Source organism: Mus musculus, chromosome 5 (genome assembly GCF_000001635.26).
Source record: "Mus musculus strain C57BL/6J chromosome 5, GRCm38.p6 C57BL/6J".
Lineage (NCBI taxonomy): Eukaryota > Metazoa > Chordata > Mammalia > Rodentia > Muridae > Mus > Mus musculus.
The window spans coordinates 149,671,338-149,815,516 of record NC_000071.6 but is presented as its reverse complement, the minus strand read 5'-3'; the positions used below and the strand labels follow the sequence as shown (position 1 = coordinate 149,815,516).

At 45.0% G+C, this 144,179-nt stretch overlaps 1 protein-coding gene and 3 long non-coding RNA genes across 6 annotated transcripts; 2 read left to right on the top strand and 2 right to left on the bottom strand.

Annotated features, from left to right (window-relative positions):
- The first annotated feature begins 3,765 nt into the window (after positions 1-3,765).
- On the top strand, positions 3,766-13,527 carry Gm21221 (predicted gene, 21221). Its single transcript, NR_077242.1, has 5 exons — positions 3,766-3,921; positions 10,521-10,840; positions 11,643-11,724; positions 11,845-12,012; positions 13,181-13,527. It is a non-coding gene; the product is annotated as a predicted gene, 21221 (long non-coding RNA).
- Positions 13,528-46,013: 32,486 nt separating this feature from the next.
- Positions 46,014-73,355, top strand: Gm36141 (predicted gene, 36141). The gene is made up of 3 exons (NR_168889.1): positions 46,014-46,215; positions 67,088-67,243; positions 73,174-73,355. It is a non-coding gene; the product is annotated as a predicted gene, 36141 (long non-coding RNA).
- Gm38587 lies at positions 49,434-52,335 on the bottom strand. The gene is made up of 3 exons (XR_001785033.1): positions 51,897-52,335; positions 51,377-51,503; positions 49,434-49,815 (listed from the first exon to the last, which is right to left on the bottom strand). It is a non-coding gene; the product is annotated as a predicted gene, 38587 (long non-coding RNA).
- Positions 52,918-137,417, bottom strand: B3glct (beta-3-glucosyltransferase). 3 transcript variants are annotated; one of them, XM_030254627.1, is made up of 16 exons: positions 137,138-137,417; positions 119,475-119,536; positions 119,043-119,092; positions 112,199-112,238; positions 106,088-106,197; positions 90,030-90,106; positions 88,652-88,763; positions 85,457-85,593; positions 82,781-82,844; positions 80,028-80,147; positions 75,916-75,985; positions 69,978-70,091; positions 68,913-69,012; positions 64,967-65,086; positions 61,308-61,452; positions 52,918-56,078 (listed from the first exon to the last, which is right to left on the bottom strand). In XM_030254627.1, the coding sequence occupies exons 1-16, from the start codon at positions 137,395-137,397 to the stop codon at positions 55,911-55,913; spliced, it is 1,749 nt and encodes a 582-aa protein (XP_030110487.1). In that variant the 5' UTR covers positions 137,398-137,417; the 3' UTR covers positions 52,918-55,910. The 3 variants fall into 3 exon arrangements, with proteins under 3 accessions (XP_030110487.1, NP_001074673.1, XP_030110488.1); NM_001081204.2 differs by lacking the exon at positions 119,475-119,536 and having other exon boundaries at positions 137,138-137,287; XM_030254628.1 differs by lacking the exons at positions 52,918-56,078; positions 61,308-61,452; positions 64,967-65,086; positions 68,913-69,012; positions 69,978-70,091 and adding an exon at positions 72,369-74,476.
- Between the last annotated feature and the right edge of the window lie 6,762 nt (positions 137,418-144,179).

The window sequence follows — 144,179 nt, the reverse complement described above, 5'->3', positions numbered from 1 at the left end:
GGCCATGGCAACAATGGGCGCCTCAGTGGACACGGTACCGATGGCTGCTGTAGGCAACTAGTGGGTTTCAACGGCTCTTCAGGAGCCCACTGGAGGGGAGCTCCGGAAGAGAGGAGAGAAGAGTTCCTGATTTGGTTAAAGATTTTTCCACTACCCTCTAAAACGGATAGTTCACAAGATAAAGTGAGCTTTATATTTTTGGGATCTGTGAGCCCCGAGACACTCATGTGCCTCACATGCACACCTGACATTGTGCAAACCCTGAACGGCAGGAGGAGAATGCTGTATGGAGATCAATGCTGAAGATAGCTCTTCAATCAGATGCTTAATAGAGACGGTGGAAGGAGTCACAGAATTTGAGAGTTGGCTCTTCTAAGTGCTTTTGCCCTAAAATTGAGTGTGTGGCTGCCCAAGTACGAAGGAGCAGAGGAGGGGAAAGCTGAAGAGGACCCTCATAAATGTGCCTCACCCCCCAAATTCTCGTGGGATCTGGGTAGGGGTTGCAGGAGTAGATCAATGTTCCCAAATCCCCCAAGGAGAGATTGGGAGTTCTGGAAGGAAGGGTGACGTAAGGGGTCTGTTGCTCAGAGGGTTAAGTTGCAGAGGGCAGTGGTACCAAGAGACCCAAATCCTAGTGGGTCACAGCTCTGCATACCTGATGGCCCCTCTACCACGCTGCCTTAACAGCAAGTATTGAAAGGACCAAGTCATACTCATAAGCTTGGACAGAACTGAGCAACTCAAAGTCTCTGGTGAGCAACACGGCTCTCCAGACTCCTTTCTCCTTTTTTCTTTTTCTTCTTTTTCTTTTTTCTTTTTTTTTTCTTTTTTTTTCTTTTTCTTTTCTTTTCTTTTTTTTTTTTTTTTTTTTTTTTTTTTTTGAATGCTGGAAAATAGCTGTTGTCCCCTACTTTCTGGCATTTATATCACCTCTAAAAAGAAAAGCTGGTGAAAGAAGAAAAAGACAAGAGGCAGTGATACATTTTTAAATTTGATTGGGAAATCAGTGTTCAGTATGACTGGAAAAAAGAAGATGAAGAAGAGGAGAAGGAAGAAAAGGAGGAGGAGGTGAAAGAAGAGAAGGGAGAAGAAGAGGAAAGAAAGGAAAGGAAAGGAAAGAAAAGAAAAGAAGGAAACAAAACAAAGACAGACTAGGTTCCAGGTTCCAGTGTGTCCAGAACTGGAAAGCTTGAGCCAGGGTTACTATTTGAAAATAATGCCATTTGTCCTCACTTTGTTCTCACTGAATTCAGTTCACACTGGCTTGGTAGATTTGTAATTGGTGGTGACAGCAACGGAGCAGTATGTAGACTTGGAATCTGCGCCCACGAGGATGGGTCCTGCCAGAGCCTGCTGGGGGAGGGAGAGCCATTACCCTTCGACTCAAAAGCCAGATTTTGTATTTTTTGGCAGATGCACTCTGACCTTTGAAAAGTCCCAAAAGTAGCCATAAAAGTAGGTCATAAGGTGGTGGCTTTTGAGTCATAGGAGCCACAAAGAAAGCTTCCTAACTGTCGATGGCAAAAGAATTCCCAAGGAGGAAGAGGAGACAGGTGTGAGAGAAGTTAGGAAGCCCAAAGCAAGAGCACTTGCCATTCACTGCTTAACTAAAGAGAGCTCCAAGAGTTCAAAGAGCCTCCTGGCAACCCATCTAGACTAGCACACTCGTAGGGTGCCATCCAAGAAAAGCAGGGCTGCAGGTGATAGGAAATCAGGGCTGTGTTCAATATGAGGCCCCTGGGGGGGGGGCACTTGGATAGTTCTGCTAGCTAGGAATCCAGAGTAGAAATCTGTTTTGTTTTTTGTTTTTTAAAAAGTTACATATGTTTGAGAGTCATCAACACACAGATGGTAATGGAAGTCATGCTACCAACAGACAAACCATAAAGTGAAAGACATAAAGGGCTGAGGGGCAAACATATTAGGAAAGGTGGACATTGTGCAGGACACAGAAGAGCTTATGGTTATAAGTGATACCCACCAGGAGATATAAAGGTCTAAGAAAATGGAGGGTCTCAAGAAACTGAAAACTGTGTCTGTTTCCAGAGCAACTCTCCTCCTCACTCCACCCCCCCACTCCCCGGCCCCAGCTGCCAGCCGACGACATCACAAGCCCCGAGTGGTACCACTCTGCACTTCTCTCTTCTGAGTACATGACTCTTAGTAAGAGATCAAGGTAGCTGGAGACCACCTCACTGAACCATGCAGCAAGAGGTCATCTTCTACTCTCCTGAGTAAGCTAGGGATGGGAAGTTCTTCAGAAAGGGACAGAATTGCAAAGGGTATGTGATGGCAACTCCAGGCTCCTGGATGCATCATGCCAAGGGCAAACAAGGATCCTGGAAGACTTCCATTTTTACAGGAATGTCCCTGAGCCACAGATGATGCTAAGATCTCTTATTGGTGTCTCCAAAATGTGCTCCAGAAGCAGGCCATGGAGAGCTGAGAGTTAAGCGGAACCCTCTGCTCTCCCTGGAGCTGTATTAGGGTCCTTTCTTATAGACCCCTCCCGAAGGATAACAAATAGATCTATGCCCTTTGAACTGTTCCATAGCCACTCTTTGCCAGTCTCAGAGAACACATGGCACTAACTTCATTTTGGTTTCTAGACCTGTGTCAATTTCACCCCTGACAGGGACCACCGGAGAATGTTGGAGAGCTGACCTTCAGTTGAAAGTGGGGGGGGGGGGGAGAGACTGCCCACCATGCATAGAGATTGTGTAGTCCTTCTAGTAGTCTCCCAAGACCTCGGTCCTGATATTGTCCTTAGCCCGACACAGAATGCAGACACTGAAGACCTCAAGCCAAAAGCTCAGCTCTCTGCTATTCCTGGCAACTTTATCCTCTCTCTTTGCCCTGTGAGCATGGGATTTGGTATGTCTCTCACCGATTTCTAGAATGCTCACAGATCTACAGGCTGGATCTGACTGTACTCCAGTCTACTTGACGAGAGTGGAAACTCTGTCCAATCAAACTCACAAAAAGTCTCCCTGTCCTACATAACCCAACTTACTCAGAGCCTCTACCTTGTTCCTCTCGAGGTTTCCATGACCCACTGCACCTAGCACGTTCCTCCTGGGTAGCATCTAGCGTTTTATCCATTCAACAAATACTTTTTTTGCCAGGTACTGAGATGCAATGAGTAAAGCATAGTCTTTGGCTTCACAATGTAGGCATGTCTGAGAATAGACATAAGGATAGGTGATACAGTGTTGGAAACACCCCACTCCACCCTCAGTACCTCAGTATCACCTGCCATGTCATCACCAGCTGCCAAATGCTACACATGTCCACTGTAACCACCAATAGAATGGTCTTCCTATGCACATGCGCTATACATACCCTTAAAAAAAAAAAAAAAAACAAAAACCATGCAACGCTCTTCAGCCTGCTCTTTATCTTTTATCCTCGCTCAGAGGCAGCCTTTGTACTAGCCCTCCCACAATCAAGCACTCACAGGATGTCTATGGCTTTCTGGCAGTCCTTGGCCCCAATCTGTCAACTTACCCTTTGACCACGAAACCCTAGCAACAGAGCTAAACCGAGGGGAGAGAGAAATCTTCCACTGGAAGAAAAACAGAACCAGAAAATACTATGTTAAGCAAAAAATAAACCACACACACACAAAAAGACAAGGAGCATGTGTTTCATCTCACACACAGAAATGGACACTAAAGCGATGAAAGTCCAGGATGCTCTTTAGGGACTAGGGGAGGGGGCTGGAAGCACGGTAAAGAGGAGTGGGGGGAGAGGGGGCCGGGAAGAGGGCAGAGAAGTGTGATAGGAAAGATTCAGAACTCCTCGTACTGGGCGAGGGTAGAAGCCAGGCTCACTTCCCTGAAGGCGGTGTGAAAAGCTCCACAAAAAACAAAACACAAAAGACAACCGGCAAGCATTCCATTCACCGACGTTACTTTGTGGGTACGGAAAGTGCCCCTTTCTGAGAGTCTCCTCACCCTAACCTACATGCAATCAAAGATAGCGATCTCTCAAATGTCCAAAATTATTCGGAAAAAACGATCACACACTATGTAAGCCCCAAATAGATAGAACAAGGAGGAGAGAAATGAACAATTCTCTTTTTTAGTCTGACACTGGAAATAAACTGACCAGTGAACCTCAACAGCCAAGACTGCTTGCTGTGCTGCCCACCTCTCTGGCACCACAGTGCTCGGGGATGCGGCCAGGAGCCAATCCCACAACCCTTTTCAAGGAGTGGTGGGGCACGGAGTTGCGTGAATACGATAAGGAAACTCTGTGGAGACCCATATCGGAGAGGATATTTGTTCATTGCTGCGAAGGGAGGGGTGATGAGTGATGAGTGAAAAAGGGGTGACTTAGGAGGCGTGGGGCAGCAAGAGAGGAAAGTGATAGGGAAAGACCGTGCTCATAAAGGATGAGTTTGGATGACCAGATGGAGGAGGAGATGATGGTCACAGTAAATACTGCCACGAAACAGTTTGTAGCTTATGTGGCTGGTCCTGACCGGCATTTCAGGCACACTGCTCTGAAGAGCACACATGAGTATAATCTTCAAAATCGTCGCCGGCTATCTGGACCACAGATAAGAGCATCACTCTGAAGGGATGACTGATTTTGTAGAAGAAATGAAAAAAAATGTTCACACATATCCTAAACGATGCCAAGTCCTTTAAACCAGAAAGCAAATACTTTTAAGTGAAGAATTATCACAAAACATGAAAAGCATGCTTAAGTTTGAAACATAAGTTATTCTACTTCTAAAGCAGGGAAATAAAAAGCTACTTGGCCTCGTTAAAATGCAGGCAGCCTCCTGTCAACACAGTGTCTTTTTAAATGAATGAAAACTCTTCCCCAGCTAGCTCATAGACAGGTTAGCTGTGGCTCCTTGGGCTTCCAGCAGCAGATTGTTCTCCTGCAGCCTTTCTGTGGCCAAAGGAAAAGGAGCTATTTCTTAGGTTCTGCAAGACTTAGCCAGAATCGGCCTCATAAAGTCTCTCCTATCAACCACACGGGGACCCTTCAGCTCCCAGAATACTGTTTTCGATAGAGTCAAACTCAATAAATAGAAATGAATAAGAAATTAAGCATTATGAAACTCTTGGCTTCTGCAGAAGGGTAACGGGGTGAGGCCAGAGGCAATGATACCAAAAAGGATACAATGAGGCCTAGCACTCTGGAGGCCTGTGGGGTAAGACTGTATGGCAGACCCAAAAGCTTGGACACAGTCCTGAGGCAAAAAGTTTCACAGAAGCTTAGTCTTCTGGAGGCGACCCTGGGCTTGGAATTTCATAAGAATGTTACTCATTCAGAGGAAATGCCCCAGTGTTGACAGTAATCAGTCATCTCACAGTTTGCCAGATAGGAGCTAGCAATCTCAGGGCTAGTTCAAAATAGTAAACTTAGAATACTCATTACAGCCAGGTATGGCAGACTACATTACATATTAGAAGAAAGTTGGTGAGTTCTTCTGACAAATGGAGATTCCCTACAGACACTTAAAAGAGCAGCCAAGTTACTCCCATATGCAAGACTTTACAATGGCCTAGGGAGAATGAGGGTTGTGGTTTTAGGAGGAACTACAGTATTACATTATTCATGAAAAGGCCAGCAAGAGCAGAACCCCCTGGTGCAAGCTTCCACAAGGCTCAGAGGAATAGCATAAATTGTGACTAGGGTGTGAAATCCTCACCTGGCTCCTGTCAATAGCTGACTTTAGATAGGGCTGATGTTTTCTCAATTGTAAACATTGCTTGGTTCCTGTTAGTCTTTTTGTATGCATTTTTTGTTTTGTGTCAGATAACTTCAATGTACCTTAGCTGATGTGTCACCTAACTTCTTTGTTTTCTTCTGTAACATATAAGTCTGATGCTCACTTTGAGAATTTACATCCAGATACAGCACACTCTGGTGTGTATTTGTCTGGTGTCCGTTTGTCATCCCGCCGACTCCTTGCTCATCTGATTACCGAAATCCTGGTTCCCCACAGGTTGAAGGACTGACTGAGTCCAGTCTGTGGCAGTCTTCCACATTATAGCTTTCCTCTCTGTCTCTTGCCACCCCCGTTTCATTCATTCAACAAGCACACACTGAGAAACTTTAGGACATGCACCTGTGCGGGACGGGCTGCATCCGGCTCTCCTCTCGTAGAGCTAGCCTTCTGATGGCAATAAAGGGTTGAAAGCACACAGCCATGTTTTGACAGTTTAAAGAGACTTTGTAAAGAAGTGTTCTTGTAGCCATGGAGCAAGCTAATATGACAGCCATGAGCTTGGGGCGGGGGGCGGGGGGTGGGGGGGGATGCCCCCCACTCAGATGCCACAGTGGAACAGGGTTTCTCTAAGGAGGTAGACTCTTACTTCAGCCTACTATCAAAATGGGAACAGGCAGGCTTTTCTTTGGAGAGTAGCATCCAGAAGGATGTGTTTCAAGTTGGGAACTCCCAGCAGAGGTAGCAAAGAAGAAAGTCAGCAGTGGCCCCAATGAGAGGGCCCTCTTGCAGCTGATTGTTTCCAAGGAATGAATCTTGAAACTTTGGAATTGTGGAGGGCAAAATGAGGCCCAAATAAATGCAGGCAATTCCCCCCATGGGAAGAAGAAGAAGAAGAAAGAAAAAAAAAAAACACAAGGATTTGATTGCCAAGGTTAATGTGAATTCTTGGCAAAATACAGGACTGACCTAAAAAGTCTGGTGCACATATGCTCAAGGGATCCCTTTACCCACCTGGTGAATTGGCTGTGGACTCCTTCAACCCAACTACCTCTGCTATGGATGTTCAGAGAAGATGTCTTTATGCCCAAACCTGAGTTCATTAACCCACACTCATTCACCCTACATTTAATGTATTCATGCTCTATCCACTCATTTGTTCAGTTCACAGAAACTTGCTGGGCACAAATAGTGGTCAGGGGAGTGCCTGCACTGGATAATGACAGTGTGGTCACACATGTCCTGACTTGCCCTTAGAAATGTGTTTCAGGGGGCCACAGCTGAACCAGCTAAACGTACGTGAGCATGGTGCTCTGCAACTCAGCTTCACATCTGTAAAATGGAGATGATAGCACACATTTGGCATTAAACTAGATGTGGAAGGAAAGAGAGATGGGGAGGGGGGAGAGGAAGAAGAGAGGGAAAGAAGGAAGAACTGCCATCGATCTCATAGGGGGAGGGGAGGAATGGAATTTAGACACCCTGCCACTTGACACTTCAAGGACCTCATGATGGTATGAGGAAACAGATTCCAGTGAGGAAACAGGAAACAGATTCCAGTGAGGAAACAGGAAACAGATTCCAGTGAGTAGTGAACATTTATTGAGTGCTTATAATGTGCCAGGTACTGTTTTTAATTAAGTGTACACATATATGCTTCCTTCTTGAGTTTAGATATATTTCATATATCTCAATGCCCGAGGAGAAGCACCAGGGGGTGAAATAGGCGAGTAGCAGGAAGAAAAGATGCCCCAAGGTTGGAGACACTCAACCCTGCTGAGGCAGGGCTGGGCAGCATGGCATGGCACACCATTCACAGGGCATCGCACAATGCTTAGGGCTTGGACTTGGTTCTCTAAGCAATGGGGAACCACAGGAAGCAGTGGGTTAAAGCACTTTGGAGTGATGATGGCTGTGAACAGTAAAGGAACATGGAAAGGATGATCAGGCAGGCTTAGGGTGTTCAGCGAGAAGGCCTGCCTCTCACTTCTGAGCCCTGACATGCGCCAAGCAGAGCCCAGCTGATGACTAAGGATATGGATAGGTTTCATGTCTCATTTAGGAGAGCTGGGGAGATGCAGCGGTTGCTGATGTGGAGAGAAGGGGATCAGCTCAGTTCTGGGAAGGCAGGTCCCAGATCTTGGGCAACAAATGGGGAAGAAGAAATACTGACTCCCAGCTCTCAGATACAGAAGGCTGCCTCTGCCTTAAGGTTAGGGGTTCCCCCTAACCCCCCCTTTTCTGTAACTTCCTTTCATAATGAAAATATTAAAGCACCTAGAACATAAAACGTGTATAAAACATGCCTGTCACCTGGGTTAAGTGGCTAAACAGAGTTTGCCATATCTGCTTCATAAATATGTACCGTATATCTATGTAGTTATACAGTCTCTTATTTGGGCTTTTATTGTTGTCAAATAATTACATCATTACCCTGCCCTTGAATTCTTAGCAAGTATTGTGAAAATGCATCCAGGCCGTGACAGTGCTGTTGTTGACCTTGAAAATTAAAGATTGTTTCACATATCTATTAATTCGTCCATGCTACAATTTCCCTAAGAAACCCTAGAATTTTGCTGTTACTTAAACACACACACACACACACACACACACACACACACACACACACACACAAACTGGATTCCAGTAACAACACCATTTTGGTTTTGTTGTATCTTTTATGTCTTTTTAAGATGCATAGCAGTGTTCCCCACATATGAGGTGTGTGTGTGTGTGTGTGTGTGTGGTTTCCAATAAAACAAGCCAGGTAGCTAGTGCAATGTCTGATACTTGCATATTCCAGTCAGCCCTCCCTCCCTGCTTCCCTCTGCATTCCATTAAGATGGAATTTAGTCCTAAAATTTTGGCCAAATTTGAGTCTGAGCTTTGGGGCAGGGTATGCCATTGGTGCTCATGTCCTGTGATGCCCTGCTCATGCTAAGTCTTGGGTTTCAGATCATCCCCTTGTTCTGTCACAAACTGGCACCAGACAGATTCTAAGTCCAGGTCCTGGAATAGAAAGGTCAACTTTGTTCCAGAAAGCACGGAAGTCCCCCAAATGCTAATGGGTCCTGTCAGAAAGACACACTATTGAAAATAAGCCCCCTAACCTGGACTAGTGAGCTAGTCAAATGTGCAGCACTCCAAGCATCCATATGTATGGGTAAAATACACCAAAAACATAAACGTCAACATTTCTGCTCAGGAAAGGCTAACAGAGACAAAGATCTAAAAAAAAAAAAAAAATTTAAAGGAAGACAGTGTACTTTGAAGAAGTGGCTCATGTGACAGCTGAGATTCTGTTAAGAATGCTTGATCTGAGGGTCTTGGTCTGATCCACACCTTGGTCTGAAATCTAGACTATTCTGGTTTTAAACTTGGTCCAAGGGAACAGTTGCTTCCACTGTGTATGAGCGTGTGTGAGGAAAGATGGGATTCAAAGTGGTCTTCCTCTACCGAATCATTTCGGAGTCATAAACATATATTTCCATTTTAACATTAACATTAGACAAATCAAATCTGCCAAATCTTCTCCTAACATTGCACAATTGATTCTTCTCTCTCTCTCTATTAAATAAATAAATAGATAGATAGATAAATCTACAAAAAGGGAAAGAAAAAAAGAATCCCTCAGAGCCCATCTAACAAACAAACTTAGCTGGTAAATATTCTTCTTGTTGGGGCCAAACCCTGGCAGTTTGAGCAAATTACCTTTACCTCCAATCTGAGGTTGAACGGTTAAACTACTTTGTGCCAGTTTTCAACCTTGGTATATAAGCCCACAGAGCATTACTTTATGGACACCAAATGTTGCTTTTAAGTAGCAAGCATTCCATTTCCCCCTGACCGTGCAGACAAACGGCAGGTTGGTGGGGTGAAGAAAACGAACCCACAGACTCAACAGATGTTGGCCTCTTGTCTGCAACAAAGGCTTTCCTGGAAGGACTGGGGACAGCTTTAAGAATTCATATCTACTTAATTAAAAACGGGTGTGGGGTTGTTTGTTCATTTTGTATTTCACATATTTTCCAGTATTGTTGACCGATTGTTTTTCAGAGGAGAGGCTGGAAAAAGGCGGGGCGGTTTTTCTGTCGTACGACCATTTGCAGCGTACACCCCACGGCCATGACGTCATTTGTACCTTTCCGCTCTAAGTTCTCTGCCTTGGGAAGAACTCTTCCTGAGAAATGAAAAACTTCCAGTCTCACGGGCCTCTAAAAGCTGACAGTTGCAAGCACTGTGACGAGCCCTTGCTGCCAGGAGGCAGTACAAAACGCCACCATTTTTACCATTTGTATTCGGATCCTGTTTATCAATTTCTGTGTGTCTTGATGAGTTTTGCTGAAGCATTCTCGGTTAAGAACTTATTCAGCATTTTCCAAATTAACCCTCAGAAAGGAAAAAACAAACAAACAAACAAAAAACCTCGGGGTGTCTGGTATAAATGTAGCTTTTGGTTTTCTACAAGAGTGATTTGTGCTGCCTGCCCAGGTCATCTGAGAGCCTGTCGGCCCTTGAACCACTTTCTCAATCGTAGATCACTGGACATTACGTTGAAAACAGACTAACTAGGTGTGTGTGTATCTGTTACACAAAAGAAGAAAGCAAGGAAGCAATGCAGGCAGGATAAAGCAAACAGCCTTTGTGTGGTGGAGCAGGGCAGGAGAGCTTTTCCTCAAAAAAAAAAATTTTTTTTTTTAATCAAAAGCGATGCCCCGGGATTCTGCTGTATTTACAGTTACTAAACTAAGATGCAAGCACCAGGGTTTAGCTTTGAGTTTCTTAAACAGTAGGCCAAACCTCCTGGTTTCCCCTGTCTTCTTCTCATCAGTTCTGTGAATTGCCAGAGCAGCCAAGGACCTGAGGAGGATCCAGGGTGTGAGCCAGAAGCCAGCACAACCATCTTTCTCAATGGAGGTGCCTTGTATCTTACAAAGCATTCTCTGTGGGTTTTCATGCATTTGAGAGAGGCACGTGCTTGCAACCACTCATTTCTTCAGCTCCTGTTCCTGCCACAGTAGAGGCTGTGATCTATCCAAATCCGTAATTGCCCTCTTAGCAGAGGACTGTTGTGTTGAAACAACCCTCCTTGGCAACAAGTTGCATTCAGTAAATCCACTAGCCACTCGGAGTCCCTTCCCCAAGTCCCAGGTGAGCTGTCATTACACCCATTTCATAAAACTCTCAAGTTCCTACCTAGATCACTGCTGGTGAACGGACTCATGGCCGCAGGAGCAGTCTGAACTCTGCCACTATTACTTTGAAAGCTACTTTCTTGAGTTCCATCTCTTCTGTGCAAGCCTGCGCCTCCTGATCCTCTGAGAGGCATTCTGTTAGTGGGTTCTCCTTTGGATGTTTTAGTTCTAGATGACAGCTTTAGATGGAAGAAAGACTCATGGATTCAACTATTTCCTTTGCAAAGACTTTATCAAATTCCTTCTTTTACAACTTCTTTCCGAGGATAAGAGCAGAGGCGGCCAGACTTTTGTTGAAGTTACCTTCAACTACTTCATCTTCATCAATTTTTCTGTCTTCAACCTCCTGCTACTTCTTAGAAGCTGTATACAGCTCTCGCTCTGACATCCCCCAACTGTGAGCTGCAAAGACAGCCACTACCCAGTCTGGCCCTGACACTCATGTTATTGGATGAATGCCTTCATAGTGTTCTTCTATAGATGAGGTGGCCTCCCCTATTAATTGCAGGAGAATCGTAGATGTGGACATTTCTTGAGCTTCCCAATAGAATGTCAATCCTACCTCTGCTTCCTTTGGCTTCTAGCGCACATAAATGTCTATTTAGCCACATGAAGTGGCCAGCAAGCCACAGCCTTGTAGTGGCTCTGGTCTAGCCACTACCATAAGAAGCCCTACTCACAGTTAGATGCAGTATGGAGACTATGGTGGGAGGCGACCATATGGTTCTCAGTTTAGCTGTGTTTTAATTTACAAACAGATTCCCTGGGCCCTTGGAAGTCGTGAGTTTGGATGTGGGGAGCTGGAGAAGGATGCCTGCGGCCTCTAGCTGAGGCCACTAGGTGAGGAACACCTCACCTCTGTGCCTATCTTCAGTTCTGAGTTCTTATGATGGGATAATAGCGGAGGGGTCTGTGATCACTTACTTTTTTTTTTTTTCTTCTCACACTCCCACCCCTCAGCTGCAAGAAGACACTGTTACACAGTGAGGCTCTTCTGGGGATGTAAGAAAGGCCCTAAAGTCATGCCTTCTTCTGATCGTCTGTGAAGATGCTAGATCTACTGAGAAAAACCTTTTTTATCCAAGAGAGAAGATGACCGGGAAAGCTCACACACAGCATCTCTCTCGAGTGCGTCCGGAGAAGACAAGCAGTCATGGGTCCTACCATAGCAGGGAATTTAACTGAACTGCATGGCACGTGCCTTAGAGGGTGAAGGGTCCTCAGCCAGGAGAGGCTTCTGGTATAAGCTGGATGTGGATTCTGGCCATGGCAAAGGCTCATGGACCCAGAAGGCACTTGTCAGTCAGGATTCAATCATGGAGGCGGAGACAATAGGAGACAGATGTGTGCAGATCTTCAGCACTCATGGTATTTATTGTACCAATGTGCCTCTGCAAAGCCATCTCTGCAGTAATGCTGGAGACCAGAGCTTGCACTTGGGTAGTCGGGAAATAGGGGCATGAGCAGAATGGAACTTCACAAGCAACAGGCAGGCACCACACCCCCACAGCCAGGCTGACCTACTTCGGGTCATTTTCCCTGACTTTGGTAACGGGGATATCCTGTCCAAGCCAGGATTCTTTCCATGTCGGAAACTGAGCACAGATAGACCTAACAGGGACCTCAGAGAAAACAAGGGATGTTTAAGGGGGAAGCGGTGAGCTATCACAGGTCAAGTTGTTGCTTCATACCAAGCCAGTGGATCAATGGATTAGAGACACTGTGTGGGTTGAGTCTATAGTTCAAATACAGAGCACTTGCCAAGAAGCAATGTGTCTATGTTACAAAATTCCACTCTCTCCTCCATCCTCTAACCCTCAAAAAAGAACCTCCCACTATGGTCTGCAACAAACAACAGGAAATACAGGAGAAGAATGTGTACAGCCCTGCTTCATAAGTGGGCACATTGCAAAGCCATTAAAAGAAAAATTGGCTGTCTAGTGTGGGCGGCATAGAGTACCATTATGAACGGCGATGCCTGCCACTAGCTCCCACCACTAAACGTTGAGTCTTGCCAGGGGAAATGGTTACCTATGACTTGACTTTTGGCTACTTGGGGGTTATTCTCTCACCCTTTATCAGCCCCTCCTCTTCCACCCTTTTCACTCACACACACACACACACACACACACCCAACACTAGATAGGAGAGAGAAAAAAAGGTCGGAGGGGAAAGGAGGCACTATCATTAGACTACTTCCTGTTGACTAGGGGTACCGGATTCCTTGGGGGTAAATTTGACCTTCACTGCCATTGGGATATCTAATTTCTTCTTTTAATTTTTTTTTTTGCGCAAGAATACTTGACAGACCGCAGCAAACCGCAACCACCCACTACCCAGCCGCCAGCAGCAGCAGGTCCTTCTATCAGGGCTCTCGAATTTATCCATCCTCTGAGAAGTCCCCAGAATCCTAAATGTAACACATTTGCAGAAACCACGCATCTGCAGCTGGCAAAAGCACACCCCTGCTAGAGTGCAGGGCAAGTGATAGTCAGCTGCTGTGGAGCAGCCCCAGATCCCACACCTGGGACTAAAACAAAAACCTTCTTATATTTCTGTGTTTTAAAAGAAACCAAAATTCTCACTACAGTTAGTCTAGGGAAGTTTGGTGAAAAATGTCAATAAAGATGACCATTAAATGTTTTCCAGTCTGCTCCAAGCTGTCTTTATCAATCCCCACTGAATGCTCTTTTTGTTACTGATCATTAGAAGACTTAATATAGACTTCGCCGCTACACACCTCCTTCACTGCTGTCAAAAACACGAAGTTTTCTGTCCCTTTATAAGGTCTGTGTAAGAGAGCAATGTCAGAATGTCCCAAGGATGACTGACATTCATCCTGCAATCCTGAGGTAGGAAAGGAGAGCTGCCTATTTTGATTTGGAAACTATTTCTGAGAATTTCTAAGAAGTTTCCTGAAGTTTGACTTAGAAGTTCTAACATAAGCCATGATGTGTCCTGTCCTGTAAATTCACAACGATATCCGTGATGGTTTCGGTGCTGCTCAACTTCTTTGTTGACCAAGATCCACATCACTGCAGACATGCAGATTTGCCAGCATCTGGGTCTCCTGGTCTAGTCTGCTCCAGAGAGTCTGTACCCAAGCCATCTTCATCTCACACACACATAGCTTCCAAAACAAAAACAAAAAACAACAAAAACAAAACAAAACAAACAAAAAAAAAGCCAACAAAACCAAAAAAAACTCCCAAACCCTTTTGACAAATGACTGAAACAAAATCCTCTAGAACACTCATGTGAAGTCAGAAGACACGACTAAGGCGAGTTCTATGACCTTTTAGAAAATGGTTTCATCCAACTCTACCACCATCCATTCCTCAGAGCAAGAGTAGCAAGTTCGTGCCCCTTCCTTGGCTGTAGCCCGCCATGCTGCACTGTGCACGGGTGCTTTTCCTATGACCTGACTGAAGTTTACCATAACTGTCTGGGGACAAGACAGAGGCCCATTCTGGCTATGGATTGTACAAAGAGTCAAACCAAATGTGTCATGCCAATACATGCTTGGGTCTTGTATTCTTGTGTCCTTTAAGAGGACAGTTTGGTCAGGCAGAGACACAAAGACCTACCTGAGGCTGGACCTTAACCCTGCTATTGACTAAACCAAACTGTGTGACCTTGCGCAAGTCACTGACTCTGTTAGGCAGAGTCTTCACCTGCATAAGGGATAGATAGCAATCTACCTTTCAGGGTGAGGGTAGATCTCAAAGAAAGTTGGAGTTGGGAGTTTTGGAGAGATGGCTCAGTTGTTAAGAGCACTGACTGCTCTTCCAGAGGACTCAGGTTCAGTTCCCAGTACCCACATTGGGTGGCTCACAACTGCCTGTAACTACAGCTTCAGGAGATCCAACACCCCCTTGTGGCCTCAGATGAGGCACCTGCACTCATGTGCAAATACCCACATACATACACACATACATTGAAAGAGTAATAAAATAAATCAAGAGGAAAAAAAGAAAGTGGATACTTTGTAATTTATTATGAAGGATGTTGTTGCAAGGACATATATCATGTGTTACAAATAGCATCCTTTCTAAAGTGTTCTGGTCAGGTGACATTTTATGTGACACTTTTATACATGTCAATGACACGTCTGTGTTACATAGCATATTCAGTGATAGAGTGATGGCATACTTAAATGGTGTCCAGTCATTAGGACTTTGGAGTCATAAGCCAATGTAGTGCTTCAGGGAAAGTGATCAATAAGCAGTCAAGAGGCTAAAAAGGCAAAGCTACAATGATCATTTCCTTCAGGAAAAAAAAATACATATCCACTGCCCAGAAATTGGGTAGTCCCTTGAGTGGTTATTGTTTTTTGTGAGCCTTTCGATAGCTGCCTTGGAAGGGGTCACTGCCCCTCCTCTGGACTTTGTATAGTTGGTCCATGGAATGACTGAGGCACAGAAGAAGTCACTGGAGGAGGGACTCCGGGTGGAGAAGGAGCCAAGAGAGCTTAGGCTGAGAGCTATCCTGAGACTCCAGCTCTGTTCCCATTGGATCCCGAGGATCTGGGCTTCCTAAAGTGGCCCCAGAGGGTTGCTACAAATTCTTAATGGCATTACCTTAAGCCCTTCCCTAGAGAAAGAGCAAGGTAGAGAATGAGCCCCACCCACTGGGAGGAGAGATGCAAATTTGAAGGTCACCCTACCTCCAGGTTCCACACTCATACATCTGGAGTAGCCAGAGAAAAAGAGAAGGTCCTGAGGAAAGAGAGAGAGAGAGAGAGAGAGAGAGAGAGAGAGGGAGAGAGAGAGAGAGAGAGAGAGAGCCACATCAGGAGTAAAACATACTTTTTTTAAACAACAAAAAAAGTCCCTCTTAAGTATTGAAGACAAGAGTTAGTCTTAGGGTGCTGCTTAGGACTACAGAGATGCACTCCAGTGAGGGTGGCAGACCCCCACCCCCCTGCTTCCTGTTAGGATTAAGAATGGGCACAATGGTCTGATTTCTAAGCCACTTTGTAGCTTAGATCCAGACTAGAGAGAAAAGTGTAGAAAAAAAAAGAATATAGGCCAAATATATCACTAAAGTCTCACCTTTTAAAAATCTATGCACATCTATGGTGATTACTCTGTATGTACCAGTCCTTAAAAAAAAAAAAAAATTCTAGCTAGCTGTGACACGTCATACAGTCCAAAAAGTCCATTTCACATGGAAACGGTTGGTTGCTTTATTAGTTTTTAGAAACCCTTGTAGTTTAGGGGTCCCACAAGTCATGAATAGAAAAGACAGGTGTTGCAGCTGTAAACGCTCTCCTCCCAAAGATGTGTGTTTGAGGAGGGATTCTAAGGGGATGTATTGGCCAGTTTGTGTTTAGTACTGATCCCAGATAGGGAAGACCCTGACATTTCATAACCATGTCTAAAGAGTTGAATTTAATCAGACAGGCAGATAGCACGAACACAAATGGAGGTTATTTGAAGAAAGAGGACGGATTGACTAGAGAGGGGTCAGTAATTATGAGCAAGGTACACTGATATATATGTATGAAAATGTCATAATGGGACCCATTATTTTGTATGCTAACTAAAAATAAATTTAGTTCTAAAAAGACTAGTGCAAAATCTTCACTTAGAACAGATGCCTCAGTATCAACCTTAACGGTACTTCACAGTAAAAATGGCAACCCAATCTTCTGAGAGGCCAGGCATCCCGGGGAACAGCACTACTCCTCCGTAAGGGCAATGAGAGAGGCACCACAGCTGAGTCCCTGAGTCACCCCAGAGCCTGTCATCAAGAGTTAAGCTTATGCTAGGATTTCTCCAGTTCGTCATAGTGTAGCCACCGCCACCACCCCCACGCCACCCCCACCTCCAGGGCCTTGGTCTCCCTTTGTCTTCCTTGACATTCTTTTGTCCTAAGGACTAGTGCCCAACGTCCTACCTGACTTAGCTGGAAGCTCTCTGGCTTCCATCCCTGGAGCTCTCTGTTAAGTCCAGTGGCTCAAATTAGCCTCTAGGAGCCCTAACACTAGTCCTGCCAGCCTCCCTTATCACAAGAGCTAGGAAACTCCCCTTTTGAAAGTATCTCAAAGACTGACTGTCCTGGGGCTGATAACTTCAGAAAATTCTTTTTTTTTTTTTTTTTTCTAGCTCTCGGAGAAAATGTTTCTGTTGGAGCTAGCTTTCCCCCTCCCTCTCTGCCTGCTTGCTCTAGCTTCTCCCTCTGGGGACAGGGGTGGTTCCCCCACCCACTTCTCTCCCCCCTTTCTTCCCTTCCCTTGATACTCGCCGTCTGTTGGTGTTGGGATAGAACACGGCAGGTTTCCAAAACAGTGTGTGAAGAGCCGGGGTACAGCCGGGAAGAGCTTCTGGACAGCATGTATAACAATGAGCAGGGGCGATAACTAAAAGTGGGACTTGGCAGCTGAGACAATGAATAAAACACCTTGACCTGATTTCCCAATGTAGAAATGATACTCACTGGCGAAGAAGCCATGATGGGATAAAAGGGACGTTGACTGTGCTGAGAAATTTGCTGTGCTGAGAAATTTGCCTTGAAACCCCTGGAAGTACCTCAGTGGTTCATAAGCCTGTGCATGAATCAAATCCAGCGATCCAAACAACGGGCATATATATGTAGTAACTTCCTCAGGAACTCTTAAGTCTCAGCAGCTTGAGGCCACACGCATTTCTTTCCATCCTACACTGGTGTGCGAAGAAGCTTGCCAGGCATCCTACCGTATAGTCAGACCACTCGGGCTCCTCGTAGCGGGCATCCCATCCATCTTGGAAGACATCAGAATCTTCTTCTGTTACTTTTTAGACAAGGGAAGAAATGGAGTAGAAGACAGGGATGGACATGGGAGGCGTTAGGTAGGGTGAGGCACACAGTACCTCCACTTGCGTGTGTCTAGTTGTTACTTGGTTCTATTCCAATGAGTGCTCTCATCAAAGAGGATTCTAGGAAACTTGGGCTCCATTCCCTTCTGTGATTTTTCTTTTTTTGTTGTTGGGTTTTGTTGTTTTTTGTTGTTGTTGGTGGTGGTGGTTTGGTTTTGAGACAGGGTCCCATTCTGCACCACAAGCTAGCCTGAAACTCATTATATAGACCAGACTGGCCTCGAACTCTTGACAGGTCCTCAACCTAAGATTCCTAAATGCTGGGATTACAGAAACAGGTGTTTCAAATGTGACCTTGTGAAGTAACACCCTCTTGGTTACCCCTCTCTCTGAGCCCTTCTGTCATATAGCTTTGTCCCTCCTTCATTTATTGGGTTCACAATAGACAAAGAAGGATAGGATGGTAAACTGCCTGTTTTCTTGTTTTGTATTGTTGAGAGCCAGCCTCTATGTAACTCTTCATTTCTTCTTGTTTATCTCCACCACCTCCCTGCCTCCACCCCAATGACCCAGAATTGGGTTTCTGTCTCATTGCTGGAGTTCTGCCTAAAGTAAAAGGATTGATTATGAAATCAAAGGAAATGAAGAAGAAGGGGAGCCCTCCTGATCTCTGAGCCTCACCACCACTCCCCATGGGCATTGTTCCACATGGTGAAGGCTGGGGAACACTTGGTTGCCTTGGGTGTCTGGATATGGGTCCCTCATTTACACATCTTCATAGTTTTCTATAAAAGTCAGGAACTCGGATGTTTATTTGAAAATTGAGAATTTTTGAAAACTTGGCTCAAGCAACATTTCTACCAAGACTCTCTCATCTTACCTCTCTCTAGTTTGTACTGTGGTCTGGAATTGTCACCATCCAGAGTCCCAGTAAAGAAGACGGTAGCAATCAGATATTGCCTGCACAGCTGTTAGGGGAAGCAGGGAGAGGTACAATCCCACAAGGTGACCTTCAGGCAGTGCCAGTAGCCCAGGCGATCCTCAGATATAGGCAACACAGAGGATATAGAGGTTAGACTGGGAATGGGTGCAAAGAATTCTTTGTCAGGATGACTTCCTCCTGTCATTGCTTCCTGCCTCCTGCCATTATGCTGCCAAACTCTGGACCACATTTAGGTTTAGTGCACCCATGTTTATTCTGTGCAACAAAAAAACCCTGTGAGCTGCTTTGGTCTCAGAAAATTGGTCTACACTGCTTCTCTGCCTTTTGGCTAAGATCAAGTGTAGAAAGTCCCATCTACTTAGAGAAGAGACCTGTGCATGAACCTGGTAACAACGTCCTTCTGTAAGAGATATCTCCTGCATGGTGATACATGGGCTTGTAATTTTAATGTCACATGATACCCCTCCTCATATTCTAACCCCCACCAAAGGCCTTCTAGATTTGAAAAATACACTACATATTTTTTAGTTACAGACTTAGACAAGAAAATAATTCATAGATATGATTGCATAAGTCCTGTTTAGTGACACAAATCAAATGTTGGTGACAAAAACAGTCACATATGCTTTAATTACATGCAGCCATCTATTGTAGACATTGGAATCAGCTTTTGGAGTAAGTATTACTTTATATAATGTGACAGAAAACACACAGTGTGATAGTTTTCAAATCTTTTTCTTGTTAACAAAAAAGATACATGGAGGTTTTAGAAGCTGATATTAAATAATGAAGGTTTTTTTCCCCCCCCAGATAATGTTGTTACATGCAGTTACATAACAGTTCAACTAAGAAAGAAATGTAGGGGAAAGAGAGATGTAATGGACGGGTTGAGTTTTTGTCCTGATGTCCTGGGTTCAAAGCTCCTTTTGGATGCAATGTGACACCACCCAGAGTCCTTCACTGTCAGAGGACTTCCTTGGATCCCAGTCTTGAGAATTTCCAAGGATCTTCTTCCTTCACCTTCAATAACTACTTTCCTCTTCCCACATAGGAAAAATGAGACACAGGAAATGGCAGCTTTGATACTGATCTGGGAAGCACCCACTGAGCCTGCCTTACTCTCCAGAGTAGGTTGGACGACATTACTGCCTGCCCCAGGGTGTTATACCTGCATGTTAGCTGAGTGGGCCTTACAGACTTCTTACTCTGCTTGAACATAAGAAGAAAAATTTGAGGTGAAGCGGCTCTGTGTCAAGAGCAGAACAGCTGGACACGTTAGCTAAATGGTGCTTGCTGTAGTAGGAAGTGTACTAGGTTCCAAATGCCCTCGCTTTGAAACCACCCGATGGGAGTTCTTGCACAAGCTCTGTTTCTCAGTCTCCAAGTCACTTTTAAAGGATAAGAAACTTCACTCCATTGGTTTGCCAGGTAGCTGAGAGAATTCTATGAGAGGAGGTGAGACACTGGCAGAAATAAGGGCACAATGGGTTTAGTTGTTCACCAAGCTGTGTTAGCAACCCAAAGTGTGCTAGTTCACATGTGGTTTTCCAAAAACTGGCACCCTAACTTTGCCCCTTCATTTTGCAATTCTGGGCAACCATATATTATTTTGAAATGAAGTGTATTTATATACCGAATCATGAAATGTAATGTTGTAGAAAAGGAAAATTGCCTCCCATCAGGACTGAAAAGGGATTTCTAAGAGAGACAGGGGGAAGCACATGCCACGATATAACTCTTACAACTGATCTAAATTAGATGCACTGCACCATGTATGAAATTCTCAAAATATAGGAAAAAAAGTAAAAGAAATGAGACGCATTGGTACTAGCTCATGGATTTGTAGTATATACGTGGTTAGAAATACCAACAGGCATAGACATTGTATACGTGTGTATGTGTATGTGGGTGCCCAAGCTTATTTACTGGCCAAGGTCACCTGATATGGCCACAGGAAATTAAATCAGGGTGGTTGGAGGGTCCACAGCAAGGCTGAAGCTGTGATAAGAGTTTTATCAAAAGCCAACATTTTATCCCTATATCAGAACCAGAAGATAATGGCAGTGGCCAGGACGGATGCAGCTACAGTTGCCATGACACAGTGACGTTTGCAAGTCATACAGGGTACACAAGATGAACACCTAAGACCAGTTGGCCTGTCGAGCTCCCATGTTGCCTTGACTTCTACAGGAGCACATAAAGAAACTAATGGGCCTGAATGCTTCACTGCCTGGGGCGGTTGCAGAAGTCTCTCAGGACCTGGAAGGCATGTTGTGCCATGGGCTCTAAGCTGTAACACTTAGGGTGCATGCCGCCTGAGAAGGCAGCTAGACCAGGCCAAGGCCAAACTTCCCTGCAAAAATACATAAGCACAGATGGATGAGCACACACATATGCCTCATGGGAAAAAACCGAGAAGCAACAACAGCCTGATAACAATACACACACTGGTACCCAAACCTGGTTTCTAAGCAGCATCCACCACCAGAAAGATTGCACACACACACAGTCCTTTAGAAATAGCTAGGGTTTCATGGCTGAGTTAGGGAAAACACCTCTTTCAGGTGGGTCGGAGGAGCGCGTGTATAGAAGATAAGAAATTGCTTCAAATTTAGAACAACCCTTTAAAATGTGTGAGCATGCAGCTGTGTAATGATCAGACTACCTTAACTGTGACAGGATGCTGCACCCTGTGGCCCGAAAAGCCGGTGTTTGGAGATGCAGTCTGACTTCACCTGTCTATACAGACAAGTATGGGCTCTTCGGATTTATTTCCCTCTGTCCTCAACGCACGCGTGTGAGCAAGTACACACATTATAAATAAAATAACCATTTTAACACTGACATAGGAAACTTTGGTCAAAGACATGAATTCTTAAGAAAGCCCCTCTACTTCACACTGAAACCAACACACCTCAGAGATGTCCTCTTCCCGGTGGGAAACACTTTAGTAAAGACAAAGGAATAGATCACTCTGGAGACTTCTTGAACAGAAGTCTGTCACGTGTGTGAAATCTTTTCACTTGCACAAAAAGACCCGGCGGATGTGTCTGGTAAAACTCTCTTGCTCAGTTGGCCAAGGGGCTTCGGGTCAGAGGCTCATCGGGCATGCTCATCTGCCAACCTCCTTCCAGAGCTCATGGTGCACAAGCCCTGACTGTCACTGATCTCAAAATAATGACAACTACCCTGTACCCACCCCCACATACTCTTGTTAGACAGACACACACGCATGTACGTGCACGCACGCGTGCACACACACATTCCCTCAGTATGGCCCTCTTGCCACTCCCCATAAATCCCAGTGAAGACTTCATGGGTGTGGGCTGGAAGCAAAAGAGCAAAAAACAGCAAAACAGCAAAACAGCAAAACAACAGCAAAACAGCAAAACAGCAAGCCATTTGTTTAGTTCATTTGAAGAAGCTTTCTTTGTTTAGAACCAAAGCAATTCTTACAATGACTTTGGATTGAATTCTTGGCTTGAGCAGTTCGCCTGGCTTTCTGGTTACAATCTGGGCGGGGATCCCTATTCATTCTCACTTTCTTAAGTTATGAAGTGGGTGCCTTTGTGCAGTGGAGGGAGGGTTGGAGCTTTGTTCCCCGTCTTGGTGCTTGTTGGCTCTGCTGGGAATGTGAGGTTGAGAAGCAAGTGGTTCCCAGAGGATTTGTCAGCTGACGTGGGAGGGAGCTGGGGCTGGTAGACACTGACTTACCTGCCTGGCTGACCACAAGACTTTGTCACCACAAGCCCACCCACAAGTTACCAATATCCTTTCCACATTATTTCTACCAAAAACATGTGGTCTGGAGCTGGTTAGGGGAAAAGGTTAGACCAATCAAGAATGGTGGCCTGGCTAAGAGACACTATATTTAAGCTCATCTAAAATATATTCTTTAAGCTCATCTAAGACACGGAGACAGGAACGAGGTGGATGAGGCTGATGAGACAGGACAATGAAATACAATGTATTATATCCTCTTAGGATCTTGGTCCAGAAAAGAAGAATGAGAGCCTAGCTGGTCAGTCAGTCAGTAAAATGTGGTAGGGCTATGGTCTGAAGGAGTGGTGTCGAATCAGTCGTGTTGACCACTGGAGTCTCACAAGTTTACATAATTGTAATATAAGCCAGTCTCTGTGTGGGGAAGAGTTCTCCTGTCTTGGTCTGTTTTGTGTTGTTTTAATGGAATACCACAGACTGGCTGACTTATAAAGATCAGAAATTTATTTCTCAGACGTCTGGAGACTTAAAAGTCCTCAACCAGGGCTCTGGCATCTGGCAATGGCATTTCTTTATGTGACATCCCATAGCTAAAGGCAAGAAGTTGGGGACTGGGTTCAGTTTTTGGAGGGGTAGAAAACTCCAGAATAATTGTCACCTCACCCCTGTGACAGCTGCATTTGTCCATACCAGGGGGCACAGCCATCCCTACTGAACCCCTCCTCATCTCACCTACCAAGACAGCTTTGCTGGGGATTCGGCTACCAACACTTAAAAACTAGGGGAAACATTGAAGACCCAACACTCCCTCTCACGAGGCATCTGAAGGAAACCTCGAGAGTGTCTTTGTTCAATTCTTGAAACCCTCCAGTAGCCCAGAAGCCCAAATCATAAATGAGTCTCATCCCACAGAATGCTCTGAGCAGTTGTCCTCTGAACTGGGGTTACACATGGCCCGTTCAAGTCTTCTTTAATTTGCTAGACATAGAGCAAATATTTTTAAACCACACATTTTCTAAAGGCTTTATGATATTACACGAAAACCAGAATTTCATTTCTTACTTGGAAATGAACATAAATTAAGATGTCAAACAATTCCAGCACCCAGGATTTATCTTTTGGGTGGGTTGCCCTGTGAGCACATTGTTTGTTTTTTGTTTTGTTTTGTTTTTGTGATTGTGGCTTATACAGACCACTTCCACCTATCCTTGAACTTCATGTAAATGGAGGAAAACTGTGATCTCTTCAGGGGTCTTGTCTTCTCTTGCTCAGCTGTGAGAACTATGAACTCCTGCTATCCAGCCACTATTTGTTCTCTTGTAAGAGCTGTAAGGTGTGTTGCCCAACGGCTGTGGCACAAAGCACCCATTCTTTTGGAGTGAACTTGGGGTTATGTCCAGCAGAGGCTGTTTAACAAAGCCTCTTGTAGCCCCGGGGACCCCCAACTTTAAGGCACGAGGCTGAGAAGTCTCAGAGATGTAGTGAAGACTGGGGCTTGGAAAACTTTCTGTAAAGAAACAGATAGCAGTCACTTGAGGCTCTACAAATCGGCGTGTTCTATCTTGACAAGTCACTAGTGATGCCCAGACTAATGAGCATACGGATGTGATAAACCTTTATTTACAAAAGCAATTTTGTCTGCAAAATCCAGATGCTGGTGTGGGTATTTGGTCTGGTTTGCTTTCTCAGAGTGTGTGAAATATTTTTCAAAGAGGTTGTTCCCTTAATATGCTAAGTGATGTACTGCAAAAACCAGGCAGTTGTTCCACGGCTTCCCCAGACTTAGAATGGCCTGCCTGTTTGTTTTAGCCATTTTTCTGGTTGTGGTCTTAATTTGTGGCCCCATGATATTCTATAAGTCAGCCCTTTAAAATACTCTCACTTAAAATATGCTGCTGATGGAAGTCTTCAGGTACACTGAACTCGCCTCCCATTTGCTGGAGACATCCTGGTTATGAATCTGTACTGTGGATTGCCACAGATGAATTATGATCTGACAACTTCTGGGGGTGGGGAATCAAAACAGCAGCTTAGCCAGGAACCTCTGCATCAGGGTGGGTCACAAAGCTGCAGTCAGGCCGGTGACCAAGAGTGAAGTCTCCTATATGTCTCAGAGAGGAAAGAGGGGCCTGCTTGCCTCCACACGTGGCTCATCGCCACAGCCTTCAGTTCCTGGATTCACCTCAATGTCTTGTGGTTCTGAAGTTGATCCTTAATGGCTTACTACATGGGGTTGTAACAGGGCCCAGACCTTGGCACAACTGACTCCATGATGGAAGTGCCATTCAGGCTGTAAAACTCAGCAGGTAGACAGCCCCTCCTGCCAAACTAAAACAAAGGCCTAATCCATCAAAGTCCATGTAGTTCTGAGAAAGTCTCTGTACTAAGCTTGTATTTTGGCTTCTGTAGTTCTGATTCTGGCTAACTGTTCTTGTTAACTGATGTATGTCAGCCCAAGACATGTGTTGTTGTGCTTCAAAGCTCACCCTGTCACAGGTGCTACCCTGGGATCCCAAACACACAGTGCATTCCTCAGCCGGCTAATAAAGACTTTCTATTGGCTTAAACCTATTGTCCTAAACAGTATTCTCTGACTTGTGAATAGCCCACCACAGGCTTTCTCAGTATGACCATTTGTCCAAGTTAGCCAGGGAAAGGCTCTCTTCATTTGAGGGTGTTGTGTAATTGTTTCTTCCAAGATTGGAACATTTCATCCTGCGGGGAAACTCATTAAGTAATTCAAAATAACCTCAGGAAGTCTTTAACACTGGCCACATTCACTATGTCTCCTGCCCCACCCAAGAAAATAGAATCAGTAAAGATTGCTGGAAGTCACTCCCTGACAAGAAACCCAGCTGCCTCGGAGACGCAGAGAGCAGCCAAAGAGGCTCAAACCAACTGATCCACTGCGGGAGGACACTCTCCAAGGTGCTGAGCTGCCTGCAGGCTGTGCCGTGAGCTCGGGTTTTTGTGAGCTGCCACCCACGCTGGGGTGAACTTTGGTGATGCAGCTGTCTTTGAGTCATTTCTTTTCCTGTAAGTGACCGACCCCTCACCCACATTTCTGTAAGTAACCCAATAAAACTCATTGGTTCACCAAATTGGACTCTGGTGGCATCCATACTTTGGTCTGTCATGCTTTCTCTGCTGTTTGGGGTAAGTAGATGTGTGTATGTGTGTGTGTCTCAGAAAAGTCTGCCACACAGCAGGGGATTATTACAATCTCTTGGTAAACACACACACACACACACACACACACACACACACACACACACACACACACTCACACTGATCATCTGGGGTAGTTTGATGTTGCTGGGATCGGATGCCAAGGCCTGTGCATCTTAGGCCAGTGCTGTACTGCTAAGCAGCAGCATTTACCCTCTCCTGGGAGTCTAACTGCAGTCAGATCTGTAGATCAATATGAGATCATTACAGTCCAAACTGCTACTTGTGTACATGAAGTTACAAATCAACGTTTTTATTCTTTTCAGATACTCCTGAACAACATTTTATAAATTTCCAGCACTGGAGCCTTGCAATTATTTTATTAACTTATTTCTAGGTTTTCAGGCTTAATTAAGTCTTACTTAAACATTTCCAGCTTTATTAAGGCTTACTCAACAAAAATTACATAAACTCATGGTGTACATGTTTTTATGTGTATGCATACCCTGAAGTGGCTACAACAATGAAGCCAAATCATATATGCATGCTGTATATAATTAATAATTACAGATTAAATACCTATTCTCTGGGTATTGTGCAGCTTTAATGTATGCAGATGCTCAGAATGGGGCAGCAAAGAGCTGAGCTCATCTTTGCAGGAAAGACCTGCCTCTGAGACCCACGGAGCTGCAAACCCACCACAGTGTTAATCATCTCACCACATTCCAGCAGACCAAGCCAGCTAGCACAGGAGCTCTTAGGAGCCTTCTAGAAGTATCTCCTGAGTTCAGCTCTATAGGATTCTTTTCCTTGTTATCTTACAACTCTAGGCACAGAATTTGAATCTGATGGGCTGTCTCCCTGTGAGTCTGTTAGCACAAGGGGAAACCAAAGAGCCTGTAAAGTTATGTATGCTATGATACATAATACATGGGGATGGTTTTTGTAATCCACTATTTTTATAATTTGCACATTTTATTAATACCATGGAGTGACTCCTTTAAACTAATATCCATATTTTCCATCAATTTAAGCAGAATCTACATTTTTTTAAGATTTATTACATGTATATATATATATATATATATATATATATATATATATATGTATACTAATGCATGCTCAGTGTCCAGGGATGTCAGAGAAGTGTGTCACACCCCTGGAACTGGAGCTTCCAAGTAGGCTCAGGGAATAGACCCTGGGACCTCTGCAAGAACAAGTACTCTTAACCACTGGGACATCTCTACAGGCCTTCAGTTTCCAGCAACCATGTTTTGGCTTGCCAACCATCTGTAATAGGATCTGATGCTCTCTTCTGGTGTGTCTGTAGAGGGCTACAGTGTACTCAAATATTAATAAAAAAAAAGTGAAGAGAAGGCCCTCTGGAAGAGCAGTCAGTGCTCTTAACTGCTGAGCCATCTCTTCAGCCCATACACCTCATTTCTTTGAGGCAGAATCTCTCACTGAACCTAGAGCCTGATACACACAATTGTCTTGAGTGTGCAATGAGAATCAAACGCAGGTCCTCGGGCTTGTGTGGCCAGCATTTTAACACTGGAACCATCTCCCCAACCCCAGTACATGATGTTTTGAAATGTGTACATAGAACGCACTCTTCATAAAAGTCAATGTAAACACACAAATTTCATACATTTCTCTGTGCTTAACAAAGTGGTTCTCAACCCTAGAGTCCCGACCATTGGAAAACACATTCCCGATGCTCTTAGGAACCCCCAACCATAAATGTGTGTGTTCCAACTTCATAACAGTAATTCTGCTTGTGAGAAATGTCTTAGTTCCTAAGACCATCAGAAATATGTGTTTTCCCAACAGTCAAGATCCACAGGTTGAGAAACGTTGCCTTAATATATCCAAAGAAGCTCTAGTTTTCTACACAAATATACCTATCATATCTATAACATAATCATCCCATTTGCAACAAAGCAGCAGTTGATGATTAGTCCTTTGAGAACTTTGCCTCATCCCTCCCTCACCCCACAAAACAGACCCTCAGATAAACATTATTGTGCTCTCAGTTTTTATGGTTTCCACTCTTTTGACTCTACATCCAAGCTCCTGCAGCAGCTTTCTATCCCATGCTTAGCTTGTGTGACAGAATGCTGTGTGCATCAATGTGAGTCAGAATCACATGGCACATGGTTTTATCTTTTTTTTTTTTTTTTTGGTAAGTAAATGGTCTCTTCTGCCTATAGACTGTGTTTCTTTTATCCACCCACCAGCTGACAGACACTTGAGACATTGCCACTTCCTGGTATTGTAAAACATTGCTACAATGAATTTGAGGCTACAGTGAATTTGAGGCTACAGCTGCATCTCCATCAGATTGACTTCATATCCATCATATCAACATATCACATGATCAGTCTTAATTTTCCACAGGCTGTTACAGAAATCTTCATGACAAATATACTATCTCTTGTGCATTCCTCTGGACAGTGTATAAAGCCTACATTTTCACCCTGTCCTCACTGAAACTTGATGTCCTTTGGTGAATGTGTTTTCTACACCCACGTGTGGGTGGGGGTCCTCACACCTATGACTGCGTTTGGAGGCCAGACATTGACAGCAGGTGATTTTCTCTGTCTCATTCATCTTTTAAAAAAAAGAAAAAATGATTTGACTCAGCTAGCCAACAAGACCCCTGGGATATATCTTGTCTGTGCCCCTCCAAAGGCATTTGGGTTACAAGCATGAGCCATCTGGTTTTCCCATAGGGCCTGGAGATTGAACTCGGGCCTTCATGTTTACAAAACAAGCCCTTTATCCCTGTGCCACACCCCCTCCACCACAGTCACATATGAACTGCTGTGTCAGTGGTTGCCAAATATAAATACAATATTGAGACCAGACCAGGTCTTACAACACTGCCCAAACTAGCCAGACAACTATGCAATCCAGGATGGCCTGGAACTCATTGTTCTTTGTCTCCAGTGACATTTTAAAACCAACTATAATAACAGGGCAGATAAAATAGACATAAAATATGTGGCAGCTAAAGCTCAAAGGTTGGTAGGTAGTAAATGGAGTGATTGTTATGAGATTGTCACATTGGTCATGAAGAGGTGAAGCATCAATTTGTTTTATGGCAACAGATGAATAATGCATACAACTGCTAGAATAACCATGGAAATGAAATAAAGACAGAAAGTCAGAGAAGCTAAGGTAGAATATTAAAACACTTCACTAGCTCAAGAGAAATAACCAAGACCAGAAGCAACAAAGAGAAGCCAGACCCAAACTGAATGATATCGGGAGTTAACCTTAAAAGCAACTCGACTAGAACAAAAACTGGGCCAGCAAGATGGCTCAGCAGGTAAAGGTGCTTGTGAGGCAAGACTGGTGACCTGGATTTGATACTCATAGCCTGTGTAATAAAGGAACCAGAGAACCCCACTCAACAAAGTTGTCCTCTGACTTCCCTATGTTCTCTGTGGCATGCTCTCTCTCTCCCCAGTGTACAACACATACACATCATCATCATTACCATCATCACCATCACCATCATCACCACCACTACCACCACCACCACCACCACCACCACCACCACCACCACCATCATCAAAAAGACAAGCAAAATATAGATTACAATTAAGTAATACTGTTACACAGGATTAAACCTAAACTAACTTGATGCTGCTTAAGTGAAGGATAGCTGAAGGTAGGGGCCCCTTGTAAGGAATGAGACAACACATTCTGAGCACATAGAACCAAGAAACCAAAAATCTCCTTTGCTGTGTTAACATCAACAAATTCTGGGGGGAAAAAAAACATTTTTATAGAGGAATGCTTTGTATACATAAAAGGGATGATTCAGTTGGAAGACATGCCTGCCCTAATTTTCAATGTAACCTACCATGGATTCAAAATCAATAAAGGTTTATGGCATTGAAAGAATGGGCACATTTCAATGAGTTGAGTTCTAGCAGTTAAATCAAAAAGGTTAATGAAACTTTAATACCTATGTTAGTCTTCTTAATACTTACAAAACATGCCACTCAACCACAGCACAATAAAAGCTCTCTTCAGAAGAAGGAGGAAAAAAATTAAAAAACCAAGTACAACAGGCCATACCTTAAGGAAAAGAAATGTGTGACTTAAATTTTTCTTAGAAAACCCTAAGCAGAGGTCACCTCAACAGTGATTTCTACCCAGCATTTGAGAACAAAATATATGTCTATGTTGCAGACACATTACCAGAGCACAATAAAGGGAAAATATTTTCCAAATTCATTTATGCAGTCAGAATTTCTCTGATATCAAACTCAGAAAAAATAATTAAACACAAACACATTAGAGATAAAAATGTTCCATGGATGTAAATGAAAGAAACCCTATTTAAATGAAATCCAGCAAGACTGTAAAACAGACAACGGGAGAATAAAGGATAATAAATCATAGCCACAGGGTTATCCTAGAAGCATAGGCCAGTGGCATATTAGACACTCAATTCATTACCACAGTCAAGGAATAAAGACACAAGTTTACATGACAATGTCAGCAACTTCAAAGAGAAGTGGGGAGCATTTAATAGACTAAACACAGCTATGGTGGTTTGAATAAGAATGCCCCCATAAACTGATAACCTGAATTCATAGTCACCAGGAAGTGGAACTATTTGAAGAGGATTAGGAGGTGTGGCCTTGTTGGAGGAAGTGTGTCACTGGGGTGGGCTTTAAAGGGTTCAAAAGAGAGAGGTCTGGTCTGCCTCTGTCTCTGTCTCTCTGTGTCTGTCTGTCTGTCTGTCTGTCTCTTTCTCTCTCTGCCAATCAGGAGGTAGTATTCTCAGCTACTGCTCCAGCACCTGCCGGCATGGCTCCACAGCCTCCACCGTGAAGAGACTGAACTAAAACCACTGAAACCATAAACCAACGTTTTTTCTTATAAAAGTTGTTGTGGTTGTGGTGTGTCTTCAGAGCCATGGAACAGTGTTTCAGACCATAGCTAACCATGTTTTTAAAACACCTGCTCATAAAACAGACAGCGTATTAAACCAACTCCTTATAGCTTATGGCTACATCCATCAGTCAATGCAGCTCTCACCTGTCATCCGGGAAGCTTTTATTTGCAGTAGATTGTGTTTAAGGTCAAGATATAGAGGATAAGAGAGCAAAGAATGCTCAGCCCTGAAGGCTACATTTTGTAGCCCCATCCTCCCAAGACTCGGGATCTTATAGGAGAGAGAGCAGAAAGAGTGTAGAAGCCAGAGGCAGTGGATGACTACAGGAAACAGTGTCCGCTGGACACAGCAGATCTGCTGCACACATAAACTCACAGGGCTGCAATAATAGCATTCACAAGACCAGAGCAGATCAAAGCTCAGCACGGAGAGCTAGCCACGGAGCTATTGGCTGTTATTAGCTGGGAGAAAGAGAGACAGTAAGTATTCTCTTAGAGTGTAGCCTCTAGTAAGTCAACCAACACCCTAATATTTGGGCAGCACAAACTGATCTTGGTGACTTGGGGGCATATTTTTAAAGAAAGGGACATTAAATTGGTAAATGGGGGAGGATGCTGTGGATCTGGGAAAAGCCCCAGAATGAATATGATCAAAGCGTACTACATGAAACTCTCAAAGAAATAATAAAAAGTAATTTAAAAGAAAGTAATCTTCCCAGAAAAGTAAAAACAGAAGTTACATTCTTTGATACAGTTGCGTTGCTGGAACAGCATAACCCAGTGAGGTCCTTATTTCCCATGCTGCAGTTCCGAGACTCCACCTCCCCCACTTGCTTTAGACATAGCATGATCAAGCAGATTCCAGTCAGGGCAAAAAGGCAAAAATATAAGATGATATTAAAAGTTAAAACAAACAAACAAATAAACCTCCGACTACAGGTAGGTGACTGTACTGACTCTACACAGAGAGAATCGGAAGAGCTATTTATGAACTTCCTAAGAATGATAAAGGTGATATAAACCGTGTCTCCGCCCATCAGCAGTAAACAACTAGAAATAATGGGATTCTACCATGGCCTCAAAACCAGGAAAGATGCACAGTGGGGAGATAGCTTCTCCAGAAAAGTGCTGGGCTTGAAATCATGAGGCCCTGGGTCTGGACCCCAGAAGCCATGTAAACATACTGGGCATGGTGTCTAGTGCTTACGATTCCAGAGCCTAGAAGAAAAAGGCAGGAAGCTAACCAAGCCTGAGAGACCAGACCTTAGAGAACCTGACATAACTAAGGCTGAACTCGAATTAACTAACAAACTGACACCTTGTATCAGTTTCCAGATTATTCCCCAACAAAACTGCACCCCCAGGTTACAAGTCTGCCCCTGACACGTCACTTCCTAGTAACCACCAATCAAGAAGAAAACAGAAGGTAAGCTTGTGGTTAAGTTTGTGGCTCCCAGCACCAGCCAATTATGTTAAAGGCCATAATATCCCCCCCCCCCCAGTCAGATGTATATCAGGCTAGATACCCCCTTTCTTGCCTCTATAAATGCTCGCCTAAAACGAGGCTCAGGGCTCCACCATCCTGCTGTGTCAGAGTTGTCGGGGAGCCCAAATGTGAGCTTGAGTAAAGAGACCCTAATGCGATTGCTTCGGAATCGGCTCCTTGGTGGACTTTTGGGGGTTCACAGTGAGTTCCTGGACAATGAGGACCCACCCCATCTCAAAGTGCTGCCAGGGATGGCGCTGGAGGTTGGTCTCTTGCTTCACATGCTCGTGTAAATATGCACTACACACACAGGCACACACACATACACACTCAAAATCACATAATAAAATGTTCTGTTTTGTTTCGAATAAAAAAAATGATATATTTAAGTTGGGTGGTGGTGGCACAGGCTTTTAACCCCAGCACTCAGGAGGCAGAGGCAGGCAGATCTCTTGAGTTCAAGGCCAGCCTGGACTACAGAGTGAGTTCCAGGACAGCCAAGGCTACACAAAGAAACCCTGTCTTGAAAACTCATAAATAAATAAATAAATAAATAAATAAATAAATATTAAAGAAAGAAAAAAAGAAAAGGAGAGAGAAATTTAGTAATCTTGATGATATGATGCAAGAACTTGAAACTGCTTAAATGTATTTAATTAAATGTATTTTAAAATGTGGATTTGAGTTCCAAAAAAATGCTTCTGTGGTAATGTTCAATAAGCCAGTGTGTAGGTGGCAAACCTGGAGAGGTGGGGCAGACTGAGCCCTTTGGCGCCAAGAAGATGCCATCATGAGGTCAACATACCTGATATGAAACTGCAAGATTTGGTATCTGCCCTGCTGGGTTTGAGGTTTGATTTGGTCTACGGTGCTTATCTCTTTTGGAGCAGGACACTGGGCCTATTCACATGGAGAAAGGTAGAAAGCAAAGAAGTCTGGGTATAGGAGTAGACGCTGGCTGTCTCTGAGGGAAGTTTGTAGCGATCCCAGCCAGCTCAGCACAGCCAGCCCTGGCTACTCAAGAAGACACCTGCTATGCAATGCTCCTGAGGTAAGTGGGGGCAAGGGCAGAGAGTGTGCCTTTCATCTGCATCCGTCTTGGACTTTGTCTCCGTTTGTACTTTCTGTCAATTAGATTCTACTTCATCGAGTAACTCCAACAGTTTTGAGATTCATTCAGAATCATGCATCTCTGTTTTCTTTTACGGATGTATTTGGGGGTGGGGGTGGGGTCTTCTAGCTTGCTTTTCTGTTGCTGCGATAAACACACACGTTTTGGAGGAAAAGTGTTACTTCACTTTCAAAAGGTCCGTCACTGAGGGGAGCCAGGGCAGGAACACAGAGCAGGGGCTTGAAGCAGAAGCCACAGAGGACATTGTTCATGGGCTTCCTCCAAGGCTCCCATGGTCAGCTACCTTTCTTCAACAGCCCAGGTCCACTTGTGTAGGGATTATACACAAGTGGACTGAGCCCCTCCCCCCCACACACACACATACACGTCAATCAGCAATCAAAAAACTGCACATCCATGTGTGCTATAGGCCAAGATGATCAAGGCAAGGTTCCAGGTGTGTGAAGCGGGCAACCAAGATGAACCATCAGAGAGGGGAGAACAAAAAGGTCACATTTTTGTTACCATTACCCCTAAAGCTCAGCATATCCTATGGTCTTTGTGTCCCCCTGTGGTAGCCACATGCACTAGATCTCATCGCAATTCCACCGGAAATGTTTACATCCACCTACGTGGGCTGACATTTTCCCCATGCACTTTGACCCCCTGATTCTACATACTGCAACCACGTATGGGTGAGGTAACAGCAATGTTTGTTTGCTTTCTGTTTATTCACTTTACAAGTTGTAGAGCTAACACTTTGCTGTTAGGTCACACTCAAACCGCTGGCTTCTGAGTCAATATGGCAAAGAAACTAGAAACTCCAGACCCAGGAGCTGAACAAACATTTGCAGTCGTGCTGAGGGGAATGTGAGTGAGACTGGCTCCCAACACATCTGTGTGACTTCTGCATTCCTGGACCGCAGTAGCCCTCCAAAGGGACTTCAGCGGGTACATTGTGCAAACACATTCAGATGCTAAAACTGTAACAACAGTCTCTTCCAGAGAGTCCAGGGGGAGAAACAAGATGGACTGAGAATATCTTAGACTCGCCCCCCACCAACCATGTCCATGCATCAGGAAGTTGCTGTTGCTTGGCTGCTAACAAAAGCCAGCAGGCAGCCAGATCTGACCTGGCACCAGCAAGCAGGCATTTGTGTATGTGTGTGTGAGCATGTGTGTTTGTGTGCTTGTGTTTGCATGTGTTTGTGTGTCTGATTGTGTGTTTGAATGTGTATGAAAATAGCCAAGGCATACAGAAAAGTCTGTAGTTTCTCAAAGTGATTTTAAAATTATTTTTCACATATATATATATATATATATATATATATATATATATTCTGTTATATACGTTTTTCTTTTTCATGGTGGGCATGTATTTTTACAATCAGAAGGAGAATAAAAGTGTTTGTCTCAGTTCAGGCTGTTACAGTGAAGCACCATAGGCCACCAGTGTAGACATGAAGCAGCTTACAGTTGCGGATCCGAGGGGTCCGGGCTGAGTGTGCATGCAGAGAGTTCTCTTTCATGCTCACACAGTTGAGCTTTTGGTGAGATGAGAGCTTCAGTCCTCAAAGGCCCCTCTTATAAAGGCTTAAATGTTATTCCTGTAGGGTCTACCTTCAAGACCTAATTATCTCCCCAACGTAGGTATAATTCATACTTTGCCTTATAACAACAGCACACTGGCTGCTAAGCTTTCAGCATACGCATTCTGACAGAGCACTAATGTTCTGCCCATGCAAGGCTTCTTGTATGCTTAAAACAGAAGGCACATTATTTCTAAAGCTATGAGTCTAGAAGAAATAATTACTATTCTTTATTACGTTAATTTTTATGTCTGTCCATGTGTGTACCTGAGTGTTATGTGTGCCACATGCATGCAGTTCCTGCAGTGGCCAGCAGAGGGCACCAGATTCCCTTGGCTCTGGAGTTACAGATGGTTGTGAGCCACCATGTGGGCTGAGCAGCCAGTTCTCCAAACTGCTAGCCATCTCTCCAGCTCCAAATAACCTTCTTAAAAATGAATGCATAGGACCCTGGGGATATAGCTCAGTGGCAGACACTCATTTAGCATGCAGAAGGCCTCAGAACTGAAATAAAATGACTGGGTAAATAAAACAGTGTAGGCTTAGATTTTTTAAAAATCTACTTTTAATAAGGTTTCTTAAATACCTTGGACCCCTGCCCCCTACTAGCCACCATCCAAAGACAGGAGAGAAAAGATGGTTAATAGGACAAGAGGACGTGAACCTGTTTAGAAGTGGTTCTTTGGGGTGATTCCAATCCCCATTGCCAGGATACCAGTAGCCCAGTTCAGGATTGTCAGAATGCCAGCGGTCCAGTTCAAAAGTGTCACCAAACATGAATCAGCAACAGTGACACAATCCAACAGAAACTGCCAGGCTTCCACTGAATCAGCACCAGCCAGGATGCCAGGAGAAGTTCTCTGCTGTGCCTCTCCCAACAAAGTGAAGATCGGGGAAAGGGAAGACGCAAGGCTGGCTATGCAAGTGCCCTGTCACAGTCCGTTGAGTCCTACTTACATGCTCTCCAAACATCACACATCCTCCCACGCGTCCTGCCTCAGCAAGACACCGTGGGAGTCTGCATCACATGACACAACCAGAAACTTCCACTCTCAAAACAGGATAGTCTGAGATCTTAAACTATGTGTATTGTCTGGTTATCAAAATACCTGTCTATGGCAAGTTAGGGAGCTTTTCTTTTTCAATTAGGCCTAAATACCAAGTGAGGTCTCAGGAGGAAGTGACTTAGAAATAGACTTGAGACAAGAGAACACATAAGCCTATTTATTTGACACTTTTGAAGTGGTAATTACAAACTGACTACCATCCTAACATAAATCCCCTAAAAGCATGTGAGATGAAGGAGCAGAAAGAGGAAAACAACCATTATCCCCCTTTGTGTTTGAACCGACTCTGCAGCAAAGGACAATGTCTTGTTAAACTACTCAGATGCTGTGTGTTCAGCATCTCCCCTTGGTTGGCTTCCTTTCTCTTTAGACCCAGTGAACAGCAGGTTTCTACATCCTAATTCTAGACAAGCGAGCCACTACACATTTCTGTGTTGATACATCAGGGCTACGACTCACCCTCTGACCACTGGATGTTTTCACTTCTTCCCTAAATCACTTTGACCCCAAAATAGTTCCTGGGGTTCTGTCCACTTCCTGGGGTTCAGTTCATTGGTCGGTTTTGGGCTTTTGGCAGATGCCGACAGAAATTTCTTAGCTGGATTTCCATCATTTTGCAGATTCCTCTTAGTTATTAGATTCGGTATGTTTGGGTTAACTGCACAGCAAGTGTTGTGGAGCCAGTGCACCTGTGCCAGGAAGTCAAGAAATCCCTTTGAAACTGATGCTAGTAACTAAGAGACTTGCACTGGAGGCTGGAGAGGTAGCTCAGTGGTAAGAGCACTCGTTGCTCTTGCAGAGAACCTGCGTTCAGTTCCCAGAACACACGTGACAGCTCTCAACCACCTGTAACTTCAATTCCAGGGGTCTAATGCCCTCTTCGGGCCTCCAGGGGGACCAGGCACACATAACAGTACACCAACACGCAGTAAAAACATCATTTATATATACACACATTCACATATGTGTGTATGTATATATGAAATAAATATATGAAATAATATTCACATATATTTCATATGTATACATATATATACGTGAGCCAGATCATCTAGAGGAGTGATTTTTCATCTCCCCTAGTGTTGTGACCCTTTAATACGATTCCTCGTGCCATGGTGACTCCCAACAATAAAATTATTGTTGTTGCTACTTCTTAACTTTGCTACTTTACGAGTTATAATGTAAATACTTGCGTTTTCTCATGGTCTTAAGTGACCCCTATGAAAGGGTTGTTTGACGCCCTCCCCACAAAGAGGTCATAACACACAGGTTGAGAACCACTGCCGTAGACCTGCAAGAAGCTTAAGGATGCTTAGAAGAATGCACTTCCGGAGTGGCACCTGCCTGTGCACCGCATTCTGAACTCCGTGCTGAAGATCTAGACTCTCCAGCATCTACTGGAGAAAGGGGTCACCTCTCCCGTCCAAATCTCACCCTGTTCAGACAGTCCTCTCATTTCCCCTACACAATATAGAATAACTATTTACATTCCAGGCATGACTTAAAGCCCTAGGGAGAACTGGAGTAGATTATACACAAATGCTGTATACAGCATGTTTTACTGGAGACTTGTGCTTCGACGGGCTTTGGCTCTCTCGAGGGAAGCATCCTTCACAGATGCTCAGAAGTGATGGCGTGGCTTTAAAGTGGACAAACCCCTGGGAGTAAAGTGATGGATCTGCTCTAAATCTAGTTATTGGTAATGGAAAATGAATGATTAAATATATATCAAATGGCATAAAAGACTACTGGTGACCTCACTGAGCAGTGTTGGCAATAAAATCCTTTCCAAAAAGATCAATAATAATAAGAACCCTCTTCGGATACATGAGATTGAATAAAACGACACTCAACACACTCTTTGAATGGTATCACCAATAAAATACTTGCTTACATTCAATAATCTTCAAAACTCCAGTTAGTATGATGAGCCAACTCAGAATTTTCACATTTGTACATTTAATGCCTCAAAGTTTGGTGAAAATGTACAAAACCTTAATTTATCTATGTGTGTGTTTGCTGAAAAGTATGAAAACATGATTAATAAGTGATTTTCAAGAATTTTATTCATTGGACTGAGAATATAGCTCATGGTAGGGCCTTAAGTCCAATCTCAGTCACACACACACATACACACACACACACACACACACACACACACACACACACACACACACAGAAGAAAGGGGAAGTTATTGAAGAAAGGAGTTCTGAAGGTATGAGACTGGGGGATTACTTCCTTAGCAGGTTTACTAAATGAGCTCAAGGACCAGAATTCAGATCCCAAGAATGCATGTGAAAGTCGAGCGGTGTGTTAGCTAGGGTTCTCTAACACAATGGAACAGGCAGTGTGAACAAAAAGTGAAAGTGGACTTATCAGCACCTCGTACACGCTGTGTCCAGCATGTGCTGTGGTCCAGCTAGTCCGACAATGGCTGTCCCTTAAAGAAAATGATAAGAATCTGGAAGTTGTTCAGTTCACCTGGCTGGATGTCTCAGCTAGTTGTCAGTCTACATTGGAATCCCAAAGAAGGCAGTTCTAATACAGGAAAGGGGATGCCTCCTCTGCAGAAGGCAGATGAACTTGCCAGCATGAGTGGGGGGCAAACAGGCAAAGAGTAAAATCTTCCTTTTCCTGTGCCCTTTTAGGTGAGCTGCCCCCAGAAGATGCAGCCCAGAGTTAAGGCAAATCTATCCAGCTCAAACATCCAATGAAGGAAATCCTTCACACAGTCGTCCAGCCAATTAGGTTTGAGTTGATTCCAGATATAGTCAAGTTGGCAACCAAGATTCACCATCACAGACAGCAGGCATGGTAGCACCTATCATCCCAGCACTTGGGAGGAGAAGACAGACAATCTCTGAAGCAAGCAGGCAGCTAGACCAGTCAGAATTGGGAGGTTCCAGATTCAGCAAGAGACCCTGACTCAGTTTATAAGTGGAGCACAGTCATAGAAGACACAAAAGGTCAACTGCAGGTCTCCACACATGTTTACACACATGTATGTGCACACTCATACCCATACATATGTGCACCCCACACACACGCCACACACACACATAAATATAATATAAAATGAATCTGAGGCACAAATTTAAGGCAAAAAGAAAATGACTCGAAAGATCTGACTGTAAAAGAAAATTAATATCCTGTTTTTGGTTTTTAATGACTGACAGTGGGTATCTAATAACTACAGTAATTTGCCCTGGATAGATCAAGGCAGTAATCCAGCAATTTTAGTTAATTTTTCATCATAAAGTTTTGTGACTATATGAACTGTCTGTTAAAAACACGATTATCATATAAATAGATGTTAAATATCACACAAATAGATGAGCCAGCGGTTTCAGATAACCCATTAAAGAAGGTCTCAGAGGGAGGCAAGAGAGTTTAAAATATGTGAGGAAAGGAGATAGCATGTGATCTAAGGAAAAGAGAATCCCAAAATACAGTGGCTACACCAAAAGCCAAATTAATATCTCGTCCTGCAAGGAGCCCATGAGCTGTAGAGTTCCCTGCCCCAACAGCGACGGGAAGTCCGCCCACCTTATCACTTTCTGCAATCTGGCATCTATATTTAGAGGCGTGTTAAGCATCCGGGCCCCAATCACACCCAGGATCAAGCTTCAACTCACACAGTAGGGAAGGCTCTTAGCAGAAGGTCACAGGATCCTCTATCTAACTGACAAGTTTGGAGTAACTCTTCTCAGGAAAACTTATAATAAGACATTTTACATGTAGACCTCGAAAGCCAAGAAAAGAAACACCACTTCTCAAAATTCTTAAAGGTCTACGCGAGCAGTTATGCTGCTGACATAGGTGTGCGGTTCACTCTTAGCTGTGTGTGAAAGACGTGGTGAGTTATTTTGCCTGCTGTGTATTTTCTGTATCTGTAAAGGTGGCAAGAAATGACAGAAAATGTGGCAAGTTGGATTAACTAACCCACAGTCCTTATTTAAACTCCATCGCTCGTCCTGATGGTGTACTTTATCTGAGTGATTCGAAGCCTGGCTTTATGTGGGTTCATGTGGATTCGAACTCAGGTCCTCACGCTCATATTTTACCCACTGAGCCATCTTTCCAGCACCTTAATCTCAAAGCTGAGTAAGTAGCTCTCTGCCTTAGCCCCAGCGCCACAGTCTGTAATAACAAATGTGCCCTTACTTCAGTAAACCTTACTGAAACACCCAAGACTTCATCACAAACAACTTGAAAGACCCAAAGCAAATTCAGGCTTGATGCAAATAGGTTTTTTTGGTTTTTGTGGGTTTTTTTGTTTTGTTTTGTTTTTAGAATATATTTTAGCTGTTTGTGTTTAATATGTGGTCTTTGGTTTCTGTTCTGAGAAGGGTGGTGGAATGATATCAACTTTACAGCTAAAATGACTTCAAAATATGTAAAATATATTTTATAGTATCTTTAAATACACAGGTGAGCTGGGAGTAAGCATTTGTATATTGTATCATTGTCATAACATGAGAGCTAATGACGTCAATGGAATGGTGAAGGCTATCTTTGTGCTAACGGGCTTAGACCAATTGGAGGATCCTCAAGTCGGGTTTCATGAATCCTAGAAGACATAGGAGACATGTCCCAGGCCACGCCAAGGTTGGTCAATATAATAAAAGACTCCCTCCAGTAACATGGGGACCACAGTTGCCACAGTCTCAGAGTGGGGGGGGGGGGCACTCCTTTATCCCTAAGGAAAATCGCCTGTCCAATAATGTGGCAGAGGGGAGAAGTACTGGGTAGAAAGAATGTTAGAGCGCCTAAAGGTCATTGGAGATGGACCCCAGCTTGCTAATCAGCAGCCTGTAAAACCAGGAGCTGAAGCTAGAAAGCTGTTGTTGTGTCTTATAAAGAGATAAGAAAAGCCAGGGATATGTTTGGCAGAGGCACAGTATAGTGTGTGTGTGTTGGGGGGGGGGGTGCTTCCACAGGCTTGTGCTGTGGCATCCCTTCCCTCTGAGGGACCAGCCACACCATGGTACAGTATAGAATAGAGTTTATTCAGGGCATGGGAAGGGCAGTTTAGAGAAAGGCAGAGGGGGAGGAGAGGCCAGCCATAAGCAGAGGGAGAGAAAGGGGAAGGGGAGAGGAGGGAGGGGGGAGGAGCAGGAGGAGAAGAGAAGAGAGCAAGAGTGAGGAGGAGGGGCAAGCAGCACCTTTTATAGTGAGTCAGGCACACCTGGCTGTTGCCAGGTAACTGTGGGGCGGAGCCTAGATGAAATGCCAACAGCTGTGACCACCCCAGGACTGATTTGTAAATGTCTGAACTGCCCAGAAAGTGATGAGATTACCATAGCTGGAGGATTTGCAGCAAAGAACAAATATACACCTTGTTCACTTCCTTAAGGATTGATCCAAATAGGTTAATCTATCATTGGGGGCAGGAAAACGCCCTTCAGGGAAAGCTATAGACTCTGAAAATCATGTAAAACCTATGGAAGAGGTCAGTGGACACATCTCTGGGCTTTGTGTGCTTTCCCAGTCAGAGAGTGCCTTACACAGTGCTCTCTCTGGTCCCTGTGCACTCCTATACCTGGAGAATGTGCTTAATGGCAGTGGTCCATTGGCCATTGCTCACCCTTGCTCATGAGCGCTTGGGGGGGGGGGGTGGGATTTGTGTGTATGTATCCAAGTGTGTTTGTGTGTCTCCATGTGTTTATCTGTGTGTGTATCTCTGTGTGTTTGTCTGTGTGTCTATGTATGTGTCTTCGTGTGTGTGTGTATGTGTGTGTGTTTGTGTGTCTGTGTGTCTGTGTGTCTGTATGCATTACATCACCACTGTGAGGTAATGTAAGCTTTATAAGGTGGGTCCTAAGTCATTGGAGAGTGGAAAGGGGTGCCTCCGAAGGGGACCATGGGACTCTCATCCCTTTGTCTGTCTCCTGGACATAGGAGGAGCCTCTCTTCCCTATGGGCTCCCTCCATGATGCTGCCCTCCTGCAAACCCGCAGCAAAGGGGCAATGATCATTGGCTGGAACCTCACATCTGTCAACCAAGACCTCCCTAGATCCAGGCAGACTTATTTAATGTGATGCGGGATTCTCCATTGCCCACAGAAGGTGGGCCAGCTCTTTTGAACCAAAAACAAATAAAACAAAACAGAAACCAAACAGAACTGCCCTGGGCTGGGATGGAGAAATGACAGGACAGTCAAGAGCACTTGTTGCTTTTGGTACCCAACACCAGTGTTGCGGCTCACAACCATCTGTAATCCCAGTTCCAGGGGGCCCAATGCCTTCTTCTGGCCTCTAGAGTTGTGTACATGTGGACCATACAGATCTGCAGGCAAACATCTACACACATAAAATAAATATCTTTTAAATGCATTTGGGCCAGGTGTAGTGGATACCACTCAGAAACTGGAGGCAGGAAAACATCAAATATAAGGGTGACTAGGCTTCAAAGCGAGACTGTATCTCAAAATCAAGCAGAAACACTGAGTGCATTTGACTCTTTGTCCCTTCAAAGTACAAATAAAGGGTTTTTGCATGATGTGATGGTTTTTATATGCTCGGCCCAGGGAGTGGCACTATTAGAAGGTGTGGCCCTGTTGTAGTGGGTGTGTCACTGTGGGTGTGGGCTATCAGACTCATTTCCTAGCTGCCTGGAGGTCAGTTTTCTCTTAGAGGCCAGCAGATGAAGATGTAGAACTCTCAGCTCCTCCTGCACCATGCCTGCCTGGATGCTGTCATGCTCCCACCTTGATGATACTAGACTGAACCTCTGAACCTGTAAGCCAGCCCCAATTAAATGTTGTCCTTATGAGGATTGCTTTGGTCATAGTGTCTGTTCACAGCAGTAAAACCCTAACTAAGACACGTGGAGTCTTATGAAAGTGGTGAGATCATGTTCCCATTCAGAATTCTAAGTTTTCCTCCAACTAGCACCCATCAGTCATGTGGGTCATTCATGGCACATAGAATACATTCAGACCTAGTTAATTCATCATTTACTGGACATTCCTGGTCTAAGGATTTCTGAAGGAATTACTTTTAGATTCATCTCTTGGACTAGCAGCTTCCCTGCAACACCAATGGTCTCAGTTTTTATGAGGGCTTCTCAAACTGCAGGCAGGGACTTCATACAAACAAATCTACTGCAGGATTTCTCTGAATCAGCAGGTGCTGAGCATCTGAAGTGCATATCTAAAGAACCTGACATTCGAACGTTCCCGAACGATGAAACTGTGCTGCCGAGAGGCACTTCCTGTCATCACATTTATCATGAGTGGCTCTGCTTTCCAGAATGAAGTGTGAGGACCCTAACAGGTGACAAGGGTGTGCAAAGAGACATGCTGATGCAATGGGACAGGAATGTTAACAGGTCTAGAGTGTGTGTGGGTTTTAAATCTGTGTAACAACAAAGAGAGGGAAAATGCTCCCGTATCAGTTAAAAAGAGAGAGCAAACAGGACTGACAGAATCCAGGGTGAATATAAGACACGTGAAGCTCGGGCTAGAAAGAGACCTCCATGGTTAAGAGTATGTGTTGCTCTTCCAAAGGACCGGAGTTTGGTTCCCAACACCCATGTATGGTGACTCACAACTGATTTTAAGTCTAGTCCTAGGGGGTCCATTGCTTTCTTCTGGTCTCTTTGGGTACATGTATCAGGTGCATATAAGCACACTCATGCACACACACACACACACACACTCACACACACACACAAAACAAGATAAATCTAAACATTAAAAGGAAATAAAAATTTAAAACAGGTGGAACTGACTAATGAGAGGAAGCTCTAGCCACACCTACAACATAAGCACATGCTGAGCTCAAAGAAGGGATTAACACAAGTACCTTCAGGTAATTTTGACTTCCAGACAAGATTTAAAAAAAAAGAAAGAAAGAAAGAAAGAAAGAAAGAAAGAAAGGAAGGAAGGAAGGAAGGAAGGAAGGAAGGAAGGAAGAAAGAAAGAAAGAAAGAAAGAAAGAAAGAAAGAAAGAAAGAAAGAGAAAGCCTAGGTGTGTTGCATGTTAATCTTGACCATCAGCTCAACAGAAATTAGAATCGCCATGGAAACCAACCTCTGGGCACATGTTCTGAAGGTGACTGTACAGATTCAGTTAATAGCAATGAGAAGCCACAGTCTACACATGTGTGGCACCGTTCCACCTGCTGGGGTCCCAGACTAAAGAGAAAGGAGAAAATAAACAGGGCACTGGCACCCATGATGCACTGAGCACCTGCACCCATGATGCTCTGGGCACTGTCACCCATGATGCTCTGCTTCTTGACTATGGATGCAATGCCTCCAACTTGCCTGAAGCCCCTGCTGCCGTAACTCCTACACACTGTACCCTTGAACTGGGATTCCCCTTTTTTGTCTAGTATGTTATTGCTTCAGTAAGACACACAACTAATACAGTGTGAGAGGTGGGATATCAGCTTTCTTAGTTCTGAGACCTGTAAATTCATTAAGTAGCAAAATGAACTTGGAGATGAGACTAAGAAGATCTTGGGAGATGGAGGGCTGGTGAGGTGCATCCGCAGCCAAATTTGAAGACCTGAGTTCAATCCCGGGGACCCACACAACCGAAGAAAAAAAATTAACTCTGAAAGTTGTCCTCTGACCTCCACATTGAGTACTGTAGCATCTGTGCACACAGGAGTGAGTGAATGAATGATGGATGGATGGATGAGTGAATGAATGCAATTTTTCCATTACTTAACTCATTTATTCCTCTTACATACAGATTGTTCCCCCTCCTCCCAGGCCCCCCCCACACACACAGTCCCTCCCCTCCACCCCTTCCCTTCACTTCTGAGAAAGGGGAGGTCCTCCCCTGGGTACCAGCACACCCCGCCGGACACCTCAAGTCACTGCAGGACTAGACACGTCCTCTCCCAGTGAAGTCAGAAAAGGCAGCCCAGTAAGGGAACAGAATCCACAGGCAGGCAACAGAGTCAAGGTTGAGATGCCAAATCTTTTAAGTTCGGGTTCCATTTTAGAGAACCTGACCTAAGTTTGAACTGAGGTAAACTAACAGACTGGTATCAAGCATTAGTTTCCAAGTTGCCCCACAACAAAATCCGAGCCTAGCTCCAGTCTCTAAACTAATCCCCAGCGAGACCAGAGTTTCCAGGTTACACCCTCAACAAGACCAGTGTCTCCAGGTTATTCCCCCAACAAACCTGCACCCGCCCCCCCGCCCCCCCCCGGGTTACAAGCCCACCCCCTGCCTAACAACCACCAATGCAGAGGGGAGCAGAAGTTAAGTTTATGATCTGTCTCCCAGCACCAGCCAATTATGTTAGAGGTCACAGTGGCTTTCCTGCACATATTCCCTGCTTGCTGCTTTCTATAAAGCCTTGCCCCATAGACATTCGGGGCTCCCCCACTACCAAAACCATCCTGTGTGACGGTGGTGCATTGGGAAGAAGGGGCAAGTTAGCCTGAATAGAATAACGACCCTGCCGGGTGTGGTGGCGCACACCTTTAATCCCAGCACTTGGGAGGCAGAGGCAGGCGAATTTCTGAGTTCGAGGCCAGCCTGGTCTACAGAGTGAGTTCCAGGACAGCCAGGGCTATACAGAGAAACCCTGTCTCGAAAAACCAAAAAAAAAAAAAAAAAAAAAAAAGAAGAAGAAGAAGAAAGAATAACGACCCAGCTAATCAGATCAGCTCCTGTCTGTTTTGGTTTTGTTTTTTTTTTTTGGGGGGGGGGTGTTGGGGGGACGGGGAGGATCACTAACGTTTCCCTGGCACTACAAGGTAAGCCACCATTGGAGAACCCACATGAAGACAAAGCCGCACTTCTACTGCACATGCGTGAGGGTGGGAGTGGCTAGGTCTAGCCCTTGTATGCTCTTTGATTGGTGGTTTGGTCTCTGAGAGCCTCCAAGAGTCCAGGTTAGTTGAATCTGTTGGTCTTCCGGTAGAGTCCCTATCCCCTCCCGGTTCCTCGATCCTTCCCCCAACTCTTCCACAAGACTTCCTGAGCTTGGTCTGATGTTTGGCATGGGCCTCTGCATCTGTTTTGGTCAGCTGCTGGGTGGAGCCTCTCAGAGGACAGTTATGCCAGGCCGACTGATACAAACACGGCCTGAGAAGCCAAGTTAGTTGAAGGAGGAAGGCAGGCCTGCGCTGCGTCCCTGTTGATCCTCTACAGACAGCTCCACAGCTGGGCACACCACCCCCACACCCCCACACCCCCACCCCACACACAATTGGCAGGGGTTGCCGCCACATTCATGTATGTCTGTGCCACCAGTGACAAATGCAGCTGTCAACAGTGTCTACACGCGTTACATCATTGTGACAAGGCTTTGACCAACTAAGAGGCGTCAAAGCCTTACAGTGTCCCTGTGAACCCCACTACCCGTGCAGACACAGCAGGAGCTGTCTCCCCCCACGCACACATAGACCTCCATGGAGACGTGGCTGACTGGTACACTCATCAAAGTTGAGTCCACAGCGGTCTCCAGGGAATCCAGGTGAACGCAATTTCTTTAAAAGAGAACCTTGAGATGAAAAGATCATCCCGGATTATCTACTTTGGCCCGATGAAATCACAAGGTACCTTATAAGAGAACAGACACTGAGATATTGACTGGATTCTATCCATTGCCATTACCCTCTCTTGACCATCTCTCTCCTCCCCAAATAGTCCTCCTCCCCTCCTCCTCCTCCTCCTCCCCCTCCCACCCGGTTCTCTCGAGCGTGTGTGTGTGTGTGTGTGTGTGTGTGTGTGTGTGTGTGTGTGTGTGTGTGTTAGAGTCCCACATATGAGAGAAAACAAAAGATATTTGTCTTTCTGGTTTATTTCACTTGACATGATGCTCTCAAGTGCAAAATGTTTTGTGTAATGACGCCGGCTCCTTCTCCATGACTGAGCCAAACTCCATCTCGTGCATGTACAACACTTTCATCCATTTGTCTTTTGATGGACAGTAGAGTGATTCCATGTCTTGCCTGGTATAAGTGTAAACAGCACTGTAATCAACACAAGGGTGTGGTTATCTTTGTGGTGTGCTTTCTTGAATTCCTAAGATATACCAAGAAATGGCCTAGTTAGATCATATAATAGTTGTGTTTTCCATTTTTTTTAATTAAGAACCCTCCATGATCATTTCTGTAGAGGTTGGCACTAATTTATACATCCCCCCAAGCATTGTAAAAGCCGCCCCCCCCAACTCTTGCCAACATATATTGTTGGTTATTTACTTAATGATATCCATTCTGCCTAGGGTAAGATGGAAGCTCCAGGTAGTATTTGCAAACAAAATTGGGCCTTAAAGAACCCTGGAAATGTGGGAGAAACAGAAATAAGCCCTCCCTGCTCCATCAGACATGGTGATAACCAAATACCAAATAATAGAGAGTTCCCATTATGCTCTAAACATACAATGACATATGAGATGTGGGTTTTATTATAGAATATCTAACAGCATGTCCTTGACATATTGCAGGAAGAAGCAAGTTACAAAGCCAATGAAGGGTTTGGCTCAAGAGCATTCCAGCCAAACTTAGCTTATCAAGGAAGTTATAAATCCCCCACTAAAGAGCCTTTTCGTACCGCTTCAGCCTAGACTACTCCATCCACCGCTCCACCACTGACCTGTTTTTCTAAGTCTCAAACCAAGCCTCAGTCCTCATTAGAGTTTGAAATAACATATTTTACTGGGAATCGGGTTTTAATTATCATTTATGCTCAAGATTATAAGTTCAACAAAAGCAGGAACTGTGTCTGCTTTTACTCATATCCCACCTCTAGGATCAAGGAGACAGTGAATACTTAATAAATATTTATTAAGCTAACTGGGCCACAGTTAACTTTTGTATCCATGAAATATTGCTGTCTTAAAACTGTCTTGTGGCTGTATTTCCTTATGGTTTTGAGCCTGTGAATGGAAGTCACATGTATTTCAAATTGATTCAATTCGATGACAAAATTTTACATGTTGATAAAAGCAGCTGATTCATCCTAATTAGAGAATCCTGAAGTCCTGAAATTCAGAAGTTTTCATAATTCGGTACAGATGTGGTACCAGATGGGGATGTTTAACAATGAGAGTCAGGTCATAGTTGTAGACAGGAGACTCATGGGTGCTTTTTCTGATACCAAAACTGGCACCCAGAGACATGAAGTGGGGTGCCTGAGGGTGCATGGGGTGGGGGGGTCAGAACAAACCAGGGCCTGGAGAATTCATCCTACCTCTGTCTAAGAAGGTGCAGGAAAACAGCCCACTGGGGGTGTAGGACAAAGAGCAAGTCTAGACTTAGGAACATCCTCAGATGTCCAGTGATAGTGTGCAAAGAGCCCAGAATGCTACAGGCAGACCTTCATTTTACCCCCTATAGCTAAAAAAAAAGGAACTTTCTTTTATAATGAAAGTTTGCCTCGGGGAAGTGGAAATTCCGAGTGCCTTGAGCCCGGCGTACCCCCAGTGCCTGGCACAGTTCATTTGTCAATCAAACGGACGAAGAAACAGGCATGTCATCCCTAGACTGACCCAAGTTACTCACTTGACAGCATCTGGAAATACTAAACCGGGGAAGGAAGGTTCCTGGCAGTAAGTAAGAGGGATGCTGCTTCCCCTCCGTCTAAAGGAAACCAAAACCATGTGCCCACCTTTGAGACCCATGAGCACTTCCCTACATGACTTCTGTGCCCTAACAAACACTGATCAAAACCAACTTGGGGAAGTCAAGCATTTCTTTGACTTATACTTCCACACCATAGTCCATCTTTGGAGGGAAGCCAGGGCAGAAACTGAGGCAGAAATCACGGAGGAACGCTGTTCACTGGCTGGTTCCCCACGGCTCACCCAGCCTGCTCTCTCACACCACTCAGGATAACCTGCCCAGGGGCTGCTCTCTCCCACATCAGTCATTAATAAGGAAAATGCCCTATAGACGTTCGAGCCTACAGTCATTGTAATGGAGGCATGTTCTCAGTTGTGGTTCTCTCTTCCCAGATGACCTTAGCTTCTAACACGTATATAAAACGTACTTGTGCATTCATTTGTACCTTGTTTTTCCTTATTCTTTGAAGATAGACATTTTTCTCACATAACATACTGTGATTTATAGTCTTCCCTCCTTCTCCTCTAAGTCCCTCCCCATACCCTCACCCTTCCGGATCCACACCTTTCTGTCTCTCATTAGAAGACAAACAGGCTTCTACAAGATTATGATGTGGTGTGATGTGATATGATATGTTAAACAAAAACTAACACATCAAAATATGACAACACAAACAGAAGAAAAAGAGACCAAAAAAAAAAAAAAAGAAAGAAAAAAGATACAAGAAAGTAGATGAGAGGCCACTGATTTGCACTCAGGAATCCCATCAAAACACTAATCTGGAAGCTGTAATACAGATATAAATATAGATATAAAATAAAATTGAAAATAAAAATAAGGGGCTGGAGAGATGGCTCAGTGGTTAAGAGCACTTGACTGCTTTTCCAGAGGTCTTGAGTTCAAGTCCCACAACCACATGGTGACTCACAACCATCTGTAATGTGATCTGATGCCCTCTTCTGGTGTGTTTGAAGACAGCTAGTGTGTGTGTGTGTGTGTGTGTGTGTGTGTGTGTGTGTGTGTAACATATATATTATATATATACACATATAACATATATATAATATATATATAACATATTTATTATATACATACACACACATATATATTTATGTATATATATGTATATATATATGTGTGTGTGTGTGTATACAAATTTTTAAAAATTACAAATAAGATAAAAAAATTTTTAAAAAGAAAAAGCCCTGTGAGTCAAAGAAGCTCTGAATTGCTGCCATTGAATTCATTTTCTGTTGGCCATTCACTGCTGGTCATTTGACCTACCCCTAAGAGTAGTTTGTTTCCCTAGTGGGATGTCCTTGAAGCAACCTAAATTTTCCTTTGCAAATGGTAATCAGTTGGAGATTGCTTCTAGGTTAGGGACGGAGGTGAGGCGTGAGTCTACTTGCCTGTTGAGCTCTAGGATCCCATCTGGTGCACACCAGTGCACACCAGGTGACACTGCCTCAGTCTCTGAGAGTTCTTTGTGCATTGATCCTGTTGATTTAGAGAGCGTATTTTCCTGGTGTCTTCCATCCCCTTTGGCTCTTACACTCTTTCTGTCTCTTCTTCATCAGAATTCAGAGAACCCTGAGGGGAAGAATTTGATGGAGACAACTCATTCAGGGCTGCGTGTCCCAAGGTCTCTCATCCCCTGTATAATGTCTGCCTGTGGGATGTTTGTTCCTGTCTGCGACAGGAGGAAGCGTCTCTGATGATGACGGAGTAAGGCACTGATTTAGGGATATAGAAGAATGTCATTAGGAGCCATTTGGTTGCTGTGGTCTGTTTGTTTCAAACTGTAGTATTTGGGTTTATCCTCAGTCCCTGCCTGGCCTTTCTACTCTCAGGTTCTTGGTCAACCAAGCAGTTTGGGGTCTGGGTTGCATCTCATGCTATGAGCCTTGAGTAAAATCAGTTATTGGCTGGTCACTCCCACAAGCTTTGTACCACCATTGCCCTAGCGTAACCTGCAAGCGGGACTCCATTGTAGATCGAACGGTTTGTGGCTGGCTTGGTGTTTACGGTTACGGTTTGATGGGTGACCTGCCTTTTGATGAGAGACATCAGTGATATTGGCATCAGTGTGTGGCGGTCCCTCTGAGTCCCTTTACATCTCAGGGCTTGGCTTTTCTCCCTTTCCTTCCCCTGCAGGTGGTCATTATCTTGAACTCTGTGTTTATGTTTTCTCTACTTTTTGATTAATGTTTCTCTAAAAGGTATGTATGCCCCACTGCGTTCTTTTCCATTTTCAAGTTATATCACTGAGATCCTATGTGAGTCTTAACTCTGATGATTTGATGGTGTAAGTCTCCTGGACCTGTAGGCCACTCACATGAGCTACTGAACGTGCAGATGCCATAGAGAACCCACGCCTTATTTACCCATTCTTTAGGCAATAGACACCTAGGCTGGATACAGCTTCCAGCTTGAGAATAGCAAATGCCGCTGTGAACAGCCAGGGTGTGCTTCCTGGTGTACTGTGAACAGCTGGGGTGTGCTTCCTGGTGTACTGTGAACAGCTGGGGTGTGCTTCCTGGGGTACGGACATGAGCTCCCTCGGGCACACAACAGAGTAACACTGAGAAGAGGGGCAAATGTGTTCATCACTGTCAGCATCTTTTCCCCCGTGGCAACATGCATGTTTGATATTCTCAAGTAGCTTGCTTCTTCCTTTCTTAATCTGCCAGCATGCATTAGTCCTTCAACTCATCTGATAAATAATCAGAGTTCGCTTAATAATCTCTTGTCTGTGGGGCTATTATATGGTTATCGTGTGGTCTCTTCCTTATCTTCCCATAGGCTAGCATTTATAACTAGATATGCATTGAGTCTGCACAGTCTACATGTTCTCGGTGGACTGCAGGAGGAATTAAACACACACACTCTGGAGCCAAAATGCCCATTCAAGAATCTAGCTCTGAGACTAGAGAGATGGTTCAGTGGTTAAGAGCACTGGCTGCTCTTGCAGAGGACACAGGTTCAATTCTGAGCAACCACACATAGCAGCTTGCAAACACCCGTGACTCCAGTCCCAGGGGAGCCAATGCTCTCTTCCGGCCTCCTCGGGCACCAGGAACACGTGTAGTACACGGACACGCCTACAGGCAAAACAGTCAGACACATAAAATAAGAATCCATTAACACCTACCTCTGCCACTCGTCAGACATGGACCCCTGGGCGGCACTGCCCGTCTGTGAATCTCAGCTAAGATATGAATGATGTAAGGAGTTCCTTGGTTGTAACTCATGAAGCTGCTTCCCACGAAAATCACACACTAAAAAATTAAAATTCAACAGAGACATGTCTCCAACGCATGAACCTATCCATGCGCTCACAGCAGTAAGTCCTCCTGTTTCTGCCTCTATTCTTCACTTACAGAAGGTTCTCCTAAGCACTCAGAGACCTGCGAACACAGAGCCATGACTAACATGGCCAGCCCCACCCACTGTCACAGCCAGGGTAGACAGTACTGCTCTCTGCAACAGGCTCCAGAACTTTCCATCATGAAAGCCCAACTCCTCACGCCTCAGGTTTCATCTTCTGTCTCAACCCACCTTCCTTTCTTCAACTATGGACAAGCTCAGAACTCTCTATGTGTGCCTATGTGTGTGTGAGAGACAGGGAGACAGACAGAGACACAGAGAGAGACAGAGAGAGAGATGTTTACCACAGTTGTCTTCAACTTGCACTTGCTCCTCAACCTCTGGGGATGGGTGTGTCCAGTCACATGATTTCCAAGACACTGAATCACACAGTCCCTTCCTCTCCTAATGGACCTCTTGGCAGCTGGAATAGAATGGGACATTTGCTTCTTGAAATACCTCCCCTGGCTGTGACATGCAGCTCACACTCCACACACACACACACACTCCACACACACACTCCTCACACATACTCCTCACACACACTCCACACACACACACACACACACACACACACACACACATACACAGGTTGTCTCTCTCTCCTTCACTTTCTCCCCAGTTCATCCTACCCACTCCTGAGAGGGTGGACCCTTTCAAATGCTCATGATTCAGCTGGAACTGAATATATAGCTGAATTTATAGCTCAGGGCTCAAGACCACTGGCTGCTCCTCCATGGCACCTGAGTTCAGTTCCCAGCACCCACAGCAGGTACTCCTAGCTCCAGGAGATCTGACACCTTGGGCCTTCATGAGCACAACACTCACACACACACACACACATCTACATAGAACTCAGAGATAGTAAGCTTTTGAAACACTCATGATTTTCAATATTGAACCTCTGGCTGCCCTGAAGCCCAGACTTCGTATCCAGCTGCTTGCTGGCCATCATCTGAACTTCACAATGACGGCTGAGGAACACTCTCTACTCCCTTTCATGTTGGGGACCTGCACCCTGGCCAGTCCCTCTGGACTATAAAACCCTCCATAGCCACTAGTGAAATTTCAGCTTCCTTAATCTTCCAACTCTTCGTCCTAATACTCTCTTCTCACACAGACCTCCTCTCTAACTGCTCCCTGCAAAGAAGCCTCTAAACTGGACCCAACCAAGTCCTGGCTTTTTGTTAAAGTACCTTATTCCTGATCATTCCCCTCCCCTCCCCTCCCCTCCCCTCCCCTCCCCTCCCCTCCCCTCCCCTCCCCTCCCCTCCCCTCCCATGCTTGGAGTATCATGCCTTTAAAGAGACAACAGAAGCCAAAGCATACCAGAAACAAATCCTTTATTTTATTCTATAGAAAGGAGGAGAACACATTTTGCAGGTGACTTGTTTAGAGGGCTTGAGGACATAAACAATTTAAATAGCACCTTTTCAGGCCTGTCATTCAAAGACAGCAGGAACAAAGCCCCTTTGTAAGTCTGCTATAGTGTACTTAATGGTACATTGATTGCTTTTTTTTTTCTTCCACAAAAATGACACATCTACGAAGGAACGGGAGGCACCACAAATATTCTTACAAATGTCTACTGTGTGGTGAATCTCTGAGGTTCTCTATACACATCAATAACCATGATAGATGCAACGTACTAAATGTCGTCGATCAATCAGGACACGCAGTGAACACTGGCATCTAACACGGCCCTGCGTAGCATTGTTTGTAACTCTGGCTGCTGAGCGATTACGGTCCCAAGCATTCAACAAAGGTTATTTTTGTGTCTCGACTTCTGATTTAGCTGTAAGATGTAAAAATTCTACAGGCAGGCGATGTGCTGGGTCATGAGAAATGGCTTAAAAGTAAAAATGACCTATCAGGTAATTCTATACATAAATCCTTGGTGCTAAATCCTTAGGATAAAAATATCTACTGGCAAAGAAATCCTTACTTAAAGGGAAAAAGAATACCAAAGAGGGAGGGATGTGCCCTGAAGAATCCAGGCTCAAAATTAAGGTTTTTTGTTTTGTTTTGTTTTTTCTTTTTTTTTAAGATATCAATTCTCAGTTGGTGTTCAAATAGAGCCTGCCATTTGCTATGTATAAAACATAACACGTGGTTCTTTTAAAACTGTTTTTTTTTCTTTGCTTTTTCCTAAGATGTTTAGTTTTCATTGACTGTCTTAGTAATCTGCCAGTGTTCCCAATTTCTCAGCGCCTGTCCAGCATGCTCCTACCCACCCCACATCTAGCCTCAACCAATAGACAAAATGCAAGGTCAGAAGTAAGCTGAAGACATTGTATTCATGATGAGACTTCTGTAGCTCCAAAAGGGAAACATAGTTAACCACATATCTAGAAATACCAGCAGGATCCTGGAGGGAGGGGGGAGGGGGAGGGGAAGGAGGAGGGGGAAAGAGGGCACAGGTCATAACAGAGAAAAAAGATTGAACATTCTTCATTCCTCAGATGCGCTAGCTTTTGTCCTACCAAATGAAACTTCCTCTGTTCTCTGGTTGGTAACATTTCAGGAGCAGAGATGGGAGGGGTGGACTGAGGAATTCCCTGAGCGGCACTGGTGTAGCAACCAGGTCCCCCCGGGGTATCCCTGCAAGGTCAAGAAGGTAAGTACCATGATAGCAATGGTCACAATGGTGGCATTCATCATTGCCGTGTCAGCAATGATGCTACAGCCATCTGCAGGACACCCAGAAGCCATTATGGTCCCTTTCATGCACTTGACTGTCCTCAGTTCAGTTTCTAGCTGAACCACAGAATCAGTTTTCATAGTCTGTGTTCCACCAGAAACCAGAAGTAGTGGGCCACACACCAATCCTGGTGCTTATTAATTTGGGAAAAGGATGATAAACACTACTGCATGAATTTGGACATGAGTCAGAAGTAAGCTACATAGGAATATACATTGTTAAAAAGTAATCACATAGGTATTGCTGATGGAGTGGCTTTAAAGGCTATAAGGGCTTAGGAGCCTTATAAGTAAGGTTAATGAAGTACAGATTGAAAAAAAGGAAAGGATTCTAACATACAACCTTAGGAACTTGAGAGCAAATCATGTGCAAAGACATTTATATAACAAAATCATCATCTTACTTTAAACATTAACACACAGTACTCTTTTTTTATATATATTAACGCTGAATTGTTAAATTAGGACATAATAAAAGGTGTCACTGGAAAACGAGGGTTGCTTTAAAGCATGTTGTTCAGATTTCATTCTTTTAAAACCCAGAGAAATTGCTGATCTCCATGCTGTCCTCTCACAAGGGGCCATGCTGATGCTGCCAGGACGGAGGCAGTCTAGCCTGAGCCAGAGCCAGAAGCGAGTTACTATGTAACACCCAGGGAACAGCAGGAGTAACAGGCCAGCTCCAGATGCAGCTCACATTACCAGACCCCCCCACGCCCACTGCTGACACAGAAGAGACCTGTCAACCTAGCATCCTAATTTCCGGTGACACTCTGTCCACTCTATTGGGGGCGGAGGGCTTTGGGGAGGCTGGCAGGGAGCAGAGCCTTCACCAGATGGCCTTGAGTCTGTTTTGGGGGTGCAACCAGCAGAATAGGGGAAAAAGCAACCGTGATTGTATAGTTGGGGGTATTCATATTGAGTTTTAGGTTTTACCAATCAGCCTCAGTATTTCATTCCTACTGAGTGCCTGGGAACCAATTTCCATCAACAATAGAGCCATTTAAAGCCATGGTTCTCAACCTTCCTTAGGCAGTGGTCCTTTAATACAGTAGTTCCTTCATGCTGAGGTGACCTACAACCATAAAACTATTTCCTTGCTACTTCATAACTGTAATTTTTCTACAATTACGAATTGCAATGTAAGTACCTAATATGTAGGATTCCTGACATAGGACCAACTGCCACTCCTAGGGGGTCTCGACCCACAGGTTGAGAACCATTGGTTTAAAGGCTCATTCCTTTGGCAATATCCATGTTTAAAGATTCAATGTTTATGTGGGATGATAGCCAGTCATATTCTTGTATTGGCGTCCCTGTTACAATGGAGAAAACAGAAAAGGACTTTAGGTACCATTTATTTCCTCTGACAGTCAAAAAGCTCTTGATTTACAGCCCACGGTGGGCTAAAATAGGCACAATAATTGCCGTGTTACAATTACGACATCTATGAAAACAAGCGATTTTTCCCAGTTTCCCTTATGAGTCTACCGATACAGAAAATATCCTATTTCCACAAGGACTGGGAAGTGTCCATTTCACACAGCATACACGAGCAGCTGGACCACAGCTCAACAGACAGGGTGAATCTCTTGTATCCGTGTGTCCCAGACTCTGTTCTATAATTCTTCTCTTGGGTCCTTCTGTGTCTCCTGCGTGGCTTGGTCTTCCTCACTGGGTGCCAGCCACGTGAGGTACACCTTTACCGGGTCAATGTGCCAGTGTTTGTGAAATGATACTGGAATCTGATGGGCGAGGTAGTCCTTGGGGTAATCTACTGGCCGAGCCTGCTCAAAAAAAAAAAAAAAAAAAAAAGCAAAAAACAAACAAAAAAAACCACCGAGTTAGGATTTCCCAGGTTACGGTTTTCTGATTAAGAATGATCGGCTCATTCCTCCTGCAGATGGGGACAGAGACAACTGCACAAGGCAGAAGGACCACCAAATCTCTACCTCGGGGCTCAAAGAGTCTGCAGAAAGGGGATAGAGAGATTCTAGGAGACTGTGGGAACCGAAGACAACATGGAAACAAAGCCTTCTATACCCAGCAGGACTGACGCACTTAGATGAACTCATGGAGCATGCGCAGGGCCTGCACACGTCTAAGCTGGATGGGGTCCCAGCGCTGAGAGAGGAAGTAGACACAAGGTCCTATCCCTAGCCCAGAAGTTATCTTCAACTGATAACTGCTCAAAAAGGAAGAATTAGTTTCCTCTAAAGGAGTCTTTCTGGGTATGCAAGGGCAGGTTCTATGTTCATCAGTAGATGGCCAACACAAAATGAACTCATTGCTATTTTTAGATGGCTCTGTGTGTGTGTGTGTGTGTGTGTGTGTGTGTGTGTGTGTGTAGGGGGTTGTTTTGTTTTGCTTTTTTTTTTTTTTTTTTTTTGTCTCACGGCTTTGTCTGGGCTTTTTTTTTTTTTCATGATTTCCTATTTTGTGTTTTTTACAGAATTTCTGTGTGGCTAAATGTGTGAGTCATTATGTGTTTCTTGTGCTTTTTATTTGGGTTTTTTTTCCCCCTTCATCCTATTTTGGTTTGCTTGTTTTTACTTAATTTTATCTTCTTATTTTTGTTTTTAGATCCCTGTTTTCTAATGAGAGAAAAGGGGGTGTGGATTTGTGGTGAGGAGAAGGCGGAGAGGACCTGGGAGGAACTGGGCGAGGGGAACCGTACTCAGAACATATTGTATAATAAAAACATCTATTTTCAATAAAAAAAAAATTGATTTGCTCAGCAGGTAAAAGTGCCTCATGCCAAGCCCGAGGACCTGGCTTCCAACCCCGGAGCTATGTTGCTTTAACCAGTTGCCAGAATGCACCTTGCCTTAATCTTTGCCTGTGGTTTACATGTGGGTTCAGATTGCAAGTCTCTGTGAAGTGGGTGACCCCATGCTGCAGGCCTTTTTGGCATTAGGTGCTGTTTAGGCCTGGGCTCAGCTGTCTCTGACTAACAAGCCATCTTCATCCCCTCTGCTTTACCTGGAGGGAGCACACCACGTCCCCAGCCCCACCAAGAGAAGAGCGGGGCTCTGTGCACAGAGCACCACCCACACTGAACCACTAACCTACTTTGCTCTCTCAAGTTTCGCGTGTATGTCAGGCTCTGGTGACACAACAGAACTAGGAATCTGCCGTTGTCCTCAAAGAGCACACAGCCTGGTGGCATGCAGCGAAGTCTCACCTGACCAGCACATGTTCACCGTGGTATCCCTCACCCACACACACAATAAGTAAAGACACATCTTTTAAATGATTATCTCAGAATAATGTTTTGTTTTGTTGCGATTTTTGAGATCAGATCTGTCTACATAGCCCAGGCTGGCCTGGAAGTTCCTATAGATTGGGATGGCCTTGGATTTTGAGATCTGCCTGCCTCTTCTTCTTGAGTGCTGAGATTTAAAATGCCCACCATAACAATTGACCCAAGATAAATGTTGATCCATATTGCAACTACTTCAATTTAATATTTAGTAGTGACTATGGGAATCTCAAAGCAGAAAGGGATATATCTTCGACTACTTTCCCTCAAACTCCACACTCGTTGCCTTGAATTTCTCTTGATTAATTTCTCAAATGCTTTACATCCTGTGTTCCACACTTTTTGTCCTGGAGACTGTTCAAGCATGGCAATAAACATAAACGGTTTCCTCAGTAATTCATATAAGTTGGTGGTGTGTGATATAACTTGTGGGAAAAAATTAAAATGAAAAACAAAGAAAAGGAAGAAAACGTACTTCCTAGGTCTCTTCCAAGAAACTGCCAGGGCTGTGCAGGTGTGGGCTGTGCAGGTGTGGGCTGTGTAGGTGTGGGCTGTGCAGGTGTGGGCTGTACAGGTGTGGGCTGTGCAGGTGTGGGCTGTGTAGGTGTGGGCTGTGCAGGTGTGGACTGTGCAGGTGTGAGCTGTGCAGGTGTGGGCTGTGCAGGTGTGAGCTGTGCAGGTGTGAGCTGTGCAGGTGTGGACTGTGCAGGTGTGGGCTGTGCAGGTGTGGGCTGTGCAGGTGTGGACTGTGCAGGTTTGAGCTGTGCAGGTGTGAGCTGTGCAGGAGCTCAGGTGAGGTATTCTCAGGACCTAGGCTGCATACCCAGGTGAGGCTTTCAAAGAGAAAACATGAGTTCACTGTAGGGAAAAGCGGTTTAATTCTGATCCCAATGTACAAACGGAAAGGGTGTAATGTTATTTAATGTCACCGTTCACATTCTCTGAAACTCAGAATAGGAAGTGCAGGCAGAATGAGACATGCCCCAAAATGACATGGTTGCATCATTTTGTGTTCAAATGACAATGTGTTCAAAGGTAAACTGAAACCAGACACAATCCTGATTGCATTAATCAAAGTGTCAAGTTTCCATCATGCCCTTAATTTGTCTATAAATTTATATAGTCATTTGTGGTTTTTTGTTTTGTTTTGTTTTTAGATTTATATATCTCATGTATGTGAGTACACTGTAGCTATCTTCAGACACACCAGAAGAGGGCATCGGATCCCATTACAGATGGTTGTGAGCCACCATGTGGTTGCTGGGAATTGAACTCAGGACCTCTGGAAGAGCAGTCAGTGCTCTTAACTACTGAGCCATCACTCCACCCTTAGCCATTTGTTTTATATTGCAACTTATTTAGCTTGTAATACTAAAATCATCTCAATTATTACAATGATATGTAACACACTTTTTTAGACTCTTTTATGTGTATGAGTGTTATACTGAAAGCATGTATGTATATCTGTCTTATGGTATTATTGCTGTGAAGAGATCCTATGACCAAGGCAACTCTTATAAGGGCAATATTTAATGGGGGCTGGCTTACAGGTTCAGAGGTTCAGTCCTTTATCACCATGGCAGGAAGCATGGCAGTGTCCAGGCAGGCATGACACTGGAGGAACTGAGAGCTCTACATCTTGATCCAAAGGCAACCAGGAACAGCGTCTTTTCTGCCCAGGGTGGACCTTGTGCATTGGACCTCAGAGCCCACCCCCAGAATGACACACTTCCTCCAACAAGGCCATGCCTATTCTAACAAGGCCACACCTTCCTGTGGGCCAAGCATTCAAACTCATGAGTCTGTGGGAGCCATTCCTATTCAAACCACCACATATCACATGTATGCCTAGGGTCCATGGGGGCCAGCACTGGATCCCTGCAACTGGAGTTAACAGATGATTGTGAGCCACCACATGGGCACTGGGAATTGAACTTGGGTCCTCTGCAAGAAAGGGACAAGCTTCTCAGATAGGGCCCTGGTGACACCGACCTAGGGGTATAGCATTGGAGACCTGGTAGCGATGCTGCCTGACATTCGTATGTTTTCATCTTGTCTTCCCCAAGCCGAGTCCTCTCTTCTGAACAAAGCTTTTTTTTTTTTTTTTTTTTTTTTTTTTTTTTTTATTCCAGGGAGGCGCATACAGGTAAAAATGATGTTCTCTGTAACCAAGCTAAAGGGTGGGGGGAACAGGGAGGATGGCAGAGACTTTGGACATGAAAGACTTGTGTTCCATTATTCATATTCAAAAAGTATATATAGTAGGGGAAAAAATTTAGAAATTAATGCTTCTAAGTTTATCGCTAGTTTTTATTTGATGTCCAGAGTCCCAAAACCATTATTTATTTTTACAAATTCTTCTCCGGTTTAATATGTGTATTTTATGCAGTGGTCACTGAACATGGCATATTGCCATATCCATTAGTGAAATATGATTTTGGGATGGGTGATCTAGGCCTGTGATTTTACAGTGACCTACCCTGACGGAAACAGGAGGGCTGGCCAGTGCGGCCTCTGAGGATGCTCTGAGTCCCTCTCCCTACCTCTTACATATGGGGCATCTGAGGTGTGGGTACCCTGTCTCAGATTCTCTCAGCACAAACAGCATGGAGATCTGGGTTGAGACATTACAAATGCCAAGTCCACTTCGAATCCAACCACACTCTAAAAGATGCTCAAGAGAGCAGTGTAAGTTGGGGGCGCAGGCTATAAACCCTCTGCAACATCAGGAAGGGTTCAGATTTACTGTGTGAATCCGAGAAATCAAGAGCTTTTAAAGCACGAGGAACAACACATAACTAAAAATAATCGTTTCTGAATTATCTTCAAAGGACGATGACTCCAGGATTACACTATCTTTCCGTCTTCCTAGGAGGAAGAGGCTGCTATAGAACAATCTAATCTTCGTACGTTACTTCCCTTATGCACAAGCAGCCTGCGTTATTTTTCCATGAGTGAAACATGGAGACATAGAGTCCGAGAGGCAGGAACAGAGAGTAATTCACTTTCTGAGCTGTCGTAAAGATAGCGTAAGACACGGGCTTAAAAGGGAAAGATATCTCGAGGCCTGGGTGCATACGTGCCTCCCAGCAGGGTCCACGAGTGAGGGCTCCCATGAGCTTCCTCTCAGAAAAGCTCTATTAGCCCCCCTGCGCATTCCTGGACACAGGCATGAGTTCTATCTTCATTGCCAATGCTTAGACGTTCTTTGCTGTGTTCAAGTTGTTTTTCTATAGTGAGATTCTGCCATGCTCAGTCCTCTATATTGCTAGGATTGTAGATCTAAAGTGCTAGGATTTGCTATTTATTGGGAAAGAAAGAGAGGAAGGGACAGAGAGAAGGGAAGGAGGGAGGGAGGGAGGGAAGGGAAGGGAAGGAGGGGGGAGGGAGAGAGAAAGAAAGAAAGATCAAGAGAGGGGGAAGGAAGAAAGGAAGGGAGGGAGGGAGGGGAAGCAAGTAAGCAAACAAGCTCAGGAGGAGGAGCTGGAGAGATGGCTCAGCAGTTAAGAGCACTGGCAGCTCTTCCAGAGGGCCCAGGTTCAATTCCCAGTACCCACAAGGCAGCCCTCGACCATCCAATACTCCAGTTTTCTGACCTCTGTGGGCAGCAAGCCTGCACATGATACACATACATACAGGCAGACAAAACACTCACACATGTTAAAAAAAAAACAAAGATAATATTCCCCATGGAACCTGCCTGCATCTTCCTTAAGATTTCCAAAAACATGAGAGGAGAAACGTGCTCTCTCACCTGATGGAAGAGGGGGCTGTGTGTCACGGGGACCCCCAGCCCACTGAAGCACATGCCCAGAACCATGTCGTCCGGAGCGTCATTGCTGTAGCATCTGCAGCTGCTCACGAGAAGTCTCCGGATGGCTTCCCTGCTAAAGACCATCCTGGCAGAAGCAGACAGAATCGAGGATTAGAGTGGTGCTGTGGAGCCCACTTAACCTAATGGAGGGCTTTGGTTTACAGGCTGAACTCCCGAGAGGTTCTGACGGAAACTTCCACTGACAACTGGAGAGGGCAGTTTTGCAAGCTGTGTAAAAGCAAACTCAACTTAAGAGACGCTTACCTCCCTAGGAAACCCTTTTGTATGTATCTCCTGTAAACAAACACTATGTTATTTTTCTAACGTTACAGTGTTAGTTTTTGTCAACTTGACAATCATCGGGGAAAGACACTAGAATCATCTGGAAAGAGGGAACCTCGCTTGAGAAAATGCCTCTATTAGTTTGGCCAAGAGGCCTATGGTCTATGGCCGTTTCCCCAATTAATAATTGATATGGGAGGGTCCAACCCACTGTGGGTAGCGACGTCCTGGGCACTGGTCTTGGCTGTATCAGAAGGCAGGCAAGGGAACAAACCAGCAAATGGCACTCCTCCATGGTCTTACCCTGACTTACCTTCATGATGGACTGCAAGGTATCAGATGAAATAAACCCTTTTCTCCCAAAGCTACTTTGTGTCATGGTTAAAACATGTGTCATGTTTAATCACAGCAACAGAAAATAATGCAGGGGTGGACAGACAGTGTTTTTCTGTTTTGTTTGATACAAGGTTTCTTTGTGTAGCCCTAGCTGTCCTGGAACTCACTCTGTAGCACAGGCTGGTCTCGAACTCAGAGATCCGCCTGCCTCTGCCTCTCAGGGGCTGGGATTAAAAGCATGTGCCACCATGGCCTGGCTCACAGCCTGTCTTCAACAGTGCTATGACACCATTTGACCTCGTGTGTGGTACTTCCTGGTGGAGTCTCAGCCCACTCTGGTCTTTCTGTGCTCCCCCTAGCCCCCAGCATTGCAGGCAGTAACATTTCTCTCATAGAACCTTCTCAGCTTCCCTTGATAGCAGGATTCTGGATCCACATGACATCAGGGAGCCAAGTCTGAGGGAGACTGTTTACTACTGCCCTTGCCGGTCTGTGCAGCAGAGCGGGGCATGGGGTCAGACACACAATCTTATAGGCTATCCCTAGGTGTGCCTTGAATGGAGTATCTGAGCATGAGACTCTGCAGCTGCGGTGGGAATTGAACTAGGTCCTCTGGAAGAGCAGCCAGTGCTCTTTACTGCAGAGCCGCCTCTCTAGCCCCTAACCTGCTGTATTAAGAAAGAAAGAAAGAAAGAAAGAAAGAAAGAAAGAAAGAAAGAGAAAAGGAAAGGAAAGAAGAGAAAAGGAAAGGAAAAGAAAAGAAAAGAAAAGAAAAGAAAAGAAAAGAAAAGAAAAGAAAAGAAAAGAAAAGAAAAGAAAAGAAAAAAGAAACAACAAAAACCTAAACAAACAAAAAACTGGATTCTTAAGCCAAATTCTTGGAAACTCCTAAGTGGCCCTGGACAAGGTACACAACATTGTCTGTACCTTTTATCAAACGCCCCCTGATGGGATCAGTTCACGGAAGGTCACTTCTGCATCCTAGTGAAGGAGCTTTGAAAAACCGAACCTTGCGTGACTCATGTCATCTATGTGGAAATTAAAGGACAGTGTTCACACATGTTTACTGACTTGCTCTCTATACCTCGAGAAGCAATGAGTCCCTTTGCTACAAAGTGGGGCCATGATGAGAAACAGGACACAGGTGCTGTCTACAAATAATTCATAACTTATGCAGGAAGCAGCGAAGTAAATAGGCAATTAGACTGTAACAGGTTGCATAATGTACTGTGCACCCAAGCACATTAGAAAAGTATCCAACCCCGACTGCTGGGCTGTGCAGAGCTGCTGGCAAGCAGGCCTGGTAAATGACAGTGACCTACACAAGTCTTCAGGGAGACCCTAAGACACAGGGAGCTGGGAAGAAGAACAATGCTTTTCAGAGAAAAGAAGAAACAATGTGTTTCTGGGAAATTGCAACAAGCTCAACCAAAGGGTGCATGCCAAAGTCACCAGGGGGCCCTAGGAACCCTGGATACGCAGAGGGTGCTACACTCTGGTTGTGAGACACGGAGAAATCAAGTTAGTTCTGGTTAGGAAGCTTCCTTTCTGCCTGCTACCGGTTTTAAGGGAAAAAAAAAAAAAAAAAGAAGAAGCCGTTCCTCAACCTCTCCTGTTTTCTGTGTCAACATGGATTCTCCCTCAATGCCAGCTCTTCTGCCTCGATGTCACCAGCAGGCTGCCACGGGGGGGGGGGGGGGCAGAAGGCAGGGCACGTTTTTGGACTTCTGAAACTGTCAGCTAGAGAAACCTCTTCCTGTTAAAAGTTACCCAGGCTCAAGCATTTTGTAATAGTGACAGGCAAAACAGACTAAGACAGAGCCATTCCAAACCAAGGTTTCATTAAATAGGAATGAAAGGCCCTAACCCTTCAAAAGCTTATAAACATAAGCTTAGATAACACTGCTTGGCACACAGTGACCATAACTGTCTACAGCTGATATCCAGTTAATACCCTCCTCAACACCCACTAGTAAAGGCTGCAGCAATAACAGAGGAGATTAACTGCTCGATTGATTTACCCATAAAAAATCAAATTAAAATCTTTCCCCACAGAGTTCAGGCAGGTGCTTCATTTAAAACGATTGATTTTTAACTATTTAAAAACCTATAAATCCTATATAAATATTACTTAATTGCCTAATCTAAGATTCTATACTCTTCTTTCATCAAACATGATTTATTAGGCACTGGATAATTTAAAATTTTAATGACTTTTTTTTTTCTGAAATTGAAATCCATAAGCATTTTCTTCCATCTAAAAAGGCAATCAAAACTAGTTGGCTGTGTAGAATCAAGCATTCTTACAGGGAGATTCCCACCACCACGTTCTTTGACCTGAACTTGGTAGTATTTCTTCAAAGAATAAAATAATGTTTACAGTGAATTCTGTTCTTGTTTCCAAAATGTAATGTTTATTTTTCTGTAACAGAAGTAACCATTGTCTAGAAAGAATCCAAGTGCCAGAACAGGCAGACTTCAGAACCACAGACCATTTCTGCCTGTGCAGAAAGAAAGAAAAAAAAATTAATGTTCAAAGTACCTTTCTGGACTCAACCAAGCACAGGTGAAAAATATTTAGCCTGCATCCTTTCCATCATCCCAGAAGTGACACAATATAAAAACTATTTCCAGCTAGGCATGGTGGCACACCCTCCCGATGCCAGCATCACTCTGAGGCAGGGGCATCACTCTGAGGCAGGGGGAGGAGGAACTTCAGGCCAGCCGAGGATACACTGTCAGATCCTCATCGCAGAAGGGGACATTCCATAGCATTTATGTTGTAATGTGTGTCAGAAATGATCAGGAACTGATTTAAGGTTTGCGGGGGGGCTTCGGCACAGGTCACACTGCCATGTCACATTTTATCTAAAGGCCTTGGGCACCTGCAGGGGTTCCTGGACTCTTAACCCTTCAGGGATGAATAGAGATACAGAGAAGACAAGAGATGGCTGTGTCCATAAGCCACTCTGCTCACTCACCCGCCTCCTCCTGTGACATAGCTGTAGCCGCCTGTGCCTAGGCCGTAGCCATAGCGCTCTCCCAGAAACACAGGGTCGCTGGAGTCATAGCAGCTAAGCAGGTGTCGGAGCCTGGAGATGCTGAGACACAAAGAGAAGGCTTGTTTAGTTCTTATATGGCTTCAGAATGAAGTATTTAGAGGTAAAATCCAAGTGTAGAGTAAATGGATTTAAAAGAAAAAAAAAATTCAAAATATGAACATGGTACATTAGAATAGGTGTCCTTCGTCCAATTTGAACTCAGTCATGCTGGCCCCAGGTACCTCCCTGGGGGCAGCACGTGTCAGGTGACTGACTGAAGGTGCTCAGATGGCTGTAACTCTCCTCTATCAGGCAAAACCTCAAATAGACTAGGGCTGTTTTAACACTTGAGAAACACAAAAGAGCTTCCGAAGGCTTGGAGGGGCAGGGGTGGCAAGGTGGCAGGGTGGGGGGTGTTGTTCTGTCAGGGTGGGGCTGGCAGGTGGGAAGAGACCTAATCCAGAAAGGTGTCCCCACAAATCCTCAGAGTAAGGCCAGCCAGGTCTACACAGTCAGTTCCCGGTCAGCTACAGAAAAAAGGAGGGAGGAGGGAGGGGAACAGAGATAGGGAGGGGAACCAGGAGAGAGACAGAGGTAGGACAAGGGAGAGAGCAGGAGAGAGAAAGAGAGACAGATTGAGAAAGGTTAGGGACTGAGAAGGGGGAAGGGGGGGGGGGAGGAAAGAAAACCCAGGATAACCCTTAGATGCCTTACAGAGGCAGAAGAGATTTCCAGGTCACCCACCAACAAGCCTTAACTTTCCCTTTTAACACTGACCAGTGATCCTGAAAACTAGTTTCTGAATGACCCATAACTTTGGGTTAAAATCTTAACGGACTAACTTTCACGATGCCTCTGAGTCCCGCAGGCTCACAGATGGGTGTCACAGGCTCTGAGCAGAACATAGCGTTGCAAATGGACAGGGAGCAGCAGGTGTCCCAGACACTCACTGTCCTCTGCTTGGGGAGAGTGGAGGTGACACACAAGAAGGACCCAGCTTTCCTAGCTGCTACCCGAAGAAAGAGTGAAGCCGGGAGATGCAGGAGCAGTTTTACCGTAAAAGGACAAGACAGAAGCAGCCACACCCCTCCTTGCGCGAGAGCGTTTGCTCCAGAGTCTCATGCATTTGCAGCCTGCTGCACGTTGTAAGACTGTAAATAGGTTTAGAACGTCTGGAGGCCAAGGCCTTTGCCGAGGCTGGCGGTTTCGAGTGAGCATAAAACACGATCCCTCCGTGTTCTGCTGTGGTTGGCATGGAGGTTAAACATTCTAAGCGCCTAATTTGGAATCTGTTTTCAATGAGCGGTCTGAGGAATTCATCTGCCCGGAGAGAATGACTGCATTTACTGACGGAGGGGCTGTGCTTGAAGATCTAGGGAAACTGAAGTTCGGTGTGGAAAAGACCAAAATCTGCCGCCCCCCCCCCCTCCCCGACTTTCCAGGGCAAAACAGGTCTACTTCTTGAGCTTAAAAAAAAAACAAAAAAAAAAAAACAAAAAACAAAAAACGAAAAACAAAAACAACAACAAAAAAGGGGGGATAGAGGTGGATCAGCACGGAGCACTGGCGGCTTGTGCGGAAGAGCCAGAAGTTCAATCACCAGTACCCATATGGAGGCTCACAACTATCTCTAACGCCAGGAGATTCAGCGCCCTCTTCTGGCCTCTCCAGGCACTGCATGCATATGGTACACATACATGCAGGCAAAAACACTCATAGGCATAAAATAATTTGTTTTTTAAATCTTAAAATTAAAATAAATAGAGAGAATTGTTTTTCTCTTCTTCCTACATATTGTGAAATTGTCAGTTCTACCTACGGCATTCAATATTTTAAGGTTAAAGTGATCTAAGGTTCCTCTGGGCTTCTTATACCACGGATGAGTCTCATTTTCAACATACTGCTGAGAGGCTCGGGGACTGCAAATGTAGTTTGATAATTATCACCCACTTCGCATTCACTAAAGAGTAAGAATGTGGGTGAGTGGGATGGATTTCAATTCCATCTAAGGGGAGTTGGCCCAGGAAAAGCATTTCACTTAACAATCTGTTCCCATTGCAGGCTTTTCTGAGTGTCGGGCATGTAGAGGAAAAGCACGTCCCTGCTCCCTAACAAGGACCACTGGGCTGGATGTGTGCAGCATGGCAGTGCTGGCAGATCTCAACGCAGAACCCCAATCTTTCAAGGCCAGAGGGTGCTGTATCCTGGCCTATTATGGTATTGTATTTTATAATTATAGAAGAGTTACAAACACAGGATGAGAGCCCAGCTACCCTTGCCCCAGATTGACCAATTCTCCCCATTTACTATAGAGCCTCATTCACAGGCTCTCCTCCATGTATATCAAAAATATAAATGTATAACATGTATACTTTTTCACTCTCCTGAAAAAATGTACAAAGTAAACTAATTCTCCTAAAAGTGTGTATATCATACCCTTCCCCAACCATTCCAGTGTATATTTCCTAAGGGCAAAAAAGTCCTCAACTTCAGGAAATGTAACAGTTGACATGGTAACTTTCTTTAAAAATCAGCCATTCTGCCCCTACATATTAAACCAAGAGAATTAAAAGCACGATGTCTACACTGAGACTTCTCTATGTAGATGCATCTTGGTGGCTGGAGTGGCAGCTCAGCAGCTAAGAGCACCGGCAGCTCTTACAGGGGACCAGGGTTCAGTTCTCAGTACCCAGATAGCAGCTCATGAACATCTGTAACTCCAGGTCCAGGAGATCTAATGCCCCCTTTTGGTCTTCACGGGCACTGCACCCATGTGATACACATACATAGATATAGGCAAAATACATAAAATAAGATAATGGGACCTTTAAAAAAATATAGTAGGCTCAATTAAAATAAATTGAAATCAAAACACTAAAACAATATATTTAAGTGGACTACTAATTCTAATTTTTATGAACTGACATAATAATGTCAGTTACAGCACCTCCTGCCCTGACCTAGTGTTTTTCTTTGGCTTGTAATTACTGACTTATCTTTGAATTGTCAAACTTTTCTTCTGCGATGTCTGATTTGCTGTTAATCCTGTTCAAACGGTTTTTTAAATCTCTGATAATAGAGTTTTCATGTTTATAAGATTTTTTCATATCTTCCATGCATCCCCTTTGAAAATATGAAATAGAGTTGTGATTACTTAAAAACAGAATAATATATATGTGTATATATGTGTGTGTATGTATATATATATATATATATATATATATATATATATATATATATATTAACTAATGGCAATAGTACCAATTCCGGACAATGTCACTCGCTGAGTTATGGTGTCTCAGTCTGCCCAATGGGAACAGATACCACGCCCAGCCCCACAGAGTGTCCACTGTCATTCCCTCTGATCATTTTGGTGGGATCTGTTCCAGCATGGAGAAGAATCTACTGTACTGAATACTTAATGCAAGGGTTGTGGTTTGTAAGTCTGTCTGTTTGTTGTTGTTGTTTGTCTGTTTGTTGTTTGAGACAGGGTTTCTCTGTGTAGCCCTGGCTGTTCTGGAATTCACTCTGTAGACCAGGCTGGCTTTGAACTCAGAGATCCCCCTGCCTCTGCCTCCCAAGTGCTGGGATTAAAGGCATAGGCCACCACCTCCTGGCTTATCTGTCTGTTTTCTATTTATGTGTCCTACAACAGCCTTGGTCTCCTGAGACTCTCAGCCCCACCTCTTTAATGCAAACTATGTAGGTTCCAGCCAGTCCCTCTTCCTAAGCTTGGTGTAGCCAGAAGGCAGTCAGTGGGGCAGTGACCTGCTTCGTGCTGCCAAATGTTCAATATCTTAAAACCACCCCATCCCTGCCACTCTGTCACCAGAAGCAGACATTGCTATCGTCAGTCAGTCCCGGGATGAGAGGGACTCTTACCTACCTGATTAATGTGTCATCGTCCACAATGACTAACCATGAGATTTTGTTGTGACTGTGATTCAAAAATTTTTCCAAAATGGCAAAGGTTTTTCCACAATGACCTAGGGAAGATGAGGAGAAAACTGGCAATGTATTATTTGCTTTAAAATATGTAGCATCCATTTAATTTTTTTTCAGTCTTAAAGTGGCAGGAGAGCCCGAAGGTTGTCATGCACAATAACGGGAAACTGTTCTAGAAATTAGCCTTCAGTGATTTCCATGTAAGCTGAAATAAGCCCTCTCCTCCCTGACTTTTGGTCACGGTGTTTTGTCACAGCAATAGAAACTCTATTTTATGTATATGAATGTGGTTCTCTTCAAACACACCAGAAGAGGGCATCCGATCTCATTACAGATGGTTGTGAGCTACCATGAGGTTGCTGGGATTTGAACTCAGGACCTCGGGAAGAGCACTTAGTGCTCTTAACCGCTGAGCCATCTCTCCAGCCCCTAAAACGCTAAGTAAGACAATGTCTGTAAGCCCAGCACTTTGGCGGGTGTAGGAGGATCACAAACTCAAGGGCAGCACGGGGGCTTTAAGGCCAGCCTGGGCTACACGAACTCTTTCTCGAAACCAAACCACTCTGAAAATGTCTTTCACTAGTAAACAACCTGAGAAGCTGATAAAGTAACTTGGTGCCTCCCATTCCAGCCCTGAGGAACTGTGTGGAGCTGGGGAAACTCAGTGCTAAGGTGCAGACCATCCCTTCTAAATGGCAGAGTGTCTGTCTGTAACCCAAAGTCCCATGTGAGAGCCGGTATCTATCTACAGGTAAAGATACTCAGAGAAAGAAGAGAGAAAGAAAGAGAAAAAAATTAAAATAAGAAATCCTAGCTGGGCGGTGGTGGTGCACGCCTTTAATCCCAGCACTTGGAAGGCAGAGGCAAGAGGATTTCTGAGTTCGAGGCCAGCCTGCTCTACAAAGTGAGTTCCAGGACAGCCAGGGCTATACAGATTTCAGTTTCTCCTGACTCATTCATAAACAGTTTGGGGATGATTTAAGTCAAGGCAGGATTAAGGACTCACCCCTGTCTGTATTGGGAATTCCCAAATCCACCGTGGGGATGGCGGTTTCTGCATAGTCACTGTAGTATTCGATAAGGCTAGCCTGTGCCGCCCATGTCTTCTTTACGATGGGTACTGAACACACCACAGAGGGAACAATCATAGCCATGATGCAAAAAGAGAAACAAAAATTCAAATCAGCAGTGACCCCACAGAGAAGCGACATTCTTTCTCAGTGCCGCAAGCCTCCGTGCTTGCACCCGAGGGAACGCCAGTGCCCTCTGCTGGTGAGCAGAGGGAAGAGCACTCTGGTTGAAGGGCTACTGTCCATTGAGCCTGAGGTGCACATCCCTCCCACCTCCCCTCCCCTTAATAAGACATTGGTCAGATAACACTGCTTTGTTTAAACGGACTGTGAATCATGTCTCTTCTCCCCAAAAGTTAGTTCATTTAACTCTCCAATAAATAGACTCTAAAGATATTTCTGGAAGCTGGAGAGATGGATCAGTGATCAAGGACACTGGCTGCTCTTAGAAAGAGCCTCCAGGTTCAGGTCCCAGCACCCACATGGTGACTCAGAACTATCTGCAGCTCTACTTACAGGTAATCTGATGCCCTCTTTTGGCCTCCTCGGGCACTGGGTGTACATGTGGTACATATACTACATGCAGACAAAACACTCATAAAGTTAATTAAATTAATTTAAAATGTATTTTGTGTATATGTGTGTGTGTACATGTGTACATGTATGCATGCACTGTGTGAGTGTGTACACATAGCAGAGGCAAGAGAAGAACTTAGGGGACAGTCTTCTCTCTCTCTCTCTCTCTCTCTCTCTCTCTCTCTCTCTCTCGGCAAGGCCTCTCTCACTGAGCCTGGAGCTTATGCTATTCAGCTAGGCCACACGTTCAAACATATGCGCCAATGGGGCAGACTGCACATCCAAACTCTCCACCATGGAGAAAAATCATAGAGAATCCTTCTCTCAAGGACGTGTCCCACAGAGGTACTTTAAATTGGAGCAGGGTAAAAGTTTATTCTTCAAAGGATGAAGAAGAAGAGGAGGAGGAGGAGAGCTCCCAGCTTCACAGGTAGCATAAATTTTCTTAGGGCTTCCTAGAGTCAGTGAACCCCTCATTGTAAGGGACATCAGAATAACCCATTTTTACCCCCTGAGAATTTACCTGCAAACCTGTCCCCTGTTACAAGGGACATTTGAACATTTTATGAGTGTTCAGTCCATTCATCAGATGTGAACGTGCCAGGAAGTCAAGAGGGAAGGGTTGTTTAGATTCTGAGGAATTTGCTGGCAAATGGACCTTTTTCTCCAGGCTCAGGACGGAGAACAAAAAAGGGCAGTCGGCTGGTGTTTGTGGTACCCCGAGAGTGTTAGAGACGCACACATGTGAGTATTCCTCATCTTTTGCAAAGTGGCCCTAAGCTTGCCAAGCATCCCTCCTGTCTGATCAAAAACAAAACAAAACAACAACAACAACAACAACAAAAAACAAAACAAAAAACAACAACATCTGGAACACGGTCTACCATTTAACAGCCACGTGACTCCCTCGGCCAATTACCTCATCTGACCAGTGTGGCCAGGTCGGATCGCGCTGTACCCGCAGCCTTTCATCAGAGATGGCAGCTACGACACACCATATAACGAAGCTGCCCATTGCCTCCCCGGACACGATCACAGCAGTAAAGATCACACCTAATAGATTTTGTCTTTTTTTTTTTTTTTTTTTTAAATCGTGAAGCAAGAGTGTTGTTTATTTTTAAGAGCCAGATGAAGCTGTGAAAAGAAACTAAAGGCTGAGAAGTCTCACTTAATCTTTTTAATTAGAGGGAGCTCAAAGAAAAGCATCACATGCTCTCTTATGTGATGGACGCAAACTGCCTGCTCTAGGAACGTGAGACACGCGGAGGCGACGCGGAGCAACGCAAAGAAAACACTTAAGGGGTTCTGACAGCTCATGTCACACAGCGAGGACCCCTGGGCCCAAGAGGAAGTCATTGAGATGCATATTAAAAATCAGGGGTCTCTTCCCTACACACATGTTTCAAATGGTGTCAACACGTATTACTTCCTGGAGCCAATAAATAAATAAATAAATAAATTCATTTTGCTATGCTCTGTGATTTTTCTAATCTGTTTCTGTCGGACTCCAGGCAAATGCAGTAGCAGCGTTGCTCTTTCGTGGTTAGGGATACAAGCAAAACAGTTATGATATTCAAACTTGGTCTTGTTATCAATCCATTGGGGTGACATAAAAATGTGAATTCCGCATGCATTAACCCTTGCCATTCTGTCCTTCTTCTTCTTCCACGGAGGTGACTTGGACATCATGAACCGGGTAACAGCATGGCCCACTTTTGGTTTTTCAAAAACATACTTTCTTATCTGTTGTATTTTTCCTCCCTTTCATTGCCATTTGGCCTTTATTCCTTCACAGACTTCTACCCCAGGAGAGAACAGGAAAATAGGAACACCAGCCACTATCCTGGTGTTCTGCTTGGACAGAAATTCAATCTGCCGAGGCCCCACCCAGTGTGTGCTATGGGTCACACGCAAGCTGACTTCAATTCCTTGCTACCCTTCCTTTACTTCTGAAAAGGAAAAGCCTGCCTGCGCTGCTCCTGCCCATCGTCAGGCATCAATGTGAATATCGAAGACAATTTATCAACTGAGGTCTGAAATATATGCAAGTAGAGTCAGGTTAGAGCAGAGAGCCCCGGTCCTGCCTCCTGATCCAATGGAGTAGCACTCGAGGCTCCTCTCCCTAAGGGAAAGCTGCTACTTCTTAGCCAGAGGAATGGAGAGTAGCTGAGGCTGGAGAAGGCTCCCTGGTTTACAGCGCTTGTTGCTCCTGCCTGGGTTCAGCTCCCAGCACGCACACAGCGGCTTTCAATCATCTTAATTCCAGTTCTAGGGCACCTGATGCCCTCTTCTGACCTCCACAGGCACCGGGCATATGCACAATCCACAAATAAATGCTCGTATTCATAAAATAAATAAGTAAATCGTGGAATCCACCTCTGGTGGGTGGAGCCATCCCATTGTCTCCTTCGATTGGTCAGGTAAGGACCCACCCCTCAGTTAGGTTCAACCCTTCCCAGAATTCCTGCCCTGGGTGCCTCTCTAGAAGTTTCTGCTGGGTCTGTCCACCCTCAGAAAAGTGTAACTTTTCCTTATTTACTGCGTTCCTTTTTCCAGATGCTGACTGAACTCCACAAGTATGCTTTCTCAGAGACTCGGGATTTCTCCGGCTTTCCCTAAAACCCCTCCTGGTGTCCTCATGCCCGCTCAACTCCATGTGCCCCACATCTGTCAAGACTCGGTTTCTCTGCTTCGGAGTATTTCTTTTAAATTCTAATTAAATTGTCTTGGAGTTTCTATTTAAGTCTGTTCTTAAACTTTTTTTTTTTTTTAACTAATGAGACAAAGAATCCCAGGAGATGACTCTGATTACCCTGATAACATTAGATGACTATAGCAAGGCTCCCCACATTTCGGGTATCCAGAGACCATGGGATGTGGGTCAGCTGGGTATTAGTCTCCTCAGCCCTCTCTACAAAATCAAGGGGATCGCAGTATTACCATAGCATGAGAAATTGTCCAGTTACAACTAGATTGGTTGTTTTATACATATACACACACACACACAGAAAGAGAGAGAGAGAGAGAGAGAGATTGAGATTTAGAAGCCATATGGTACTGTCATTAATAACTGATCAGTTTTCTTGGGCCAACTGGTATTTAGACTTTTCTTAACAAGTTATTTTATTATTTTTAAAGTGTGTGTGTGTGTGTGTGTGTGTGTGTGTGTGTCTGCACGTGGGTAGGTGTACACGAGAGCCAGAGGTGTCAGATCCCCTGCAGCTGGAGTTATAGGCGATTGTGAGCTGACTAACATGGGACCTGGGAACCGAACCCAGGTCCTCTGGAAGAGCAGCGAGTGTTTTCAGCCTCTGAGTCATCTCTCCCTAGCTAGACTAGAGTTTCAAAGGAGACTGCACAGAGCCCAGTGGGCAGGCTTTGTGTCCACCCACCAAAAGGAAGAACCAATCTAAAAAGCAGCCTTCTTCACAAATGACTGCACAGAAGTTTAAAGAGAGCTCGCTGCAGAAACCCACATTTGAAAACATCAGACCCCCCCCCTTAGGTCTCAAGTCTCAGTCACCTCAGATCCAAGATAAATGTTTGAGATTTGGTAATTTAAAAAAGAAAAGTTTAAACTCTGAATCCAAGTATAAAAGCATTTCATAGATATCTTTTTTAAATTTTTTGATCTTAAGAAATTAAGAAAACCAAATTGTTCAACATTCCTAAGTCAAAATGAACAAACACTCATTTCTGTAGATTGTGGAAAATGCAGCAAGAAGGAACTTTAATTTTTCATTTCATTATTATCTGAAAAATACACTCCTCTTACTATCTACATTATTAACATCAATATTGCAAAAATAACCATCTGAGCACAGCTTCAAGATCAGCTAAATCAATGTAAATATTTTTCCTGCAAAGTAAAAAAGAAAAAAGAAATTTAGTGCAGTTTCCCACGACCTTTTTTTCAAAAAATTTAAAGATTTATTTTTATTATATGCCTGTGCATTATGTGTGTGCAGTGCCTGTGGAGGCCAGAAGAGGGCACCAGAAACCCTGGAGCTGCAGTTACACAGAAGGGAGCCATTATGTGGGCGCTGAAGACTGAATGCAGGTCGTCTGCAACAGCAGCCAGTGCTTTTTACTTCTCCAGGCCCTCAAGGATATTTTTCACAATCACCCCCAAAAGCCCTGCCTGCCAGATTTAGATTAAATTTAGGTTAAATTTATGATAAATAAAAGTCTTATTTAAACTCTTTGATTGACTATTAACTGTAGGCCTCCTTGTATAATAAATACATCGATTTAGTCAGTCCAATTTAATAGGATTTGGGATTTGGCATGACCAATCCAAGCAAACCTAGCAACTCATTAACTCATTACTGCGTTTTAATCGGTGATGTCATAGGTAACCCTATAAATTCAAATTAGAATAGTCTTTTGTTTTACAAATATCTTCTTCCTTAAACTATATATAACCTATTCAGATTGCGCTACTGCATACACACACACACACACACACACACACACGAATCTCCCAACACCCTATTCCCAGGACCATGACAGCTGTGTTAGGAAGCTCCCTACATTTAGGCCACGCCCCTTACATTTAGGCCACGCCCTTACATTTAGGCCACGCCCCGTGTCACCAGTCTTCCCAAGGAAAAACAGAAGTGCTAAAATGAGCTCATACAAAAGCATACCCAGTTCTAAGCACCAGCAAAGCGCAGATTCAGATGAGACAGGAAAAGAGGAATTATGCCTATTTATATTATGATGTGCCTTTTCTTCTTTTAACCTTATCACTTTAGCTAGCAAAGTTCTACAATGAGACACCAGAAATCTGCGTGCACCCCGGTGTTTCTATAAGTCAGGCCTCTGTCTCTGAGGTGACTCTTTTTTCTCTTTTCCAAAGCAAACCTGTGACTCTTCATTAAAAAGTAATAACGTGTACACAGGGAATAAATATAAAAAGGATTATCGTTGTTGGTATTGTATTTCTTTGGAAGCCCCTTTGGTGGCTTTCATACAGCAGGACCCTTGACAGAACAGACTTCCACTTGCACGCTGTCTCCAAGGCTGCCACAGCTGAGGCTACCATTTTCAATATAAGGTGCTGATCTCCACAGTATTTAGAAGAGCTATGACCACTCACGCTTCAAGACAAAATTGCCTCTGCTAAGTGATCTCAAGGATTGGAGTGGCCCAGCAAGGAACCCTGACCTAACAGCCTCTTTCCCTTGGCATCCCCTAAGCATAATCTTCCCATCTTGAGTTTGCACCTGGCTTGCACTGTTTCACAGACATTTAGGATCTCAAAAGTTCAAGAAAAGGGAAAAGCCCCAAACATACTTCTGTCAGCATGAAATTTCTTGCACGTTTTCACTGCAACAAAAATCTCCTCCTTCTTTACCGGTACTCCCTAAAAAGTGGGGGTAGGGGAGAGAAAGAAGAAGAAAAAACATTACATACATTTGTAGGTCAGCATTACCCAGACTTCATGCCCACAGTAGATCTTAAATGTAGTTAAAATAATCGATGCTATAGATATCCATTTCCATGGTAGTTTTAGGGAAGAAAGGGGACATGGAAGAAAACTGATAGTGTAGGCTCTGGAGTCAGACAGCACAGAACCTGCCTCCCAGCTCCAACCCTGGACCTACGTGAGTCCAGCCTTGAACCTATCTCCCTCCCAAGCCTAAACGTACATCCCAGCTCAGCCCCAGACATGAATCCTAGCTTAGCCCTTTACCTATACCCCAGGTCAGTCCTGGTCCTGAATCCTAGCTCAGCCCTGAACCTGTCCTCCAGATAAGGCCAGGACCTGTACCCCAGCTCAGCCTTGCACCTGTACCCCAGCTGGGCCTTGCACCTGTACCCCAGCTCAGCCTTGCACCTGTACCCCAGCTGGGCCTTGCACCTGTACCCCAGCTGGGCCTTGCACCTGTACCCCAGCTGAGCCTTGCACCTGTACCCCAGCTGGGCCTTGCACCTGTACCCCAGCTGGGCCTTGCACCTGTACCCTGGCTCAGCCTTGCACCTGTACCCCAGCTGGGCCTTGCACCTGTACCCCAGCTCAGCCTTGCACCTGTACCCCAGCTGGGCCTTGCACCTGTACCCCAGCTGGGCCTTGCACCTGTACCCTGGCTCAGCCTTGCACCTGTACCCTGGCTCAGCCTTGCACCTGTACCCCGGCTCAGCCTTACAGCTGTGTCCTTGCTCAGCAGTTGCAGACCAAGAGCCATACGTACAAGCCCCCTAAGCCCTCTGGACTCCCCTGGTCATTTAGAGATCAGGACTAACAGTCACCAGAAGGCTGCTGTCACTGCTAACTTACTAAGCACATGGCATGTAACTAACAAATGTGAGTTACTGTCTAGTCGTGTTCTCAACTAGTGGAGATTTTGACAGAGGGAGAGGAACAGAAGGTGACTTCGTGCAAGAGGGAGATGTCTGCTTCTCTGGGTCTGGCCATACGTGGTGCTGGAAGTCATACATGACTCTTACTGTCTACTTGAGTTTAGGCCATGGATATTCTGCCCTCTGCTTCTAACCCTGGGTGGGAAGAAGCCCACATAGGTTGAAGGAGGCACAGAGGGATTTGATGACAATGTACACCTTCAGCTTCTCCCTGGGGCAGCTCTGGCCCCACCTAATGGGTACACTTTTTGTTGCCCTCACACAAACTACAGTCACTTGGGAAGATGGCCTCTCAATTGAGTATTTGTTTCCATCAGCCTGGCCTGTGGGACACTCTCTCCGTTAAAGATTGATGTAGGAGGACTCAGTCCACTGTGGGCGACATCATTCCTTAGCAAGTGGCCCTGGTTTGTATTAAAAAGCTGGCTGAGAAAGCCATGGAGAGTAAGCCAGGTAACAGTGTTCCTTCACGGTCTCTGCTTCAGTTCCTGCCTCCAATGCCTGCCCTGACTTCCTTTCATGGTGGACTGTGATGGGGGTGGAGAAGCCAAATAAACCCTTCTCTCCCCCATCTTCCTTTGGTCAGTTTGTCACAGCAACAATGAGCAAACTAGAACACACTTTCTTACGTGTCTTCTTGTACGACTGTAATAAGAGTCATGGTGAAGCCACCACTTAAAAAGTTTGGGGGTGGCTCATAGTGATGTACTTGTTACTCAAGATACCAAGAGCATTGCAAAGCAAATAGGTTTCAGGTCTGAAAAGACTGGTAGCCCATTGGGAACTGCAAGTATTACAAGTCCCCTCTATTGTCACACTCTAAGGTGTATGTGTGCAGTGTATTATGTAGTGTATGTGTGTGCAGTGTGTGCGCAGTGTGTACAGTGTGTATGTGTGAGTGTGTGCATGTGTGCATGCAGTATATGTGTGTGCAGTGTATGTGTGCACAGTGTGGGTACATGTGTATGTGCAGTGTATGTGCATGCAATGTGTGTATGCTAAGTATGTGTATAGTGTATGTGTGTACAGTATGTATGTGTGAGTGTATGCAGTATGTGCAGTGTGTGCACGTGAGTGTGCAGTGTGTCTGTGCAGTGTATGTGTGTGTGCAGTGTGTCTATGCAGTATATGCATGTGTGCAGTGTGTGTGTGCAGTTTATGTATACAGTGTATATGTGTGCTATGAGTGCATGCAGTGTGTATGAGTGAGTGTGTGCAGTATGTGTGCATGTGTGTACAGTGTGTCTATGCAGTGTATGTGTATGTATGTACAGTGTGTTTGTGCAGGTATGTGCAGTTTGTGTATGCAGTGTATGTGTGCCATGTGTGTATGCAGTGTATGTGTGTACAGTATGTGTGTGCAGTGTGTGTGTGCAGTGTGTGCACAGTGTGTGTATGCAATATATGTGTGTGCAGTATGTGTATGTGGTGTGTGTATGAGTGTGTAGTATGTGTATGTGGTGTGTGTATGTGTGTGCAGTGTGTATGTGTGCATATGTGAATGTGTGTGCAGTGTGTATGTGTATATGTGTGTATGTGTGTAGTGTGTATGCAGTTTCTGTGTACCTTTTAAGACAGTACACACAACCTTTTCCATAACTGACTTGAGAATAGCACATACTGCGTGAGGTTATAGAATATATTGCCTTAACGATAGAAAAAAACCCAAAGGTCAACGGTCTAGTAAGTTTCAGAGCCTTCAGGGTTATAGTGGGAGTCAACCATAGATCTGCCATGAAGACTTAGTGTCTGCTCCATGAGAATCAGAACTGTGCCAGAACATCAAAAGCAAGATCGCCTGCTGAGAGTGGTAGGGGCAGGCATGTGGGCAGGCCTTGTACCGTTCTAAGGACTGGAACCAAACTCCTATCACCTCAGGCCACTCCTTAGTGGACCTGGGCAGAGCTTCCCTTCCATGACTTCCCGCTCTGCTAAGTGGTTAAGAGTGTTAACTGCAGTCTTGCTTTGGACTTCCAGAATATCTGGTGACCCTCACGTAACACCAGAATGTGAGGTTTAGTTTACTTCCTTACACTTTAAATGTAAAGCATATAAAGGGCTGGGACATGGTTGTGAGCAGCCGAGGAAGAGCGCTGTTAGTGTGATGCTGGAGCTGGGGGAGGGAGGGAGGGAGGGAGAGAGGGGGTGGGAGGAAGCTAGGAAGGGACAGATGAAAGGAGGAGAGAGGGGAGAGAGAGGAAGAGAGGGAGGGAGAGGGAGGGAAGGGGAGGGAAGGGAGAGGATGAGAGGGAGGGAGAGGGAGGGAAAAGGGAAGGGGAAGAAGCAAAAGAGGGGAGAGGGGGAGAGAGGGGAGGGGAGGGAAGGGAGGGAGGGAGGGAGGGAAAAGGGAAGGGGAAGAAGCAAAAGAGGGGAGAGGGGGAGAGAGGGGAGGGGAGGGAAGGGAGGGAGGGAGGGAGGGGTAGAAAGAAAAGAGCAGAGGGGGAAAGACAGGAAGAAGGGTATAAGGACAGAGGGGTAGGCTTTACAGGACAAAGGCCCTACTCAGTGCACCCACTCTTTCTGCCCACTGCCCACTGCCCCCTACCTTTCCCTTCCCACAAAGCCCTGTCACACACAAAACACACACACACACACACACACACACACACACAAAACACACACACACACACATGCACGCACACCAGCTTTCTCTGAGATAGTCTCTGGGAGATGACCCCCTTTCCACCTCCAGGTGTGCTGCACAGGCCCTCACATGACCTAGTCACATGACCTACTTGCTTCCCTCCAGCTCTCCTCTCCCTGGTACTTCCCTGGTACTGGCTTCTGAGTGTTAAGCAGACAGACTTGGGTCCAGCAACACTGCCTCTCCGTGCATCCCTCATCTCAATACGGAAGAGGGGAATGCCAACAGTACTTACCTAGAAGGCACAGGCATATGGCTGTGTCCTGGCTTGGAGCAAAAGCTGGTTTATATTTAAATACATAAATTGCCAGCACAATGTTATGTCCACCACAAGCAAATGTTGTACACACAACAGGCACATCCTCCTCTGGTCCAGGAGGACGTAGGTTTTCTCACTTACACAGAGCGGTAGGAAAGAATGGAACGTGGTGACGCAGCGGGGGTCCACATCTTCTGTACAAAACTCAGGCACAGGGGTGAGGGCCGGTCCTCCACCTTTGTCCCAGATGTAGAGGGCAATCTAGCTCAAGACAAGAGAGCAGCGGAAAGGACAGAGCTAAGCCAAAACCACAGATATAAAATGGTACAAAATGTCCCAGGAGGCAGCGGGACATGCCTCCTAGAAAGAGCATTAGGTTGAACCATGTCGATATATTAATAGTCAATAGAAACTTTCCTCAGCTTTTGTGGGACCCTGAAAGTAGCCTGGTTTCTGGTTGAGCTAGGTTTGAAACTCTGGTTACCCCACAGGTGACCCTGCAGGAGAAAACTCTGCAAGGGACAGTAGGTGCTTTGCCACGTTCCTGGACACCAGGCCCTAGACATGAGGCCAAGCTCTCCATAATTCTGTGGCCATCAGTCATGTAAGGGCAATGTCCCAACCTCCCCTCCCCCTCCCACCACCCCCACAGGTAGAAAACATGACCATAGGTCATGTAGCCTCAAGACAGATCTCCATTTTAATAATGTCCAAAGGGCTTAGCCAATAAACTCCTCTTCCCAGACACTCCTCCCTGCAAAAGGTACTTAACACTTAACCTCAGGTCCGCCCCGAGAAAGTGGGGTACTGTTTTACTCAGCACAACTCTCTGCCATTACAATAAATGCCTTAAAACCATGGACTGTCTCTTCTCATCGGGATCAGCTGTGGGGAGCAATGGAACAGGCCTTCGTCTAAAGAGCTGCATCTCCCGCAGGAGGCTTCTCAGAGCTCCCAGCCACGGCCTCCACCAAGCCAAGCTGCCCACCAAACAGGACTCTCCTCCCCGCGGGACCCAGCCAAAACCCTGCTCTCCGCTTTTCCCCTCAGTCCCCGGATAGATCCAGCCCGCGGGCACCCTTGCAGGGCCGGGAACCCCCAGTCGGTTCCGTCAGTCCCCAGGGACCTCTGTGCTCCCCCACCCCCTGACCAGTGTCCAACAGCTTCTCCTAGCCCGACGCCTGCCCGCCCGGCACCAGCGAGGGTTAAGCACAGTCAAAACTCCCACATCCTGCATCCCACCTCCATGAGCAGCCTTAGCCCTGTGGCGGAGTGGACGTGGGACTCCAAAAACCCACAAGTTTTTTAAAGAATGGCAACACCACATAGATTGATCTGACACTTTATAACTTATAAACAGTTATGAATCAATACATGTAAACAAACAAACAAACCCAGAGATGACAAAAGAAAATCCCCAAACCAACACTAAAGTGCTTAGAGGAAGACCACAGAAAGTAACACAAGGAATGAAACCTCAGCTCCATTTCCCAGAGTCACCAGCAGTGACCTGGTTTGAATGAGAACGGTCCCCACAGGCTCCTATGTCTGGATGCTTGGTCCTAGTTGGTGGAACTGCCTGAGAAGGATTAGGAGGCGTGGCCTTGCTGGAGACAAGTTCCCGGAGTCTGCCTGTCTCTGTCTCCCAGCACTGGCACTGCCTGCCTTTTCCTGTGGGTGCATGGATCTGAATGCAGATCCTTACACTAATACAATGATCACTTTACCAACTGAGCCATCTGCCCAGCCCAAAAAAAGAAAACGTATTTTTTAAAAGTAAGTTGCAGTTAAAAAAAAAAAGTTTACAATTATGCCCAACCTGTTCATAGAAACAATGAAAAATCAGGGGCCAAGCAGACACAATCAAGAGAGAGTAATAATTAATACAAGTGACCACTCTTTGAGCTAGAGAGGTGACTCGGCAGTCATGACTTTCTGCTCTGGCAGAGGACTGGGGGTCAGTTTCCATCACCCAACAGTGACTTAGAACTGCCCGTAGCTCTGTTCCAGGGGATCTGATGCCCCCTCTGGCCACTGTGGTTACTGCACACACACAGCACACATGCATACACATAGGCAAACACTCATACACGTGAAAGAAAAAGAAACCAATCCTTAGCATCTAGAGAGGATGCAGGCAGAGAACACTCATCCTCCTGGGGGGCATAGTTGGGGCCGGCCACTAGGAATTTGACTGTCCAGTAAGTATACGGACAACACAAAATGGACTTTTTTTTTCTTTTGTTTTGTTTTTGTTTTTGTTTTTTGCAGTTTTGGAGGGGAGAGAAGGGTATAGGAGAAGTGGGGGTGGGGAGGAGGGCAAATATGGGAAGATTAGGAAGTGAGTATGATCAGGGTACATGATGTGAGAGTCTCAAACAATCAATTAAAATTTCATTTTGAGCCAGGCAGTGGTGGCACACGCCTTTAATCCCAGCACTTGGGAGGCAGAGGCAGGCGGATTTCTGAGTTCGAGGCCAGCCTGGTCTACAAAGTGATTTCCAGGACAGCCAGGGCTATACAGAGAAGCCCTGTCTCGACAAAACAAAAAACCAAACAAACAAAAATTTCATTTTGGCGTGCTTTTAAACATTCATCTCTCGCCCATCTACCTAAAAAGGCAAAGACTTATGAACCATGAGATTCAACCTTCCGCTACCCCCAATCCTTCTCCACCTTCTGCGGTGAAATTACCTCAGTAGGGAAAACAAGAGGGGGTGTCGGCAAAGGCACTATTATGGGATGTAAAATGTAAAACGCAATTTCTGCATCAAAATGCATAACTATTTCTTCTTTGGTACAGAGGTAGTAGCAATAGTCATGACCGTCCTAGCAACCACTGAGCTCAACTTGGTGACTCCTGGGTCCCTGAGACCTAATCAATCGTGACCTACCTCGTGCTTTAAATCAATTGTGAAGTCAGACTTCAGCGCCTCACTCTTTAATCTTTTGGCAAGCCTGGAAAACAGAAACATTCCTTTGTTTGTTTGCTTGTTTGCTTTCAGAGCGAAAGAACTGTCAAACAAGAAAAACAGATTCATGAAAATTTCTAATAGCTGAACAAAATACAAATTTTTAAGATAAAAGCATGTGGCTTGGGTGAAAAATACCAGTTTTCTCTCTTCTTAATAAAAAAAAAAAAAAGATTCTCCCATGGTTCCTTTCTTACCCTGAATAGAGCCCCTCATTCCTACATGGTCTGGGAGGCTCTGCATTTCTCCAGCATCTGTCTTAAGCCCCACGCATGCACGCACGCACACCCCGCCCCCCTCTAGTTCTCTACACCCAACTTTCACCGAGCAACCCTTTCGTTTTCAAGGCTAAGCTGAAGAACCTTCCCTAGAAAGCTGCTCTTCGCTAGATGATCCTCAAGTGTAAGGATACCACGTCAAAGGAAAAAGAGTCTTCCCTTTGGCATAGTTAGACCAAAAGCAAACTTAAATGAATCCCTACCCCTCCTCCTGTGCCTTCTGTCTGTCTCTAACAAAGGGCTTATTCAACATTTACTCAATACTGTGTAGGAGAAGGAATGGAGGACGTCTTGTCTTGGCCAATTTTTAAAATTCTTATTTATTTGATTTATATGGACAGTTTGCCTGCATGTATGTCTGTGAGTCACTTGCATGCAGTGTCCACGGAGGCCAGGAGAGGGCGCTGAATCCCTTGGGTCTGGAATCACGCATGGTTATGAAATGCCTTGTGGGAACCAAAACAGAATCCTCTGGAAGAGCGGCCAGTGCTCTTAACTGCTGAGCCATTTCTCCGGTCCCTTAGTCAAATTTTTCTGTATAACCTGGAACTGTCCTGGAACTCACTTTGTAGACCAGGCTGGCCTCGAACTCAGAAATCCGCCTGCCTCTGCCTCCCAAGTGCTGGGATTTAAGGCGTGCGCCACCACACCTGGCTTCTTGTGGGACTCTTAATGGTGGGAGCAGAAGCTGTCTCTGACTCTGTTGCCTACCTTTGGGACCCTTTCCCCCTACTGGGCTACCCTGTGTTGCCTTAATAAGAGAGGAGGCACTTAGTCTTACTGCAACTTGATAGGCCATGGCTGATTTATATCCATGTGAGGCCTGCCTTTTCTAAAGAGAAATGGGAGGGGGGGGCAGGGATGGGGAGGAGGGCTGGGAGGACAAGATAAAGAAGAAACTGCAGTTCGGTGTTTTATTTTAAAATTTAAATACCATAATAAAAATAAACTTTACATATAAAAATTAATAATTATGTCCTGTAATAATTCCAAAACGCTTAGAAGAAAGAAAGGAGTTTGGATGCTCTTACCATAAATGATAATCTTGTTTGAGAAAAGGAATGTACATTTCCTGATCTATACATTTCTTTGTACTTCAAGTGTGCGAGCACTGGTGTGCATAGATGTGAGCACACTGTGTGCCTGCAGTGAGGGCCCGCAGAGGCCACAGGTGACATTGGCTCCCCAGGAACTGGAGTTACAGGTGGTTGTGAGCCTCCACGTGGGTGCTGGGAATCAAACCTGGATCCTCCACAAGCTATCTCCCCAGCCTCTCTATACCCTGACTGAACCAGTGTGCAGCCTCTACATGTACTGAAACACTGTGTGGTACCCACTAGCATGTATAATGTTGCATGCCACTTAGAAACCAAACTAAATTTAATTTATAAAGCTCTACCTGAAAAAGTGAAACATAAAAACTAGGCCTTTAGGCCCAGGCTTGAGAATGTGACCTTTGTGACTCAATGCTCCAAGGCATGCTAATCATAAAACAGCTACATTCCTCCCTGGGTTCAGGGAGTGTTTGTTCAAAAAGGACCACCCTGACTATTCATGGAACCCACTATGCAAATGTGCTATTGTTAGGGGCTCATAGAAACTGTCTTAAGAAATAATCCCGCACAATTACCAGGTATTCCTTGTGACTCTTGTGACTTTGCACTTCCTCATGACTCTTAACTGGTATTTTTGGTATTTTCCAACAACGCCCTCCCCACCCCCTTGAGTTGTGGTTTATTCTTTTAAATACCCCCTTACCAGCTACTCAGGGCACCACAGTCCTCTACCCCTGCGTGGTGTATGACTGTGTGCCCAAGAGTGCTCTTGAAATAAAAGTCCTCTTGCAGTTTACATCAAGATCGTTTCTCGTGAGTGATTTGGGGTATCGCCTCTCCTGAGTCAGAACGTGGTGGAGTCCTCACGTTGTGGGTCTTGACAGACACCATTGCCCAGAGAGTTTTCAGCAGCGGGCCTGAGCCTGGCCCAAGCTACATCTGCATATTCATTTCCTTAATTAGCAAGCTCTCCAACCCCCGTGAGTCACATGATTCCTCCAAGTTTTCTGCCCCTTTGGTCCCCTCCCTCAGTCTCATGACTTATTAGTCACTTCATTTTGCCAGAAACTCCTAGGAAATAGAAAGAGGGGAATGGTCTGTCTGCAGGGCTTTGTAAGGGACCCTGCTGAGGCAAAGCTTCCTCTCCTGTCTGGTGCTCTGTCCTTTTCCCAGTCCTTCAGACCACCTCAGAGAACCCATGAGCCATCCGTTTCCAAAGTCGGTGAAATAACACACACTCCGCAAAGCATCTACTGAACCCTTACTTGTTCACCAGCGGGATGCTAAGGGCCCAGCCAGCAGCGAAGTCGGGATATTTAAAGACTGTTGGGTTCTCAGAGAAGGCGTAATGGTGGATGATCGTCGACTCTTCGTCATACAGTGCTTTTCCTAAAAACCATTCCTGTTAAATAAAGAGATAAAATGTAATTCTTGAAAAGCCACTTGATTGTAAGGCCAAAAGCAAAGCTGTAGCGGCAGAATTAGCCAACTAAATATCTTGGGAGACGAAGTTAAACATGAATTATGTTTCTGTAAAATCTAAATGAAAATATAATTAACACAAATAGGATAATAAATCTATCACAATCTTTATAGTTAAGAAGCAACTGAAAATCAGTTCATTGGTGTGAACAAAATACTAGCTATCGTTATACCATAAATATAAGAATTGTTCTTTATTTTAAATTGTATTATTATTTAGATTGTGTGTGTGTAAGAGGACAGTTGTGGGTGCTAGCATTCAAACACAGTCAGGTTTGGCTACAAGTGTCTTTATCCCTTTCTCCAACCTGAGAGGTATTTTTTATAGAATACTCCACATAAGAATATTAAGGCAAAGGAAACCACAGAGTTTCTTATAAAAGACTTATTTATATTTTCTGTGAATAAGGTTTTTGTCTGCATGTCTGTCTATGCACCACATGTGTGCAATGGCCAGAAGAGGGCATCGGATCTCCTGAAATTGGAGTAAATGGCCTGTAAGCCATCATGAGGATGCATGGGGTTCAAGCATGGGTCTTTTGTAAGAGTAGCCAGTGCTCTTAACCCCTGAGCCATCTCTCCAGCTCCAACCACAGAGGTTTAAAATAAACCTTTGAGAATTTCCTTCCCGAGTTATATTCATCCACTCATTCATTCATTCATTCATTCATTCCCTCCATACTTATCAAGAGCCTACAACGATCAGGGATGCAGCTTGTACAATTGAAGGGGAAAGTAAAGGAGGCACAGCAATGGACCAGGGGGTGGGGGATAGGGGGTGGGCGGAGCCTGCCCTGGAAAGAGAGAGAAACAACAAAGACAAACAATAGCGTGAAATAATATCAAGAACCTCACAGTGTGTGGGGGGGAGGGGGGATTGAGGAAGAAATGTGAATGCAGTTAGTGTGCCACCGAAGTCCCCGGGGTAGAGGAACTAAAATCATCAATGATGAGCAAGTCCCACGTGTCTGGCACACAGTAGGTGCAGGGAACCTGATAGGAAAAGAGGCAAATGGACCAGATCGGGCTTCTCGTACTAGAGGAATGTTGTCTGTGTTCAAAGTACAATGAAAAGCATCCACAGCCAGCCACAACAGGATGGCCTGGCTCAGACCTCCACAGGCACTGAGAAAAGGCAAACACAAGAAAAACACACACAGCCGCTGAAGGTGTCAGGAGGGACCGGAAGAGCTGATCCTAGACCCGGAAGCCCTATTCTTCTAACCTCCCCATCCCTTCTCAAAGAGCTTTCCCCACCGGAACCTTCCGTGCCAACACTCTTTGACGCAAAGCATATCGTCATATTTTATCTCCTAATTACAGTGTCCAGCTATTATAAAGTACATAGGACTGCCTATTCATATTTTTATTGAGGTCATAAACTATTTTAAGGAAGGACTCAATGGAGACTCTGGAAAGAACCATACATCTTCCTTCAGAACGAATGGCTTTCTTAGTAGCTCCGTGGAAAGAACAACAATAAGATAGATGTAATTGGAAAAATAACCAATGATATTCCACAAGGACTACTCATAACTAGCACTGTGCCTCATTGCTTTTAAAAATAAATCAAAGTTAATACGCCTTATCAGCTATTCAGATGTTAAAGGCATACTATGGGGTGGAAAAGCTCAAAGAAGATATAGGAGATTTACAGAAACCAGCTAAGAAGGCATTTGAATTGAGATCAACTGCTTCAATAACTGTTAAATTTATACATTTAAAACACTGAACGAGGACCTAAGATTGCATTGGCACAGACGCCTGGAAGACTGTGAGGTGGAGAGTATCAGAATCAAAATGCCCAGTCAGTTCCCAGTGCATGGCACAGTTATTTATTTCAGTGTGCCTTCTTTGTGTCAGCATTGACCTTCTTTTCCTCCTAAGATTTCAAACAGTAGAGGGGGGGGATCCCCACTGGTTTGAACTGACCTCAACATTATGTAATCTGTATTCCGTCATGCTACCTTCAAAAGAAATAAAACATCATAGATTTTATTTTCTCCATACAACAAAGTTCAGAAAGGGAAGGCGCACACGTCTCCTTTCGCCTCCGATCTGAACTTGCTTCTCATGAACTCCCTTTGAACTTCTCCATTTATCATCCTGATTTCATTAAAAAGTCTCCGTGAGTCACCATCTCCCCTGCAGAATTAGAACCATGGGTAATGAGGCAATGGTCTCTGGGTGAAGCGGACACTGGGAAAGGGGCCGAAAACCCAACATTCGAAAAGATGATAAGATTTAGGGGTCTCCCACAAGTCAGAAGGAAACACAAAAGCCTCAAAACGCAGCAACACAGGCCATAGCTGGGGCTGGCACCGGCTAGGAGGACTGGGGTAACCATGTTTGTATCCTTTCTCCTACCTAACGGGCTTCCCATCCAGTCACATCTCTGGCTTCTCAGAAATCAACGGAAAGAAGCCACAATGGATGCTTCCAACACTTAACACCCACCAAAACCACTGGGGTTTATTACACTGGTGGACCATGCCGTTTGCAAAGCAGTCTGTTGGCGAGTGTTGGCCAGCTCTTATTGCTATACCAACACACATGGCCTGTATTCCACAGACATAGTTACACACACACACAAGCATGCAAAACATCCCTACATGTAAGATAAAATAAAACATAAATAAATAAAAACACTTCTATGTGTTGTATATGTGCCCTTTTCTGATAAGGAAAACAGGCAATTTAATTTTATTCCTGTAGAAAATTGGTCTACGATTCTACAAAGGCGCTGCTGCTGTTACTGCCTTTGCTATGGTTTTCACTTCTTTACGTTGTCAACACAAATAAATACGCTTTTTTTCACAGAGAATGTTTTATGTTCTCTGTAAGCTGTAAACGGCAGAGACTTTCACCACAACACTTTCCAAGATCAAGCTATTATTTCAAATATTTCTTAATGGAAATCCCGTTTTCTCTGAATCATTGTCCCCCAAGTCAAAGCCAGGTTTTGAAGTCATACACACCTTAGATGGGTCATATCGTCTGAGTGTGTCTAGGAGTCTGGGGATTTGTAGTCTCGTCTCTTCTTCACAGAAGAAAATCCACGCTGAATTCTTGCTGTATGTTACAGAAAAGCTGATGGGAAGAAGTGGGTTATGGTATACGGATTGACGGTACATATTCTATACAAGACAGGAGAGGAGTTTGCAGTAAAGTTTAAGCCAGCATCTAGGGGCTGGTGGACGGTAAGCTGAAGGCAAGGTGTCTGCTGTGCACACTCCACATACTCTCACTATGAATCTCAGCTCGACTGAGAAGAAAGCCAGGGACTACCAGTCTCTAGATGGTGAGAGTTCTCATAATTCCTTCTTCTCATAGTAACAACAGTTTAGAAGAACAATTTCAAGTGTAAGTTTGAAGCATTTGGTCATTTAAGAAAGAAACACACTAGGCTGGAGAGATGGCTCAGTGGTTAAGAGTACTGACTGCTCTACCCAAGGTCCTGAGTTCAAATCCCAGCAACCACATGGTGGTTCACAACCATCCATAATGAGATCTGACAACTTCTTCTGTGATATGTCTGAGGACATCTACAGTATACTTACATATAATAATAAATAAATCTTTGGGCTGGAGGGAGCAGGGGCTGGAGCAAGTGGGGCCCGGAGCGAGCAGAGGTCCTGAGTTCAATTTCCAGCAACCACATCATGGCTCACAACCATCTGTACAGCCACAGTATACTCATATATATATATATATATATATATATATATATATATATATAATATATGATATATATATAATAAGTATTTTTAAAAGAAAGGAAGAGAGAAAGAGAGAAAGAGAGAAAGAGAGAAAGAGAGAAAGAAAGAAAGAAAGAAAGAAAGAAAGAAAGAAAGAAAGAAAGAAAGAAAGAAAGAAAGAAAGAAAAAGGAAGAAGAAACACACCTAAAAATAGAAAACTTTGGGGTTGGAGAGGTAGCTTAGAGGACTGACTGGTCTTGTAGAGGACCTGGGTTCAATTCCCAGCACCCACATCGCAGCTCACAACCATCTGTAACTCCAGTTCCAGGGGATCCAATGCCCTCTTCTGGCCTCTGCGTGTACTGCATGCAGGTAGTGCACATATACACAAGCAGGCAAACACTCATACCCATAAACTAAAATAAATCATTTTTTTTTTAAAGAAAGTAAGCAAAAACTAATTATAAGTAAGAACCAGTCATGGAAAAAAAAATCTAGTTCATACAGTAATCACAAAACATAAAACTCAAGTGTAATCCATTTACCATCTCAGAAAACATATAACCCCTTCATAGTCTGAAAAACCTTCCTAAGAAGTACAAGAGTGTAGGGGCCCAAATGCCAATGATTGACATGGTTGGAGTTAAAGGTACCTACTGCGGTAACAAGGGAAGGATGGTCCAAGCACCTTCCTGCTTTGCCAACTGATGGAGAAGGAGGACTCTAGGGAGATCCTGAAAACATGATGACCAAAGAGGAAAAGTCAGAATAGCCTCCAAAAAATGCAAAGAGGCACTGATGCACATCAGCAAGCTATCTACCCATCCTTGGCACTGCTGTTTCCCAGGGTGCCCCAAGGCCACTGCACTGAAGTTTCTCAGCGGAACTCAACTAACTCCCCCCCCCACCCCTACCCCCACCCCTACCCCCACCCCACAAATGCTCAAGGCCAATATGAGGAGTTAATTGGAGATTTACAAATGTAATCAGGGAGGGAAGGACCCTGGGGTTGCTTATCAGGAATAACTCAGAGGCACAAACAAAACTTGTACACAATTGTAAGCATAACGTGGTCTCAACAATGTCCCATCCGTGAGCCAAATTTTTGTTTAAAGCACCCAGAAATATCTGTGAAGGTATTTTGCACCATAGAAACAACACCCTAAGTCTAGATCCTAGAAATATCATCCTAGAAATAACTACTCAGATAATGGGAATGGCTTCCTGAAAGGCCTACCAATGGATAAACACGGAAGGAACCAAAAGAGCCTTCCTTAAAATAAAGTACCATGGGGCTGGAGAGATGGCTCAGCAGTTAAGAGCACTGACTGCTCTTCCAAAGGTCCTGAGTTCAAATCCCAGCAACCACATGGTAGCTCACAACCCATCCTTAATGAGATCTGACACCCTCTTCTGGAGTGTCTGAAGACAGCTACAGTGTACTTACAAAGAATAAATAAATAAATCTTTAAAAAAAATAAAAATAAACAAAGCACCGTGGCTACAGAAATACACAGGAATAAGGACAAGCACAGCGATCTCAAGGCTGCGCATATCAGCTTGAAATCACTCTGCTATTTTGCTGTATTTCAAGTCGTTGGGAGAGCCAAAAGTCAGAATTTCACATCTCACATGCTTGACCCTTTTTCCTCTAACAGGCATTATTGTGTCTCCTATTGTGTCTTAGCTGGGAAAATGAATTCATGGTGGTTGCTAACAAAGAATTTAAGAATGAATTCCGAACATCCGAGATGCTACGAGGGCAGCTCCACTTACCACGACACCACCAACACACGCTGCATTTGAGATACATAGTCCCCAAATAATTTCAATTCCACACTCCTATTCCAGTCTATACACATTCATCATTGACTATAGGTGGGTTTTAACACAAACTGCCTCCTCTGGATATCAAATTCCCTTCATTTCCTTCTTCTATATCGTATTTGCTCCAATTTTTATGTACAAATTTGTAAATCAATAGTTAGATCAGACAAACAATGTGACATGCTCAGAATAAAGCCAGCCCAAAGGCGAATTAAGTTATCTAAGATAATCAATAATCCAGGGCCTCTCTACTGTTGCTGCTGAATTATGTTACAAATTTTCATCCCCTTTTAAAATTTGTAATGCATACACATAAGCATATATATTCATGAATGATTATATAAGAGTAAAATCATGTATAAACAAATGATTTTAATATTTTCATAATACAGAAATGATTTTATTTGCATGTTAATGTGAACTAAGAAGATGTATAGCAAATACTGTTAAAATCTTGAGATAGTAAGCAAGGGCAAATGAGTCATCACGTAGCTGTTAAAATCATGATAAAGAGTACTATCCCAGTGGAAACTGGTCTGATCCCTATGATAAAGCTAAGACTGAAGCAACCAGAAAGTGACCAAGTTCGTTTTGCAATGCCATAATGATGAGCTGCCTGCTTCCAAAGGCCTTCAGTAAAGTTACAATAGGATGATATTGTATATTGTCTTTCTTTTAAATTGCAGTGTATCTTCCTTTCCTTTTCTTTTTCTTTTTTAAAGATTTTATTTTATTTATTTTATTTACACTGTAGCTATCTTCTGATGGCACTGGAACCCATGACAGATGGCTGTGAGCCATCATGTGGTTGCTGGGACTTGAAGTCGGGACCTCTGGAAGAGCAGTCAGTGCTGTTAATCGCTAAGTCATCTCTCCAGCCCATGTCTTCCATTTCTATTGCTATTTTAAGATGATGACCAAAGCAACTTATAAAAGAAAATGCTTTATTTGTGTTTATGCTACTCGGTATACATGTCTATAGGTTCAACCCCATTCCTGGTACCAACTTCTATTTTTGTTGCTTTTCTATTATGATAAGACATTATTACCAGCTGGGTGGTGGTGGCGCATGCCTTTAATCCCAGAACTCGGGAGGCAGAGGCAGGCGGATTTCTGAGTTCGAGGCCAGTCTGGTCTACAAAGTGAGTTCCAGGACAGCCAGGGGTACACAGAAAAACCCTGTCTCGAAAAACAAAACAAAACAAAACAAAACAAAACAAAACAAAACAAGACAAGACATTATTACCAAGGTTACTTATAGAATAGAGTATTTATTTGGGGCTTACTACTATCAGAGAGTCCACAACAACCATGTTGGGGAGAATGGTAGGGGGCATGCAAGCCTGACAATGGGGCAGTAGTTGAGAGTTCACATCTTGAGACAAAACCACAGGGCAGAAAATGCTAACTGGGAATGGAGTGGGCTTTTGAATCCTCAAAGCCACCCTTAGTGACAAACCCACAAGCCTGCTAATCCTTCCCTAGCAGTTCCACCAACTGGGGACCAAGGATTCTCACATATGAGCCTCTGGGGGTCATTTTCATTCGAGCCAACACAAGAGGAGTCGAATGCTCCACAAATGTTCACTTGTGAATCCGTATTCCGCATCACATGTTTGACATCAACGGGTACCACCAGGCTTCCATGCCAACAGCAAGAACACTTTGCTGGTAGAGCCTAGACACCAGCTTATGAATGACTTCTACCACAATACAAATACAAGAAGAGTTTAGTCGGCACAAAGAAAGAAGTCAAATCATCTGAAATAGATTCTATGGACTAACAGGAAACCAAACCTATTCCTGGCTTCACTGTGTTTTGTTCACTAAATTGTTTGGCATGTTTCCTATCTGCTTCTACTGTGACTATAAGAAGGGCCAGGTTGCTGTCTTTGTTTCGTACCTCTGTATATCTTAAGTATTTAATAAACATGTATCTTGTTGATTACAGTTTCCTAAATGTATGCTCAAAAATGGCAAGCAGGTTCCAGCTGCTACACTCAGAAACCTCGTCTTCACTGATGGTAGAGCAAGCCAAGTTCATTTTAATTATAGAGAAATGTTAGTCTAGTCTAGCCAAAATACCTAAGAGCTTTTATTCTTATCACACGCTCAGGTGTATGCCATGTCTACATTATTAAAAGTTGCAATAGGGGCTAGTGAGAGGGTTCAGTGGGTAAAGGTGATTGCTGCTGAAGCCTGGAGATCAGAGTTCAAGACCCAGAGCCCACAAAAAGGTAGAAGGAAAGAACCAACTCCACACATACACACACACACACACACACACACACACACACACACACAATGCAGGCACAGTTATAATTAAATGAATTGTTTTAAAAGGCCATGGTAAGATATTCTATAAAATTATTTATGTTTAATCCATCACTATAAGATTTAGACTGCCTTCAAAGGTGCTATATCACCAGCTCTATGACAGCTTTACACACAAACAAATGCTTGGGGTTTTGTGGTTGATGCTGCTTTTAAAGCTTTTTGTTGTTACTTTGTTTCGTTTTGAGACAGGGTTTCTTCGTGTAGCCTTGACTATCCTGGAACTTGTTCTGTAGACCAGGCTGGCTTCCAACGCACAGAGATCCACCTGCCTCTGCCTCCTAAGCGCTGGGATTAAACATGTGCACCACCACTACCTGGTAAAACAAATGTTTTTTAATAAGCTGTTGGAAAGAGGGCTTTTTTTTTTTCCTAGCCAGAGATGCTACTGAGGGGAGGACTGGTCCTCTCACCTAGGAGAACGAAAGCCCTGGATTTGTTCCTCAGCACTGCAAAGTAAAATTTTAAAAAGAAAGAGGAAAAAAAAAAAAAAAAAAAACCAAAGAGAGACTCTGGGAAGATGGCTCAGTGGATCAGTGTGCTCACCGAGCTTGAACCTGAGCTTGATCTGCAGAATACTTATAAAAGCCCAGCACGGCTGGGCAGGCCTTTCCTCAACAATGGGGAGAGCAGAGACAAAAGGACCACCGGAGGTTGTTGCCTAGTAAGCTCCAGGTTCAGTGGGAGACCCTGTCTTCAAGGAGTAAAACAGAGCTCAAGAGGGCCAGTACCTCACAACCTCCTCAGGCCTACAGAGGTGTGTGTATCCATAAATGAGCCCACATGCACACACACCCACAAGTACACACGTGCACACACACACACACACACACACACACACACACACACACACAGAAGATCCATTGTTGACAGCCATTGGTGACTCATGCCTGCAATCCTAGCTCACAAAAAGTTGGAGGCAGAAGGATTACTACCAATTCAAGCCTGGAATACACAGTGAGTACCAAGCCTATGAGAAGATAGGAGGGGAAGGAAAAGGAAGAGGAACAGGAGGAAGAGGAGCAAGAGGAAGAGAAAGAGGAGGGAGGGAAAGAGAATTTCCAAATACAAAATCAAAAAGAAAAGGAAAATGCTGTATTGTCTTTACCGAGGGATATTCTGAGGACAGTAGAGGCTCTCCCACAATCTAGATACCTGGCCACCAGCCACGCTGATGTTTCAAATCTAAAAGGCGATGTGCAAATGTGTGCAGATGGGGAGAGAGGGCTACAACAGAAGCATAAAGGGATTAGAAACGCAGCTGATCAAACGTGAGTAAATGAAAGGGTTTGGGGACCCCGAAGGCTGATCACAGTACTCTTAACCTGTCAATGTGACCCCTGTGTTGAATCAAAGCCCACTTCTGCCTCCTCCCTTCCAGGACACCATAATCTCTTTGAAGATGCCCCCCTGAGTTTTGCATTAGGGCTTCCTTTGAACTCTTTTGTTGCAAGGCTCATAGTTAAAGCAGCTAATGACTACTGAAAGCAAACAAACGCAAAGCCAGCTATCTAACTCAAGAGCGGGTCCCAACCCACGTTCATATTCATTGGCTTTATTAGGAAAGGGGTCTTGGTGCAGTGTCACAGCTGACAAACGACTTAGTCATCTGCTTGGTTTGGGTTTGTGGTGCTAGGGTTTCTGCCTATACTGAGAACGTATAGCTCTACCACTGAGCTACACAGCCAGCCTGAGACTGCTAACGTCAACACAGAGAACCATGAAGACTTGATGTCTAGAGATACTAACAGGACAAACGAAGAAGCTGGCATATGAACACACATCAAAGCAGTGAACATTTAAATTGTTGTAAATAATTTCAATTGTTTCACAAATTTAGCTTTGCATCACTTCCATCTTTCTGCCATGGTCTGGAAAAGCATTCAATGATTTAATTCAACTGCTACCTGCCTCTCCTTCCAAAAATCTACTTTACATGTATGCATTATATGCCACATGCTTGCAAAAGCCTTCAGAGGCCAGAAGAGGGCGTTGGATCTCTGGAACTGGAGTTACAGATGGCTGTGAGCCCCCATGTGAGCTGGGAACTGAACCTGGGTCCTCTTGCAAGAGCAGCCAGTGCTCTAACCACTGAACCATCTCTCCAGCTCCTGATCTCTCTTTGTCCATAGATATTTCTCAGCCCTTGTGATTTGCCCTTACCTTCATCATCTAAACTAGGCTTTGAAGAACAAGACTTTATGGTCTCCTCACCCCATTCTGCAGCCCCCACATGCAGGGTCAGACAGCAACATCAAGACATTTACAGGCATCAGGTAAATATGCTAAGAGCCTGAAATCTAACCCCAGCTCTTGCGTAGCCCTTGGGCACTGAACTGAGCTGTTAGGCCCACAAGTAAACAATAATGAAAATCCATACTAGACCTGGTAGCACATGCCTTTAATCCTAGCACTTGGGAGGTAGAGGCAGGTAGAGCCTGGTCTACAGAGTGAGTTCCAGGACAGCCAGGGCTACACAGAGAAACCCTGTCTTGAAAAAAGGCCAAAAAAAAAAAATCACATCTGCTTACTATTATAACTCCTTCTGCAAGAGATATGTTCTTATTATCATAATAGGGCCGTATGATATGCTTGGAACATATATGAGACAGATTTATAACCTTTAAAATACAGGATTCATTTATAGGTTAGACTATCATGAGTGACACTATACTAATAGTCTTTCCAAGAACCCAAGTATGTGCATGTGTGTGTATATATATTATATATACATATTCCATATACCTGTCTTAATCATTAACTGTTTTTATCGAAAGAAAATGTATTACAGCATTATAAATTTTATTTATAAGTGATGTACTTTGAACTAAACTACTAAATATATTTTTATAGCACATATATATTTTAACTAATCATTTTCGCATAAAAGCAGTAAACCTTGGTGTTTAAAGACCTGATTTCTGGAGGCTAAGTAGTCCCATGTGAATCTTAGCTTTTTTTTTTTTCCCTGAGCCATGTGACCTTCAGTACAGTCCCTGAACTCGCTGTGGGCCTGTTATTTCTTGTAATGACCTAACACAATAGCCAGGGAGAATAAGTCAGTTATTACATGCCAAGCACTTAATAACTATTCATACATATAACTGTGGTTTTAGTCTATTTTGAACATCTGCTATGCCCCAGGTATGATGGTTTGAATGAGATAAGAATGTTCCCTGTGGGGCTGGTGAGATGGCTCAGCTGGTAAGAGCACCTGACTGCGCTTCCAAAGGTCCTGAGTTCAAATCCCAGCAACCACATGGTGGCTCACAACCATCTGTAATGAGATCTGACTCCCTCGTCTGGTGTGTCTGAAGACAGCTACAGTGTACTTACATATAATAAATAAATAAATCTAAAAAAAAAAAAAAGAATGTTCCCTGTGAGCTCAGATATCTAAGACTTGGTTTCCAGTTGTTGGCGGTGATGTTCAGGGACGTCTAGATTGGCCTTGCAGTAGGAAGCACGTCATTAGAGGCCAATTCTGCGGTTTCTAATTCTCCATCCATTCCCAGTATTCTCTCGCCCTCTTCTCTCTCTCTCTCTCTCTCCCTCTCCCTCTCCCTCTCTCTCTCCTTCAGTCCCTTGGTACACCCTCCCTCCCCTCTCTTCCCTCCATCCTCCCTCCCCACCCCCTCAGCCTCCCACCTCCCCAGCCCCCACACCCCCACCCCTTGCTCAGTGTTCCCTCCCTCTCTCCGTGCCCCGCCCTCCCTTCCCTCCTCCCTCCCGCACCTCCCCAGCCCCCACACCCCCACCCCTTGCTCAGTGTTCCCTCCCTCTCTCCGTGCCCCGCCCTCCCTTCCCTCCTCCCTCCCGGAGTCCCTCCTCATTCCTCATTTTTGTACTCATTTATCAAGATGTGAGCTCTCAGCTTGCTGCTCCGGCCACCATGCCTGCTGCTTGTCACCTGCTGGCCACGCAGTTTCACCAACATGGACTCAACCCCTCCAGAATCCTATGCCCATAAAATCCCTGTCTTTCATAAGATGCTTTGGTCGTGGTGTTTTACCACAGCATAGAAAGGTCACAGATATACACCAGGCCTGACTACAGAGATACAATCAAGAGCCTCATCGACGTAGGAGGAGCCAGTCCACTGTGGGTGGCAACAACCCTAGGCAGGCGGGTTTAGGTTGTATAAGGAAACAGACAGTGTTCCTCCATGGGTTCTCCTTCAAGTTCCTGCTTAAAAATTCGTGCCTTGGCTTCCCTCAATGATGGACTGTGAAACATAAGCCAAGGAAAACCCATAAGAACAATAACGAAGACCCAGGTTTCTCCAGACTCACACAGAGCAGGCATCTAGGGCTGCGAATACTTCCCGTGCTGGCCAGCCAAAAGTGCACAACAAACATGCACAACAAGATGGCCTCCTAGGCACGCAACCCCTGCCTTGAGTCACAATATCCTATTCCCTGTGCTGCAGAGAATACACTGGATAAAGGCACATATATAAGAGATGTTTCTGAGCTGCTGAGATGGCTCAGGAGGTAGAGGTGCTTGCAGCAAGGTTCACGAGCTGAGTTCAATCCCTGGGACCCACATGATGGAAGGAGAGAACTGACTCCAGCAGTTGACCGCTGAGCTCTGTGTGCACACGGCACAGCAAAAACGCATCAGATACAAACACAAAAATAAATCAAGGATGCGTCTAAGAATTCTAGCTGTGTATCAAGAAGAAATAGTTACTTTAGTGAAAAAAAAACTTAAATTAGGGCTGGAGAGGTGGCTCAGCGGTTAAGAGCACTGACTGCTCTTCCAGAGGTCCTGAGTTCAACTCCCATCTGTAATGAGATCTGATGCCCTCTTCTGGTGTGTCTGAAGGGAGCGACACTGTACTCATATACATTAAATAAATAAATCTTTTTTTAAAAAGAATTTATTTTTTTTAAATCCTATTTTCTCCTGGGATATTTTGCCCAGGTACTTACAAAAATAAATACTTATTAATAATAATATTTATTATATATTATATTGTGCAAAATAATTTACTAATAGATATTCATAAACTAAATAATCAATATTCAATAAATGAATGGATAATTTCTTACTCAATGGCAGTATAATAAATTCTCCAGTTTCATTTTTAAAAAGACCTTATATGTTGAACATCTTATTAACATCTATCAATCTCTACCCAAAAGAAAGGGTTTTGAGTAATTAAACAAGCACCCACCTGTTTCTATCTCAAAAGGAAAGTATAGTGCTAACATCAAAAAGCTGATGAAAGCCAGGAATGGTGGTCCATGCCTTTAATCCCAGCCCTCTGGAGGCAAAGGTGGGTGGAGCTCTGAGTTTGAAGTCTACTCAGTGAGTTCCAGGCCAGCCAGGGCTACACAGTAAGACTGTGTCCAAAAAAAAAAAAAAAAGAAAAGCCAAATTCTTAGGCAATAAAATGGCACTGCTCATTCTCAACACTAACCCTCTAATGAAGTACCTCACATGGTCTCCCTGCCAATAAAATAAATTTCTAAAATTAGGAAGTGTGAGGCCATCTTTCTCCGGCTTCTTGGAGCCAGACTGTGCCAGCCTGCCGGGCTTGTTTTATGGAGATGGGAGTTGTTTTAATCTAATGAGCCAAGGCCTAAATAACTCGGCTCCAGAAAAAAAAAAAAAAAAAAAAAAAAAAAAAAAAAAAAAAAAAAAAAAAAAAAAAAAAAAAAGACAATTTCCAAAACTTTGTGTTCTGTGAACAGGCAAAGGAATAATTTATTGGTAAGGCCAGGGCTCTGCCAGGTTTTAAATGAGGCTTAGTCTCCCCACAATAGAAGGACATGGAATCTGAAGCTGTATGGGTGGAAAGGAGTGAGGGGAGGGGGCTCGGACGAACCTGGCACAGCTCCACCGTGCCTGAGAGCAGAATCAGCCCTGACCCAGATCAAGTACCTCGAAGTAGCAGGTGTGCTCTCTACTGGTGGGTTACCTGGAGAAACGGAAGTCTATCTTGTCCACTGTTCAGCCCGTTCTTTAGTCTGAAGCATTATTCTAAGCTTCGCCCTCTGCTCCTCCCCGGCCCTGCCCTGACCTCCTACACTAACTTCCTTGACCCCGTCTACCATGACCTTTTCCTTGTGCTAGATGTAATGAATATTCTCATCGTAGCCTCTACAGAAGGTGCCTGGACCCTTGCTTGACTGGAACACACTAAGCATGATGTCATGGGGCGTTCTGTCTCCTTTTCTTTTGTTCTTTCAACTTCATCTTACAGTGAAACCCCTCGGGTTTCCATCACTTTAGGCAGGACAGCTGTAACTGGATTCCACATTCCGGAAGGTTAAAAAAAAAAGAGGACTCGGATAACAACCTTCCTTTGTATCCCAACATAGCTGTAACAAACAAGAAAAGGACTCACACGAGTAATCCCTTTGAGTAGGAATTGTGCCAGGTTTAAAAAACAAAAGTCAAGCCATAATTGGCAGCCAGATGCTATGGACCTAACAGGCATTTAAAAAGAAATCAACTCAGGTGCCTGATTGACTAGAAAAGCTGCCCGCACAAACGCTTCTGTGCGGTCCTTCGCTTAACTCCTCGCCTATGCCCGCGCCTGCGCATCTGCGCCCCTCTTTAAAGAGAGCAAGAGACAGAGAGACAGAGACAGAGAGGCAGGCAGACAGACAGAGAAAGCAGGCAGGCAAGCAAGCTATAGGAGAAATGGTATTCCTTCAAAATCTGCCTTCTTCCATGTCCCTCAAAGTCAGGGACCTCATATTTCATCAGCCGTGGTACCCGTCGCCCCAACATTCCTCGCCCTCCAGCCTAACCTAAAAGGCTAGGTCCTAGTTGGCCCCCAGCACACGTGCTTGCTGTATCCCACAAGGACGACTGTTCGACTTCCAGACCCCACCAGGCATCCCAAAATATACCTTTCTGAAAATTTCCATTCTTGCCTTCCAGAACTCTGTTCTAAATACATATCCTCCAGGTGATTTTTCCCTCTCTTTGTGACCTAATTTCTCAAAAGTCTCAGCCCTCCCGCATCTCCAGCCTCACAGGCAAAACTGGTACAATACCAGGAGCAATACCACACAGGGTGGTGCTTCTTAAATGGCGGTACATGGACATTGTGGTTTTCACAAGCCTGTGGGTTGTCTACAGACTCCGACTGCGTGGGTACAGTAATGTGTATGCCCTATACTTCCAGTCCCCACCTAATGACTGTCACGCACAGTATCCAACAGTTACCATCTGCCTTTAAGTAATTAAAAGAGCCAGAATATCCCTTTTCTAGGTTCCTCCGTGACCCTTCACACCAGGGCAAGCCACAGCAGCAGCCAGCGTATAAAATAACACTTGGGAAAACCTGATAATTCACTGATTAGAAAAAGAAAATGATGCTTAAAAATTAGAAATTTCAAAGTGACTATTGGCCTGCATGTCAAACTCCATTACAAGCGGGAATGTTCTAGAACACAAGAAAAATGGTTTCCCTCCTCCTGCTGCCACTCGGAGCACACTACTAAATTTCACATAGAGCTGGCACAGGTGCCTGTTTCTTATTCCATCTGAAAAAATGGGGGGAAAAAATGTTTGTGCTTTTAATAAGACACAGTTTCAGCACCTTGAGGCAAAACAGGCCCAGGTAACGCCGCCAAGAGCAGCTAGAAGGAGCTGCTAATCACAGAACCGCTTCCATTTTTTGTGCCTTGATTTTTTTTGGGGGGAGGGGGGGCAGGCTTCAGAGAAGCGTGCAACCTGACAGGGGTAATGAATAAATAAACAGCAGTTTCTGGGAATCTGCTACTGTGGGAGGCACAGATATTTCCAGCTATCAGATAAATATTCAAATGATAAATGCTAACTGCTGGTCGCCCCTCACGGGGCAACTTTTAGGAACGCTCTCAGAAGGCGAATCTACAGACAGACGCACCGAGGGCCCCTTATCTGTGGTCCTTGCAAGCGCCCACCACAGCTCCAGCGAGACTGACAGCTTTTCCCTCTTCCGCTATCACAGCTCCGAGGCAGGCTGAGCTGCCAACGCGGTCCCAAAAGGATGTCAGTTCCTTGAAACAGTTTGATTCCAACGAGGGAGCGTCCCTGCTCCACAAGGCGAGGTTTCCTTGCTTGGTTGGTACAACTCAGCTATTAAATCTCACAAGATGGCCTTCTCTAAGTGCTCATGGAGTCCCAAGGCAAAGTATCTCGTCCCTGCCCCGCCCCTAGAGAACTGTCTACAGACCCGATGCTAGCTGTCAACTATTTTTAAATCTCTGAAGTGCCATTCACGGAATTAAACCAAAGTTTTAATCCCGTATGAGAGATAAAATGCTACATAAAGAGGAAAAGATCCAGTACCAAGCATAGCTGCAAATTCTGCAATCTTTTGATTGACAAAGCCTTGTTAATCCACGTTTGAACCAGCCTGAGGCATACACCACACTCCAGCGCTCCTCAGCAAATTAAGTCTGAGCATTACAGATCTGCCCTCCCTACTACAGCATTCACAGCTGAGCCCCAGCGGGGAAGAAATGTCAGGGTAACAGTAACAGTTGATCTTATAGTCAGAAGAGGGGTGTCTCTTTATCACTTTAGATTCTATTTACTATCACAGAAATTAAATTCTGGGGGCCCCGGGGAACTTACTTAACTACACCTCTTTAAATGTAAAACCAATATCGCCACCTAGTGGTCAGCGGGCTCCTAAGCCACTGAGGATGTAAATGAAACAACAACACACACAAAAATTAAATATAAACTTTAGAACTAAAGAGAAGCAAAAGGGCTAAAGGAGCCAAACGCTTCGGACAAAAGGAGCCACTTCTAAATGTGAAATGCTGAGATGGTACATCGATGAACACACAGTCTCTAATATTGTATTTGGCATTCCATCCAGGTACTAGGGGGTCAGGGACACAAGAAAAGTAAAGGTGAGCCCTGCCTCACTCTAGTGTGTGAGCATGGGACAGATAAACACAGGGACAAGGGCTGCCATGAAGAGGCCGTGGTGGAATGCCAGTCAGAACTCCAGGGATACGACGTCTACAGATGATGATAAAGTTTATTACACTAGACTAATGTCACTAGCCTGAACAAAAACGCTGATAGCTATGGGTTTTAGTTTGGTATCATTTTATTTTTAATGTGTATGTGTTTTCTGCCTGCCTGTGTATCTATGAATTACATACATGACTGCATGTGTGTGATTCATAGATATGCGTGCCCACGGAGGCCAGAAGTAGGTGTTAAATCCACTAGGAATGGAGTTAGAGACAGTTATGAGTCTCTATGTAGATCCTAGGAACCAAACCCAGGTCCTCTGGAAGAGCAGCCAGTGCTCTTAGCCTCTGAGCCAACTCCCTGGCTCCTGGCTATTCTTTTTGAACAAAGGAACTTTTAAAACGTAGGTAAGTAAAACAAGCCAGTCGGAAAATGACAATTACTCTAAGAATCGTCTCCCTCTAGGCCATTCATAGCAGTCGCACACAGAGACTGGAAGTTAAATGGAGGTCACTTGGGGCTACAGAAAAGGAGAGCAGGGAGTTGTTTAGAGGCTCACAGTATTAGTTTTATTAAATAAACAAGCTCTGGAGATATACGAGAATATACCTGATGTGACTGAACTGTGTCCTTGAGATATTCATTTGTGGGCTAGAGAGATGGCTCAGCAATTAAGAGCGCTGGCTCCTCTTGCAGAAGAGCGGGGTTCAGTTCCCAGCACCTACATGAGGGCTCTCAACCATCTGTAACTCCAGTTTCAGGGGATCTGACACCCTCTTCTGGCCTCTGGACTGTGTGCATGTGGTACAGACATACATGCAGACAAAAATGTTCATACACATAAAATTAAATAATCTTTTCTGTCACTTACTTTTAAAATAAAAGAAACCTCTTTTACAACAGAAAAGAAAGCCATTCAGAAAAAGTAGTGAATTTGGGGGACTCAGGGTAAGTCACACAAACACAGCTTGGTTCTGAGTGATCAGAAATTAATGGAATTCAACCTGTTCTCTGCCTTCAACATCTGTGGAGGAGAAAAATAAATGGGTAACGATCAATAACACAGAACAAAGCAAATACAACAGGTTTGTACAAGGTACAACAGGTTTGAACATGATACAGAAGTAGGAGCAGGAAGGAGTGGCTTACAACCATAGGTCAAGTTGGTACAGAGAGCCCAAGTATGGTGACACCTGCCCATAACCCCGGGACTTGGAAGGCAGCATTCTCTCACCCCTATACCATCACTGTGTGCACATAAACGGGTATGTGCACACACTCATGCAGTTACCCTCAGGGGCCACAAGGGGGCATCAAGTATGAAAGTGCTCATCATTCAAGCAGGAGGACCTGACTTCAGATCCCCAGCACCCAAGTAAAAACTGCCATGGCAGAATGTATCTGAAGCCCCGGTACTAAGAGGAAGACTAGGAACGGGGGCATCCTGAGGCCCAGTGGCCAGTCAGATTAGCCTTCTTGGGCTACTGAATGACCTCCAGGCCCCTGAGAGATCCTGTCACAAAAGAAGGAAAGAAAGGAGGGAGAGAGGAAAGAGAGGAAGAGAGGGTGGGAAGGAGGAATGGAAGAAAGGAAGAGGAGGACAGACTGCCCAGGAACTACACCAAGGTTACCCTCTGGCCAAACACACGCACAGGCCCAAATGTACACTCAGGCACACACATAAACACAGATACACACATATATACAGACACCTGTACATACATACACATATACACATGAATGTATACAAACAAACACATACACACATATATACACACAAATATTCATACATATATACACATACATATACATACACATATATAGACACCTATATATACACAAACATGTATATGCACACGTATATGCACACACATATATACACATGCATGTATTCACATACACACATATATATATACATATATACACGTACACACACAGAGGAATGGTGGAAGGTCACCACTGTTCTGCTGGGTCTTCTCTCTCTCTCTCTCTCTCTCTCTCTCTCTCTCTCTCTCTCTCTCTCTCTCTCTCTCTCTCTGAGCTCAGTGAGAGAACACACATGTATCTCCTGTGCAGGATGCTAATGCTCAATTCCCAGAAACAGAGCTAAATTACCAGAGACGTGAAGGGGCACACAGTCTCCATTCCTGATCACAACTGCTGGGTCTGTGGGAGCCTTGAGCCACCCTCCCCTGCAGCCTAGAATCAGTGCTAAGAATCCAGCGGCCAAAGCCCCAAAAGAAACAGGTACAGCTAGTCAAACAGTACCTTCCGTGTGTGTGTGTGTGTGTGTGTGTGTGTGTGTGTGCGCGCATATATGTATGCAGCATTTCAATATATATATGTATGCATATTTAAATATATATGCACATATATTTTCACGCCACACTTTGTGTGTGTGTGTGTACGCATGTATATATATATATATCCACATGTGTATGTATACAGCATTTTCATATATCTGTGTATGCATATTTACATATATATGCACATATATTTGCATGCCTCTCTTTGTGTGTTTGTGTGTGTGCTTGTGTGTGTGTCTGGGCTTCATAAAGAAAAATATCTTTCAGCCATGTTGATGCACACCTTTAATTCCAGCATTCAGGAAGCAGAGGCACAGGGATCTCTCTGTAGGCTAGCCTGGGCCACATAGTTCTCACTGTCTCAAAGGAAGAAGGAGAAGAAGAAATAGAAAGAGGAAGAGAAGAAGGAAGAAGGGAGGAGAAGGGAGAGAGGTAGAAGATGGGAGAAGAAGAAGGAGAAAGTATCTATGAACAGAGAGCAGATCCCTTATCTACAGCCTCAGCTCCCCAAGTTAACTGTGATTGAAAATAATAGATGGAAAATACCCGACATAACTGCTGGCTTTAAAAGCATGTGCTATTCTGAGACATATGTAAACTATTGGGCCTCTCAATGCCTTGCCAGGACACCCATCAGGCCTTGGTCCAGCATATCTTCCCAGTTAACACCCATCCACTGGTGACTAACAGCCATGTCAGGTACAGGGCTGTATTCTCATCAAATAAAAGGAGTGTCATATAAGAAGGCAGAGCTTCCTCGTTCAAAGCACCTGCATCATTCAGAACACCCTGAGCTGCAGTTCACACCTCTTTCAGATGTCATTAACATGCAGCTATATGTGTTTATTTTCTTCTCCCCATAATCCTTCTGGGATATTACATTATAAATCAGATCAAAGGTTCAATTAATGGTACCCAGTTAAAAAGAAAAACACGGATTAAGAGACTCGTAGAGGGTGCACTACACTAAGATTAATGAGAATGTTATTTCAACATGAAAATCGCCTTAGAACGTGTTGCCAAAAGTTTGCATGTTAATTATCCCTACTTCTTTTAGAATATCATTTCTTCTGTTTTAGACTAACAGTTATGACAAAGCCACAGTAGTCCTATACAGTTCCATAACTCATAATTAAATATATATGTAACATGAGAGAACATTTTTAGCAATAATCCACCTTAAATAAGTTTAGTGAGTCCCAAGAGTTAGTCTCACCTAAATAAAATTGATTTTTCTATAGATGCAGAAAACCATAAATATCTCAATATATACATAATTAGCCCTAGATACCTCTGGGCGTCTCTACGTACCTGTGTCAGATTTGCAGCCTGCTTTAAGATGTTTTTTTTCAACTGTTCTGCTCTCTTGGCATGAAAGGAATTACTTTGACTCTGGATGACAAACACGATTTCTTTTAAGTCTAAAACAAACAAAGAAAAACTTCTCAAGTTTTTTTTTTAAACAGTGATTAAAATAACCTTGAACATCAGCATAAGACCACAGTTATAAGGCAAAATTTCAGGCACTAGAACCCGAAGGGGAAAATCTACACTTTTAGAAACTTTATGTGTATGGGTATTTTGCCTGCATGTGTGTATATGTGCCACGTGTGTGCAGTACCCACAGAGGCCAGAAGGGGGTGTCAGAGCCTCTGGAACTAGAGTTAACAACAGTTGTGAGCCACCATGTGGGTGCTGAGAACTAAATTCAGGTCCTCTGCAAGAGCAGCCAATGTTCTTAGAGCAGCCAGTGTTCTTAGCCACTGAGCCATGTCACCAACCCTGGATTTTTTTTTATTTCTATAACTCTAAAGCCAAAATCTTTTCTACCTTTAAAGCCACATCCAAAACTTCTTTCCTAGAGGTGTCATGCAAACAAGCTCACCACACTAGACACAACCTTTAATAACAAACTATAGGTCTCCTTCCTTCTGCAAAATAAACCGCCACCTCATCCAGTGTCCTTCCAACAGTCCCAACATAATCGTACACTGCGCTATGGTATGAACTGTGCCTGCCACCAAAGATGTATGCCGAGCGGTAGCCCTCAGAACATGATCCTGTTCAAAACTCTTCCAGATTTATCAGGCTAACCTGGAATCATTACGAAGACTCCTATCCCAGTAAAACTAGTGTCATTACAGAGGTAGGGGAACTACAATTCAAATACTCAGGGCAAAGATGGGGTGAAAACACAAGAATTGTTATCTGCAAGCCAAGAAGGAGCCAGGAGATCTCCCCCCACATCCTTCAGATGTTAACCCTGAAGATAGCGTCACCTTGTGAACCATCTTGTTACATAACAAAAGCTTGGCACAATCAATTCATATGAAGGAAATGTCTCCTTTGGCTCACGTTTTGGTGGTCCCAACACATGCTCACTTAGCCCTGCCATCTTCTGTGAGCTTCATGGAAGGCAAAGTGGTGAGTGGCGCCCATTGTGGCTCGAATCTGAAACGTCCCTCACAGGCTCATTCGGAGGAAAGCTTGGTCCCAGCGGCCAGTGCTATCGTGGGCCGCTGTGGGAACTTTCGGAACCTTTCAGATCGTGTTAGGCCTGGTTGCAGAAGCAGGTCAATGGGGTCTTTGACAATTATCGCTGCTTGACTCCTGGCTCCTGGCTCACATCCTGCTTTCTGATTGGCTGTGACGTGAGGCGACTCTGTTTAGTCCCGCCTCAGAGAACACCCTCAGCCTTCAGCCAGACTGACTGAAATGTAAAGGGAGGAGCCCAGATAAACCTTCCCTCCTGTGAACTGTTTCTGCTAAGAACTGTGGTCACAGGGGCACAGAGCAACACAGGGCCTATTCACCTCATTGAAGCCCAAGGAGACAAAGAAAGGCACAGAGGCCAGCATTCCAGCATGAGTCCCTTCGAGGACATGGCCCCAAATCACCTAGCCTCTCCCCTCTTCACAGCTTCATCATTTCCTGACAGTGCTGTGGGCTGGTGACCAAGCCTGCAATACGTAGATTTTAAGAAAACATGCAATATCAAAGCTACAAGAACTTAGCAAATGAATATGCAATATTTCAAGAATGTTCCAGAGGAACTTTTACAGTGATACCTGCCTATGTCCCACGAGGTCACAGAATTTTCAAATAAACAAGGCTGTAAGCAAGGCACTAGCCTGGATTGGGTGTTAGCTCCAGGAAACTAGCCACAGCTATCCCACAAAAGCAGGGGCTAGCTGCGAGGGTTGCACAGAAGACAGTGTCCCGCAGCACACCGAGTGCAGGACCCACCTCAATACAGCTAGCCTTTCACAACTGCCGGGAAGACATCTCCACCCCCACCCCCACAAAACCCATGCTCGGGTCACTGTCGGGAGAAACACATCAGGCCTCCTCAGATCTGAAATTGGAACTAAGAAACACATGGAGCAGGGTACAGTGAGATACCATCTGTGGTCTCCAGCAGGGTTTATAGCAAATCAATGTGGGGTCCCTCCTGCTACCAGAGACCTCCATCTTTAACATTTTAGACCAAGGATGCTAACTCAACTTTCATTGTATTCTACTGTTTTTTTTTGTTGGGGGGGGGGGTCATCCCATTTGGTTCTAGTGTTCCGTTCATTTCTTCCCTTGTTCTAATAGTCACACAACTGATCGTTCCACAGGGAGCCATCTAGGTCCTAAAAATAATCAGAAATGCTCTCTGACTAAATAAAATTCAATAAATATTTTTATAAAAAGAAATTCTGAACAACCTACTGAATATGACCTAGTTCCTTCTCTTGTCTATATGAATAGGAACATTTCATGTATATGTTCTATTCTAAGCTGGCTTCTGGCTCCGTACATTGAGCACAGGGATAAGGTTAAAAGGGAGTCTTCTTTCTCAAGCAAAACATTATCTTTGATCTACCTGTAATATGGATATAAAAAAAAAAACAGTGGTCCTCAGCCTTCCTAATGCTGCAACCCTTTAACACAGTTCCTCATGCTGTAGTGAACTCCCGAACCATAGAATTATTTCATTGCTACTTGATAACTGTAGCGTTGCTACTGTTATGAATCGTAATATCTGATATTCAGGATATCTGATATGCCGCCCTTGTGAAGGGGTCATTTGACCCCTCCAAAGGAGTAGCAACCCACAGGTTGAAAAACACTGGTATAAACTAACATATCAAAGGCCCAATTATAAAAATGGCTTTTTGTTAGGCATGAAATAGGGGCTGGAGTGATGACTCAGTGATTAAGAGCACTTGTTATTCTTGCAGAGGACCTGGGTTCAGTTCCCAGCACACATGTGAAAGCTCAAAGCCATCTATAACTCTAGTTCTAAGGGATCTGACGCCCTCTTCTGGCCTCTGTGGGCACTGCACACACATGGTGCACAGACATACACACAGTCAAAACATTCATACCCATAAAATAAATTATTTTAAATAGTAAAAACAAAGGGATGGAATAATAAATAAGCTTAGGGGGATTTGCTTCCAAGTTTTAATTAAATTGAAGATGCATTTCCTAATGAGATGAACCCCACCCTCTCCGCCATCCTTAAGAAAGCATGTGGAAAGAAAAACTGGAAGCAACCTGAGTTATCTACCAGCAACATATATAAACCAGAATACTACATAATAGAAACCAACTAGCATGGGACTAATTAGCTATCACTAATTAATTAAAACAGTAACTAAGACTACATGTGTAAATCTAGATATTCTAATCTCATAGGTAGAATGTTATTATACTGCCAAAATACAAAAAAAAAGGAAAATCACAAATTATAAGCAGAAATACACACCATGTAGATAATACTGTTTGAATTTAACCTGTTGCTGTGATAAACATCATAACCAAAACCAACAAGTGGAGGAAAGGGTTAATTTGGCTTACAGGTTACAAGCTATCTTCCGGGGAAGCCAGGGCAAGAACTCAGGGCAGGAACCTGGAGGCAGGAACTGATGCAGAGACCATGGAGAGACACTGCTTAGTGGCTGGCTCTCCCTCGCTTGCTCAGGCTGGCTTCTTACACAGCCCAGACACCGCCCACAGTGGGCCAAGCCCTTCACAGCCAGTTAGCAGCCAAGAAAATGGCCCATAGACATTCCCACAAGCCAATCTGATAAAGACAGTTTTTCAGCTGATGTTCCCTCTCTCTGGGTATCTCTAGCTTGTGCAAAATTTATAATAAAAGCTACCCGGTTACACACTGCATATGTGTCACTTAAAGGCATAAAAGATTCCATGGGTGACAAACATAACTGGGGATACGGCATAAAAGCTTCCCGTTCTCTGAGTAATGTTTTCCTTCTTAACCTGGATGGTGGATACGTGGGCATCCTTGCATTAGTCCTTACAGCGTCTCATAAGTCCAAATTATTTCCTAATAGATGCTGTACTACAACAATCCACCTGTCAAAAGGCTAATCCTATGCTCACCACCGTAGCAGCCCTGAGCTCCACAGCTCAGCAAAGCAGTCACTGTTCTTCCTCCCCAGGCAACAGATTCTCCACGCAGGGAAAAGACTGTTCTAGAAAAACAAAAGCAAATTCTTCCCCTTTCAGGCACCTCCGCCGTGTGAGTCGTGCTCTTGCTTGACTTTCTCACATAGCTGAGATCATACTGGCCCTTCCTTTCCCGTGGACTAGGATTATGTTCTCTGTGCACTCGGTCTACATCTTGAGTAACCTGCTCAGGGTCGGGAGCACGAAACGTCACGGAAGCATCAGAGCCCGGTGCAGAGCCAAGGCCTGACCTGGACCACACAGAACTGGGTGAAAAGCCAGAGTCGCTCATGGGTGATATGGGAGCACAGAAGACAGTGGGGCCAGGTCACAGAGGGACCTGATGCATTCCTTCCGAAGGGCTGTAGCTTCCTGCACAGTGGTACACAGAGGACAGTAGCCATGGAAGAAGGGGGGGCTACTACAGAGCCACAGCCGGCCTTATCTCTGCAGAATCCCCATGCCAGCAGGAGTCCGGAAACACTTCCGGTGGTGAAGTTAGACCGTGGGCGGCTCAGCCAACTCAGACCATGAAGGATTTATACGCATGCTAAGATGCCAGAACTATGTACTACCTGGCTTCAAACTGGAAAAGGCATCGGGAGCCACGTAGAACCCGAGGCGTCAATGCCTTCCCATGGGGATCCCGTCCTGGGGACAGATGTATATGGGAGAGCTATCTGGGACATGAGGCATGGATTGTGGGGACAGATAAAGGAAAAGGGACTGGTGGATAATGAATGATAGGTTAACCACTCTGGAAAAGAACCAGATTGATCTAGTTTGTTGCCGGTAGGAGTGCACATGCTGTTCTTTACATCTGAAATAAGAAAAATTTCTACCTACGACCTGAGCACTCCCGTGGTGAGTCAGCCTCTGGCTGAGTCCAGAGCCCATGCGCTGATCTCCACAGCCTTCTCCGGCATGCCACGCAGCCTTCTCCAGAATTCCACGCAGCCTTCTGACTCTCTGCTGCCCGAGTGGGCGACAGAGCTTCAAGAGGTAAGTCCCCTCTTTCCTGCAAGCTTTGGTGCTCTTTTCTAAACTCACTACAGTCTGCCATCAGCTAACATGTCCATGACTCTAAATGACAGGCAGCATTTGTCGTCCAATAAAAATGGATGGATGGACCAGAAAATACTTCACATAGATCAAAAGCCATGGGCATATTCTCCCAAGGTCTACATGACTGCAAGCTTTAGGCTAGCCAAAAACAACAAAACATACCTCATATGTATAGCCAAAAAGGAAAATCCACCTCGCTAGTCTATACAACTTATAACAAATACACACAAACACATTCCTTGCTGGGTCTGGGTGGTGGTGGTGCATATTTTTAATTCCAGAACTCAGGAGGCAGGAACAGGTGGATCTTTATGTGTTCAAGGCTAGCCAGAACTATATGTATATATATATATGTATGTGTGTGTGTGTGTGTGTGTGTGTGTGTGTGTGTGTGTGTGTGTATCTGGGACTAGAGAAATGGCTTAGTGGTTAAGAGGACTGGTTGCTCTTCCAGAGGACCCAGGTTCAATTCCCAGCACCCACATGGCAGCTCACAACCCTTTTATGATTCCAGTTCCAGGGGATCTGACACCTTCACACAGACATACATGCAATCAACACACCAATACATATAAAATAAAATTAGATAAATCTCTTTTTAAAAATCATTGTTGGAGATGATTCGGGGCTGACTATGCAACCATGGGGCCTTGAGTTTGGATCACCCAGAACCCACAGAGAAACAAGACTCATTAGGCAGAGATAGAAAAGCCTAGGACAAGATGGCTGACTAGGCTTGATGAGGCAGCCGTTCAGAGAGGTGCCCTGCTTCAGCACATAAAGCAGAGAGCAAATGAGGACATGTGCGTACACGCATACCTGCACACATGTGCACCCATACATATGCAAACATAATATACCATAGACACATAACAATAAGAAAAGTCCACTACTTACCTATGTCATGTCTCCCCGGTAGACTACTCTGCCTCAAATCCTGTATTTAAAAATGAAAGAGACAAGGATGAATGCCATCATTTAGCTGAACCAGCAATACGCTGAATAAAGATGAATAATCTGCATTAACATGTGGCAACAGGGCTTGAGGATGGAGCTAAATGCTATCCTAAAGTAAGGAGGCTGGAACAGAAGGGGGCAAAGCAGGGACCATAAGCAACTGCATTGCTCTGGAAGTTCTGTGACAAGGCTGTGCCTTTAAGATGGCTTTATTTTTATTTTAAGTGGGTGGGTGGCCTGCAGGTACAGATGTGCACCATGTGTGTGCAGTACCTACTGTGGCCTGAAGAGGGAGCCAGATTCCCTACAACTGGAGTTACAGATGGTTGTGAGCTGCCACACTGGGGCTGGAAACCAAAACCAGGTACTCTGCAAAAGCAGCCAGTGATCTTAACCCCTGAGCCATCTCTCCAGGCTGGGTTGTGCCCTTAGTGCATGACCTTAGGCAAGTCATTTATTTGGGCTAAAAGCTTACTCCTCCTATATAAAGCTGCATTTGGGGAAAGTTAGTTCTAAAGACCTCGTCAAGGGCAGGACTCGCCTCAAGATGAAAAGGTCTCCTAGCTCTTGCCTTTGCTGAGCTCAGACATGATGTGTGGCGGTTTGAAAGGGAATGTCCCCTCCTCCCATAGGTTCATATGTTTGAACACCTGGTCGCCAGTTGGTGGAGCTGCTGGGAAGGATTATGACATGTGGCCTTGTTGGAAGAGGTGTGTCACTCTGAGGTTTCAACAACCCTTCCCAGTGCCTCTCTGACTCCTGCATTGTGGATCAGATATAAGCTCTTAGCGACTGATCTACTGCCATGCCTGCCTGGCTGCTGCCATGCTCCCCGCCATAATGGTCATAGGCTCTGGAGACCATAAACTCCTAATGAAATGCTTTCCTTTATAAGTTGCCTTGGTCATGGTGTTTTGCCCAGCAATAGAAAAGTAACTGAGACATGATGTCATAGAGAATGTTAACACATCATTCCTAAAGTACCACAGGGGGTCTTGGTGGAGGACAGGTGACAGCAACTTCTGTGGCTTGAATGTGTCTCTTAAGGCATGCGTTAAAAAGCCTTCCCCATCAGGCAACGCGGCAAACCAACTTTAGTCCTAGCACTGAGGAGACAGAGGCAGGCAGATGTCTGAGTTCAAGGCCAGTCTGGTCTACAGAGTGAGTTCCAAGACAGCCAGGGCTACACAGGAAAACCCTGTCTCAGGAAGCAGGGAGGACACCATTCCCAGAGTCCAGAGAGGTGACTCAGTGATTATGAGCATTTGCTGCTCTTGCAAAGAATCTAGGTTCCGTTACCAGCACGCTCACAGTCATCTGCAACTCCAATTTCATGGGAACTGATCCCTTTCTGGATTTCACAGGCACTGTAAGCACACAGTGCATGTACATGCGTGGAGACAGCATTCATACACATGAAAGAAAGAAAGAAAGAAAGAAAGAAAGAAAGAAAGAAAGAAAGAAAGAAAGAAAGAAAGAAAGAAAGAAAGAAAGAGTGAGAGAGAGAAAGAAAGAAAGAAAGAAAGAAAGAAAGAAAGAAAGAAAGAAAGAAAGAAAGAAAGAAAGAAAGAAAGTGAGAGAGAGAAAGAAAGAAAGAAAGAAAGAAAGGAGGGAGGGAGGGAGGGAGGGAGGGAGGGAGGGAGGGAGGGAGGGAGGGAGGGAGGGAGGGAGGGAGGGGAACATCATCCCCAGCTCTTCAGCGTTGAGGTGGAGCCCTCACAAGGTAATGGATTCACAGTGAGACTGTGGAAGCACGCTCACTCTCAAGAGCGCGTCTGTCACAGTCGCAAGTCCAGCCCCCTCTTTCTCTCTGGCACATGCTCCTTTGCCGTTCTTCTTTCCCCTATGGAATGACTCAAGCCAATAAGGCCTCCACTCCTCTACCTTGAACTTTCCAGCCTCTAGAACTATAAGAAATAAAGGCCAGTTCTTTATAAGTCACCCAGTCTCCAGCCTTTTGTTATAGTAACACACAGTCACTAGGACACTTGGGCACAAAAGGGTGCCTCCCGGCTGGTGAGCCCCAGTCACTCAAAGCTAGGCATAGGCACAGAGATGACTTGATCCTGACCCTGAGTAATTCACAGGAAACCTGCAAATTCACTGACAAAGTACAAAGTGTCGACAGCTCAACTGATTGCTCCTTTTTACATTTTTGGCAGCTCCGTGGTATAATTATGGCAATGAGACACTTACCAGCATCATTCGATTTTCTTACAGGCTAAAATAAGAAATGCATTTGTGAACCTTTACCAACAAAATCTGGAACTGCTTCAAAGCTAAGGCCAGGCCACAAAGAGGAATGGCCTTTAAGAATGCCAAGGGGACCAGGAGACAGGACGGTCTGAGACAGAGCAGAAGACAGAGATGTGACTGGTGGGTTGCATTTTATGAAACTCTCCTGGCCTCAGGAGTACTAAGGCTGCTGAGTTGGGAAGATTCCACAATGGATGCTGATCTGTTAGACCTCAAGTCCAAACAACCCACCACTCACTGAATCAGATGAAACAATTAACTTAGGAAGAATCTACTGAGACTGGGAAGCTCAACCCCTCTGACGGTGTCACGCCAAGCCTGGTTAGCATCCCAAGCTGTCCCAAGAGTCCACACCTGATCAGGGGACCCTCCACTCTCAGTGTAGCTGTGCTGGGCACAAAGACACCATGGGCTCCCACCATAACTACTTCCTGTCCCTGATTAAAGGGCTTGCTCAAGTCACAGAACCAGCTATCCTGTGTGGTTCGTGGGAAAACAACATTTAGATGAAGAAATAGGGCCAGAGGTGATTACAGCTAATGTTCCCCCTGTTTCCAAATAAGACAATCCTTTCTCTCAGAAAACACGAAGGGATTTCCCAGGGCTCGTTAGTCACTGGCCACAAAACCAGGATGAAGACCAGGTCTTCCTAGTTCTGTTCCTTCTCACACCACCAGCCTGGAGGTCTTTCCAAACACAGTTCAACACTCATGTGCAGCCAGGGTCACCAGCAACAATGGAAAAGATGAAAGCCCTCCAGACCCAGGGCTTCCAGACAGCGTAATTCCAACAGCCCTGGACTGGGCTTTCCTCCCCATAGCTCTGTGGCCCCAAAGAAAACCAACCCCGATCACATGTCTTCCTATCTGGTCCTAAGCCCTGTAGTTCAGTGGCTGACACGTGGCTAAGAAGTGATTGGCTTCTTCAAGCAACTCAATCTGTAAACGGAAAAAATAAATAAAATAAATAGCCAAGGAGTGTTGAGTTGGGTGATTTGAACAGAGCCAATACAGCCGTGAGTAATTTCCCCTTTGAGGAAGAAAATTGGGCTAAATGAAGTTGCTGACAGAAAATTTAAAACCCTGTCTTCTGCTTCCCTCGTGAAAAGGCTTAGTTTTTCTGAGGAGGAGAGCGGGGGTTTGCTTTATGATCGCTGGTGCCACGAGTTTCTTCCACGGGCTATCAATATTAATCAAAACCGGGCTCACTGTCAAGACTGCGTATCAGTCGCTGTCAGACAAGAGAGCCGTTATTAGTGCATCTCTCCCACACGCAGCTCCCAATCACACACCACAAGACATGACCAAGCCCACATTTCTACTTGGCTTTCTTTTTCTTAAGCCTCAGAGATTTGAACAACTCCAAATGCAATGCTTAGTTTGGAAGTTCCTTACATAAAGATGATAGGAGAGACCAGTGGTTAAAAGATCTTGTGGAGGACCCTGCTTCAGTTCCCAGCACCTACCCGTAACTCCAGTTCCAGGGATCTGACGCCCTCTACTGTACTCTACAAGCACATGCATGCATGTGGTACAGGCACATATACATGGGCAGAGCACACACATAAAAAGTAAAATTTAAAAATCATTTTTAAGTATGTATAACTTCCAAATTCATTAAACAAAATTTTAATTAGCTGCTGATAATCCTTTTGTAACACTTTAAACTCTTTATGAGAAAGCCTCACTCCAGTCAAACGCACACGTTGTAATTAAAGCAGTGTCCGGGCTGAAAATACAGGACTCAGAACATTTGAACTTGAACTTGTAATGATCCTGTGTCCTTGGTAAAAATCACATAAATGCTTTCAGGCTAAATCCCCTCTGTTTAACTGGGAATATCTTTTTTTTTTCTTAGCAACAGCAGTGTCATTGAGAAGATCAAATTAAATAAAGTGTATCCAAATGCTTTTATTAGCCCTAAAGAGTCTTAACATCATAAGAAATTATTAGCATTATTTTCGCTTTGGAGGGATCCCATAGCACAGTCAGATAATGCTCTTTTGAGAAAAGAAATACTCTATTCGAGATACTTTTACACTAATTGTGGAGTAAAATGTCGACTAGACTGGAGCCTTAGTTAACATAACAAAAATGGATGGCACTTTTCAAAATTTTTATTTATTTACATCCCAAATGCTGCCTTCCCTCCCCGTCCCCCTTCACAGAGACCCTCCTCCTCCTCCTCCTCCTCCTCTTCCTCCTCCTCTTCTTCTTCTTCTTCTTCTTCTTCTTCTTCTTCTTCTTCTTCTTCTTCTTCTTCTTCTTCTTCTTCTTCTTTGAGAGGGTGGGGCCCCCCTGGGTATCTCCCCCCACCCTGTCAAGTCTCTGCCAGAATACAAACATCCTCTCCCACTGGAACCAGACAAGGCAACCCTGCTGGGGGGAAGGATACCACAGCCAGGCTAAAGCTTTCAGGAAAGACTCCTCCGCTCCAGTTATTGGAGGGCCTGAGTGGTATTTAAATATTGTTCTCTTGCTCATCTGTTAAGCTGATCAAGTTGATAGATAAATAGATAGATAGATAGATAGATAGATAGATAGTTCTCAAACATCATCAATGACCAAATTTAGATAGATAGATAGATAGATAGATAGATAGATAGATAGATAGATAGTTCTCAAACATCATCAATGACCAAAAATGGAGGCTCAGAGAGTTTTGGAAAACTGTGACCTACTCTGCCTGGCTTCCAAGTCTGGCTTCAGGTTCTGATCGTACAAGGCAGCTTGGGCACCTGTGGAGCCCCTCACCCAGTCCTCAGGATGCCTTCCTACATGGCTCCATCCTCAGAGCAACAGTAATCAGGTTTTGAACTCTTCCCAGCCCCGTGACAAGAATCCTTTCACAGACCGGGAGATGAAGCCAAGAGCAGGATACCTGAGATTTGAGAGCAGCTACCCAGGCAGAGCTTCTTAGTGATGCATCTCTGCATCAAAAGCCTCCTTCCTAACGTCTGAACTACTAAATCATGGTTTTCAAAGCAAACCTGGGCTGGACATGGCTCAGTGGGTGAAGCATGCTGGCTGTATATTCATAAAGACTGACTAGTGCACAGGTCCCCTGGGCCCATTAAAGCTGGCGGTGCCACATGGGAAAGCAAAGATAAAACATTGCCAAGATGTCTAGAGAGATGGCGCATCAGTTAAGAGCACAGACTGCTCTTCCAGAGGTCCTGAGTTCAATTCCCAGCAGCCACATGGTGACTCACATCCATCTGTAATGGGATCTGATGCCCTCTTCTGCTGTGTCTGAAGATAGCAACAGTGTACTTACATACATAAATTAATAAATCTTTAATTTAAAAAAAACAATTCTCTAGAACAAGCTGAGCAGCCACACTAGCTGAATAGGTGAGCCCTAAGACCAGAGAGAGCCCCTGCCTCAATCTATATAGTGAGGACTATTGGAGGAACACACATACATGCACATATATACACACGTGTGTGTCCACCACACACATGTGCCCATACACAACAGAAACAATCAAATGTGTTCACGAGGTGCTATTAGGGCTCCGAGATCTATATTGTTGACCACAAAGATTGTTCAGTTGGTAAAGTGTGTGCCACGCAAGCGCGGAGACCCATGTAAAACATTGAGGCATGGTGCCACATGCTGTAGTCCCAGAACTGAGAAGGCAGAGACAGACAGATTCATGGGGAATCTGCCAGACAGCCTAGCCTAACCAGCAAGATGAAGGATCCTATATCAAACGCAAGGAGATGACTCAGTGGGAAAGAGTGCTTGCTGCAGAAGGCTGAAGTCCTGAGTTCAAAACCCCAGCACCTATGTAAAAAGCTAGGTGTGGATATTTGCACCTGTAATCTCAGAGCTGACAAGGTACAGACAGGAGGGTTTCTGGGGTTTAGTGGCTGCCAGCCCACCCAAGGTTTAATAAGAGACCCTTTCTCAAGGGAATGGGGCAGCGAATAATAGAGCAGAACACCTGGCATCCTCTGCTGGCCTCCACATAAGCATGTATGGGGCATACACCCAAGCACACACTGGTTCAGTCCACTGTCATCAAGGTGGGAACATGGCAGCATCCAGGCAGGCATGGTACAGGAGGAGCTGAGAGTTCTACATCTTCATCTGAAGACCAATAGGAGAAGACTGGCTTCCAGGCAGCTAGGATGAGGGTCTTAAAGCCCAGACCCACAGTGACACACTTCCTCCAATAGAGCCACACCTCCTAATAGTGCCACTTCCTATGGGCCAAGCACATTCAAACCACCACATACATGTTCTCACACATACACTACATAGATACATCATATACACACATGCACATACACATGGGCTTAGTCTAAGAAACAACTCCAGAGTTGACCTCTGGAGTTACACGAGAACCCCTACACAAACACACAAACACACACACAGATACAGAACAATATCTCAGTTCCTACAACAGCAAAAAAAAAAAAAAAAATCAAACATTAACTGTTAAGGATAAAAGATTTATGTTTCCCATTCAACCTAAAATAATGTCAGGGGAATGGTTAGAGTAGATCATTACATTTAGTACCTGAGAAGGCGTGACCTTTTCTTTTATCTCTTCAGACATCAAAGCAAAAGCTAGGAGAGAAAGAGAGAGACATATTTACATTAAAATTAGCAATCTGGATTCATTCTCACATTCGACAATTCTGCTCATAATAAGTGGGGAACAGAATATTTTAACAAGATATATTTTGCTCCTTTTCAAACAGCTGCATTGCTACAAACAAGTATTAGAAGTATCCTTCATCTTAGACCGGAAATAATTTATCCCTGTAAAGTCAATGAGCTCCAGCTACCAAGCAGAACACACACACACACACACACACACACACACACACACTAGCGCACATGCACACGCACACTCAGAAAACTTCAGTAGAGCAATTAAAATCTTTATAAACAACAACAAAAAAATATATAGGAAAAAAATACCTCTTCAAGTTTTTGATTTACATACCAAAACTCTGAAGAATGGAGGACTGGTGGTACAAAGTCCCACTTCCATTGTCCCTGCCAAGCCTGACAGACAACAGAAGTAACGTTGGGGTGCACTTGTTGTGTGAGGCTGTGCGGTTAGAACCGCAGATGCTGTTTACAAACCAGCCGGGGAGAATATGCAGGATCCTACTGAAATTCCAGGGCAGGAGACTGAGGGAATTAAAATCATCTTCCATTCAGAGTGATTGAATGTTTTCGATTCGAGTCATAAATAGGCAAAGACCTCCTTAGAGGCGCACTTAGGCTGAGCATTAAAAATAATAACAACAACAACATAAGACAGCGCTGGAAATATGAAGCAAAACGCGAAGCCAGAAAGTCAGGGAGTTGTATAACGAGTGTCTCCTAAGGAGATAAAAGGAGAGCATTGCTGGGGTGCGGGGGTGTCAGGTCCTTCCTCCAGGGGCATTGCCAGAGGAGGTGGGCAGGCACATGGCATAGAGAAGGGCCACTGGAGAATGCCACTGTACAAGCATGAGATAACCCCACCATCAGACCCTTCTGTCTAATCCCTCCCCTCCCCCGCTACACCCCCAGACACCCATCGCTTCAAGTTACCCATTAACATCAGCCCACAGGAAGTAATCTAAGACGCGGTCACACTGAAATGCAAAAGACTAACATGGCTTCATCGGTTCCATTTCCAGAATGGCATTTCGAAAGGCAGGGTTGAAACTGAAACACAAGCCAAAGGGACCCAAGTGTTGGCATTTAGATAAGAGCAGGCAGCGTGTGTAGCCCTGGGACTTCCTCAACAGTCCACCCGCCTCCGTGCCTCCGCGCCTGCCTCAGCTCCCCCCCAAGTCATCCCTACTGTTCATTAGAGAACTCAGCACCAACTCAAAATACGTATCTGGGGACTGTTACTAATAGACTCTAATATTACAAGCTCCGCACTGGCAGGAAAGTAGTTTTATTGACTAACCAAGATACAAATAGCACACAGAAGTAGCTCAATAATATTGAATGAATGAATGAATGTCTTCATTGTTGGCCATATGGTCTTTTCACTGAAAGGCTCCATCACCAGGCAGCACCTATCTAATCCAGTAGAAGAGAGTTCAGTGCCCACTCCCAAATTATTTTCATCACGATATAATCTATGTTCTTTCCCTTTACAGATATGCGTGCATCTGTGCATGCTCACATCAGGACACCCTGTACTGGTTACTTTTCTATCGCTTGGATAAAACACCATGACCAAAGCAACTTACAGAAGGGTTTATTTGGTTTTATTTAGTTCATCGTGGTGGAGAATGGCACTCATGGTGGTTGGGGCAAGATGCTGTGGGCTCGGGTCTTAAGCCACAGCATAGGCAGACAGTGAACCCAAAAGCTGGGAGCATAGAGTCTCTTAAAGCCCACCTCTAGTGATGGACGCACGCACGTCCTCCAACAAAGCCATCTCTCCTAAGCCTCTCAAATAGCACCACCAACAGGGGCCAAGTATTCAAATGCCTGTGACTATAGGGGGCATTTCAATCAAGTCACCAGACACACACGCACACAGACATACACACACATATGCACATGCATACATACACACACATGCACGTGCACACATGTATGTCAAGGGCCAAGTCATTAACCAAGTTCTAAGAACAAAGCAGAGATTTAACCCAAACACCATTTAAATCTTGTTTCTGGGCACTTAAGACTGTAGGGTTGTTTTATTTCATTCGCTCCCAAGAAACTTGCACACACTTAAAACACTCAAGGGGGAGACTGCAGAGATGACTCGGCAGCTAAGAGCAGTTACTGTTCTTAAAGAGGACAGGATTCCCAGCACCCATGTAGGTGGCTCACAAACACTGCAGCTCCAGTTTTGAGGGATCTGGCGCCCTCTTCTGGTCCCCACTTGCACCTGCACTCACATATGCACAAACCCACACACATACACCATATGCATATGATTAAAAGAAAATTAAATATTTTAATTAATTAATTAATTAATTAAACCCTCCAGGAGATATCAAAGCCAGAACTATTTAGCAAGTGTTGATGCTGGGATTACAGCCCAGTGGGCAAGCATGTGCTACACATGTACAAGGTTATCTCTAATACCAAACCAACAACATGCATGGTCACATGTTAATATCACTTGCCAGGCACCCCAGGATTCTGAAAAATAAACATACTGAAACTCATAGATTATAAAACTGTGGTCAGGATACAGCAGGGGTTTATTTAAAACGGCCCCTTGCTGGCAGTATGGTGGCATATACCTTTATAAGCTCAGCACTCAGGAAGAACAGAATGGATCTTTATGAAGTTTGAGGTCAATATGATATGATATATATAGTGAGTTCTAGGCCAGCCAGGGCAAGAGCGAGAGAGAGAGCAAGAGAGTGAGAGTGCGAGAGAGAGAGAGAGAGAGAGAGAGAGAGAGAGAGAGAGAGAGAGAGAGAGAGAGGGAGGAGAGAGGAGAGAGAGAGAGGGAGAGAGAGAGAGAGACAGAACACAAATGGAGAGCTGGCTCAGCAGTTAGGAGCACCTGCTGCACTTGCAGAGGACTCAGGTTCAGTTCTGAGGTTCACCCACTTGGCAGCTCACGACCATCTGTAATTTGAGTTCCATAGGGATCCAACGCCCTCTTCTGGCCTCTGTGGGAACTGCATACCCATTGATACACAGACATGGATGAAGATAGATGTTCCTCTTCTCCTTTTATGGTCCTTCTCCCTAATCCTTTTCTGGAAGGAGGAGGAAGCCATTCCTCAAATTCTGGCTGATCAGCTGCAGAGAGCAGTCCATGGTGAAGTTCCTCTGTCCAGAGGAGAGAAGACACAGCCCTGACCAGCACACGAGCTCCCTTGCCTATTGTCTATTCATAATCCCACCCGTTTAATCGCATAAAAGCCCTCTGGCCCTAGGACACCTAGAGATGGAGATCTGAGGTTGAGAGTTGCTTCTGCCTTCTTTAGAACGGGCTTTGAATGAGCCTGTTTTCGCCCGTGAATTTCTCTCTCCTGGGTTTTCAGCTGCGTGGTAAACTGCGTGAGCCATCTTGCTGAGGATACAGCTCAGTGGCTGAAGGTTTGCCTAACATACACAACTAGGCCCGATCCCCAGTGCTGGAAGAAAAAAAGAATCCACTCCACCCCAATCAGTTCCTATTTCAAATCTAGATAACCAAAGGACTCTGAGTTATAATTTCCCCTTTCATCAAATAGAGTAACTTTCTCAGTTTAACGGTCCGGTGGCATCGTCTAATTCCTGGCATTTTCTTTCACCTGACTTGCTCGCAAAGCAGGCGGGCTATGACCGGTGGGGGGCGCTGTGTCAGCAGCTTGAGAGGAGAGCATGCTGAGGAAGGCTTGTTTTCTCTACTGGTTCTGGGAGGCACCAATGCGGAGCCCCTCCAAAAAAAAAAAAAAAGCAGCTAATATTTCCCAATGCCGCTCTTCATAGAAGAGCCACACAGCAAGGAATAGATTGCCAATAAACCGAGGGAGCCTTCCAGGTTCCCCTGACGAAATTGAGACTCCATGTTCACTGGCTTCTCTCTCCATCCCAAAATACGCAGATCTAGGCTTTTCTTTTTTCTTTTTTTTTTTTTAAGTCCTTTAAAAATAAAAAGCCTTTCATCGTCTCCATCATTCTACTATGAAATTAAGATCTTTTTTTTTTCCACAGCAGAAATGACATAATGCTTAAAGCGATGCTGTGAGGATGTCCATCGCTCTCCATCCCTTTTCTACGGTGAGATTTCTATAATCTAAACGGAACGGCCAAAATCGTGAGGGCGCCAGATGTATTTTTATAATAAAAATGTTGTTTTTATTATAAAATAGGAACGTGACAAATCAAATCATAAAATGTGAGCAGTCTGGAAAATTCCTCCCTCAAAAACCCAAGTTTTTTAAAGAAAGGTGTAAATTGGGTTAAAAGAGGGAGAAAAAGGAGTAAATTCGGTTTTTAAAGAAAATGCCCATTCCCTTCAGCAGTTTTAACACATGTTAACTTTGTATTACCAAAGCAAAGACAATCTCCCAAGAGCTAAAACATGATAGTCTTAAACGTCTAAGTGTTGTGGTAAATTAGGTCTCGATATTAATAGAAGCAAGGCTTTCGTGTTGACAGAGTGGGAGGAGACAGATCACTGTGCCTGTTTTTGTTGTTTTTGTTTTTCTTGTCTTTTCTTTTTAATTTCAGTATTTTGACGCACTGCAGATTTGGGGGATATGCTAATCAGAGGAGCAAGCAGAATATATAACATATAAATATAAACAGAGACTGAATAATTCAGCGCAGGGTGATGAAGCTGGCGCTGCATGTGCAATGTGCTGTGTTTACACGGGGTTCCCTAAGTTGCCGGCAAGGCCGCGCATCAACGGGAGATGGCCCTTATTTTTAATGTTCACAGTTGACTTCATTTTGATTTTAATATTAAGGTCTGGCAACTTCAGAGAGAGGGAGAGAGGGAGTGAGGGACAGAGGGAGGGAAAGGGAAACCGGGAAGAAGGCTTTTCCCTCTCCAATTCAGACCTCCCCCGCCCCCAGCCAAAGGGGCACCCAGGAATGATGACCTGGGGTTCCATGTTTCTTGTTTCATTTCACGCTGATTTCTAGGTTTGGCAGGGGCAAGCATTTCTGAAAATCTGGCCTGAATACCTTTCCGTGCAGTCGGAGAAATATTCCAAGGTAAACCATGCTTTTACGTGCCAAACTGCTGTTTAAAAGGCATTTTCTATTTTCAACATGAATTCTGGTGAACCAAGACTATATTTAAAGTGCAAGTCAGGGGCAGGCAATCGGAATCGGGGCCCTTTCACGATAACTTTAAATAATTCAAGCCGACGGATGTGTGAACATACCTAGAACGGAAAGATAAATGGAGATTTTCTTTTTTTTTTACAGGCGACCCGGACCCAGTTTTATCGCAGGATGAAGCCCTTGTGCAAGCAGAGGAGAAACTTAAGGAGTTAACTGAAGTGTGTTAGTGCTGTCTCATCACCTGGCTTCTCTGGTTCCCAAAAGTGGACAGAAAATCCTGCCTCCAGGCAGGGAATACACTCCTATCCCTAGTCTTCCAGAAACATCCATCAGAGAAGCCTCAGGAGGAGCTGGGGACTAAGGAGATGACAGCTAAGCCTTTAGGGCCCAGAGTGGCACCGAGAAAAGCTCGGGTAGACTGGATGATGCTGGGCACACTTGTAATCCCCGCACTCAAGAGACAGAGGCACAGAGGTGATGAGTTCGAGATCAGTCTGGGCTACATAGATCCTGTCTCCAAAACAACACAAAAAAAGCTCGGGCAACACTGGAGGGTCCACTGCTAACCAGGACAATTCAGTCTGTCCATCTGCCTGTCCAGGGGTCAGGAGCCCTGCACAAATACCAGGAGGGAGGCATACAATCTGATACACACACCAACAGGCCAGGTTTTTGTTTGTTTGTTTGTTTGTATGTTTGTTCTTCTTCTAAGGTCCCTGGGGGAGGAAAGCCTTAGGACTTTCTTCCTTTCTTCCCTGTGACCTACTTAGCAAACACTTCCTTTCCCCTGGCAGCTCTGGCCTCCAGGGACTGCTCTCCTCCTCCCCCTCCTCCCCCCTCCCCCTCCTCATTCCCCTTCCCCTCTTCCTCCTCCTCCTCCTCTTCCTCCTCCTCTTCCTCCTCCTCTTCCTCCTCCTCTTTCTCCTTCTCCTCCTCTTCCTCCTCCTCCTCCTCTTCCTCCTCCTCCTCCTCCTCTTTCTCCTTCTCCTCCTCTTCCTCCTCCTCCTCTTCCTCCTCCTCCTCCTCCTCCTCCTCCTCCACATCCTGAATTTCACTGCAGGTCCCAAGAGGGGACCTTCTACTCCAGGACCACAGCTCAGGCCAGTTTGCTCGTTCTAATTAATGCTTTGAAGGCAACCCACTCCAACTGAGGGGAGAGACGCAAATGCAATATCCATAGCTCAGCAAACTGGGCCCAGAGGAAGGCCAGAGGCGCAGAGCCTGTCTCTTCCTCTTCCTCTTTCTCTTCCTCAGTCCGTGGACACCCATATCACCCACAGCAGCTGATGGCACACTAAAAAGCAACTCTAGACAGCACTGCCAAACCAAAGGATGAAGGGCCCATGGGCTCATACTGGGGCCAACACAGGAGCAGCCCACAAGTGACTGGAGGAGCGACCCATTCTTCAAGTGGGAAAGGCCTTGGGCTGTCCCTGCCAGCAGCCATTGTCGCCAACATCACTCACTTAGACTTTCATTTGCTCAACAGGCAAGAGTCACTCTGTTTGCCTGTGACAACTCATGCTGAAGACGAAGGCCCAGCTCCCCAGAGGAGCCAGTCTGCCAGCAAGCAAGACGCTTGGAGGTGGATCCCTGCACCACTAGCTTCCCTTCCCAGGGGCTTGCAGTGAAATACTAAGGAGGCTGCAAACAGACTTTCCACACCCTGCACTGGACAGGCCTGGATGCCCACAGCTGGGACACCCAAGGGATGCCTCGAAGTGCAGGAGAGAGGCTGGGCAGAGACACCAGAGGCCGGGGGTAACTGGTAGGGGGAAGTAGCTATGTTGGGGATACCTCGTCACTGGGGTGGAGTCACCTATTCAAGGGAATGACCAGGTTGGGGACTTGCAGTGTAAGCTAGGGAGGAGACTTGTTGAGATAGGGACATTTGGTTTAGGGAAGTAGCTAAGGCAGAGACCTCTGGAGGGATGCTTGGGGTGGGTCCACCTGGTAGACAGTTGATGGAGTAGGGACACCTTGGGGTTAGCGACTGAGAGTTGTCAGTGGAGATACCTGGAGCACAGGAGTTATGGGGTCGACGGATATAATGAAGGGGTTCTTTTCCCCTTGGGTATAAAAGCATTTTAAGGATCTTAAGGATGGGAATGTGATATGGGGCTGTGCTCCCTAGACAGACTTCTTGAGCCAGTGTACGAAATGACTTATCAGGGGACAAAAATGGGCACACGCGTGCCGGCTAGGCGGCTGCTTGTGCAAGAATATATCTGAGCCTGATTGGAATTGGGGGGATCTCAAGCCAGCACCCCTAAGCTGTCTGGTTGAGGGAACAGAAGCCTTGGCCTCAGAGGCAGACATGCAGTAGCTACAAGTGGGGGCATGGGGGTGGAAGAGCCCAGGAAGGCTGTGGAGAAGAGCAGAGCACAGGTGGCCCCACCTTCAGGACTTGGCAGGAATATCAGGCTATGTAGTGAGCAGATGTGAGGTGAGTCGGCTGGTGTCCCAAGCCTGCCTACTCGGTATAGTAAGTATAGCAAGGATATGGCCCCTTCCACCCCTGGAACTCACATGCGCGCACACACACACACACACACACACACACAGACGAGTGCAAGGAGACTCCAAATTGGGCAGAGGGCATCAGAACCCCTTGAGCTAATGTTACAGGCGACTATGGGCCTCTGGACATGGGTGCTGGGATTTGAACTCGGATCCTCTTAACCACTGAGCCACCACCTCTCCAGAATTCTCTTTAAATTTTAAGAAATCCTTTAAAGGACTCGTGTCCTTCAAGTGGACAAGAGAAAGGAGTCACCACAGAGGAGACCTGAGCCCTAGCACTGCTTGACTATAAAAAGTGGCGTGATACAAGGCTGAAAGACAGCCCGTCCCAGGGGCTCTGTGGGCTGGAGGAAAAATATGTTTACAAGAGCAACATGTGGGACAGAAATGAGAATAACCACATCCATTTACCAAGAAAGAGAATTTGCTTCTCCGGTTTACATCTTGATTAAGGAAATCACTCAAGATGGGGGTGGGGGGCAGGCAGAGACAGAACATGTCAACTCAAACAGTTTGGAGGAGCGATTCAAGACCTGTCTTCATAAGAATGTTCTATGATCTGAAACAGAGTCAGAAAAGTCTCTGCTCACACAGCCCTCTCCAAAACACACTGAAATAGAACACAAAGCAAATATTCAAACAGAAGGAAATTAGTTCTTTGTACAATCCCTCGAAATTGCAATCATATTGTTGAATGTTAACTGTCAGGCTTCCCTTTTGGAAAACACAATGGACCACTCACTGATGGGCAGCTCATCCACTGCAAGAAAAATCAGAAGCAGAATTCGAAAATCCCCATCAGCACCATTCAGTCCATGCGGTATACATCTGAGACACGCTAAGCCTACAGACGTCCTGGTGTGGGCTCTGAAAGTCTTTTCGAGAATAACCCACTGTTCTAGTCTTGGGGTTGTTTCTTTAAATCATGAGAGTCCCGTCAGAAGGATATGAAAATCTGTCGAATTATATACGCTGGTTAGGTTTCCGTCTCCTGGACACAAGCTGGAGTCATCTGTGAAGAGGGAACCTCAATCGGGAAACCGCCTTCATCCTATCAGCTCTCAGGGTGTTTACTTGATTAGTGATTGATGGGAGAGGTGGAGCCACCCCTGGACAGAGAGGTCCTGCGTTGTATAGGAAAGCAGGCTGAGCAAAAGCAAGGATAGAGAGCCTGTACATAGCCTCCCTCCATGGCCTCTCATCCGTTCCTGGAGCCACATTCTTGCCTTGAGTTCCTGCCCTGAATCCCTTCATAACTGACTCTAACCTGTAAGACAAACCCTCTCCTCCACAAATTGCTTTTGGTCATGGTGTTTATCATGGCAATAGAAAGCAAACTTCAGGGCTGGAGAGATAGCTCAGTGGTTAAAAGCACTGACTGCTCTTCCAAAGGTCCTGAGTTCAATCCCAGCAACCACATGGTGGCTCACAACCATCTGAGCGGGCCCAGGCGAGTGCGGGGCCAGAGAATGTCCTTACATATGATAAATAAATAAATAAATAAATCTTAAGAAAGAAAAGGAAGAAAGGTTTCTGTTGCCCTGACTAAACAGCATCACCAACAGCAAGTTGGGGAGACAAGGAATTATTTCAGCTTCCAGGTTGTGATCCACCATCCAGGGAAGCCAAGACATGAATTCAAGGCAGGAACCTGGGGACAGGAGCTGATGCAGAGGCCGTGGAGGAGCACTGCTCACTGGCTTGTTCCACGCGCGCTATTCAGCCTGCTTTCTTCTTTATTGAAAAAAAAATTTTTTAAGATTTATTTGTTTATTATATATAAATACAGTGTAGCTGTCTTCAGACACACCAGAAGAGGGCATCAGATCCCATTACAGATACTTGTTGAGCCACCATGTGGCTGGTGGGATTTGAACTCAGGACCTCTGGAAGAGCAGTCAGTGCTCTTAACCGCTGAGCCACCTCTCCAGCCCCCAACCTGCTTTCTTATAGCACCTAGGACCATTTGCCCACACAATGACCTGGGCCCTCCCACATCTATCATCAATCAATCAATTAATCAATCAATCAATCAATAAAGCCCCACAGCCTTGCTCAAGGGCCTATGTGGTGGAGGCATTCTTTCAACTGAGTTTCACTCTTCCCAAATAAGTCCAGCTTGTGTCAAATTGACATCAAACTGCTAGATTGTACACTTGGCCAATATGAACATGCTGGAGACAGATGGGGCCCAGTGAGAGATGACCAGGTCATAGGGCACTAGCCTAAGAAAGTGTGATCTCTCTCTCTCTCCCTCTCTCTCTCTCTCTCTCTCTCTCTCTCTCTCTCTCTCTCTCTCTCTCTCTCTCTCTCTCGGGCAGCCCAGGCCTCCAGGGACTGGATCACAGTTTTACCATAGCAGGCAACCGCACTCACGCCTCGTCCTTACATGTCTGCAAGTGTTCCTGCCACAGCATACATACTATCTACCACCAATGTTCAGCTTCAAGATCTATGAGCTAAATAAAATGCCTTTTCTTCTACCCAGCCATGTGCATATTGCAATATGGCACAGACTAAGTTTCCCAGGATCTACACTTTAACAAGCGTAGTAGGTCTTTGGACATGTTGAGATGACTATCGTATGTACTGAAGCCTGACACACTTCAGGAGGCTGACCCGGAACTCAGGGGAGCTCCATGGAGCTATTTCCATAATGACCTTGTCCCTTTCAAATCCTCTTCCTCACAACTGATATACAAACTCGTGCATAACCAGCCAGCCTCGAGGATCTGCAGAAGATAAATTCAACGTGACGTAGGAGAAGCCTTGAGCTCCTCACAGCAAGCAATAATGCAAACAGCAATACATCACCGGTTCGCCTTCCTAGCTTATTGTACTGGACCTGAAGATAATTCTCGCTTCTTGGAGAAGACAGCACTGTCGTATCTGATAGATGCAAATCTTCTCTAATGAGACTTATATTCTTCTTCCCCTCGCCCCAAACCCACGGTTTCATATTTACAAGGATTGTTTTCTCCCCCAAATGTCATAAGGTTTCCAACATGCACACATTTTATGTAAAGCAAAAATGAATTATTTTGTTGAGCCTTCCTTCCTTAAAAAAGTAAAAAAAAAAAAAAACAAGTACTGAGAATCGCCTCCTACAGAAATAACCACCTGGGGCTGGAGAGATGGCTCAGCGATTAAGGGCACTGACTGCTCTTCCAGAGGACCAGGGTTCAAATCCCAGAACCCACCTGGCAGCTCACGACTGTCTGAAACTCCAAGATCTGACACTCTCGGATGGATGGACATGCATGCAGGCAAAACACCAATGCACAAAATAAAGGTAAATAAATAAAAATTTAAAAATAACCCCTAAGTTCCTCTTCAGTGAGCGTGCTCTGGGCCTGAACGCCCTCACCTCTTCACCTTCTCAAGATTAAAAGTCAAATTATTTAACCCCTCAATTTACTAAGTCTACCTGTATTGTTAGTTATACTTACTAGGTATACCTGTACACCTCAACTTATACTTAGTAAATTTTCTATTTCACATACTTAACCACAATAAAAACAAAACAAACAAAACAAACAAAAGAAAACTTTAATCCTGACCCTCCTCTGAGTGCCTACACAAGAACCTGTTGGAGTTCCTCACAAGACCCTTACTCACAAGGACCACAGAGACCACCGCCATCGCTGCAAAGCACACAAGGATTTTTATTGATCCAACATGTTGGGGACTCCCCTCTCAGCATGCAGGCCAGAGGAGAGACCCAGAACAAAGAAAGAACACACTTTTTATGCCTTTGTAAGGGACAGATTTGAGCAACAGGGTTCTCATTGGTGTAGCAAGTAACCCTTTCAGGCATTGGTTGGTTTGTATAGTGACTAAGTAAACCTTTGGCCTAGTGACTTACTTTGCTTGCCCCCAAGGTGGGCTATTATGATTTGGTCAGCAAAGTAATAGTACATTTTAAACTTTTGGATCAGCTATTAACGTCACGGCTATCAACGTCAGGGAGATTCTAGCGACAAGGTCAGGGTGGTCTGTGGTCTTTGTCAGAATTCAGTGTGGGGTGGAGGGCAGGAGAATTGCTAATCTTGTTATGGTTATTTCTCTGAGAACAGCTAATATTGTTTTGGCAGCTTGTAGGCTCAGTCATTTTGACCGCTAAAACTATGTTTTTGCTGGGCATGGTATGCATGCCTTTAATCCCAGCCCTTGGGAGGCAGAGACAGGCAGATTTCTGAGTTTGAGGCCAGCCTGGTCTACAGAGTGAGTTCCAGGACAGCCAAGGGCTACACAGAGAAACCCTATCTGGGGGGGGGGGGGGGGGGAACCCTATGTTTTTACATTTGTTAAGTCAGCCAGCTTCCTTATCTGGCTCTGCACTTGGCCTGCTAGTACAGTTTGGAAAGTCCTTTTCGAAGGGGGAAGGTACTGGGTGGTCTTGAATTCATTTTGGATATTACAAACCCAGACAGTAGCCTCTGGCTAGCTTCTGAGGGAAATAAGAGCATAGGTGGGGCTCAGGGTGAAGCAGAAGCCTAGTGTGCACAAGGACCCCTGATCTCTCTGTTAAGATTGTGTGTGTGTGTGTGTGTGTGTGCTCCCCCCCCCCCCCAAGAGGCCAGAAGAGAGCACCAGATCCCTTGTGGCTGAGTGAGCTGCCTGAGCTGGGTATTGGAAACCCTACTCTGGTCCAATGGAAGAGCATCAAGTGCCCCTAACCACTGAGCCATCTCACCAGGTCCCAAGACCCTAGGGTTTGATCCCCAGGTTAAAAAATAAGACAGGAAATGAAAAGATGACTCGTTCTTACCCCAATCCTCTCTCGGCCCACTGCCCCAACCAATCATGGAGTGGGAAAGCCTCTCTCATTTTTTTGTTTTTAAACATTTATTTATTATTATATCTAAGTACACTGTAGCTGTCTTCAAACACACCAGAAGAGGGCATCAGATCTCATTACAGATGGTTGTAAGCCACCATGTGGTTTCTGGGATTTGAACTCAGGACCTTCAGAAGAGCAGTCGGTGCTCTTAACCACTGAGCCATTTCTCCAGCCCGCCTCTCTCATTTTTTAACATAGGTTTTTTAAAATTACCACACAAAGGGATTTGTTTCACGGTGGCATCTTCATAAATCCATGTGTCCGGGAATAGTGTGCAGAGCTGTTCTCTGCTCACTGTGCCCCATGTCTACATGACCCCCTCTAATCCCTGTCACAGAGGACAGCCAAAACCAAGCCTCCTAAAGTGGAAGGCAAGCTGTGCACAGCTCTCAACAAGACCACCCACAAATTCCTGACCTGATGCAGGGCCCGCCACACCTGGCCCTGAAGATTTTGTCAGTGGTTTTTGAAAACTCCCCAGGCTGCTCTCCTTTCTCTGCTTGAATCCTCCTCCACCACTACCAACACTACCACCCACCCCCTCGCAACCACAAGTCCCCCACCCCTCCCACCCCACCCCCCCCACCACCCCCCCTTCCCTCCCACTGGCAAGCCGCTTCTCCCTTCCCATGATCCATTTCTCCTTCCCCTTCAGGGCTGAGCTTACAGTATTACTATTTCCTACAGGAAGCCTTCGTTGATCTAAAAGTTTCTCAAACCTCAACACTATTGACTTTCGGAGTCCATTTTGTCTTAGTTAGGGTTTTACTGCTGTGAACAGACACCATGACCAACGCAACTCTTACAAGGACAACATTTAACTGAGGCTGGCTTACAGGTTCAGAGGTTCAGTCCATTATTATCAAGGCAGGAGCATGGCAGTGTCCAGGCAGGCATGGTGCAGGCAAAGCTGAGAGTTCTACATCTTCATCTGAAGGCTGCTAGTGGAAGACTGACTTCCAGGCAGCTTGAGTGAGGGTCTTAAGCTCACCCCCACAGTGACACACCTACTCCAACAGGACCACACCTCCTAATAGTGCCACTCCCTGAGGCAAGCATATACAAAATATCACACCAGGTAACTAAACTGTTAAATATCAGGGCAGAGCTTTCCTGTGCCTTGTAAGATACTTCACGGCAGCAATTCTCAAAATGTGGGTCGTGACTCCTTGGGGGTTGCCTAAGACCATTAGAAAACACAGATATTTACATAAGTAAGTATTATGAGTCGTAATAGCAGCAAAATCACAGTCATAAAGTAGCAACAAAAATGATTTTATGGTTGGGGGTCAACACAACGTGAGGAACCGTATTAAAGGGGAGCAGCCTTAGGAAGGCCGAGAACCAATGCCTCACAACATCCCTCACTCTAGATGATACACAGGTGATCCTGTGACATCCAAAAAAGCCTCTTGCCATTAACAAGAGCTATTTTGTTGAGAACTGCCGCACCAGACCAGGTGGAAGGCAAGGATCCCCCTGCAGCACATCCTCAAAGCATCCTGAATGTCCAGTTTAATTACCGAATGTCACTTTTCCTCTTACACAGTCATCTCCACACCACAAGAGTGGAGCTAGCTCATTCTGAGACATCTCAGTACTCAGCACACAGTGGGTCCTCAAAAGTAGCCTTTTGAATAATGAAGCTCCAAATAGTCTTTCTGTTTAACAGTCTTCCTGTGGATTTTGGAATCCGCTCTGTCTAGCAATTCAAATGTGTTCCCCACCACACACACTGAATGGGGAAGGACTTTGAGGTCATGCTATCTGTTAGGGTTTGACTGTGGGCTACAGGCAAAGGTCATAGGGTCAACTCCAGGGCCAAGCAGATCATGCCAGAGGCGGGTCCCAAATGACAATGAACCTATCTGGAGAATTAAAACCACTGTCAGCGATATCTACGAGTGGCTTAAGAAATGGAAAGGAGACATTGCAAAATCAAAAGCAAACAAACAAACAATAAACAAACAAACAAACAAAACCCACGCACAAAATGCTGAACTAGGTTTGACTCTGTCTTAACATGTCTAACTCACGGCAATGAAAAGAATCCAAGCAAGACTTGGCTCAGAAGGAAAAGAAATCACCCCAATTTGGCAGGTGCTAAGAAATACAATCTTGGCTCACTCGGGGAAGAGAGACAGGGATGTGAAAGATAAAAGCTAATAGCTATTATTCTACCATTGGTGTGGGTCTTCTTTTCCACAGAGGTATCAATTAAGATTGGTTTTGGCTGCATACAATCTCCTGCAATACAAGGCTGGAGGAAGGTGACAGACAGGGATGCTGTGGTGTTCCACATCCATCTGGTACCCAGGCTGCTTTCTCCTCTCTACCTGATTCCTGTTTTCTTGGTGATCTCATGGCTACAATGTGGCTTTCAGAACTCCAGCCATCAGATCCACACAACTCAGGGAGAAGGGTAAGCCCCAACGGTCTATATCCTAGCTGCACCAGACACTTTAAATGAGTGTCCCCATAATCCTTATAGATATCTCATTGGCCATCCCAGTTTGCAAGAGCCATTGAGAAATATCTCATAACATCATCACTGTTGTCCCTCCACCCATCCTTTTAAACCCCATACAATTCAAACAAGCCTAGCTAGACAAAGAAAAGCCAAAGGCTACAAGGTAGACAGCAGTTCCTTCTCTGGCAGATTCAGTATGTTAAAACCATACGAGACAGCAAAATTCCCAGGCGTCTATCAAGTCCCTGCTCCATGTTTTATATAAAACAATGTAGGCTCAAAGCCACTAAAAGGCCACAGAGCTCACGAATGGTGACTAAGGAGCTGTAAATCTCCCTCTGGAACTCATTCCAGACGCTAGGACTGAAGCTGCCACGACTTCCTGTCTGCATACATGCAGGCAGGTTTAAAATGAAATTTCTATATTGACTTTCCTAAAATAAAATATAAAATGAATGTGCTAGCTTGGGAGGAAACTACCCAGTCAGACCACTCTTACAGGGGTGGATAAAAGCCCCTTCCAAACTATCAGGATAATTTAATGACTCACAAATCACCTTACTTACAATGGGATTCTGAGTGGAGGCCGCATTTCAATGGCCCTCTCCCCATATCAAAGTACAGAACAATAAACACCAGGTATGAAAGAAAGAAGGGGCTTGTTCCCGTACTAACTCATGGAAGCCAGTTCACAAGACTGTGTCTCACAGGGGCTTGGATTTTTTTTTTAAGATTGATTTTATCTTGCCTGGCACCTATAGAGGTCAGAAGAGGGCATCAGAACCCCCTGAACTGGAGTCACAGATGGTCATGATTCACCATGTGGGTGCTGGGAACTGAACCCAGGTCCTCTGCAGGAGCAGCTAGTGAGTGCTCTTAACTGCTAAGCCATCTCCCCAGCCTCTCATGGAAACCTTTTAAGGGGTTTTATGCCTCATTTACTATACTTATCTATGGATGTCGTGAGGCTCGGAGATATCTCTAAAAACATGTTGACATTTTAGTTCTTTCTGAATGTCCTTTCCTGTGTTATCATCACATCAAATATCCCCTTAAGAGTATTAAAAAGATATGAAAATACTAATGTGCCTTTCAGCCTATATGCTGCATCTGCAGTATACAAATATTATTATTAAATGCAATGCTATAAACAGAACGCCAATTTCAGCCATCACCCACCCAGCTGGTTAGCTGCAAAGCCTACGGGCAGTAAAGCAGGCGTTGGAAGCAGCGTTTCCCAGCCCTCTTGCCTGCTTTTCTCCAGGACTCAACAAAGCTTTCTCCAACCCATGATCTCTGGCCAAAATTCCTCATGATCAATTGCTACCTTCTGGGTCCAAGGTGCCCTAACATTTTAAATTACAGTGTTGCCAAATTAATCATGTGGGTGAGCAATTAATTACAAGCTAATCTTGCTCAATTTTCTCACACTTAGTGAGCACCAGAAGAAATGCCAGGGGTACACAGAAGCAAAACAAAAAACGTCCTTATTCGGAAAGCATAAATCCAAATCCAAACGAGCTGTCAAGGCTCTCGTGGACTACATCTTTCCCTAAACTGAGCCATTCTGCCATTTCTAAAACTGAAATTCTGCCTTTTCACAGACAAGTCAGGGTTAGGGAAAAGTATTAGGACAAGCTGCAAAGAGTCTTTTTTTTTTTTTTTTTTAACCCACGCTTTCAAACTTGAACAAATATCATAAAGAGTCATTCGCAATGACTTTATAACTTTTTTTCCACATCATCTTAGCTGAAAGGGGGAGGAAACGGCCTCCAGAAAACGGGAAGAAAGGAACAGGCAACTGGACTGCCTGGGACCAGTTCTCTGATTTTCCCGGAGGCCTCAAGGTTCCGCGGGGCACCCCGGTCCTCCCTCCCCTCCTTGCCCAACTGCATTAGGAGGAAGGCAGGCCAAGTTTGTAGGTTCCTAGGGAGTGGTACACAAAGAGAGGAGGTCTCTGGGAAATTGCAGGAGCTGAGGGTACAGGGTGGGGGTGACGCAAGGGATACGGGGAGGGGGGCGCGCCTTGGGGCGTGCTAATGGCTGTATCAGGGTTCTGTAAAGCTGGGTAGGGTCTCAAGGAACACACGATGGGATGCATGGAGTATTTAAGGCAAAACGGTGTGTGCTTGACTGGGGCGATGGGCGGGGGTGGGGGTGGGGTGTAGATAGTGGGACACCGGTCATGCACAGCAGGAGATCCAGGGTACATACGGAGGAGTGGGAAAAGGGGTGCCCATGGCCGAGTGCAGGTTGTCCACAACAGGAGGTACAGGGTGCACAGGGCGGAACACGGGGGATGCACAAGGTAGAGAGCGGGGTGCACACAGTGGGATGCGGGGTATGCACGGTGAGGTGGGATACGGTATTCAAGGTCGGGAGGGGTGAAACTTGGGATATGCACCTCCAGGCACTGGGAATGCACATGGAGGATCGAGGGGTGTGCACAAGGTGGGGCGCGGGGATGCACATCTAGGGGTATGGGATGCACAACTATGGGACCCATGAGTGCACAGCTGTGGGACACAGGGGCACACGGTAGAGAGCAGGGGGTGTACGGCCGGGCACGGAGTAAGCACAAGCAGAGGGTGCACACGGTGGGGCGCACGGAGTGTACACAGTGGGGCGCAGAGTGCACACGGCGGGCCGTGGCATGAATGCCGTGGGGCGTAGGATAGCTACGGTGGAGTGCGGAGTGCACACCGCGGAGCGCGGCAAGCATTCGGCGGGGCGCTGGGGGCGCACAGGGCGGGGTGCTCATAGTGGGGCGCGAGGTGTGCACCGCAGGGCGCACGGGCGGCGCGCAGGGGCGGGAAAGGCGCGGCCTCTTGTAAAGTTTCTAGCAGTTGCGCGGCTCTGGCTCCCGACCCGGCCGCGCCCTCCCCACCAGCCCGCGTGCCCCGGCGGAAGGAGGCGGAGATGGAGAGGGCGCGGGCCGAGGGTGGCGCCACTAGAGGGCGCTGCGGCCGGGACGGGGCGGGACGGGGCGGGCGGCAGCCGGAACCGCGCGGGGGTGGCCAGCAGCCCCGGGACTCCCTCCCCGCGCCCGCCCGGGCCGCTCGCTACTTACCCGCGGAGCAGCTGAACAGCGCCAGCAGCGCGGGAGGCCGCATCCCGGAGGCAGAGGCTCCGCGCCCTTCCCGGAGCCGAGCTGCGCGGACGCCCTGCGCGCCTGACCCTTCTCGCGCTCCCCTCCTCCTTCCCGGCGCCGCGCCGGCTCGGGCTGCGCCCTCTGGCGGCCGGGATCGGGAGCGCCCCGGTGTACGCTCGCAACCGGCGCGGTTGTAGGTGGTCCTGCTGCCCAGCTGGACCGCGCCCTCCTCTGGGCATCTGACCTCAGAGCTTCTTTTCTGACCCTCTGACAAACTCTGCCGTCATGCCCTTCGCTTCCCAGAACTTCTTTCCCCATCCCTAGCAGTAGATCACCCTTACTGTCCTCAAAGTGAAGGAAGAAGGATCGTTTTTTTCTTCCCTGCTAATGGACTATCTTCAGTTTTTATAAAAAGCAAAATCGATAATTCAACTCTTAATATTGTTGGCACCGATGTTCTACTTTGATGAAGGTGTTTTTAATCAGCTCAACTAATTTACTTAATATCCTCTTCTTAAATGGAATTTGATTAATAGCTTTGGCCCGGAGTTTTGCTCTTAATAGATGTTGGTGTAAAGCTAAATTTTTATTAATGTTATTTTGAGTGTTCACTGTGATGGAAGAGAGAGGGTATTCAAGATACTTGATGAAAATGAATCAATTAAGAACACAGAGAAGAGTGAGGTGGAAAAGTCACATAAGCAGAGTTCCTTCCAGCACAGAATCCTGAAGGGTCTCCCTCCCACCCTGGAAGAGTTCCACCTGAGGACCTTACAGTTACATTGTAGTGAACCAAAGAGGGAAACAATTACAGGGAAGAATTAGAGGGACCCTTCCCAGAAACACAGTTTCTCCTGCATCTCCAAGGATGTAAAAAAGACTGACTGAGCAACCCTGGCTTGTGTTTAGATGATGCGAGGCTAGAGGGCAGCTAGAGTTGCCTTTCAGCCACTGTGGTCACAGGACAAATGACTCACCGAACATCTCCCCCAACCACAGGTAGTAAAACTCTAGGGCAAGCCTGCTCATAAAGACTTTGGCAGTCATATTTCTTAGTTTCTGTGTGTTTCTTGTTGACTGGTGCCAGTCTCTTGACTGATGAAGACCAGCGCTACAGTTTTTCCAAATTCTTGGTTGGCTGCTTTAACTCCTTGGGCTTTCTTGGGAAGTTCTAAAGCTGATAGACAGTTTCCCATTGCTAAAGTTTTCTAGCATTCTCCTAGGAAATATTCCTTCCCTTTGTTAGACACCGTACCTATAAACAAGATGTAAATAGAGAGAAAAATCTAGTAGCCAAGTAACACAACTGAGGACCCTACTTTGGTAGCAAACAACTTTGAGGGCTTAGTGGATCAGACTTTTCATTGAAATTATCCTGGAAGGATGGAGAGGTGACTCAGTGATTAAGACCATGTACTACTCTCCTGGAGGGCCTGAGTTCCATTCCTACATCCACATTTGTTGGCTTATGACTGCCAGTAACTCAAACTCCAGAGTGGCCGATCCGATGATCCATCTGATGCCTCTGGCTTCTGCAGATACTGGCATCTCACGCACAGGCCTACACATAGGGTTACACATCTGCACATAAGTAAAAGTCAATCAAATACAAATTTTTAATTGAAATTTTCATCATGATCCAACATGACTGTATTCCAGGAGGAGTGTAGGAGATTGGACGGTAAGGGCGAGAGCCCATCCTTTAAGTAATAAACTTGCCTGTCTTCAGCATCTTCACAGAGGACAATGACAAATGACACATCACACAGCTCCATGACTCAAGTTTGAGGAAAGGACTGCCTTTCTGTGATTCTGGCCATATGATAAATAGACTCCCTGGGCGTCCTCCCCCATCACTAGGAGAAAAAGCTCTCAAAGCCAACCTGCTCGAAGTGGTACTGACAGACACACAATGAGGCTTGCCTGTGACACCCACTGTGAGGGGACAGTTTCCCACAGGAGAAAAATAAATCTCAGTTACTCCAAGAGAGTAACATGAGGAACAGCGGGCCATAGCTCCATTCCCATGGGATCCTCACCTCTTCATCTGAGTCGTCACCACCGTGCTAGTTTCTAGGACTGTCCAACTTTCCTTGTTTAAGGATAGGGTGAGAAGCCCCAGCTAGTACAAGCTATCTCCTGTCAAGAACCTCACAGAGAAAAAGATCAGACAGGCTGGTGGTTTTTAAAATTATTAAAATGTAAGTAACTTAAAGCAATCTGTACAACTACCCAAGGAAAACAACATAAGTACATATCCATACAGTCATTGGTAGCCAACCGTCTAATTAGCAACTTCTTTATGAATAGATGGTTTGTGATCTGAGGACAACAGCAGGCTCAAATGATCACGTACTGTTGGCTGACGGGCCTTGTGCAAGGCTGTGAGCCATATACGTGGCACTGAGCCCAAGAATTCCCTAGTCCAGTTAGAGAGACAGAAGAATGTCCATAACCTGCTGTGTAGTCGATGCTTTAGCACAGGCACACGAAAGGAACACTCTGGAGACATACAGCAATGTATGACACCTATCAAACCCTTTGGGGTTGATCATAAAACATAGAAATGACTTTTGTGTAACTTCTTCAGGGAGAAAGAGCAAGTGTCTGGGCTGAGAGAATGGGAAGGTCCAGCCCCAACAGAGATATACCATGCATGTGGTCCAGTCCACGTAAAGATATGGCATATGGCAGATCTATCAAAGGCTGTATGATGGACTAGGAGGAAGACTTCTGGGTGGGCTCCCTCCAGCCTGCTGCCTTTCTCTCAGGCCCCGAAATTCTGCTTCCTGTCTGGCAAAGGCCACTGGACAGGTTCAGATTCCTGCCTGTTCCTCCAGGCCTAGTTTCAGGCCTGAAATAAATTAGTAACGGGCACATTCCATTAATTTCCCACACCAGGAAGTGGCTTTCTGAGTGTGAAAGGATCTCAATGATTATTTCCTGCACCAAAGTCGGTTTCTGAAGGAGGACTACAAAATCGAGAAGTAGTTCTTTAGGACTTTGAACCATTAAATCAAATCTGTAACACAATACTTTAACGACTGGCTAGCTTTCCCTCGGCACAGAATCTGTACTCTGGCTGGGTAACAGGAGAAAAGTTATTCCACCAACCACCTTAACCTTCAAGGTAGTAAAAGGATCTTTAGCCTCCACGGAAGAAAGATGATACAGAAGAGACACAGCAAAAAGTTTCATCCTGGGGACACAGCCATGGGAAAATACTTGAATAATCTAAACTGATGTCTTCAAGAATCAAGGGTCTTATGTCATTCAACTTCCAAATGTATTCAAAAGCCATAGGCAGACGCAGTGTCCAACCAGACGCCCCACCAAGGCTTTTACCCAAAGAGAGTTCATCAAAGAATTCTCATAAACAACCAACTCCAAAACAAGAGCCAAGAAATACAACTCGGGTCACCTCCTCACCTCTAGAGGCAGCCCAAACAAGCCCCCAGAAATCTGAGGCCTTTTCACACCTGATTCACCATTCTCTTGACCTCTTGATGTTGTGCACGTGTAAAGGTGTCTGTTCACAGATGGGCCACTGTTACAGGGTATCTGAATCTGTCTCTGGTTAGGGTGTGGTTCAGTCCTTAGCACACACCTTTAATCTCAAACAGTGACGGTGAAGTTAGTTTGTAGAAGGAAGCATGCATGTTTAAAAGAGATGTCTAATTGGATGACAGAAAAAGTGACCAATGAGAGAAAGATTTGACAGAATAGGATACACCCAACTCTCAAGAGAAGAGAGAGGAAAGGGAAGCTACTTAAGGGAAAGACAGACAGCGCAGGAGGAAGAGAGTACAGGGCAGGAATACAGTAGAGTCCGTAGAGAGCAGTGCAGTAGAGTTGAGAGTGAGAGTGGAGCAGCCCAGAGAGGGAGAAGGAGGCAGTGTTACTGGGAGAGTTTTATAGAGACAGATTGAAGAGAGAACAAGCCAGACATGGGTAAAGACAGAAGGAGCAAGAGAATGAGAAGGAACCAGAAGATTAGAAAAGATTGCTAGAGTTAGTTTGAGGCCAAGCAGAGCAATTCAGAGGCTTCAAGAAAAGCCAAATTAAATAAGTCAGCTGGGAGAGGAGTTTGAGCCATAACAGCTGAGTTAAACCAGCCACCCAGAGCTCAGAAAGAGGGTGAGCTTATTCACCCTAGAAAGCATTCTAGGCCTATAAAAGATTTATGCAAAGGCTAGAAGCATCCAGGTCGAGGCCTGTGTTAGCAGCAGAGGCAGTCAGCCTCGGAGGTGACAACTGCATCCGGGAAATGAAAGTTACATTTACAGGCTACTTTCTAGGGCTTCTCATTAGAGCCAGATGATCCACTTGGCTGTGTGGTTCTCCTGTCCAAAGGCGGGACCCCTCTCAGCCCAGTGGTTGTAAAGACCAGAGATCCATCATGAAATGCAGAGCAGCAGGAGGTAAGGTACGTGATGCATTGATTTAGCAGCCAGTATGAAATTTGATGCTGTGACTAGCTGGTCATTTTTACATCAGCTGCTTGCAGATGTAGCACCTTGACTAAATAAAATGACCAAAATTGGTGGGAAACTGTTTTCCACAGACAAATGGTCATCAGGGAGCTCTCCAGACTCTCCTGTGACATGACAGTGGTGGGGGGAAGTGTATCACACCGGACGGAGTGACCAGGAGCCCATGTATGAGCATACACCCTCTGAGAAGCCGAGCAACAGAGTGAAGTGGAAGGACAAGGAAGAAGGGAAGTCATCGAATGAGGGTGGATGGTTTCAGGCAAGCTATGGCACACAAAGAAAGGCATTCCAAACAGAGGGGACAGGCAAGTGTTGGACTGAAAGCTGGAAACTGTAAGCATCCAGAGACAGGAGTTGAGTGAGCTCACAATGAAGCCAGCTAGGGCCACATCCTGGATGCCTCGCCAAGGAGGCTGGCCTTGGTGGAAGGGCACTGAGGTCAGTGGAGAAATTACTTGGCTGCCAGCAAGAATGCAGCTTCCACAGTGGGCCCCGTAGCTCTTGATGCCTGTCTTGTGCCCTAATTGCAGCCTCTCTCAGAGAAGCGATGAATAAATATTTCACGATGTGATGAAGTCACAGATGATGCCCGTGTGTACAGTGACTGAATGAATGGATGGTGCGGAAGAAAATCAATTCAGTGGTAATGTCAGGGTGGACCAGACAGAAGCCGAAGAGGAAAAAAAGACTAATTCATATGATAAATATGTGCCAAAGCCAAGCATTTTGGTGATTAATATAAATATTTTATTTCATTTAACCTTCAAAAAAATCCAAAAGACATAAGATGACTATTCTTATTTTTTCGAGGTTTCCTTTGATATGGGGTCTTACTGTGTATGAATCTCAGGCTGACTGGGAAGTTTTGAGCCTTCTATGGCAGACTCCCACTCTCTAGATAAGTTAGATGAGTCTCAGGAGGTTCCAACACCAGAAGCCAGAACTGCCTGTGATGGCAACTATGCTCTTTAATGGGGCAAGAGTTGTGAAATGGGAGGAAGGAGTCACGGTGACAGTGTGACAGAGGTCAGCTCTATTGCACTTGTGCGTGGACACTGGCTGATGCTGAAAGAGACAGCCCAGAAGGGGACCGATGAAGCAATTAATTAAAATGGGTATCTGCCAGAAGGATGAGGCAGTGGAGAAAGGGGAAGATCATAATCAACACTAGAGCGGGCGCGGGATGCCTTGCTCACAGTAGCCATTGCTGCATGGTGATGGTTGCCCTCACAGTATCCATTGCTGCATGGTTTTTGCTCTGGGGGCGTCTCATATACCAGGCACCACCCTAAGTGTGTAACCTGTTTTGTTACTCTTTCTTTCAATTCTCCAAACAGTTTTACTATTGCCATTGCTGTCTTAGCTGGTTTAATGTGCTAGATAGCTTTAATTGTTACTATAATCTACACTGGTAACTGTTAACTTAATACAATGTAACCTAACAAGGAAAGAGTCTCAGTCAGGCACTGTCTAGAGCAGGCTGACCTGGGGAAGTTCTGTGGGGGATTGTCTTGATTACATGAACTAATTAAGGTGGAGAGACCCAGCCCACCGTGGGCAGCACCATCCCCTAAGACTGTGTAAGAACAGAAAAGGCGTTGAGCGCAAGTACATATGTGTTCATTCTCTCTTTTCTTGACTGAGGTGGTGGTATGATGAGCTCCTGCTTGACTTCCCCACAATGATGGACTGTGACCTAGAATTGTAAGCCAAATAAACCCTTTGCTCCTAAGTTTTTTGGTTTTTTTGGGGGGTGGGGTGGGGGTATTCTGTCAAAGCAACAGGAACAACCCTGGGGTGGTTGAATAATTTCCTGAGGGGATTCCTGAGACCAATCCAAAGTATTATGTTTGCAAAGTGCAAACTATATTTTATAGCAATGCTAAAATGCTATCTTATGCAGGCTTTTCCAGCAATGGCACAGAAGCAACCACAAACAAAAGCAACAACCAAGGGTGTGTGACACCAGGCTGGACCAGGAAAGAGTGAGGAGCCAAGTTGTAGGTCCTTGATAAAGCAGTAGAAATCACCAGGTCTATTAAATTACACCTTTCAATACACATTTTGTTGTTGTTGTGTAGTTTATGTGACAAGTTGAGGGGTAGGCATGAATGTCCTTGCATGTCATGGCTAACAAGAGGTCCCTTGAAAAAGCACTTTGCAAACCTACCTGAGTTATAATATAAGTTCTACTAGCTGCTTATTTGTGGGAAAATTAGGTATGACTCAGAGAAAGGCCAAAACAAAAACACAAAAAACTACCACCAACAACAACAACAACAATAGCAGCAGCAGCAGCAACAGTTACTTAGGTTTGGGACCTAGGCAAACACTCATTTGCTCAAGAATAAGCAAAGTTTGCCTGTTAAGGAAAATTGCTGTAAATTTTTTGCCAGTGATAAAACACAAACTCTCATGCAAAAGTAGAGTTTTGAGAAATGTGTATCTGCAGCTTTCCAACCCTTAAAGACCTTGCAATAACACCAGTGGCTGCATCAAACTAAAAAAAAAGTCTGAATTGTTCATAT

What these genes read in the sequence shown, in the direction of transcription:
- B3glct (XM_030254627.1), bottom strand. Translation starts at nt 137,397, where the DNA reads ATGCCCAGAGGAGGGCGCGGTCCAGCTGGGCAGCAGGACCACCTACAA. An exon ending in GAAATTTCATGCTGACAGAA is followed by an intron (nt 70,092 to 75,915) that starts GTATGTTTGGGG and finishes TGGTGTGTTCAG; the next exon opens with TACCCATCGTAAAGAAGACA. An exon ending in GACGATGACACATTAATCAG is followed by an intron (nt 65,087 to 68,912) that starts GTAGGTAAGAGT and finishes TTTGTGTCTCAG; the next exon opens with CATCTCCAGGCTCCGACACC.